The sequence below is a fragment of the Puma concolor genome, chromosome F2 (genome assembly GCF_028749965.1).
Source record: "Puma concolor isolate L17-30 chromosome F2, mPumCon1.1.hap2, whole genome shotgun sequence".
Taxonomy (NCBI): Eukaryota; Metazoa; Chordata; class Mammalia; order Carnivora; family Felidae; genus Puma; species Puma concolor.
Genome location: NC_141684.1, coordinates 76,788,421 through 76,914,501, shown reverse-complemented (window position 1 = coordinate 76,914,501; position 126,081 = coordinate 76,788,421). Strand labels below are relative to the sequence as shown.

Here is a 126,081-nt window from a genome sequence, read left to right as displayed (position 1 = left end):
AGACTGTCGCGGTAGGTTCTGGACTGTCTTGATTCCTTCTCTTCTGGTCCTCCCTGCTGGCCACTCTCTTAGGACTCTGACTCTGCTGAGGCACTTTCTAGCTAATCCGGCTCTGACACAAGCATCATTCTGACTTTAGCTTATCTTTTCTTCTTTCATTTTTCTCCTGCTCTGTTTTAGAATTTTCTTAAGTACTTCTTGCAACAGTTTTGTCCTGAAAGTTTTCAAGAAACAGAAAAAATGCAAGGATGATGTTGTTCCTAAGACAGTGTTTCAATGACGTCATTCCCCTGTTCAAAAATCATCAATAATCTCTATTACCTACCAACAAACAAACCGAAACAGCCTCATGACCTTTCCATTGAAGGCTTTGACTCCATTCCCACCCTCCCCCGTTTGTTTTCATAACTGTCCTCTTGCCAGATCTCGGTGATATTAGACCATCTCTCGTTGCTGGAACAAGTTCTGTTCCATTTTGCTTCTGTCCCTTGGAGTTTGCTGGCTTTCACTCAGGAAGGCCCATTCTTCCTTTAAGTTCCTATTCAAATTCTCCTGCCAGCATGACCTAACTGGCCCCACCAGAAACACTTCTTCTCCCAGTGCTTTTTCAGAACGTAGCATATACACAGAACCGCCATTTGCTGAGTGACAAATATGCTGGAAGGGACTGAGTGTCACCTCCCAGCCTCTCCCACCTGCAGCATACGGGCATCACAGGGGCAGAAGGGAAGCTGTATTTTATTCCTCGCATCACAAAAGCTAGGGAGTGATTCATCTGCGATATTCTTCTTGGGTTCTAGTATACTTTGGCACATTAATACAGTTGATTTATTTTTATTTTATTGAGAATTCTTAAATATTTATTTTTCGGAGGGAGACAGAGAGAGAGACAGAGAGGCAGACAGAGAGGGAGACACAGAATCCGAACGGGCTCCAGGCTCTGAGCCGTCCGCACAGAGCCCGACGCAGGGCTCGGACCCGCAGACGTGAGATTGTGACCTGAGCTGCAGTTGGACACCTAACCGATGGAGCCACCCGGGTGCCCCTGATTCTTTTTTAAATGTGAACTCTTCTCGGGGTTATTTAGATGTGTTCATCACACCGTTCAGGCCTACAGGTACGTACCCTGTCATCAGTGTTGCCAGCCCCTGGCCACCGTCACCCCCACTGCCTCCACCATCACTCCCTGCACCACCTTAGGTCATGTCTGCATTAAGCTAATACATCCTTGTCTGGAACGAAGAAACGCAAGTGATGGCTAAATGTAGTTTCACCGGATTGAGGCTGAAGAGCGTTTAATTACAAAATACGCGAACTGACCAAAAGTGACACAACAGATACGCACCGTTCCGACACAACCGACTGATGATACTTGGTGTCCCGCTCACAGTAATGGGTCCTGAGAAAATGGTAGCCGATGCCCATTCACACAACACCCTGATGAGGAAAGTGAGTTGCAAAAATCACTCCCTCCTGTCTGTCGGTGTGAAAAGATGAGGCAGATCCTGTTTTCTTAATTCTCAAAGAAGCAGAACAGTAGCGGCACCAAGAATAGAACCCAGGCCCAGCAGGCTCCTTTCTACAACAGAAGAGGACCTCGCGGCAGCTGCCGGGCGGTTGCTTCTGTGCCTTCAGAGCCTCTCTCTGCATGTGAAAGGTCAAGGACAGCTTATTGTCAGCAAGGCAGGTGTGAGTCTGGAAGGCCGCTCTAATAGGACGGGAGACCCACGCTGCACGCAGGGGCTGGACGGACCTCTTCTCTTTTGGGACTGCCCGGCCTCCTCTCAGGCCTGACGGGGAGCCGGCCGCCGTGGGGTGCCGGGTGCATTCATGACGGCTAATGAGTTCTGGGGTGCAGGCAGCAGAGACGCTCAAGTGTATACATCACAGGGGAAACGGAAAGAAAATCTCGGTACGCTTCTGATGCTCCCTCACAGGACCAGAATGTGCAGCACAGCTGAATTAGGGCCGAGAGAAAGACCACCGAGCGTTCGTTCCTTTTATAAGTTGAGCGGGAAAACGTGAACTAGAAAGCACAGCTACAGGAAGAGGACGCTTTTGTGCATCACAGACGCTTCCTGCGAGCATTTGCGTTTCCTTTCCTTTTTTCTTGTCTCCTCTTCAACTCGACACCCACATCCTTATGGTTTTGTTTTATTTCTATACCTGAGGATTTTATTTTTCTGCTTTTTGTACATTTCTCATAGATAAGAGTACACACCGCTGAATTTCTACCCTTTCCGCACGAGGGTTGGCGGTTTGAGTTTGGGGCGAGCAAAATTTGTGTCTAAATCATCTGACCATGAACTGAAGTAAATAATTTACTATTTGTATTAGTTTCCTATGACTGCCGCAATAAATCCCCACAAGCTTGGTGGCTTAAAACAAGAGAAATTTGTTCTCTCCTCATTCTGGACGCCAGAAGTCTGAAATTCAGGTATCAGCGGGGTCGTGCTCCCCCTGCGGTCTCTGGGGAATGAACTTTCTGTGCCTCTTGTAGCTCCCGGTGACCGGTTGGTAGCCTTGGTGGAGAGCTGTGTCCCTCTAATCTCTGCCTCTGCGGTCACGTGGCCGTTCGTTTTCTTTATCTATGTGTCTCTGTGTCACTTCTCTTCTTATGGGGACTTAGCCATTCGACGAGGGCTCACCCCGCTCCAGTATGACCTCGCCTTAATTTATTGCATCTACAAACAGCCTATCCTCACATAAGGTCCGTTCTGAGCTTCTGTGTGGATACGAGTATTTGGGGGCCCTGTTGAATCAAGTACACTATTTGAGTGGCTCTCACGATGTACTATCCACCACAAGATATATTAGCATTAAATTAGAGGTTTCCAGATTTTTCTGTATGTTACCAGACTTATACATGTGTGTGCATGCATGTGTATAGACTTTTAATATTGACATCACCGAAAAGAAGTTAGTATCTACCTTTTAATAGAAACAATGTTATTTACCAATATATTGGATAACCCACTTGACCTAGGTGGGTCTAGATTCACAAATGGTTAATGGCAGAGTTCTTCAGCCTGAGGACAATGAGGGCCAAGAACCTCTCAGCGCTGCCTTCATTACTCCTCACTGGCTTCGGAAATGAAATTGGCATTAGCTTGTGGGAGCAGGTTAGGTGAAATAAAGACCCACCTAAGGGCAGTTCTAAATAGAAGGTGATTTATGGAGGAAAAATTGAAATGTTAAATACAAATAAATGATATTTTGAAAAACTCTCTAACTTGACTTGCCAAGGCAGAACAGCGTGACCTGCTTTGTCCTCTCAGAAGCAAATTGTGGTCAGATAGGTGGAGTGACCCTGAAGCGTATTATCCTAAGGAATAAGGACAGGATGCTGCACAGTGTTCCTCAGAGTTGGTATCGCAGCTAACACTTTTAAAGTGTTCCAGCCTCATTTCCAGTCAGGGTTTTTTTCTTTTTTCTTTTCTTTTCTTTTCTTTTTTTTTTTTAGGAAGGTTGAGATCATTTCCTTTATGTAAAAGTGGAAGAAAAGAAGACTGCAAAAGCTCTCCTCTCTGGGTAGACTAGACTATCAGCAAATCCTGGGTACTTTCTGTAAATGGAATGCTGCCTCCACTCAAGGCCCACACCCACCATTTCGGAATCCTGAACATCGTCTGATTGTTGAAAACAGGGTCTGTTTCTCCATTAAAATAATCGTGAGCCCTGCAGGCATGCGAGGCAGGCATTTGAGCCGAGTGGGTAGGGAGGCCTTTGTCACACCCTCGAGACAGCACCCTTTGCAGCTCACGCCAGCCTCGCGCACCCTGGGGGAGACTCCGTGCTTCTCCGCTCCTGGTCGGCCCTGGGTGTTCTTCTCAGCTGGTGCTGTGCCACCTGAGTTTGCCCAACTTCTGGTCCTCTCCTGGTGCCTGGAGTCTTGTGGGCTCTCACTCTGTTTACTCGTGAATCAACACGAGGTTGTGTCCCCTGTACCAGGGGGTCTCTCCTAAAGCTTCAGGTTGGGCCAACTGTCCCTTCCTTCCCTATTTTTACCAAAATACGTAATGTTAACTCAGCACTCACTTTCCGTAGTTGTATTTGTGTATTTATGTCTATGTGACTTCTAGCTCTCACAAGACTTTCTTCAGGTCAGACTTACGTCTTATGTTTCTATTCAATCCCTACCGTATATCCTGAAATACAATAGCTTAAAGTTACATACCTACTGAACTGAACCGAAGGGCATGCATTAATGAAGACACTATAAGCCCTAAGGCAAATCACCTTAAATGAAGAATTGGGCATTAGAACATGGAATCTAAAAGGTCTACATATGTATAAGACATGTATAAACAAAATTATCACTTAATACATATTTTGAAGTATTAATACAATACCAAAGAGTGATTCTTTTTTTTTTTTAACGTTTATTTATTTTTGAGACAGAGAGAGACAGAGCATGAACGGGGGAGGGGCAGAGAGAGAGGGAGACACAGAAACCGAAGCGGGCTCCAGGCTCTGAGCGGTCAGCACAGAACCAGACGCAGGGCTGGAACTCATGGACCGAGAGATGGTGACCTGAGCCGAAGTCGGCCGCTTCACCGACTGAGCCACCCAGGCGCCCCAAGAGTGATTCTTAAAGTGAGCCCAGAAGTGTAATATTCCACTGGTATAGATATTTTTGTCAATAAACCGTTTATTTGTCTCAGGATATCTCGGTCTTGAAAAACTCTCACGTTACTGGTTGATTAACCACAACTGGGACTTTTGTGTCTTCACCGTCTGGCAGAGAGGGGCGCAATCTCTGTGGTTTCATCTCTGTGGCTCAGGCATTGGCAGGGCTGCATTAGACGCAAGAGGCTCTTAAACAGAAGCAAGGTTGATGATCCCCTGTCTACCATTCCGTCATGATCATTCACAAAGCATCTTCCGTGCTTAGTTGCCTGTGCCAGTTCTGGTGTTTATTTTCTGGCGTGTCTTCCGAGGAAATCACACATGAAGGTCTATGCCCTTAGAAGGGGGTCATCAACACCCTCAGTGTCCATAGGACAGACTTATCCCAGAATGTTGTAGGTGCTCAGGAAGCGTGTGCTAAATTTGAAGAATTTGTGAATGAATCATAAACTAAGTTATAGACAGAGCAGGATTGAGTTTGTGGAGAGGGTCAGGAAGGGACTCAGGGCAGCCCAGTTTAAAGGGCACGCTTCTTCACATCACCATAGTGGACAAGGGAAGTGTTACACCCAGGCCAGCTATGTGTTAAGGTGTTAGTTTGTAGTGCCACGTGTAAAATAAGTTGACCCCTCCTGTCTCCCCAACAACCTTTCTAGTCTTCTCTCCTAATTCTCCCCAATAAAGTACATTTTGCTCTCTTCCCTAGACATTCTCCAGGGACATTAATACTCTCTTACCGCACATGTCTTAGCTCATTTTATTCTTTCCTCTGCTTGGTGAAATCCTTATCCTTCAAGGCTCAGTATACAATGCTGTCCACGCCACGAAGCATTCTCTGCTTGCCCAACCAGAAGTGTTTCTCTTTACAGTTCTTTAGAGCTTTACTTACACCTCTGTGCAATACTTACCACACAGCGTCATCTACTGTCATTGTTTACAAATGTGTTTGTCTCAGGTACTTGATGATAAGCTTCTTAAGCTTCTCATACATTTGTTTTTATTGTCCAACATGGTTTCTTGCACCAAGCACAGACTTGGCCAATACTGGAAGGAAGGAAGGAAGGAAGGAAGGAAGGAAGGAAGGAAGGAAGAAAGGAAGGAAGGAAGGAAGGAACTGAGAGAAGAGAGAAGGAGGGAGGGAAAAAGGAGTGGCAAGAAGGGAGGGAGGACTAATAAAAAGCAGTGGAAGAAACTTTAGAGGTCTCCTCCTCTTTATATCAGTTTCCTCTGTAACATCCTCAGGTGTTTCAGCAAAAATTGTTTATGTATTTGTTTATTTTGAAAATAATTCAGCTTATGTACTAAGAGTTTTATTTTTCCTTTCTGGGAAATAGGGGAAATGATCGATAAGAAAGGACACTGAAATTTTGACAAAATACAGAAATGTAAAATACTATTTTTATAGGGAGAAAATAATAAAAATTATCACGAGACAGTGAGCAATCACTTAACTTTACTGATTTTTTTTTCCCCTGAAAGAGGCCACTATTAATCATTTCTTGCTATTCTGAGCATGTATTTGTGCTGCTGCAGATTTGCGGGCTCTTTTTGTCAGTTCGAGCCATTCTTCAGTATGGAAGTGACAAGTGGTGATGGTGGGAAACTGACAGAATGAGGCGCAGCGATGAGTCTTGCTCATTTTTCGGGATGGGGGTGGAGACGTAGAACCTTCTTACAAGCATTTAGTATTTCTTCTGCCGTTTTCGATGTGAGTGAATGGTGGCCATATCTAAAATATATCCCAGACAAAATCTCCTCTGTGTCACCTTTTTATGCCCCTTCCCCCCCAAAACAGCCCACATATTTAAGGGCGACATCACTCATACATATTCCATGGTTGTCCACTTTAACCTTAAAAGGCTAGAGAAATTTCTGTTGTTTCTGTGTTGGTATTTTCTTTTTTTTTTTTTTTTTAAATTTTTTTTTTTCAACTTTTATTTATTTTTGGGACAGAGAGAGACAGAGCATGAACGGGGGAGGGGCAGAGAGAGAGGGAGACACAGAATCAGAAACAGGCTCCAGGCTCTGAGCCATCAGCCCAGAGCCCGACGCGGGGCTCGAACTCACGCGAGATAACGCGAGACCTCGCGAGATCGCGACCTGGCTGAAGTCGGACGCTTAACCGACTGCGCCACCCAGGCGCCCCTGTGTTGGTATTTTCTAGCTAGCCAGCGAAAGGGAAGCCCCTGGTGGTCTGGGGGTATTTAAGCATGCTTCTGCTGGTGGCTGCAAAACGTGTGTGGTGTTTGTTCTTGGGCAAGCAGGCTCCTCCTGCTTACCTTTTGTTCCATTCCTTTACTATCATCATGTTCCTCAAGCCATACTGCTCCAATATTTTCCTCTGTTCACTGGATTGGGGGGAATTTTCACATCCTAATGCAAACACATGGTTCACAGTCCTCAACAACTAGTCTTGGTTAATCCTCTCAGTTTCTTTTGTGGCCCATTCTGGGATAGAAATTAAGGGATGGGTGTGGACACAGACCTAGGCAGCTAGGTAGAGCCATTTTTCAGAAGAAAATATGCCTGTGCTGCAAATAAGCATCATCCACAGCAACTAAGATTTATCTTGTTCTGTTAATTAGACAGAGTTCATGAGTCAGTATCTAATGATGCTATAAAACCGTTAGCATCATAGAAATTATGGTGACTGATGGGAATTAAGAGTTCATAGTCTTGGTGATTTCAAGTGAAGAAATCCATACCTGGAACAAACCAGAGGGAATTAGCATATACACAGATTAGTAGATTTCCAGTACTCAAAAGTCTCAGTAGCTTTCAGGGCCACAACCTTGCTTTAGCCGTGTATCTTCTAAAAAAAAAAAAGAGAAGCCATACTAGGGACCTTCCATGCACGGACGAAACGAAAGACAAGTTGAGAGTATGACTTTGAAAATTTCAGTTGGTCAGTCGATAAAGCCTGGTTTGCTGCAAGGATGAGGAGTTCACTGAAGTTAATTTTAGAAAGGGCAACTTGGAAGGTGATTCTCGTGGAAGCCATCAATAAAGAAGTAAAGCTAGACATTGTAAATTAGAAAGTCATCAGAGAGCCAGTCCCTCTGTTTGCATTTCCACAGTGTCTCTTCACTGAACATCTTTGTTCTGCCTCTCTACACCAGCTTCTTCTCTCTGTGCGCTGGCTTTTCTCTGCCGTATCTTTGGCTTGGGCTCCAAAATGCCACCTGGCCTTAACATACAGATGCTGTGAAGCCTCCGTTTTCCGTGCCTTCTGATGACAGTTTCTGTGTCTCTTGTGTGAAAATATGAAGACCGATTGAGTAAGCATGGATCAGGTGTCCCTATCTGCCCCAGTCAGCTACGGTGAGAGGCAGGACTTCTGGTGTAAAGGTTAGTGTTCACGGTCTACTTCTTTATGACATATTTGCAAAGCAGGGGCATGGCAGTCACCCCAAATGGAACTGTAACCCCAGCCAAGTACAAAGTACTGGGTTTGGCAGTGAGAAGATACAGTAGTGACAGATATTTGGTGGCCATTTGTCACACATCAGATACCGTGATAAATTTTTGTATCTAACCTTGTATCCCTATTGTGTAGCCACCATTATTATCTACAGTTTACAAATGAGGAAATCGAGACTCACAGAGACGAAGATTGCTAATCAGTGGCTAAGCAGTGTGGAACCAGGCAGTCTGACCGTGTGTGAAATCCAAAGACTATGTTCTTCAACATAAAGTTGACCTCCTTTGTTCTGGCTTATCGGGGAAACTGTGGAGACGACCATCTTGCTGCAAAGACAGGATACATAAACCAAAAGGAAGCAAAATTGCATAATCAGGGGCTAAATAAACACATAAAGTAAGTTATACGTGTTATTAGATTTCAGAAAAGGGAAAGAAAGAACACTGTGAGCGAAAGTGGTCAGAAGGAAATAGGAGCTCTCAAAGCTTTGGAAAAGCAGAGAGATGAGCTGTCCTGAGAGCTGAGGAGAACACAGTCCACCTTTTTACCCTGCCTATTAGCATCGTCTGGTGATTTCAAGACCAGAGTGGTGGAGTGAGTCCCGCAGCCCCACCTCTGCATCACTCGACACTCGCAGCTCCAGTGACCTCCCCTTCAGTGACCCTCACACGGGGTCCACGCCCCTTTGCCCCCGTGTCCTTCCCAGCAGCCTCCTGTGCTTCAGCCATGTGGAACCTTGTCTGTGTACCTTTGCCGATGCTGTTTTCTCTCCCTGTGATGCCCTTCCCAATCTCTGGTTTGCCTGTCAGACCTGTCCTTACCCTCCGCCCTTCGGATCAAGTATCACCTCTTTGCTGACATTTGTTTGTTCTTCATTCCTTTGTACTTCCCCATTGTTGCCATTCAGGCTTGGTCAGCCTCCTTTTCCCTTCCTACAATATCTGCAAGTATTTCTATACATCCACCTACAACTCTTTGTACATCGATACCTTTACATCTCTGTTTCCACATTTCACACTGAGATTCCTTCAGCTCAGGCTCCCTGTCTCTATTGTTCTTCCTGTGTCCCCAGCACTTAGCAAAGGACCTGGTGCACAGAAGGCACTTTCTAAACACTTATTGAATAGACGGATGGAAGGAATGGAAGTATGTTTGTGAGATAACAATAACTGTGCTTATTACGATATAATAGTAACATTTATGTACCACTTAATAGTCCATAAAGTATGTTTACGTGACTGTTGACTTCAGCTTCACAGGAGCTCTGTGAGACAGATAACTTAGTCAAGGAAATGAAGCTTTAAGAGGGTAATGTCACAAAGCCAGAAAATGATAACGTTGGTTTTCTGAGTTTAGCCTTGGCTTTTTCAATGACATGGAGCTTCTAACACAGAAGTTTGGCTGATTTAGAGGGAAGTTGTCAGGATGAGCTATTATTTAGCATAAGCACATTTTCCAAAGTGGTAATATTTTCATCAAGTTTTAAGGTAATACCGTTATTCTTTAAGACACTGAGGAAAAGATATTAGAGGAAGTCATGTGAAAGCAAGATAGAGACCTCCATAGAAGATGTATGAAAATGAGGGAACTTCTTTTTCTGGGCCAATGGGTGGGCCACCCTTTCTAGCCTAGCCCAGGTATCAGGTTCAGTCTTTGACTAGCCCTTGCCTTCATCACAGCTTGGTGGGGCAGTTCTCTGCTGGAGCCCCAGGTGCGTTTACGAGTGTTGTGACTGAGCCCTGATAAACCCGGAGAAGTAGGTGGTTAGCAGGTTTAGCAATTTACATGTTCTATTCTTCAAGCCACAGTTATGATATCGTTCTTACCACAATCAGGAGTACACGGTAGATTGGATTGTTTGACTTTATAAAAAGCTGTTTTTTTTAATAGTTACCTTTTCATGTTCAAAATTAGTATAGAATTGAGCTTATTGGAAAAATTGAGAAAAAAATTAATTTTCTTTCCTGTTTCCTTCTTTCTTTTTTCTTTCTTTTCCTTAGATGGCTTCCCTTTATGTCTCAGGGCGTAATTCATTCAGAAATTGAACTCTGTCTTCAAGGTGAGGATTAATGAAATCTTCAGGAGAAGAAAATACAAGATGATTATTTGAAAAGTTTTTATTTAAATTCCAGTCGGTTAATATACAGTGTAATATTGGTTTCAGGAGTAGAATTCAATGATTCATCACTTACGTACACAACACTCAATGCTCATTCCACATACCCTCCTTAATCGCCATCACCCATTTAACTCATTCCCTCCCCACCACCCCTTTGGCAAGCATCGCTTTGTTCTCTCTAGTTAAGAGTCTGTTTCTTGGTTTGCCTCTCTCTGTCTTTATGAAAATAGCCCAAGTGTCCATCAACTGATGAATGGATAAAGAAGATGTAATATATATGTATATATGCATATACACACATATACATATACGTACATACATACATACATACATACTATGGAATATTACAAGATGATCTTGATACTACTGGATATCATGGAACATTCCTCAGTTGTCCCCAGAATGTCCCTTTTGATAGTTTACCTTTGTATCAGATGTATAGTTATTTCTCACAGTGAAAATAAAAGCACATATAAAGATGTGTCTTGGCAACATTATATGCCCTATAATTTGTAAGTTACAAATCAACCTAAGGATTTGGCTACCATTAAAGAGTTAACTCACCCTTCATTTTCTCCCACTTACAATATCATCAGACAAATCTATTATTAACTGTACTTCACTTTTATTTTTGCAGAAATGCAAATAAATCATCAGCCTAAAATACAAGAGGAAGCAAATGGTAAATGTTGTTGCCACTTTTCATCTTCTAATCATCTGAAATGATCTATTTCTGTTTCAAGATTACCTGCCTTGTATGATTTTTAGTATGTTCTTATTGAGTTTAAACTGTTGATCCAAAAATATTTAAAATGAATATACGAACAGGCATTATATTATGGTTTGATTTATAAAGAAACTAAGATAAGTAACTTTAGCCCCAAATGCTTTTTCCCTTCAAAAGTTTAAATGTATGGATGAAATAATCATTTTCCAAATGATTAATTTCTATTGTCCTTTTTTTAAACTAATTTTGCATATTGGTTCTCAGTTTTCTTTTTAAGTCTTCTGAGATTAGCTTTTTCTATTAGATCTTCAAATCAACCTGCAGTTGTGTTATTAATATATTGACATTTTAAAGCTGATCTGAATGATATGGATAAATACAAATTACTAGTATGCATACTCAGTGAACAAACCTTCATGTTTCCAAAATTGTTTGTTCTGTGTGGCAATTTGAAATGAGGCAAGGGGTAATGCTAACATTATTATAGTCGTAAAGTCTTGTAGGATGGCCACTAAGATGCAAACACTATGTCCATAAATGGCGTTTGCATTTATTGTATTAGAAATTGTATTTTGGTTAATATTTTACTTTTTGTTTTCTAATTATGTAGAGAGGGTAAGCTGTGTAGGTGTCAGACTGTTAATATGGGTGTAATTTTACTACTGTTCTAGAATCTGTTAGTAACTTTAAGGGGCCTCAGAAGTTCTGTGTTTTATGGTAAGTCTGGAAGTGATAAAACTTGAAATCGCACTCTCAGTAGAAAAATTATCCATTAATCTCAGGACTTGGTGGTGACTTCATTATATATGAATAACATAGGCTAATAGTTTTGAACTGAAGGTTTTAAATAAGGTTGAAAATGTTGAAAGTCCTTTGTTAATAATAGTATCCATGTAATCAACATCAGTGATACCAAATAGAATGAGGTTGCTTAAGTAGCAGACATGTTTACCTAGGAGGTTGGTAGATACACTTTTAAAACTTTGCTAAAAATTAATTTTGATTAAATAAACTATACAAAATGTTTTCTTTATTTCTGTGGTTTTAGCTTATTTTTGTGGTCGAATTAAAATGTATTTTTTATAGTACAAATGCAGATTAATCACAGACCTTAGTTCTTGGGACACTATCATCATTTGTCTGTGAATGGTCCTTTATTTTCTTTCATTTTTGAATTCTGAAGAATGCGATCTTTAATATTTCTTGGGATATGATTCTAGAAATACATCAGTAGTTTTACGGTTGTATGAATCAGCTGGTTTATGGTGTGGAAAGAACCTTGGGAAGTTACGTAGTCTAATCTGATGAGGCAGCATTACATTGTGGTGAAGAGCAAACATGAGGCTTAGGCTTGGAAAGTTCATGAAGCGTGTTTGTGTAATTCATGCCCTTCCGTGTAGCTGCAGTGGGAAAAAAATAGCCCAAGATCCTAGTTCGGTTTAGTGGTAGAAAGGACAAGAAGGAATCAACTGAGTTAATTTCATTTCACTTCAAGGTGGTTCACAGTAAATACAATTATGTACCATCATTAACTCCAGGCCATATTTAATAAATTCCCACAATTATCTAAGACATGTTTCCCAAACCTGATGCCTTATAAACATAAATATTTATAATTCATATAGGTAAAATAATTTATCACAGTAAAGCTGCATTTCTGAGTTAGACTGAACTTGCTCATGAATAATATGTTTTGTACATTGCAGGATTGAATTTTTCATCTGTTATCAATGCCTCTTATATAATGCTTATAGTTAGCCATTATGGTAAGCCCTCTTAGTAATTCTAATAAATGTATATTAATTTATAATATAATAAATAATTTGATAATATATACATATATTAATAAATAACAAATATATTAATCATAACTCGAATAAATTTTTACACACTTTTTGAATGATCTGTGAAGGCAGCCACATTATATGTGAATGACGATACCTTTCTTGTCCTAGGATGCTATCTACGTCTGTACTACAATGTGGAATAGAAGCAGATGGCAACATTAATAGTGAACTTATATAGGTTTTTACTATGTCGGGTCTCCATGTTTTAGATCTATTTATTTAATCCTCACAATAACCCAGGAGGTAGACAGTATCATTGTTCCATTTACAGATGGTGAAAGTAAAGGATACACAAGTTTTTGGGGTTTTTTTTTTTTTTTTAACTCACATAAGGTGACACAGGTGGCAAATAGCAAATTTAGAGCTTGAATCCAAATAGTTTGATTCCAGAGTCCGTACTGTTCTTTTTAAAGGAACTTCTAACTGTCCCTAGTCATTCAGAATGTGTGTGTGTTTATGTATGTGTAGATATCATCTGTGTCTTTGGATTTATTTTGTTGTGTTGTGTTTCTAGTTGATTAGGCTATATTTTTAGATCTTTAGTTTTTAACCTTATTCCAGACACACATGAAAGGACGTTTTCAATTCTCGGGGGTATTATTGTTATTATTGTTTTATCTTTATTAATCTTTCTTCACCTAGAACCTTTGTAGAGACAGATCAGGCTTCTGCTGGGCTTCCTTTGCTTATGATTACTTGGAGCACAACCTTTCACTAAGGGCGTAGACTCTTTTGGCTTGCCTCAGAAGTCTCAGGTCCAGCTCCCAGCCTTGTGTAGCTCCAGCCCCCCGCCCCAGGCCTGGGGTGTTGACATTTACCCTAAGCGCAACTCCAGACCTAGCAGTTGCTGGTGACTTGCCACTAAATTTCTGCTGATGGCCTCTTTACTACTACTATTCTTCTTCTTCTTCTTCTTCTTCTTCTTCTTCTTCTTATTATTATTATTATTTTATTTGACAGTGGGGAATTTTTCTTACTTTCTTGGGAATGAAGTAGTGTACTAAAAAGCTTTTTTTTTTTCAATGTATCCAGAATTTAGTGGTATTTATAGTGACAGAGCTTTACAAGTACCGTCCCAAGACACTGGCTCAGAAGTATCAGAAGCTTGTCTTAAGTCAAACAGTAAATGAAAAGAACTGCTATTGGCATTCAGCTCTTAAGCATTATACACACGAAACTGCTTCACTTTAAATGGCTGAGCTACCTACAAGCTCTCAAGGGTTTCTGACCTGAGGGAGTATAAGACTCTGGGAGCACTCATTTATTTACAGGCAATGCCAACTTTTTGCAGCATGAGTATTAGCAGCTTGACAGATTATCTGGGGTAAAGATTATTCCAATATGTTCTCTCTCCTCTCAATTCTATTTTCTATACATGCTTTCAGGTCTCTCTACCCAGAGTGTCTGCTCTAGGAAAGAAACTGAAATTTAATTATTGGATTCACCTAACCATAATTAAGAATATAAACTATTTTATAACATCATCACACATTCCAAGTCAAGTGTAGATGGCTTTGAATTGCTCCCTGCTCTGATCACTTATGGCACAGTTTTTGGTAGTTGTGTGGATAAAGAAGTAACCACCTGAGCTCCTCTGTCAGAACCTTCTACCTGTTTGGTCAGTCTCATTTTCCGGATAGAAAGATACGCTGTGGGCACCTGAGAACCTGGGTGGGCCTGAGGGGTCAGTGTTTCAGATAAGTGCCCATGACGTTTGCAGCTGAGATGCCAGGGAAACCATTTCTGGGATTGCCTCATCAGTCCCAATATAGGTAGCCTGAAACCTGGTTAACAAATTCCAGCAGGGCTAAATGGGAAAAGAGAAGTCAATGTGGGGACAAGTTTGGAACCAAAAGGAAGAAGGTGAAGTCGCAGGAATTCTCAGCCGAGGCTAGATATTTGCTGTGACTTACTGTTTGGTGCCCAGAACCTTCGACGTGGGTCTGCCAGGAAGAGGTAAGTGAGCAATGAAGGAAACGATGCAGTGTTTCCCATGCCCCCTGCTTGGCTTTGGCCTCATTTTGTCCTGACAGGAAATGGCCAGTGTTTGAATAGTCATTTATGCTGCATTGATTCTAGAAGGTAGGTTCGGATCTTTTCCTGACTGAGACAAAATACCCATAAATCAACACAGTAATTGAATATAATGGATTTGACACTAAAACAATAATATGATCTCAGCATCTTCAGAATATCCAACAGTTATGCAGAAACATTACCACAGAGAGCCTACTCTCAACCAATTTATAGTTGGAGATCATTCACAAAAAGCATAGTGCAGTTTGGGGTAAAATAGGAATAATCAAATTGCTCTTAATCTGAGGCAAGGTTTTTAAACCTTGTAACTATTGACATTTTGGGCTGGATAATTCTTCATTGTGGGGAAACTGTCAAGGATGTTTAGCAGCATCCCTGAACCTCTGCCCACTGGATGCTAATAACCTTCAGCCCCCTGTTGTGACCATGAAAAATGTCTCCAGGCTTCAGCAAATATTTTCTGGGGGGATAAATTACCCCCAGTTGAGAACACTGACCTAGAGAATAGTGGTTTTGTTGGAAAAGGGGGCTGAGGAGCGTTGGGATGGGCAAGTCTGAGAGGTAGATGTGAAAGACTCTATTTGCTAAAATGCTGTAGCTACATTTCCTGCCCCATGGACTCTCCCAGAGCCTTGCCGATTCCCCACAAAAAGGTTCAGTCAACCCAGTTAGACCTTTGGGACTGCCTCAACTAGTAGCATGGAATGCAAGTTATGCTATGTGACATTTGTGACATTTCTGTTTTTTACTAGTAAGTAGGTCAAAAGATGTGTTAGTGCTTCTGCCCGGCTCTCTCTTGGGGGGTGTTTGTTCTTGTAGCCCAGCCATCATGCTGTACAGAAGCCCAGAACACATGGACAGGTCTACATGGAGAGACACAAAGGCTGTTACCCTGAGCCCTGCCTGGCTGAGCTCCCGGCCAGCACCAACTTGCCAGTCACGTGAAAGAGCTATCTTGAACACAGATCCTTCTGTCTGCTGTTGAGCCACCCCTGTCAATGCCATGTGGAGCACAGATGAACTTACCCTGCCAAGTCTGGCCCACATTGCAGATTCATTGGCCAAAGAAATAATTGTTGTTTCAAGCCATTCAGTTTTCGATGGTTGGTTCCACAGCAATAGATAGCTACAGCTGTAGAACTGATGGAGGGTGGCTCACGTAGAGTGCAGATGTGAGTCGAGACATGCGTTCTGCCACTGAGGACCGTGAGTAGCGATCCTAATGACGCCAGTGATGTGGTTCTGAAGGTAGGTTTAGACCTAATAGGTTGCTTGGAAGCCAGAGCATGAAGTATTTGAGCACTGTTAGCAGATATCCAAAGAGGGGCAAGCTAAGGTGTCTAGCCGGGGTAAGGTGGATGGTCAGTGGGGGAATTTGAAGGGAATTGGGGATAAGGACAAGGCAGAAATACCCACTGAGGAGAATCTGGAATCCAGGTTGAGGATGGCCACAGGGACCCTGAGGCACCCTGGAGGAGCCTGACACTTAGCCATTATGCTATTCCGCCTGTCAAGAATCAAGAGTTGATGTGGAATTGGACATACCAGACAGAGAGAGGCAGAGGATTCACAGCACGCTGCAGTGAACAGCGGTCATCCTAACTTAACAGTGACACGTGACAAGTTCCAACCCGCAGGGAGGCTATGGAGCACCATGGTTACAGGTGTAGGTTCTGAATTTTGACTGCACTGCTTACTCACTGCCTGGCTTGAGGAGATCCCTGGATTTCTCTGTGCCTTAGTTGTTTCTTATAAAATAGAGGCCATAACAGAAACCATTAGGGTTGCTGTAAGGATTAGATAAAATAATATCTATAAAACATGTAACCAGAGCCTGTATCCCTCACAACCCCAGTACGTGCTAATGTTTAACCTGCATTTTCCCTTGTGGTAAGAGGGATCAAAGGTCGTGAGCATCCAGTGGCAGTCCGACTCCGGAGCATTTGGGCTGGAGCATCCAGTATCCCCCACGGCCATCAACTGTCTCTAATCACTGAGTCTTCTGTATTCAGCCCTGTAAATTGGGGTGTCCTTTACCCCATCATGCAGCAATAAATAACGAACAAAACCACAGAAATGACAAACCGTGTACCCTACACCAATATCAATGTGGAATATATCACAGATTCATTTCTGATAGTGTTTTTGCTTTTTTCCCAGACTTAAAGTGAAGAAAATGGAGTATTGTTTGAAATCATTTTATTCTAGGAAGCATAACTGTTTCTAATTCTGTATCGAATTTATCCTAATTCCTGTGCTAGTGAGCACATAATTTCTCTTTTGCTTTGTATGTATAATAGGATTAATGATATTTGTCTCTTGGAAGAATAAAAATATTTGTCAAGTACTAAAAAAATTAAAAAAAAAATCTCATGATCCTCTTATGAGGTTGTATTTTGAAGGATTTGTGAGTTTATAGACATAGAATTGTTTGGAGATAAAATTATCGAAAATTAGGATAAAGTAATAATTTGTCTTATTTATAATATCCTTGCCAAATCTCATTGAAATATATTTACATGCCCTTCAAAATTTGGGTGATATAAGGTCAATATTGTTTCTATTATCTTTGTGCTAATAACAAGACCAATTATGAGGCAAATAGCAATGTCCTTGTCCTTTGTACAAAAAAAATACCCTAATGACAGAAGTCCTAATCAGAAGAACTTATTCTTTGTTGAGAAATAGTTGTATATTGTGCTAAAGCATTCTTAATACCTTGCATATCCTTTCTCACACGTGCAGTCTTTGCCTTTCAAACTATTTCTTAACGGATCCCCAAATATTTTCTGAATTGTTCACTCTTTCGTTTTGTTTGAGAGCCTGCTCTGGGCCAAGGGTTGTACTAGGTGCTGGGTTTACAGAGACATGTAAGACCCAAACTGGTCCTTCGAGGGGCTTACAATCTGGGTGGGTGCATAGGGGTAGGAGGGCCAGAGAGATGGCGCTTACTATAGATCTCAGAGTTGAAGTTTGCATAGGGTCTGTTAGAGATATGGAGAGAAGGGTTCGTTCTAGTGACTGGGAGGGGTGTTTGGGAATGCTTCTTGCAGGAAGTGACTTGCAGGTGAAGGCCTGGAGGTAGGACAAAGCCCTTTGAGATAGCTGAGGGATGGTGTAAGGGAAAGTGGCTGTGGGAGAGAGATTTCAGAGAGGCCAGAGGCTGCGGTGGGCAGGGGGTAGCAACAGTATGAACAGAGTAGAATTAAGCATTTGACAAGCATGCCAGTCCATAAGCAATGTTAAAATACTTCCATGGATGTAAGGATGGAGAAAGTTTCGTTTGCCATGACCTCTCTCGAGGAGAAAAGGGACTGCGAGTAGAGTAGAATTCTTAGATTCGTCACCTAGAGTCTGGGAGAGCCTCGCGGGGCTGTGTGAGGGGGGGATCTGGTTCCCTTTAGGGCTTTTGTTCCCGAGTCCTCTGCAGTTCTCCTCCCTCCTTCCTTGCCACAGGCTCAGCCTCTCCACCAAGCTCGAGCCGAGCACACGCTTCGTGCTGCATCGTGCTATTGTTCTTCGTAGGCTGTCTCAGTCTACCTGTGATTGTAATCAGAGCAGTGGGAGGCTGCAATCTGCAGAGGGGAATAAGGCTCTGTCACGCTCACTGCATCTTTTTGTGTCCTGCTCTCTTAAGGCAAGCGTCACAGGAATATACTTGCTGTCCGGTGCTTCATCAGACAAAGCATGCCTGGCCCGTGGTTTTTACTGTGCATTAGGATGACTTAGGTTGGCAGCTAAGAGGAGTTTTTTCCTCAATATGCCGAGCTAACAATTGCATGGTCAGAGCTTAATTCACATGCAGTCTCCTTACATTTCTTTGAGTATTCGGGAGGGTAGTTGCCAAGTAACTGAAATGTGTCTAGACACAGATGTTTCTATATTCAACAACAGGGTCAATTTTCCGAGCTACAAAGGCAAATGCGTGTAGCCTCTGTAACAGAATACACAGAATAAGGTAAATATAAATTGTTAAGATCTCAAGAAGGGCTATTGTACTTTACTAGCTGCAGGGATTTTGCTCCCCAAAATAACTCGCTCGTGCCTTCCTGAAAATAAACCTCCAATTAATGAGAAAACTTTGGAAAGGAAACAGTTAACAGTAGACTTGCAATCTATTTTTTCCCCTTTTCCTAGGAAATGAAGGAGGTGCATCAGTCAAACCCCCCTGCATACATGCTAAGAATAAGACCTCCTGGTAGAAACACTAATGGTATTTATAAGAGAAAAGATAACAGAGAGCTCTTAACTAGGAAATGCTTTCAGCCGCTCTTCCAATTTTCCACTGCTTCATACGAAACCAGCCTGAAGCTTAGTGGCTCAAAACAGTAATTGATTACTGTCTTTTACCTTTCAGTGGGTCGATGTGGCTCAGCCAGGTGATTTTAGCTCAGAAACTTTGGTGACTTTAGTCCAATAGTACTTCATTTGCACAGACCTCTGAAGCTATGGCTAGCCAGACTTCCAAGATGGGTCACCCATTCCACCGGTCGATGACACTGGGAGCTCAGCCGGAGTTACCTTCCTCCGTAAGGCACCTTCCCAGGTGCCTTAGGTTTTCACAACACAACTCCTGGGGTGTAGGAGGGACTGTCCTAAGAGAGTGTCCTAACAGACCCAGATCAGTCTAGACTCAGAAGGCCCAGAATGTCACTTTGCTGCATTATAATGGTCAAGGGCAGCCCGAACTCACGCAGGGAAAATGGACTCCACCTCTTAGTAGAGAGGTAAAATGGGTTGGGCGATATCGGTAAGGCCTTTAAATAATGCAGTGAGATCAGGCATATTCTGTGTAGATTGCCTATTGTAAATAAACCTGGTATTTATGGAGTGGTGGAGGCATGACTGGAGCCTGGGATGTAAACTGGGAAACCGATGGAGTTTGATAGCTGTGCTTGCATTGTTTAAATTTCGCATGTTTAGTCTGAACCAGCACATGTCCTAACGCAGGCTGGAGAGGACATTTTTGAGTTATATCGATCGTGCAGGGCAGGACTCGGCAAACTTTTATGATAAGGGGCCAGATAATAGGCATCTTAGGCTTTGCAGACCATATGGTCTCTGTTGCAGCTACCCAGCTCTGCTGTTATAGCACCAGAGCACCCATGGAAAATACATAAACAAATGGGCATGGCTGTGTTCCAGTGAAACTAATTACAAAAACAGGTTGTGGGCTGATTTGGCCAGTGGGCAATAATTTGCCAACCCCTGGTCTGGGATCTCTTCAAAGGAAGAACGCTTAGCCTATGGCTTGCCAATGAATAATCACTAAATTTGGTATTAGTTAAGATCTACCAACTGTCAAGTCTGGTTTAGTACTTTGACTCACATGACCCTTAGAGAGCCTTTTGAATATCTGTCACAATGCTTGAACATAATATGGACACTTCCTACTTGTAAGTCAGCTGGTCAACAACTACTAGTTGAATTCCAGTTGTTGGCATACCGTCAGATCCTAAAGTTCAGGATTTTCTGCTTCAGTTTTATCTATACTGATTGCATTTAACTATGTAAGAATAGCAAATGACAGAACACATGCTTTTCATTGTTAATGTGGAAGCCCCTGTTTACACTTACTTTATTGTTGACAAGAAATTTAAATTCATTGTTGGGTTATTTAGAGATCATGGAGTATATCTAGACTGCTTTTAAACATTTCTAACACAAAGGAAAAATAATCCTCCTAGGATGCAGCGTCCAAGAAAAATTTTCTTTTTTTCTGTAGTAGGATTTCTTCAAGTGGAGGTGACTATTATAGTATCTTTTCCAAATTTAAGCGTTGAGAGCCACTGAAAAGAGAGTAAAATGGGGCAGCCTGAGACAGATGCTCAGCGATGGCTTAGTGCACAGTCAACCATCTTTTTAAAACCTTTCAAAACATTGGTAAATACAAGATAGATACTTAGATTTCAGTTACGTGGACTTTTCTTGCTTCCTTTGGGAGCTTTGAGTTAATAGAAGTGATTTTCTGAAGAGGTTAACAGTATTTTGAGGTATGACTCCTTGGGGTTGGACACACAGCAGCTCTAAGGAGAGAAATAAAAGAGACACTTCGAATATCTGAACTCATGTTCTTTTGATTTTTTGGTAAAAAGAGTTTCACAATAGAAAATTAGAGAACCAAAACCTTGTAATTGTGACGCGTGATAAGAGATATAAAAACTATAAACATATTTTTAGCTCTGACAGAAATAAACTTTCACAGGACAGTGGAGTTTTTAGTTTAAATATAGACTCAGATTGTTTCTCTCTGTGATTTTCTACAAATGTTTCTAACTATTTTGTATTTTAGTAGTGAGACATTCTTAGAGAAATTAAATGATAAGATTTTAAAAAGTGTACTCTAGAAAATACTGGAAAGTAGTTAAAGTTTTTTCCAGTGGTGGTAAAGAAAATCCTGCCCAGAATAATGACAGTTTAAAAATAATCACTGCAGAAGACGTTTCATTGCTTACTCCACTTTTAAAGCTCATGTCGTGGTGACCTGGTAACTTCAAAAGGGAAGAATACAGGAGTATTATATAAATCAATGGCTCATTGTTACTTGTCTCTGTTTTAGTAAACAAGATATCCAAGCCGACACGCAAACTCCTCTGTGTCCCTCTCCCCATGATAGCATGATACAAAAAGCCCAGGGCGGGCCCAGATGGCAGGGGAAGGAGATAAGGATGAGATAGGAAAGAAGATCTAAAAACAGGAAAAGAGATACTTTAACTTCTTGAATTATGCATCAAAGCACAGGTGGAAAGCCTTCTATAAGAATTAATATCGTGATGAGATTCTCAATGAGATCATAGTTTGAAATGTTCGTGTTCTCTGTTTTCCCACTGAAAATGAACCGAAATTCCTCAAAGCAAACTTGCCACAGGGTGGAAGTCGCAGGGTGCACCCTGGGACTTGTGCCTCTCCCTTGGCATTTTGGTAATGAGGCCTAATTAAATTCCATCTTTATTAACAAATGCAACATTATGCAAAATCTACCTGATGCAAGTTTTGTCAAACTGACTAGAGACGTTCCAGTGATCTTTGTGGATGGATTAGGGGCCGGGGAGAGTGGCGTTATGTATTAAAAGGGAAGATAACCTCTGAGTGGAGGACTTCCTGAGAACTCAGATATTCAGAATGGTGGTGGGTCTTCGCCATCTTTTGCAAATGTAATAAATACTCACAAGGCGGGATGTACTTATGGAGGCTTTGAAAGTAACAATAAAGACACCTTTAAATTGGCCTTACAATCCAGGATCGGTTGTGATGAGTCGGGATGCGTGCCCTACGTAGAGTTCTAGGGGACAGGAGGACTCTGTCCTCTGTTTCGCTTGACTACGTGGTATTGAGCTGGCATGGGAGGGTTTCACTGCTTTGGGGTTGATGATGTCGTTTTCTAAAGCGCAACGGATGATGAAATAAATACTATCTCGATTTGTTTTCCCAACTAGGTCTATCGTAGAACAATTGGTAGACCTTTTAAAAAGATATTTTCTGTCGTGCTCTGCTTGTCTCAGCCTTCCTGTGCTTCCAGCATTGCCCTGGCAGAAAGCTCAATGACCCGTTCAGCTTACACGACTCCTGGTGTTCCTCTGCTTCAAATTTGTCTTTTCTTCAACTTCCCCCTCCCAATTCTGCTAGGCCCGACGTACAATATTTTACCCCTTCCTTGTTGGTTCCTTCCACCCCTTAGGGGTTGGAATTTTTCTTGAAAAAAAACTTTAGCTCCTTTTGCTTTATTTTTAGGTTTTCCGCCTCCTCACCACAATTCTGCTAGAATCGCCAAGCCCATCTTGCCAAGGCTATTCCCTAGTACAGATACTGCCTTAATGCTGGGTTGTCAATATGTCTGTCATCAATTACCACCCGAAGGTTGGACGGTGATAAATTCCTAAATCTTCCAGCCAAACACCTGGTACTAAATGTTTCCAGTTTAACGTTTTTCCCTAAAATGTCTGCTGTCCTACAAAGCTCACTGCTTATTTGCTTTGCGATTAAAATGCTCTATTCTAAGGCTTTTCCACATGCTAGTTTCCAAAAGGGAGTCCATGATTAGCAATTGCTGTAATACTTCTTGATTTCACAAATTATTCATCTCATAACTAAGTAGATTAGGTAGAACTCCTCATTTCCTAATATTAATATGGTTTTCTTCCACAATTTTTCTTATTTCCTTTTTTCTTTGCAGAAGGAGATTGGAAGGTGACCGTTGTCACTGGGGATCTTGAAAATGCTGGTACCACAGCAACTGTATCCCTTTATGTCCATGGGGAGGCGACATGTTCAGGTCCTATTATTTTGGGATCTGGGAAATACCAGCTATTCAACTCTAACAGTGCAGATATATTCAAGGTAAAATTGATATGCTACAACTTGCTTGCTAAGATATATTATGATATACATTCTCTAAGGTGGAATAGACCGTTCTTGTTTTGATTCTGTATTTGCATTACATTTTCTTGGTAGACATGAAATCTTTTATCCCAAGAGGTAATAGGAGTAGAGGGATAAATGGGTGTAATAACAAGAATATAAGATTTTTTGTTTCTTCACCATTTTTTTTTTTTACTATAAAGGTAACAAAGTACATGAACTTCAAAAAATTTTTAAAATTAGAGTGGAATACTTTATTCCTAATGCGATCATCAAGCAGTATTTCTGTTGTTGAGTATCTTTTCTAGTCCTTATCCATATCCAAGGAATATAATGCTATGATAAAAAGGAGGTGTGGCCTCATGGCTAAGACATGGCCTGAGGAGGCAAATGGCCAAGATTCAAATGTTGACTTGACCATTTACTGACACGGTGACCTTGACAACTACTGTGTGCCTCAATAACTCTTACCTCAAGGGGTTATCATGAGGCTTAAAATGAATTCATATACGTAACGTGTTTGGGGGCACCTGGGTGGCTCATTTGGTTAAGCGTCCGACTTCAGGTCAGGTCATGATCTCATGGTTCGTGTGTTTGAGCCCCACGTCAGGCACTGTGTTGACAGCTCGGAGCCTGGATCCTGCTTCTGATTCTGTGTCTCCCTCTCTCTCTTCCCGTCCCCGCTCATGCTCTGTCTCTCTCTCTTTCTCAAAAATAAATAAGCATTAAAAAAACTTTTTAAAAGTGTTTAGGGCAGTACCTAAAGGGCTTAATAGATGTTTACTCTTAATATGGTAGCATGAATTGTGTAGCCCCTTATTTATGCAAGGGACTACACAGTCTTCTGAACTAAAATCTTTATTAAATATTGACTATATGAAATTTGCCATATGCTATAGTTGTTGCTGTTGTTGGACATTTAAATGGCTTCAAGGTTTTTATTATTATAAATAATGTCATAATGAATATGTTTTTTACCTTAGTTTCTTTTTTTTATCCAACCAAAGCTTTTTATTTCCTTATGACAAATTCTGAGAGATGGGATTACTCTTTTTTTGTAAGATTATTTATTTATTTGAGAGAGAGAGAGAGAGAGCGACCTTGTGCAGGGTAGGGGCAGAGAGAGAAAGAGAGAGAAGCAGGCTCCGCATTGTCAGTGCAAAACCCGACACAGGGCTTGAACTCACGAACTGTGAGATCATGACCTGAGCGGAGATCAAGAGTCAGATGCTTAACGGACTGAGCCGCCCAGTCCCCTCGAGATGGGATTACTCTTGACCCATTCTGACCAAGTGCTGACACTTTGTAAAAGTGTCTAATTTGTATAACACAGTGCCTGGCAAGACATAGTAAGCAATTGGTAAATTTTACTTGTTATTAAATAAGTCCCACACACCCCAAATCATGGTATTTATTTCTGCCATACACAGTGCTTAATATCTTTTAGTTAAAAAATTTTAATACCTCTTTCCAAGTTGCAGTATGCGACTGTGGATCTGTGCAAGTTATCTTCATTTCCTACCTTTTTGTTAAAATACCTTTATTGAGATGTAATTTACATACCATAACATCCATCCATTTAATGTATACAACTCATGATTTTAGTATATTCATAGAGTTGTGCAGCTAGCATCACATTCCCATTTTAGAATATTTTCACCTCCCCCCAAAAGAAAGTCCAGACCCATTAACAGCAACTCTCCAGTCTCTAGCCTTAGGAATTGAGTATCTACCCATTATTATCCAGTATTATATATATTATCCAGTATTATCCAGTATCTATGCAGTACTCCGTTATATGAATATATAACATTTTATTTATTCACCCATTGGCTAGTAGACACTTGGATTGTTTCTACTTTTAGCTATTAATATGGATAATTATTATGAATAATCTGTGAACATCCATGTATAAATTTTTATATGGATACATGCTGTACAATTGACTCTTGAACAACACTGGTTTCGACTGTGCAGATCCACTTATATGTAGATTTTTTACAGCACAATACTATAAATATACTTCTTTTCTTTATGATTTTCTTAACATTTTCTTTTCGCTATTGTGAGAATACAGTATATAATGTGTATGACGTACAACATATATATTAATCGACCATTTATGGTATCAGTTAAGGCTTCTGTTCAACAGCAGGCTATTAGCGGTTAAGCTTTTGAGGGAGTCAAAAGTTATATGCAGATTTTCCACGGTGCGGGAGGTTGGCACCCTCACCCTCATTGTTCAAGGATCAACTGAAAATTTCTCTAGGGTAGGTACCTAGGAGTAGAATTGCTGTATCATATGGAAGCTCAGTGTTTAACATTTTAAGAAAGTGATAAGCTTTTCCAGAGTGGCTGAACCAATTTTACATTCTCACCAGCAATGTATGAGGGTTCCTATTTTTCCACCTTCCAACAGAAATTTGTTAATTGTCTGTCTTTTGATTCTAGCTATCCTAGTGGATGTGAAGTGGTATCTCGTTGTGGTTTTGATATATATCTCCCTAATGACTAATTATGTTGAGTATCTTTTCATGTGCTTGTTAGGCATTTCTGTATCTCCATTGGAGAAATGTCCTTTCAAATACTTAGCTCATTTTAATTGGATTATTTATCTTTTTACTAATGAGTTTAAGAGTTCTTTATATAGTCTGGATATGAAGCTCTTAACCACATATATGACATAAATATTTTCTTCCATTTTGTGGGCTATCTTTTATTAACTTTTTTGATGGTATGGATTTGAATTACTTCTGGTGTCCTTTCAATTCAGCCTGACACATTCCCTTTAGTATTTCTTGTAGGGTAGTTCTGCTAATGATGCATTCTTTTAGTTTTTCTTTACCTGGGAATGTCTTAATTTGCATCTAGAATTCCTTGTCGGCAGTTGTTGTTGTTGTTGTTGTTGTTTCTCTCAGCTCTTTGAGTATGTCATCTTACTGCTTTCTGGCCATCATGATTTCTGAGAAGTCAGCTAGTAATTTGATAGAGGATTCCTTGTGTATGATGAGTTGTTTTCTTTTGTGGTTTTCAAGATTCTCTCTTTGTTTTGGCTTTCAGTAGTTTGACTGTGTTGTAGCAGGATGTAGACTGCCTTCCTGTTGTTTTTCACAGCTACCATGGTTGCAAGTTTGCTGGGTTTTAAGGATATTGTAGAGCATGAGAGAAAAATGGAAGTAGATCAAGTTACAACACATAAACCCTTCTGTTCTTAACAAGGTCCACAGTTTTTATTGAACAAATGCTTTTCAGACTGTTGAAAGTCTTTGATTAATTTCCAGAGTTCTTGAAAATTTGATTTCAGTAATTTTTGCCATTGCTTTTACGGAGGGCCTCAATACACCATTCCAGAAGTCCTGCACTGTCCCTTTTTAAAAAATCTTTATCATATTTTGTTCTACTTTGTTGAAATTTCTATTCCTCTATGAAATAATCTATTTGTGGCTGTGATTTTTATTATCTGCTGAAGATAAGTAGGATCTGTCCCAATGTAAACTTTGAGCCTGTGACTTTGAGCCTGTAATGTCATGTGACTAAATCCGTGCAACTTAAGAGCCACCAGCCAAGTGGTGTTAAGACATTGACCATCTCATTTTTTTAAGTTTATGTATTTATTTTGAGAGGAAGGGAGAGAGAGATTGAGAAGAGAGAGAGAGAGAGAGAGAGAATCCAAGCACCTTTTACACTTTCAGCTTAACGTGGGGCTTAAACTCATGAACTGTGAGATCATGACCTGAGCCGAAATCAAGAGCTGGATGCTCAACCAACTGAGCCACCAGGCACCCCTTGACCATCTCATTATTGTCAGAACAGTGAAAATCTTTTTGTTGTATTAACTGGTTCATGTTGTGTTTGGCAACATGGGGCAGCTATAATGTTTCCTTGACCCAATCATAGGTGTTGAAGGAGAATTTAATGGTAGGCGCTACATAGAGTAGAGGATTCGAGCATCAAAGAAGGGCTTGCAAAGTGATGTCAAGCTTTGTAGTAATTTTGGTAGCTACCTTCCATAGACTATGGAGTCAGCCCTGTAGGAGCACCTGTAATGTCACAGAGAACCAGCCTGAAGGAAATGAGCCATCCTCAAAAAATGACCAAAAACAAAAATCAGAGCACAGTCTGTTACAGCAGGAAGTTTGAAGACAGAGGAATTTCTAGACCACAGAGACTGGACCTCATTTAGTTGCTAATTCTTGAATCTTACCCGTTGACTGACATAGACTAGATACTTGTGGATGTCTTTTGACAGCATGAAAATTTAATAAAAATGACTTTGCTGAAATTTGTTTAATATTTGCTGCTTTCTCTTGAGGCACTCTTTGATTTTTCCCTTGTGATCATTTGCACCTTGGAGGCATCATAAAGGCATCCCGTGTATCTTATATGTTTATTATTTACTTATAAACCTGCCTAGAGATTTAACTGAGCTTTTTATTGCATTTTTGCAAGTTGAAACACTAATAGTATTCTGTGTTGCTTGGGTAAGGTTGGTAGCTGAGCCCTTTGCTCCTAGAAAGTGGTTTCCTGCTTCTAGTTTACTGTTGGATGAAGTCAATTAATTTTGTAGATGAATAGAATTAATGTTTATTATGAGCTCATAGGGCACTTACACAATTATTTGAATATCCCTTATGTTCCTCGAATAGAATGCATCATACATTTTTGCCTTTTAAGAATAATTTATATCAGCAGGAATTAGAAGACTTATATTTGAGCTCCAACTCTGACCTTTACTGTCTAAGGAAATATGGATAAACCACTCAACATTTCTAAGCTTTAATTTCCTCCTTTGTAAAATGGGTACAATAATACCTCAGAATGTTATTGTACATATTTAAAGAGTTAAAAATTAAAATGATTTATAGAAACACTTGACTTTATACTCCTAATGCAGACTCTATGTTCCTGCCCACAAATTGAGGTTGTTTTCCTGATGGGGTGAGATTTAAGAAAAATTTTCAGATGAATGAGGGCAGGAAGGCAGCTCGGCAGATGGTTGGTAGGTGGCTATTGCCGGCATGGGAGGGTCTGCGTAGAAACGTGTCTGGAGGCTGGAGTAGGAGGAAGAAGGAGAGGGAGCCAAGACTAGGTTGGCTCGGCTAGAGTAAGGCAGTGACTATGTAAGTAATAGAAGGGATGTCCATCTTGGGACTTTTCAGTGTTGAAAGGTTAGATATTCATGTGGAGCTACAAATTATTAGGCATTAGCTAAATGGATGCTAGCATGTCATTTTGATTTTGGCACAACTGGGTATGACTTACTTCTTTGTAATTTTCTATTCTTTTCTCTCCTCCTCTTGTCCATTCATCCTCCCTCCCTGTCTACCTTCTTCCTTCCTTCCTTCCTTCCTTCCTTCCTTCCTTCCTTCCTTCCTTCCTTTTTTAAATTTTTTTCTTTTTCTTTTTTATTTTTAATATGAAATGTGTTGTCAAATTAGTTTCCATACAACACCCAGGGCTCATCCCAACAGGTGCCCTCCTCAATGCCCATCACCCACCCACCCTGCCCTCCCACCCCCCCATCAACCCTCAGTTTATTTTCAGTTTTTAAGAGTCTCTTATAGTTTGGTTCTGTCCCTCTCTTTTTTTTTTCTTCCCCTCCCCCATGGTCTTCTGTTAAGTTTCTCAGGATCCACATAAGAGTGAAAACATATGGTATCCGTCTTTCTCTGTATGATACTGAGATACCACCTCACGCCAGTCAGAGTGACTAAAATGAACAAATCAGGAGACTATAGGTGCTGGTGAGGAGGTGGAGACACGGGAACCCTCTTGCACTGTTGGTGGGAATGCAAACTGGTGCAGCCGCTCTGGAAAACAGTGTGGAGGTTCCTCAAAAAATTAAAAATAGATCTACCCTATGACCCAGCAATAGCACTGCTAGGAATTTACCCAAGGGATCCAGGAGTGCTGATGCGTAGGGACACTTGTACCCCAATGTTTGTAGTAGCACTTTCAACGATAGCCAAATCATGGAAAGAGCCTTTCTTCCTTCCTTCCTTCCTTCCTTCCTTCCTTCCTTCCTGCCTTCCTGCCTTCCTGCCTTCCTGCCTTCTTGCCTCCCTGCCTCCCTCCCCCTTTCTTTCTTTCTTTCTTTCTTTCTTTCTTTCTTTCTTTCTTTCTTTCTTTCTTTCTTTCTACTTAAAATCTGGAGTTTGGTAACATTTCACATTGACTCCATTTGGCAGTCTAGGAATTGCAACCTTCAGCAGTGCCGTGCTGACATAATTGGCTTTCCTGTAGACGACAGGTCCTAAAGACAATTTAACTTGATCTTTTTCCTCTGTCAAATAGTTGAAGGTATTTTCTAATGATGTCTACGTTTGGAGCACCAAGTTTTCACATACGAATTCTTATCCAAAAAGGCCAGTAGAGTTGCTTTGCTTAAATAAAGTACAGAAACCAAAACCCCAAATACAGAATAATCTACAGAAAGCAGATAACCACTTTTCAGAAGGACCAGATTTTCTCAGAAAAGGCTAAATGTTAAAACAAAAAGACTATTGACCTCAGATAGCAAACATTAGATAGTAATTGGAGGATTACCAAAAGAATATGGCGTGGCCTATTCCTTAGAAGCCAAAAACCTTTGTGGATGAAAACTAAAAGGGCCTTAGCTAATGTCTACTCCGAGCTAGATGTCAGCTATTTATTAAACCTGGACACATGAAAGAAAAGCCCCTTTCTCTGATGCCTCTCTCTTGACCTGGTGAAATTCTCTTCTTCGCAAAGACCAACACATCTGTGGTCTTGATCACAGCCTCTTCCATTTTTTGTGATTGTATTCCATCAGCCATCCTTATTCTTCCTTGCATCTTCAGAATGACTCTGCTTAATCTTTGCCTTCAATCTATCAATGTGCTTACATCTTCCCTATTATAAAAATAACCTTTAATCTGCTCTTAAATTACTGACCTTTCTCCTCTTCTTTGCACACCTTTTAAAATACTGATTTATCCTTGTAGCTTCACCTCTTTCTCTCCCCATTCTCTCCTGTGGTTTGGGATTTTCACCCATCACTCTATTTAAGACATGTTTTCTAGGATTGTCAATGAAGTCCTAATTATTCCTCTCCCCCACTTGTTATCCCGGGTTGCTGGTTAAGGAATTATTGGGCAGGTGGCTGGGTAGTGTCATGATAGGGGTTGGTGCTAGGATCAGATCTCCTAGATTCAAATTCTAGCTTCTTGACCACCTTATCTGTAGGAAGTCATTTAAAATTTTATGGTCTATAAAATGGGCAAAAATAATCGCACCTAAGAGACTTGTGAGGATTATGTGAGGTACATAAAATCAGTATAAGATGTTCAGCACAAAGGAGGGCACATAGAAAACAGTCAGAAATTTTGAAATATTTTTATTGTATTTGGAAAGAAATGGACAAAAGGGTTTCAGGAAAGAATAGGTGACTGTTATGAGTGTCTCCCCCCATCCCCTGCCCCGCCAAAGATATTGAAATCCTAAGTCTTGGTACCTGTGAATGTAACCTTATTTGGAAATAGGGTCTTTGCAGATATAATTAAGATATAAATTATCACGAGGTGAAGGGCTCACCTTTGATGCAATATGACTGGTGTCTTAAAAAGAGAGGAGCAGAGAGACACAGGGAGAACACCGTGTGATGACAGAAGCAAAGAGTGGAATGTTACAGCTGTAAGTCATAGGATGCCAAGGGCCAATGGCCACTACCAGAATATAGAGAGGCAAGGAAATACTCTGTTTAGAGTCTCGGAGAGAGCATGACCTTGTCAAAGCCTTGATTTCAGACCCTAGCCTCCATAAGGTGCACTAAGACATTTCTGGTGTTTTAAGCCACCCAGTTTGTGGTGCTTTGCTGCGGCAGCCCTAGAAAACTAAAACAGTGATCGACAGTCAGATGTTTCCGAGGAAGGGAGGGTGAAAACGGAAAGAAGATGATGAATTTGCCAACAAGGAGGAGTGTTTTGGAGGAGAGCTGTTTTACTGATGGTACTGAGAAAGATCACAGGGGGTGAAAAGAGTCTCTCATGGCGTGAAGAGAAATGGTGGCTCTAGATAAAGAGCCACTTTCCTTTTGAGTTTCTTAGATGAAGAACAATGGGTGGTTTGATAGAAGTCACAACAGGATAGAGAATGGGACTCTTAAAAAGCAGAGCTGTCCACTTTTGAACTGGAAGAAGATGACAAGAGAGAGGCATCTTTGCATATAAGATTGCAGAGGAACAATGGCGTGTGAGAGTCAGAGCTCTTAAAAGACAAAGGGATCTATCTATCTGTTAGCAAGGATACAGTGGGAGGCATTGGTTGTGTTAAGGAGAAGGACACTATGTCATGGTCTTTGATACTAGAAACGAGGATAAGAAATACATATAGTAACATGGGCACCTGGGTGGCTCAGTGGGTTGAGCATCTGACTTCTGCTCAGGTGACGATCTCGCTGTTCGTGGGTTTGAGCCCCGCGTCAGGCTCTGTGCTGACAGCTCGGAGCCTGGAGCCTGCTTCAGATTCTGTCTCCCCCTCTCTCTGCCACTCCCCTGCTCACACTCTGTCTGTCTCTCTCTCAAAAATAAATAAACATTAAAAAAAATTAAATAAATAAATAACAAATAAAATAACAAATACTAAGATAGAAATAAAGTAGGGGCACCTGGGTGGCTCAGTCGGTTAAGCATTCAACTTGGGCCCAGGTCGTGATCTCACGGTTCATGAATTCAAGCCCCACAGCAGGCTCCGCACTGAAGGCATAGAACCTGCTTGGGATTCTCTCTCCCTCTGTCCCTCTCTCCCTCCCTCTCTGCCTCTCTCCCACTTGCACACGCTCTCTCTCTCTCTCTCTCTCTCAAGATATATAAATAAACTTTTAAAAAAGATAGAAATGAAGTATAAGCAGTTTAGTTCTAACACTTGTTTTGAAAATGTGAACTTGTGCCAACATGATTGATATATTAAGGAAAAATGTGATTCTAATTGGAATTTCACATTTGGTTATTATGCACATTTCATCCACAAGAAACACTAGGTGCATGCGGTAAATTCTACCCAGCCGAACCGGGCCACAAAAGGACTATAAAAACTGCACATATACACTTTAAACACCTACCAGCTTTCTCACCTCACTGTGTGTGGGGTAAGTCACATCTCTCCACATCTGGTGTTAAAAATTGTCTTCCAATTTCTGATAATCCTATTACGTTACTTGACAAAAACTCACAAGCTGCAGTTCTTTCCACCATCTCCTCCGCAAGTAAGCCTGATGTTTGGTGCTACATATATTGCAATATTTATGAATTTCTTAACCATCAGCATTTGTAAAACTTCCTACCATTTTCGTGAGGTGTCTATCCTGTGTTTATGTCACTGACAAAGTTTTTGGTTGTTGGTTCCCAACTTCTTTTCTCCCCATAAATCTTGTGGTTTTTATTATACGATTTTGTGTTATGGTGATTTTTTTTTTAAATTTTTTTTCAACGTTTTTTATTTATTTTTGGGACAGAGAGAGACAGAGCATGAATGGGGGAGGGGCAGAGAGAGAGGGAGACACAGAATCGGAAACAGGCTCCAGGCCCTGAGCCATCAGCCCAGAGCCTGACGCGGGGCTCGAACTCACGGACCGCGAGATCGTGACCTGGCTGAAGTCGGACGCTTAACCGACTGCGCCACCCAGGCGCCCCGATTTTTTTTTTTTTTTAAAGGAAACTGAAGTCATTGCATTTCTTTAATACTGTTGGCTCTGTTACCCATTTGGTCCCTGGAATTTTGAAAAAAAAATTATTTCTTTTTTAAAAATACAGTTACGGGGTGCCTGGTGGCTCAGTCAATTGAGTGTCCGACTCTTGATTTGGGCTCAGGTCATGATCTTGTGGTTGTGGGTTTGAGCCCCATGTCCAGCTCCGTGCTGAGTGTGGAGCCTGCTTAAGATGCTCTCTCTCCCTCTCCCCCTCCCCCACTTGTGTTCATGCAGTCTTTCTCAAAAAAAAAGGAAGTATAATTAATATACAGTGTTATATTAGTTTTAGGTATACAGTATGTATGATTCAACAGTTCTATACATTACTCAGTGCTCATCACGATAAGTGTACCCTTAATTTCCTTCACCTATTTCAACCTTCCCCCAACCAACATTTCCTCTGGTAACCACCAGTTTATCCTCTGTATTTAAGGGTCTGGTTTTTTGTCTTTTTTTCCTTGGTTCATATTTTTTTGTTGTTGTTTCTTAAGTTCCACATCTGAATGAAATCATACAGTATTTGTATTTCTCTAATTTATTTCCCTTAACATTATACCTTCTAGATCCATCCATGTTGTTGCAAATGGCAAGTTGTAATTCATTTTATGGCTGAGTAATATTCCATTGTTTTGTTCCCTGAAATTTTATTATTGAAACAGTCACAAATTGTATCATGCAGATTAGGCCAATTAGTAAATTGAGTTTATAGCTCAAGTGATTTTCAGGCATAAGACAACAGAGGAACAAGATCATCATGCTGACATGATTTATTTTGGGGGTATTAAAATTCTTACTGTATGTTGAGTTGCATGAATATGAAGTGATTTGTTTCTTGAATATTTTAATTACCAACATATATACAGGAAACATTCTTCATCTTTTTGGTTGTCATTTAAGGGAGTAAAAGTAAATTATAAGGTTGTTCTTCTCCTGGCTTCACAATATCACGTATACTTAGGTATCTATATAGTAGTTTCTATTTTTATCCCCATGGTCTTTTAACATACACAATCTTAGCTTTACAATATTTTGTATATATCTTTTTTTTTTAAAGACCTATGGTAGCAAAAATGATTAATGTTTTCCATACAGTTATTTTATTCAGTATTTTTTGGGCTTGATTCTCCCTACATTAGCAAAATCTATAAATAATAAGGTTATTAAAATAAATGCCTTTGCACATTTTGAAATTATGCTAGTTGATTAGAAAAGTTTTTTTTATGATGGAATTCAGCAAGACCTTGGTGATATTATTTGCTACTGTTATATAAAAATAAAATGATAGGAAGCTATGAAGTGATTAATTTTAATGCTATGTAAATTTGATAACTTTTAACTTTAATTAAAAAAGAAATAAATCTGGGCTTCTGGGTGGCTGAGTCGGTTGAGCGTCCAACTTCAGCTCAGGTCATGATCTCACGGTTCATGAGTTCGAGCCCCACATCGGGCTCTGTGCTGACAGCTCAGAGCCTGGAGCCTGCTTCGGATTCTGTGCCTCCCTCTCTCTCTGACCTTCCCCTGTTCATGCTCTGTCTCTGTCTCAAAAATAAATAAACATTAAAAAAAATAAAAAAAAATAAATCTCTCACTATCTGAAACAAATTCATTCAAAAACATTAATGGAGACATTCGTTCCCAAATACCATGCCAAAAATGTTTAGTTTCTCTTTAAAATTTATAGATATTTGTAATATATCTACATATTTATAATTAAAGTGGGTTTTGGGGCACCTGGGTGGCTCAGCTGGTTAAGCATCTGATTCTTAATGTTGGCTCAGATCATGATCTTGTGTTAGTAAGATCGAGCCCCAAATTGGGCTGTGTGCTGAGTCTGGAGCCTGCTTGGGATTCTCTCTCTCCCTTTTTCTTTCTGCCCCTCCCTACTTGTGCACACGCTCTCTCTCTCTCTCTCAAAATAAATAAACTTTAAAAAATAAAGTGGGTTTCTTATAAACAGTATATAGTCAAGTCTTGCTTTTTTACTCTCTCTGATAATCTCTGTCATTTAGCTATGTTTAGACCATTTATATTTAAAGGATAATTTCTGTAATTGGAATAAAATATGCCATTTTGCCAATTGTCTTCTATTTCTTACCCTTCCTTCCTTCCTTCCTTCCTTCCTTCCTTCCTTCCTTCCTTCCTCTTTCTGCCTTCTCTGGATTTAATTGAACTTTGAAAGTAAATCAGTTTTAACTCCTCTATTGATATTATTTATACTTCTTTTTTTAAAATCTAAGTTAACCTAGTGTAGTAGATATTATTTATACTTCATTTTTTATTTTTCTGTCTTTTATCAACTCAGCAGTTGTCCCATGGTTTACAAATATCCATTTTAAAATAACCTGAGTCTCCCTTCAAATAATATACCACTTCATGTAGAAAGTAAGGATCTTATAACAGAATTGTCCTAATTTCTACCTCCTGTTTCTTGTACCATTACTATCATAGATTTTACTTTTACATATGTATAAATATACAACATATAATTACTGATTTTGCTTTAAACATAAATAGTTACTTTTTAGAGAATGAAAATGAGAAAAAAGAACTTTTTATTTTACCTTCATTCTTTTCTGACATTATTTCTCTGTGTAGATCAAAGCTTCTGGCTTTTCATAATCTGAAGAATTCCCTTCAACACTGCCTGCTATGTAGGCTTATTAAACAAAGAATTCCCTCAGTTTTTGTTCCTCTGAAAAAGTCTTTGTTTCTCCTTCATTTTAAAATGATGTTTTCACTGGGTATAGAATTCTTCATTACCAGGGTTTTTTCTTTAAGTACTTTTAGTACCTCTTTAGTACTCCATTGCTTTTTTGCTTGTGTATATTATGACAAGAAGTCTGCTGTAATTCTTATCCTTTCTGCTGTTCATGTGTCTTTTTTTTCTCTGACTGCCTTCAAGATTTTGTCTGTTTTGGTTTACATCACTTTGAATATAATGTGCCTGCTGCTGGTGGTGGTGGTGGTGGTGTTGTGTGTGTGTGTGTGTGTGTGTGTGTGTGTGTGTGTGTGTGTGTGTGTGTTAGTATTTATCCTCCCTGGTGAGCTTTTTGGATCTATGGTTTGGTTTCTATATCTAGTTTTGAAAAGTTTTGACTATTACCTATTTCAAATATTTCTCAGGCCCTGTTCTGCTTCTTCTCCTTCTGGGATTCCAATTGTTAAACTGTAAGACTGTTAGTTTGATATTGTCCTATAGCTGTTGGGTTCTCTGTTCTATTTTTTTTCCCATTTTTTTCTGTTTATATCACCTTATCTAAAAATTCATTGATTCTTTCCTATGCCATGTTGAATCTACTGATGAAGCTGTCAAAAACTTTGTTTTCATGTCTATAACTATGTTTTTGATTTCTAGAATTTGCTTTAGCTCTTTCTTATAGTTTCTCATTGTTCTATCTAATCTTGTATATTGTCTGCATCTTCTATTAGAGACTTAATATATTTATCATAATTACATTAAATTATTTGTCTGATAGTTTCAATGTCTGTGTCATATCTGGGTCTGGTTTTGATTATTGCTTAGTCTTTTTGGATTGTGGTTTTCCTGTCATTTTACATGCCTTGTAATTTTTTTGTTGGAAGCTACATATATTGTATAGAATAGAAGATGCTGGGGCCAGTACTGTTCATGCTTAGAGATAAGCATATCTTCCTACGTTCAGCATTTAGTGTAAGAGTATGTGCTAATATAATCAATAGTTGGGCTGAGATTAAAGACTTTTGTTGCTATGGTTATACTTAGTGTATTACAGTCTTCATATTCCTTTAATAACACCTGTGTTTAGGATGTACCCTAATTTGTCAGAGAGTTTTTCTCAATGTTTCTTTCCCAAATGTTACATTTGTTAATGTGGTGATGAGAGGGTGGGAGAGAGGTATGTATGTTCTCTGATATTCTGATTAAGCCTCAGTCTTGGCTGGGCATTATGAACATGGGTCTGGGGTTATGACCTTCACAAGTGTTCCCACTCTTCTCCAGATGTAGTGAGTCTATTGCATATTCCTCCTCCTCCCCCAGGGCCAGAGGTTTGTTTACTTCATGTTTCTTGGCCCAAGCTGCAGTGGGTTTCCACCCGTGTCCTCAGGTGACTGTTTTTGTTCCTTTTCCTTCTGCAGATTATATTTTCTGTTCCAAAGGAGAGATAGGAAAAATAGGTCTGGGCAGAGTTTCAGCAGTGACTGCTGTTTCCCCTTCTAGCCATACCAGGAGGGATTCTTTCTTAAAATTCTACCTAATCTTTCCTGTAAATGCCTGGTGGGGTTGCTAGAGGAATAGTCTGTAAGTAGGTTCAAACTTTTGTGATAGTTCACACCTAGCCCTTGGCAATTTGTTGAAAATTTCTAGGTGAATTATTGTATTGACTTATATGAGATTTGTTGGCATCTGCCCCAGATAAGCAAATATTTGGGTCCTATGTCTCCCTGCAACCCCCCCACCTCTCTCTCTCTCTAATTTTGGGTTAGTTTTCTATCCTGGATCCTAGTTCTCTGAAAAGGTCATTAATTTACAGCTTACCCAGTTTTTTTTTCTGTTGTAAAGGTGAGAATGACCCCATTTCTTCCAATTCTCTACATCTCTAAGCTCAAACTACATGTGTTTATGTGTGTGTATATGTACACACATATTTGTACACATATATACATCTATCTATCTATCTATCTATCTAGATCTATAGGTTTATTTATTTCCTATTTATAAGATTGGTTTTTAGATAGTCATCAATGAAGAGCTAAAAATTCTATATAAAAATTTAAAATGTATAAAGGCTCAATAACCAGCTGGGCAAAAAGATATTACTCAGAAACATTAAGTCTATATACTCCATCTTCTATGAGAAGAGAATAAATATCCTAGACTGTAATAAAAGAAATTAAAGTAATATTTAAGAAAGCACTTCTAAATAATAAAGGTAGAATAGCCTTGGAATAATATTTATTATGTTTTCTTCTCTGACAGTATTAAACAACAGCTGGGACTTTTTTAGTATGTCCTAATTTAGATGAAACCAACCTATCATCAGTAAGGGAATCCAATTTTTGAATTTCAAATAGACTGCTTAATCATGATATTCAATAGAAAGTATTAGACATTAAGAATATAGGCATTTTACATTTGCAGCAACATGGATGGAACTGGAAGGTATTAATGCTGAGTGAAGAAAGTCAGTCAGAGAAGGACAGATATCATATGTTTTCATGCCTCTGTGGATCTTGAGAAACTTAAAAGAAGGCCTTAGGGGAAGGGAAGGGGAAAAATGGTTACAAGCAGACAGGGAGGGACACAAACCACAAGAGACTTAAATACAGAGAACAAACTGAGGGTGGAAGGGGGTGGGGGAGAGGGGAAAGTGGGTGATGGGCATTGAGGAGGGCACTTGATGGGATGAACACTGGGTGTTGTATGTAAGCCAATTTGACAATAAATTATATTGAAAGATTGTAAATCAATAAAAAAAAGAATATAGGCATTTTAATGAGAAAAAATGAGAAATACCTTCAAATATACATTTGGAGTCAGGAGACTAGTAAGTTCTTAGGAAGGATAAGGTAAAATCTAAGAAAAATGTTTCATCCAGCTTTTCAAAAAGCATTTTAGAAAGATCAAATTGTTTCTTCCTTAGAAGATAGGGTCTTCAAAGGATATTATTCATTTCAGTGTAGTTCAGCAAGTGTTTATAGAGCTCACACAATGTTTTCAACACTGTGCTTAGACCTCTGATAGGTATAGAACTATAAAATAAGGAACAATCACATTGAAGAGAGGGGACATGTGCACATGAAACAGGGAAGATGCCAGAAATTTTATGACTTAGTGCCCCATTAAGCAGTATAGATAAAAAATGTTTTAGGCGCTCAGGGAAAGGATCTACAGTTCTCTCTTGGGACTTGCTCAAGCAAAATCTTTTATAGCTGTTGACTAGTGGACCTTTCAACTGGGATCAGGGTGTGCTGGAAGTGTTGTTCTATAAAAACAAGGTAGCTTACTAAGCTTAAGGGAGACAAGAAATTTGCCTCTCTTTGAATTCATGGTTCATTCTTTTTCTCTGTCCTTCTTTGTGCCTCTCAAATAGAGTATGAGCAACCCAAACTGCAACGCATTATTTTCAAAAATCTCACCAAAAACTTTGGCTTATTTTTTAGTCTAATCATAATTCAGTTTTCAAATTAGTTTTCATAGCTACTTTGAGAATCAATGTGATATATGCACTGGGAGTCTATATAAATATGTTCCTTATTATCTCATGGAGAAGATTAGAGAGAAACACATGAGCAGATTTTTGGACTATTGATAAGACAGTTAGATATCATAGGTAAAAATAGAAGATTGAGATGTTGAATTCTGCCCTGTGACACTGATGGTTATGAGAGGCCTCCTAAGGACCATGGAATTTACCCTGACCCTTTAAGAGTTAATGGATTTGATGTAACTATAATGACTCACTTAAGAAAACTAAAGATCCAGAAAAATATGTAACAAATAATGGAATTACACAGTATCATCCCCCAAATGCTATTCAAAAAAGGATGTCATTGAATAATTTTCCTAAAATAATTGCTTCTATCTAAAGGAATGAGGTTTATTTCCATATACTATTGTGAAATGATTTCCAGAATATGTTATATAGTGGGAAAAAAAGTGGGGAAAAACATGTATGCTACCATTTATTTAAGAAAAGGGATGTTATATGAATATACGGTGTCTTCAACTTTTCCAGTAGAGGTACAAAAATAAAATAAAACCAATGATGGATGAAGATGAAGTGGACCAATTCCGTGGAAGATACAGTTTACCAAAACTATGCAAAAAGAAATAGACAATCTGAATAGATTGTGTCTATTAAAGAAATTTAATCAATTAATAACCTGCCAAAAACAGAAAGCATCATGTCCAGATGGGTTCACTGGTGAGTTCTACCTAACATTTAAAGAAGAAATGATACAAATTCTCTACAATTTCTTTCAGAAAACAGAAGCAGAGGGAATACTCTCATACATTGCTGGTGGGAATGCAAAATAGTAAGCCACTTCAGAAGACAGTTTAGCAGTTTCTTACAAAACTAAACATACTCGTATCATATACTCCAGCATTTGCAATTTTCAGTACTTACCCAAAGGAGTTAAAAACTTAAGTATACACGAAAACCTGCACGTAGATGTTTATAGTAACTTTATTCATAATTGCCAAAACTTAGAAGCAACCTAGATGCCCTTCGGTAGGTGAATGGATAAACAACAGGTGGTGCATTTAGACAATGGAATATTATTCAGCACTAAAAGGAAATGAGCTATCAAGCCATGAAAAGATATGGAGGAAGCTTAAATGCATCTTACTAAGTGAAAGAAGCCAATCTGAGAAGGCTGCATACTGTAGAATTCCAACGATATGACACCTTGGAAAAGGCAAAACTATGGAAACAGTAAGAAGATCGGTGGTTGCCAGGGTTTGGGTGAAGAGAAGGAAGGAATGAGCACAGAGGATTTTAAGGCAGTGAAAATACTCTGTATGATGTCGTGTGATGGGTACATGCCATTATACATTTCTCCAAACCCATAGCATACACAACACCAAGAGTGGACTGTAATGTAAACTATGGATTTGGGGTGAGTGTGACAAGTCAACGGAGGGTCACTGGTTGTAATAAATGGACCATTCTGATGGGGGATATTGAGCATGGGGGAGGCTCTGCATGTGTTGGAGCAAAGGGTACCAGGGAAATCTCTGTACCTTCCTCCTCAATTTTGTTGTGAGCCTGAAAAAAATCTTAATGAAAACAACAACAACAACAACAACAACAACAACAAGACATAAAACCATGGAACTTTTACACTTATGACTTGAATCCTCTTATGCCGAATAGCTTTACCTGTTTTCTATGACACCCCATGAAACTGTGCCAAATTAATTGAACTCTTTTCAAAAAAGTGACTGAGTTTATACAACTGGAAAATACAGGCAACCTGGTTGGACCCTTGGCGTTTTGTCCATACGTTAGTTATGACGTCCCTGGCAATGACACCAGCTGCATGTTCATGTAGTGGAAATGTTTTTCATTTCCCTCGATTTTTTTCATGTCTGCAGGTGCCACAGAAGGCAGATGAATGTTGTCAGTGATTTCCAGGCTGCTAGAGAATCCAGCCGTTACATAAGGCATCTGAAACTTTGTGAATGATGGGTCCTCATGAGTACCTCATCAAGGGTTGTGTGCCAGCAGCCTCCAGGATGTGTGTTAGGTGCTAAAAGACAAACACTGATTCTTCTGAGTGGAGACTATTCTGCTCTTGTGCAGAGTGTCTGTGTCTAATACAAAAATAGAAGAAGATAATGAATGCACTGTCTTTGTTTGTTTTTCCTTAACATAGCGTCAACTGGAAAGCTTCAAGATGGACATCCTTTCAATGTATAATCATCGACATTTATCTTAGGTTCGGCTGGTTAAAAACTACAAAAAGCCATCTCTCATTACAGGGTTTCCCTGGCTACATCTTAGCAGAGACTTAAAACTGGTTTTTTTGGCAAGCAGTGGTGCTGGTTTAAAATTTCAAATAGATTTCTCATTTTTTTCACTCCCACGTTTGTTTCGTGAACACAATTCCTAAAGTTCTACACCTTGCTGTACGTGAACTTATGTGTCTTAAGAACTCATAACTCACATATAATCAAGCTTACAGTTATTTGGTGATATTTTTAAAGACAGAGTATTGGCCAGCATCGAAATTCCAAGAATGGCTCATATATTCCTGTACATTTCCCTCCCTGTATTTTCTCTAAAAATATTCCTTGTTTTAAAATGTTTTGCCGGTGATGGGTGAGGAAGAACGTTTAGTATCTGCAGAGGAGATGGATGGTCTCATCACCCTGAGAAAATACTGTTGTTAAGGTTACTGAATGCGGGGTGTGCTGGAAATAAGCTGGAGTGCATCCATTTAAGTTACCTTTGTCTTTAAGGTCAGATTCGCCACAGAATTAGGTTTCTGAGAGAAAAATGAACAGTTCCTTGTTGGCAGAGAGGTCTCATTCTTATTTGCATGATATGGTGTCAGAATTGGTATTTATTGGCCACCTGCAAGGGGCCAAGCTTGTTTGAGGTATTCTGTGTACGTCATGTAATTAAAATTTCTCCATCTGTCATAATGTAGGCTGCAAATGAACAGGTACTTGAAAGAGCAATGCACATACAGCCTTGTGTCAGACTTTGCCAGGTCTTTATTATGCTGTGCTTTGCCCACTGGGTTAGAGACTGAGCTACTTTGTTTTTTTGTTTTTTTAAGTTTATTTAGTGTGTGTGTGTGTGTGTGTGTGTGAGAGAGAGAGAGAGAGAGAGAGAGAGAGGGAGAGGGAGAGAGAATGAGAATGAGTGGAGTGGGAGCAGAGAGAGAGGGGAGAGAGTGAATCGCAAGCAGCCTGTGCACACTGTCCTCACAGAGCCCAAGGCGGGGTTCAAACTCAGGAGCCTGACCTGATCCGAAACCAAGGGTTGGATGCTTCACTGACTGAGCCACCCAGGTGCCCCAAGTCTGAGACTTTAACAGATCTCAAAGAACATGGCAGAAAATTGTCACTTGTCCTTCAAAGAGCAAAATCTAATGAACTGAATCTTCTACTAATGTTAGGGGAGGAGATTTTCCTCTTTTTAGTCGGAAGTAATCATGGTAGTTACATGGCGAGAGAATTACATTGCTTAAATGTGCCTCGGCCATCGCATTAAGTCCACTCATTCTTTTGACTGCCTGAGTATAACTATATGATGTATGGATGTGTGTTTCTGGTACTGGTCTTTTCGTTTGTTTGGAGTTGAGCTTATCCCTTAACTTAGAGAGGTACCTGGATATAGTGCACTTGTATTAGGGTTCTCCAGAGAAACTGAACCAACATGATGTGTATTCATGAGGAAGGGAGGGAGAGGGAGAGGGAGAGGGAGAGGGAGAGGGAGAGGGAGAGGGAGTGGGGGAGAGAGAGAGAGAGTGAGAGAGAGAGAGAGAGAGAGAGAGAGAGAGAGAGTTTTAAGGAATTGGCTCATGGGGATGGATGTCTGACATCTGCAGGGTGAGCCAGCAAGCTGGAGACCCAGAAAAGAGCCAGTGTTGCGGTCCAAGTGCAAAGGCAGTCTGCTGGCAGAATTCTTTCTTGCTTTGAGGAGATAATATTTTGCTCTGTTCGGGCCTTCAGCTGACTAGACAAGGCCCACCCATATTCTGGAGGACAGAGGACAGTTTGCTTTACTTCAAGTCCATTCTTTAAATTTTTATCTCATCCAAAACACCTCCACAGATACATCCAGAATAATATTTGACCAGGTATCTGGGTATCATGGCTTGCCAAAGTGCCATATAAACCGTCATCACCCCTAAAAACGCCTTCTTCAACAACCACATAAAAAGGAACTTCCAGGATATGGAGTTCATTTAGGTGCAATAAAGTTCTCTGTCTCCCAGATTCAGGAGTAGCAAAATGTTGGCCACTTAGTAATCCTTCAGAAGGCCCTTGCCTTCAGTAAACTGGACTCAAATGCTTTCCACTAACTAGACTGACTTGCCCACGGGTCTCTGCAAGTTCTTTTGGGATTCCTAGAGTGAACGGAAGAAGATGTCATTGCTTTATCCAGCATCTTGTAGCTGCCAAGAGTGTGAAGGTGGGCATGTCTGCATCCATCACATCCTCTACAGATTTGTAATCAGCCTGTTTTGAATGGTTTTGATTTCATACTGAGGTTCATAACTTATAGGAGGGTCATAATCCTGATCTGAGAACGCTTCATTCTATCATGGATTAAGACACCTAGTTGGTCATTACCAATCATTTTTTTCATCAGTAAGATTCTTCATAAATCCGGAAGATGTGAGCAAGGCTCTCCTTCATTTTTCATTTTGATTCATTCTTTTACCATTTCTTTCTTAAAAATCTTACTCCTCCATGGGCACCAACCTCCAGAGCTTGGGAGGATCTGATGCAGAAACACTGCTTATCTATTTCTCCTTCTTTTCTACCTGAAAGCTCTGTCTGTTGTGTTATCAGAATAGTCCTTCATGGCCACACCCCATTCAACCTAGATCAACTTCGCAGAGTCCACTAAAGTTTGTAAGTTCTATCAGCCAATATTATCTGTCCTATGGCATAAAAGCTAATGAATATCATTTTATAATGCTAATGAGGAAGAGAAGCCATCTTTGGGGCTAAACGCTCTAGTTCTAGCAAATACTTGAATAGTTTATTTATTTATTTATTTATTTATTTATTTATTTATTTATTTCCGTTTATTCATTTTTGAAAGAGAGAGACACAGCACAAGCAGGGGTGGGGTGGAGAGAGAGGGGGACACAGAATCTGAAACAGGCTCCAGGCTCTGAGCTGTCAGCACAGAGCCCGACGCGGGGCTCGAACTCACGAATCGTGAGATCGTGACCTGAGCCGAAGTCGGATGCTCAACTGACGGAGCCACCCAGGCACCCCAATAGTTGAATAGTTTTCAATTTATACAAATGATTTGACTTAGCATTCTAACCTTCATTTCTTAAGAGTGTACCTACATCTTTCTGTCTTTATTTTTAAACTCTGGGCAATCACGTTTACATCTTTTTTGCCCTTACCTAGAAAGAACGTGGATCTAACAAGATCAAACTTGCTTTTCTTAACTTGGAGATCTTTCTGAAGTTTAGAAGTACTCACAGCTTGTTAAGACGCATGCTATCATAAATAAACAACTCATATTCTTCCTCATCCTTTCTCTTTCTTCATTCTGCAATGCAGAACTTGGATCAGGATCAGTGTAAGTTATGAATGTGCTCCGTAAGGAGGCCACATTTTCACAGGACATCAAAACAATCTGGTAAGATAGTATCAGCCATAGGGGTTCAGTGGAAGATACGGTGTCTACTGGTGGCATTTGAATTATGTACAAGACAGATTCATGCAGGATGTAAGTCGTAGGGGACCGTGTTGTTCGTAAAAGCCTTAAATTCAAGCATATTCTCTGTATTTATTTCAACCTTATGCCAGAAAGGCATGCTATACATAAAGATGACTGTTCCTTTCACAGCCATTGTACTGTAAAAGAAAGAAAAGTCTATTTTGTTTGGTGGCCTTGCTAGGGAAAAATAGCCCTCTCTCCTAGAGCAAACTATGCTGCAGACCTTGATGCCGAGAACTGCGCGCAGGTCATTTGCAGTGGCTTAGGTCGATGCTGAAAATTAAGTAGCAACTTCAGCTTCTATTACTTAAGGTGGGAAAGAGAGAGTCATTTGTGATGCAGTGTGGCAGCGGGAGCATTTTCTTCTGAATTGCCGTGCGAAAGAGAAAGCTGGAAAACGTTTGACAGTATTCCAGTTGGCAAACGGTAGCATTTTAATAAGTCAATACTGCTGAGGGTGCGGTGCAAAAGCTCATCTGAAAGTGAAATAAACTGATGAAAGCTGAGACCAGTGAGCACTATCACCATTCTAAACAGAACGTACATATGTGTTTGAGCACATATGTGAGTAACCTTTCAAAATAATGCACACATCTGACCATATGCTCCATTGAATGCTGTTAAGATCCCTGCCACAGTTTTCAGAGAGAAATAAACAAAATTTACATTTGGCATCAGCGTGAACTTATAATTATCTTGGGATAAGAAAGATACTAAGCAATGTTTTAACATGACTTTTATGCTGGAATGCCCTGCTTGTAAGGCAATCACTGAGATGATTGTTTGAATGTCAACATAAGGGTTTCCAGAAAGGATGTTTTCTGAGTATTTGTAATACTTAATCCTATACTTTGCACAATTATTTCCTTACAGATAGTAGCTGATCACTTTCTAAATAGATTTTTTTTAAAGTCTCATTATTCTGTCTTTTGCCTTTTGCCATTAGTATAACTATTGCTACAGTTATTACTATCGAATGATTGCAGCGTTCCCAGGAACGTTCGATTCCTTTTCACAGGCATGAAGCCTCTTAAAACTCACCATAGACTGATTTATTTTTTTCCCTTCTATTGGAAACCAGTTGGAAGTAAATCGACTGTTAACTATTGTTCCCAAGTACATCCCACCAATCCATGTGTTCCTTTTTTAGAAAAAAATAAATTTCGTATTATTGCAACAGAGGAAACATGTAATGCTTGCGCCATTCCTGTGGAAAATCCCTGTTCAAACACTTTGCTGCTTAGGGTTTAATGTTGCTGCTAGAGAAAAGAGAGGGATCTGTCCGCCATGGCAGAGAAAATTCACAACTTCTGTCTGCCAGTCGTAGAAAGGGGTGTGGAAGGTGACACCGTCCCATCCCTCTGGCTTTGAAGCAGAGCCCTCTTTGCTTCTTACCCCACCGGTCAGGAGGTTCAAATCTGTGTACCTGCGTGAACAAAAGGCTGAAATAGACATGTAGACGATGAAGCCCAGGGTGTTTGTCTTAATCCATTTGGGCTGCTATACGGTGGCTTACACACAACGGAAATTTACTTCTAGCTCTGGAGGCCTGAGGTCTGGCGCCAGTATGGTTGGGCTTGGGTGAGGGACCTATTCCAGGTTTCCAGGTTGCTGACTTGCAACCTCTCGTTGTGTCCTCACGTGGGAGAAGAAGGATGAGAAAGCTCTGGGGTTGCTTTCGTAAGGCACTAACCCCACTCGTGTGGGTTCCACCTTCCTGACTCTATGCCCCCTCAGAGGCCCCCCTCCTAGTGCCATCACACTGGAGGGTTTGCATTTCAACATAGGAATCTGGGGGACATAATAGTGGGAAGCTTTGAATGTCGTGAAATGTGGTTTTGTGTAGAGAGTGAAGGGAGAGAGTAAATCCTCGTCCCATTGTCTTTAGGTCTCTCGCTACCCTGAAATGCCCCTTTCCTTGTTTGTTTTAAAAGAACCAAAATGAGGCCGAGCTTAGAGAAGGGAGAATTCCCCTGATTTGACAAGCAAGTAATATACAAGGTTTTGTCCCTTTTGCTCTGCTGTGATGTGCAGAAGTACGGTTTTCTGTGCAATCGTTACTCCTTCCAACCAAAGCCTGACCTTGCCTTTGCACGCCTACACTTCAACAGCGTCCTTGGTGCAGGGCCCTCCTGCCTGCCTTTTGCCTGTACTTGATGGTCCCCAGACCCACCTTCAGCAGATTATCATCGACACTCCTTACAGTTTTCACAAAACACACCATTCCTTGACACCTGGACTAGTTTAAGTCAACATTTGCTGTATCTCCACAGCTCTCTTGTAGTTCCCCCCACATCTGACACTAACATTTTAGAGACCTGAATCCGTGTGTGACATGTAGTGTGTGTGCTGTTTGCTCTCTGACAGAAGGGGTTATATGGGTCTTACACGTTGTTCCTTCCTCAGCACTGGGCACCAGCCAGACTCAGACCCTCCGATATCTGTGAAGTGGGTCAAAGGGATAGTGGGTTCCAAACACATACTCCAGACCTCAGATATCTCCAGCCATTGTTTAAAAAAATCGGTAGAAGCCAGGAATTCAAAAAGTTAGGGGTGGGGAACACTAAAGTTTCCAGGTTTCAACTGATCCAGGTTTATAATTTGATCTTGAGGTTTTTCATTGAACTCAGGATTGCATAGCTAACCCAAATGGAAAGCTCACTTGCAACATATTTGCTCTGTTCACAGAATCCAACAAGACTTAGCTTCTGATCCTTCCTCACCAGAGACCTGAATTGCAGTCTTGGAGAGGGAGCTCAGTTATAATTGCATAAAAACATTTTGTAAAACACCAAGATTTGTGGAGTCAGTTTCAAGAACAGTTTGTATCCTCGTGTCTGAAACTTGTCCGTAAATTACAGAGTGGGCACAATTGAGTTACAGCAAGACCAAGAGAAAAACTTACAAATGTCATCAATAGCATGAGACATGTGTACATTCACCAGGTTTTTATTTCCTTATAAAACACACATATTTTCTGCCAGATATATCGGCTCCAACAACGTAATAACACAGACTCATGCTCACATGTCTCATCCTCATGCGTGGCTGCTCAGTAATCCACCTTAGAAACATCCATAAAGCTATTTAAGTCTTCACTTCCATTGGTTTTCCTTTGTCTCTTAAGTATATGTTAATTTTACATCTCAAGCATAAGAGTAGATTCTCATTTACATGATTCTAGGTACTTCACTTCCTCCTTCCTCCTTCATTTCTCCTTCTTTTACATTTATTTACTTATATCTGTCTGTCTGTCTATCTATCTATCTATCTATCTATCATCTATCATCTATCATCTATCTGTTACCTATCTACCATTTGTCTGTTGAATTAGAGAGTAAAGGACATAGAAATGATATTTTCGATAATTCTCCAAAGACTCAAGCTATAGTTAGTTCAGTTTCTTAAATGCCTGTGGGAAGTCATTCTTACTAATCCATCTGGCCAACAGATTTTATTGGTATCAACACTTCTGTGCCACAAGTCAAAATTTAGGGTTTTTTTCTTGTTTTCTCTGAGAATCTTATTGTGGTGATGGTGAGAAGCTATGAAGGGGAAATCTAGTCCCAACTCCTCTAGCTTGAAGACCAGGAAAGTAAGTCACGGTTTGAGCATGAAGGTGAAGACTTATGCGTTGAACTCTAATTACAGTCGTCCCCACCCCCCTTATCCACGGTTCTGCTTTCTGCGGCCTCAGTTACCCATGGCCGACCGTGGTCAGAAAGCAGATGGTCCTCCTGACTTGTCATCAGGTCAGTAGAAGTCAGTGCTGCGTCACAGTGCCTACGTCAGTCCCCTCACTACATCTCGTCATGTAGGCATTTTATCATCTCACATTATCACAAGAAGAAGAATTGAGTACAGTGCAATAAGTTATTTAGAGAGAGAGAGGCCATATTCACGTAACTTTTATGACAGTATGTTGTTACAATTGTCCTATTTTATTACGAGTTATTGTTGTTACTCTCTTACGGTCTCTAATTTATAAATTAAACGATCATAGGTGTGTATGTATAGGAAAAAACATAATATGAATCGGGTTCAGCATTACCTGCGGTTTCAGGCATCCACTGAAATCTAGGAGTCTTGGAATGGATCCCTATGGATCACGGGGTGATTGTGTACCTAAATTGTTTCCAGCAGTTTCCTAAGTCTACTGATGGTGGGCAATCAAATCAGTATCTACCTTGTTCCTGTGGAATATATTTCACTCTTCGTTACCTGGACTCGGGGACAGAGCTAATTGGCTGCATCTTAGAATGCTGAGAAAAGAGCTCCAGGCCTTAGGTTTGTCACCTTATTTGGGGGGACTGAGTTTCATGAACAGCCTTCCCATACACGTTAGGGATGTGCTGACTCAGTGTCTGGATGCACCCTGAAGACTTCTCTGTCTTTACTCCTCAACAAGCTCAGTCTCTTCCGGCTCAAGTCAGAGTGACTTCTCCTGTACTCATTCAGTCTATTTTTTTGTGTTACCATGTCTGTGCTGTACTGTTTAACTGTACCAAAGTGTAGTGTCAGCATTTACAGAAATGGTTAACCTTTGCTCCAAATGCAAATGGAAATACAGTGCCATGGTAAAACCAGGCCACTGCCTGGAGAGCACGGGGGTATTGGAATGGATGCTGTCCACTCTCTTACACTTAGAGCAAAATGACAAAAACATTCCATTTCAGCAGATGTAAAGGACGTTTTAATTTAATCATCTGTTGTTTAATCATCTGTAACATTGTTTAATTGTTTGGTCTCACGCATGCGTTTGCTCTTACACATGATTAATATTACTTAGTCCCCCGGAAAATACTGTAGAACATTTGAGAGCTGGTCCTCAGAGGTACAGTCACACACATGTGCTCATACATATGACATCCGCACACATTTGCTTGATAAAGCGCAGACTATATCTACACAGGGGGTGATAATACAGGAAGTGAAGGGGGAAGGAAGAAAGGAGGAAAGATTGATTTACTCCTATGTTTCACCAGGTATACTGTTTCTGCTTTGTTTTGTTTTGTCTTGTGTTCCTATGTGGATCAGGTTCACCTCTTGAGATAGGATTGTCCAGCCGTTTTGGGGTGCTATGCAGTGGGAAGTATATGCACTATAAAATCCAAGCATCTTGAGTTAAAATTCCTGCTTGAAATTTAAGGGCCACGGAGCTTTGGGCAAAAGACATCACCTCTCTGAAGCTCAGTTTCCTCTTTTTAAAATGGAGACAATTATGTGTATCTCCTAGGGTTGCTGTAAGGATTTAAGATAACATATGTGAAGTGTTTGGCAGACAATCTCCTTTTCTCAACATGTTCTCATCACTGGTTTATTAGACCAGATAAACATCTTGAATCCTGACTTCGATTTTGATTATAAGACTGGATTCATTTTAAATGAAAACCCCCAAATTCTTATTATTGTAATTCTGAAAAATGGAGTAGGAAATTCTCCAAGAAGTTCATGGAATACGAAGAAGGAAGAAAGCTTTTAAGTGACACCAACCTAGAATGAGTGGGCACTCAAAATAAACCAAAAGCAAACAAAACAAAACAAAAGCAACAATGCAAACAAATCAACCCCCAAATAACTCAGAGTAACGGCACTCAGAGTGTTGTCTTTGGTGCCCATATAGCATGTAGTAGATGGTGGTTTCTCTATGGAGAACAAGGTGCGTGATGGATGATCATTAGCACATAAAACCTGGTGTGTTTGCTCAGAACTCACCATGTAAGTTCTGTGGCCAATAGGCCCCGTAATGGGACTCTGTCTGTTGGTGGGAGTCATGAATGTGGAATTTAGTTTCCCAGTTTGCCCCATGAGGTTAAGAGCCCTGTTTCTTGTGTTTTCAAAGCTCTCTCTCTCTCTCAGGTGTGCTGGTTACTTAACCCTCTTTCATTTGGTAAAATTTTTACTTTGTTAAGCGGACGTTGGAGAGGTTTACCATGATCACAAAATGGTGATGCCCATGGGCCCATTAAAAACAGTGGAAATAATGCCTAAAAAACTCCACATACAGGCCAGCCTTTCTTTTGTAATGTAGGTAATTTCATAAACATATACACCCCTCTCTCCCCTAACCCACAACCACAGAATTCTCTCCTTTATGGCCAAATTATTCTTTTATAAGTCTGTTTATGGGAGAACTATTTTCAAAATATTCTGGGACATATTTGTTGAATGTCTCAAAGGTTTAGAAAAGCTTATTGTCTAGTTCTCAAGTTAAAATCAAGCCTTAAAACTCTCTTCTTCAAAGATCATCAAAAATCTTCTTCAAAAATCATCACTTTGATTTTAGTAATGGTTTCATGGGTATATGCCTATGTCCAAACCCATCAAATTATGTACATTAAATATGTACAGTTTTTGTATATCAACTATAAATAAAGCTGTTAAAAACTAATTAGAAACTCTCTTCTTTTACTTTTATTAAATTAAATAAAAAATAATCTATTGACCATTATTTAATTTCCACACCAACTCAATAAAAGTTCACTCTTGATATTCTAGACTATGAATATGTCCAGTATTGATTTATTATACTCCAGACAATGTAATTTGATAGCAATATTTCTAACGTAAGATGTGAATATTGAAGTAGATTTCCAAGGAAGTCTGGAATTTTCTTCATGGACCGGGATGGTCCATTTGTAGACCTCTTATTCTCAAGATGAATAGACTAGATAACATTGCAAACTGCTCCCCAGCCCTTTAATTCTTGTAGTATTTTCACAATAATATAAATGTGTGTGGGGAGGGATGGGTGGCAGTGAGTGAGAGAGAGAGAGAGGGAGAGAGAGAATGAAGAATACTAGTTCTGATATTGTAAATTTAAAAAACAGATGCCTGCTTTGAAGTTCTATTTGCTAATGTTAATGTTTTCCAGAACAATAGTTCATATTTGGCTCAGTTGTAGGTAATTATTATAATGGGGATTAACTTATGTCTAGACATGAACAGTTTGCCTTAGCTGCTAATGGGATTATTACTTCTGAAATTTTAATACAACATGGCTATGAACCTGTAGCATACTGATATATCTTAATTTGACCATAACCTTGTCTGCGTGTTACAGATTTCTTGTCTACTAGCTTTGAAATGGCTGCTGAGTCTTAACTCTGTCTTTCACAGGTATAAATGTGAAGCCTTGGGGGATTTCACTTACAAAGAAAGATAGATTCTTAAAAATAAAACCCTTACTCTCCAATTATAAGCAATACCAAAGAGAGAAAGGCATATTTAATAAAGTCACTGTAACTACATAGAGATTTAGCTGATGAACTAAAATTTTGAAAGCTATTCTAAAATGCATAGAACACATAGAAACAAATAGGAGCTTTCCTTTTTCTTTCTTCTCTTTCCTCCCCCCCCCCCCCCCCCACACACACACACACACAAAGGAGTTTATTCGAGAATAGCAGAGAATTGCAATTCGGGACATGCAGGAGCTTTCAAAATATGTCTTCATAAATCTAAGGCTTTGTACAACTAGAGACATGTGGAAAATGCTAAGGGCCATTAAAAGCCAGGAAGAAGACAGGAATGAAGGTATAGACTCCCTGCTTGTGTCAGATGGATAATGTGAACACAAACCAGGAGAGAGGCGCAGGTACCAAACTGTGATGGGATTTCAGTGAGAATACTGTCTCACCTGGAAATATAAAGGTAGACTTTCAGCCCAAGAAATTAAGGATGTGGTCAGATAAAATATGGGGAATAGAATACACCTCCAGATATGTTCAGAATCCCTTTTCATTTCCATTTCCAACACCCTAGTCGAGGTCCCCATGTTCTGTCACTCAGATGAAGCAACGGTCGCTTTGCTTCTTCTTTTACTCCGGTGCAGTCTTTCCTTTGCAGAGCAGTCAGTGAAATTTTTTTAAGCCACAAATCAGATCAGGTAATGTCCTGCTTACAGTCCCACCCCTGACAAATGGTACCTATCTGCCTCTTTGTCCTTCACCCAATCTGTGCTTCTCCTGGCTGCAAAAGCCCATTTAACTTCTTTCTGCTCAAAGCTTGAACAATCCCAACTCATTCCCACTTTAGGACTTTTAATAGATCATGGTAGCTGTTCCTTCCACATGCGATGCTTTCCCTCCTGATAGCCACCAACCAATATCTTTACATCATCCGCACCTCTGCCTGAACATCACTTTCTCAGAGAGGCCTTCCCTGGACATCCTATGTAGAATGGCCACCCATTCATCTGTGTAGGGGACTAAGCACCTCGTTGATTTTTTCTCATTTGTGTCTGTTGTCTCTCTCACCCCATTAGGTCTACAAGGGTTGGTACCCTATTTTATTCATTACTGTCTCTCCCGAGTACCTAGGACAGTGCCTGGTATGTAATAAGCTCTCAATAACACATTTGAATGACTGACTGACTGAATGAATGAATGAATGAATGTATGAATGATTAAGAGCTGGGAGAAATCAGAAACAAAGGAGCTTGATACAAATTAGAGTTGGAATGCTTTTGGAAAAGGTGGGGTCAAGTTGGAATTTTGCCCAGGGCTTGGAAAGGTGGAAGAGAGAACTGGGCACATACGCTGGGCTAGGGGATTGGTAGAAGGGCAAGACCTCTGGCCTTTGGAAGCTGGTGAGGAAAGAGTCAGCCTAGAAAGGAACTTATGTGGCAGGAAGTGGTAGGGAATGAGACTACACGGAGTAGTGTCCTATTAATGGCAGAAGGATTTGAAAACTACCCAGAAAGATCAGTGATTCTGACAAATAGAGTATATTCTGTGTATGTGTGTGTGTCGTGTGCAAAATAAAACTGTGTTTACTGCAGAGAAAGTGTAGTAAGTCACAATCAATTTTCTAAATGATTTCCTCACTTATATAGGAAAACATTTTGGTGGTGGTTGTTGTTAAATGACTCTAGAAACCCTTATTATTACATCTGTTAATTCTACAGATGTTCATATAGACATAAAGTAAAAGATTTTTCTCTAAAACCAATATACACTCTTCATTTTAATTTATTAGACTTGGGTTGTAGTATTACAGAATTCTACTTGCGGAAAAGGTCATAATTACTATGTGGCCTATTTTATTTTATTTTCACAAAAGAACCATGAAACCCTTTTCATGATTGGGACATGTGACAGTTCCTTATAGAGCTTGTATTTCCTGTCATAAAGCTTGACCAACCCAAATGCTTACAACCTGGGTTTCTCTATAAAATAAGAAAAAAAAAAAAAACACATAGAAATAAAAACTCAACCATTTTGAACATTGCAAAGATGCAATGTGTTAACAATTGCTGAGATCACTTTCTCATTCCAAGGTCATTTTAAGCTGCCTTGGTCAGGATTGAACTTGACTGACAGTTTTGAACCAAATGTGTGCTGGAGGCCTGCATTCTTAATTTGCATGCTTCCTGTGCAACCTTGGACTAGCTACTTTAGCTCAATTTCCTCAACTGTGAAATGGATTCAATAAACAGCGTCTTTGCAAAAATGCAAACTGTAGCTGAAATAAGCTGTACGTTAATGATGGCCTGTTCTGACAGGAGATTTCCTGTCCTCTCACTTCTACCAACACTAAGACATGCTATTTTATGAAAATCCCTCAGATTTATTTAGGTTGAGACTTTCTGTTCAGAATGGCATCTATCTCCCCACAAATGCATGAAGATTCAGTAGCCCTGAGACATTTCAGCACCAAAAACTGAGGATAGCAATAGACCTCTTGATGCAGAAGGGCATCTACGTGGAGCTGAGTCAGAATGCCAGGCTCAGCTTTGCTTCAGGAGAGCAGCTGCCCGGGGAAAGGTCATGAGGCCTGGGGTAGTAACCCTGCAGAGTCTCAGGGTGAACGCCCACTGGACAAGCCAGCTACTGGTTTTCCCCCCTGGGGAACTCCTTTGAGAGGCAAATTACTATTTGTTCTGCTTTGTCTTGAAGCCATAGGATGTTTTCTGCCAGGATCTCAGAACGAGGTAGATACTGCAAATCCCAGGAGACTCCAGCAAAAAAAAAAATGTAGGAGGAAATTGGCAGTGATAGACTGCATTCTGTGAGGTGGAGTCTTTAGGAGCAGAGCCCTGGAGATGGGGCTGGACGCCTGCAGGGAGCAGTCTGTGCTCAGGGGCTTGGAGGTTAGAAGGAGGGCTGGGGTGCGGTGGGATCAGGACAGTGCAGTGCCCTACTGCAGGGCCCAGAACACGTTTGGGAGATTGGTGTCCTCACAAGAGGAAGAGAAGCCATGGTCTCCAGGTATCCACAAGAGGAAACAGCAAGATGAGACGTAGAGCCGGCAATGTCTTCAAGACAAACAATGCAACAGTAGAGTGACAGTTCACATGTAAACTGGACGAGTGTGAGATAGCACCCCCCACGATTGAATCAGTGGTGTGGGGCATGCCAGCAGCGATCCCCTAGGATGAAATGAGAGAAAATGGAGAAAAGAAGGCAGGGGGAGAGGATCACGAACAGAAAGTAAACCAAGGTGTTTTGGAAAAAGAAACAAGAGAATAGGTAATAATGGCCATAAAAAATGATGGAACAAACTTTATAGAGCTATGGAAAGATTATCCTATATAAATGAAAGAGCTCTTCAGATTATACACAAAACCAGTAGAAAGGGACCCCCATCAGACACACCTTAGCAGCTTTTTGGAATGCTAAGATAACCCTGTAGATGTCTGTCCAAAAAAATAGATGCTGCCGAACCATACAAAAAAAATTTACATAAACATATGGACACCAATTTCAGTAGATTTCTACGTCTCAAATTATATTATTGGGGCACCTGGATGGCTCAGTCGGTTCAGCATCCGACCTCGGCTCAGGTCATGATCTCACGGTTCATGGATTCGAGCCTTGTGTCCCGCTCTGTGCTGACAGCTCAGAGCCTGGAGTCTGTTTCAGATTCTGTCTGTCTGTCTGTCTGTCTGTCTCTCTCTCTCTTCCCCTCCCCCACTCACCCACGGTCTCTCTCTCTCTCTGTCTCAAAAATAAACATTAAGAAAATTTTAAAGAAATTCTATTATTTATGGATTTGATTCCATATTCTGCTTTACTGTATAACAGAGGCCAATTTAATACTTTCCCAAACTCTGCCTTCTGATTTGTAGAAAGGGGGTACAGATATTAACTTCCTATGTTGGTTGTGGGGATGAAAGTATCAGCAGAGGCAGCCTCGGTGGTTGATAAAATTTCAGACCCTAGGAAAGGTAGGGAGCATAACTTAATGTATTCAATTGGAAATGTTAGTACGAACTCATGACCTTAAAAAGATGCATATTTTCTGGTCTGTCTCCACGAATTGTCCCTACAGCAGCCACATTTCCACCACCTGAAGCTCTCAGATGTCCCACATCTGTGTTTTGTCTCTGTGTTTTGTCTCTAATGTGTTTTGTCTCTAAATGCACGCTACTAAAAAGAACCAGAATACCTGCGTACGAAATTGATTCCATGTCTTTGAACCAAAACCAAAACAAAAACACCCAGAATTGGTCTGGAGTATCCTTTTGTTGTCTGGAATCCCAATGATAACTTCAGAAATGTCAAGGACAGTGCTGAAGGAGAGAAGAACAAATGTACTAGCTAAGCTGCAAGTACCATCTTCATAATAGTGATAATAATCATAATAGTTAATTGAAAAAAGTGGAGACTGTGAACAGCTATGAATTAGTAATTATATTCAAAAGAGAAAAGTGGGTATAAAATGCACAAAATGTAGTTATAATACGAAGAAGGGTGTATATAATAGTGTATGTTTAATTATTTACCGATTTTAATAAATAAAGGAGTGTTAATAAATGGGATTCCTAAAAAGCCCTGTGCCGTGTGAAATTTTAATAAATTCACTTCAATAAAAGATGTAAACAATCTGCAAAATGCAACAGAAAAAAAAGTACCCAGAGAGTAGCATATTTGGTTGCAGGAATCATTTTTCAGTATATCCACTGTGATTTTGGATAATGTGGATGTCATTCATAGCATCGTTTTTATTACCTGGAATATAAAAGAAAGAAATTGGAAAAAAAATGAATCATTAACAATTTAATTTAAATTATGAGTAAATTCAAACTCTCTTACACTTTGCAAATTGTTTATATCTTATATAGATGCAAACGTACTAAAATTAAAACTGCACATTTAATTTCTCTTATGGATATATCGAATATATGAGTATTTTGTTACTTATTTTAATTATGTATTATTTATAAGTACGAAAACGTATGTATTTCTGTCTGTGTGGGAAGGGAGGAAACAATACAGAGAATTGTAATTCAAATAATCCAGGAAAAAGTAGATATTACGCTGAGCTGAAGAAGGTCTGCCTTCACCTGCTGACATCAGAATTAAAGCAGTAGGTCACTGTGTGCTCCAAAAATGGCAAATTAGCCAAATGCCTAGAGGAGAAATAAATGTGGACAAATTCTCTTCTCTCCTAAGAGATGAGGCCTCTAGATGGTCTTGCTCATCGTAACAAAATGCTAGTAAGTACGTATTTGTTGACCTTTTTATTATTATATAATTATAGAGTCACAGGAAGTTGCAAAGAAAGTTCACAGAGACCCCATGCACCCACTTTCCTTCCCGTGGATTCATCTTACAAGTTACAGTTCAATATCAAACCAAGATTTCAGCATTTGTACAATCCGTGTGGATAGTTACGTGTCGTTTTATCAGGCGTGTAGATTCACGTAACCACCACCACAGTCATGACACGGAATCATTTCATCCCCCCAAAGGTCTCCCTTTACACTCCCAGACCCCACTGCCGTTCATGCACCATTCCTAACCAACACTGTTCTGTTTTCAATCTCTATTACCTTGTCATCTTGAGGACGTTATATAATTGGAATCATACAGCTACATTAGGCTTTTGTTTTTCATTTAGCACAGTGCCCCTTGAGATCCACCCAAGTTGTGTTCTGTATTGGTAGTTTTTTTTCCTTTTTGTGGCTGAGTAGTAGTCAATGTCAGCTACTCTGGCACTGGTGAAGGTGGAACCGAAATACAGAACTGACCACAATCTGTTTATATTTGTCCAAGATGTATCAAAAGTTATGAAAAAAATCCAGAAAAAAAAAAATCTCTGGTGTGTTGGAATAAGTCAAAGATCCATGGTATGGGCCAATGGTTTTAGCCTTAATCACACAACCCTTTTTGTAAAGATGACAGCATTTGTTTCCCAACAGAATTCATTCACTCTCAAAAATACAGATGGTAAAATAAGGTAAAAGCCATTTGTTTCCCATTCATTTGGGCAGCACTAATTGGATTGCATATCATTACTAAATTTTTAAAAAAGCAACAGTGGGGGAGGGGGGCGCCTGGGTGGTTCAGTCGGTTAAGTGTCCGACTTCGGCTCAGGTCATGATCTTGTACTTTGTGAGTTCAAGCCCCCCCCCCCCCCCCCCCCCATCGGACTCTGTGCTGACAGCTCAGAGCCTGGAGCCTGCTTAGGATTCTGTGTCTCCTTCTCTCTCTGTCCCTCCCCTGCTCATGCTCTGTTTCTGTCTGTCTCTTAAAAATAAATAAACATTAAAACAAATTAAAAACGTAAATAAAAAGCAACAACTGGGAGGTACGATTAAGAACTTTTTTCTCGTTCCTGGGGCTTGGCTATTTACTAGGAGTATGTCATAGCAAATTATCATAGTTTTGCAAATTAACATCCATTTTTTTCATCCAGCAGAATTTTGATAGCAAAAAGAATGAAAGAAACATGAAAATTTAAAAATATCAAAAATTAAATTATTTATTCAACAAATGTTATATTCATTTTTACATGCCAAATGCTTATACATACTACGGATACAGAAAGGAAAAGAGACCTTAGGTCCTCACAAAGTTGAGTCCAGTGGAGAAGATAAAGTCAACAACCAAAAAATACCAAATACTGAAGTTTTCTCAAGAAATTAAGACTAGAGTGCATAATGTACCCACAATTAGCTTAGAGCTAGTAGCTTCCAAGTCTTTAGAGACTCTGGGTAGCCAGTTGTATGAGAAGCTGTTTACCCTGAAAGATGAGGTCAGTGTCAGGGACTGGGTACTGGGAAAACCTGGTCACATCTGAGATAATGAGGTGCTTTAAATCTTTTAAGACTGGTGAGACCAGGGCTTTTGAACTTGACTTGTGACTGGCACCAACAATAAAAAAATAAGGCATTCTTCAATTCAGGCACTCTTGTCTGGTTTCAGAAGGAAGCCTAAACGTTTTAGGACACAAGGTTCCCCCCTTTAAAAAAATCTATTATTTACTCATTGAGTCAGGAAACGTTTCTTTTGCAGCTCTTTCAAGGGGAATGACATTGGCATACAGAAAACGCCAGAGGGCAGTGCTTCTGGAAAAGTACTCGCCAATGATAGCCAATGAATAATTATGGGCCTATCAGGACTTCCTATCTCTTTGCTGGGCACACTGGGACTGATTAACATCCGGAACACGTTTGCCTAAGACTGGCGGAGGAGAAAAGCCTCTTAGTTTTTATTTTCCTGTTGTATAATGTAACAAGTTGTTTATGCTTTTGGTTTTTGTATGTTTATTTTTAGCAGCGTGACTTACTTTCTCTTAAAAATTTACCCTGATAATGTTCAGTGTTTCTAACATATTAGAGCCCAGGTTGCCAGTCTACACTTGCACATTCCTGTCCGGAGCTTTTAAGCCATAATGTTCTTTTTAATTTTTTTTTTTTCAACGTTTATTTATTTTTGGGACAGAGAGAGACAGAGCATGAACGGGCGAGGGGCAGAAAGAGAGGGAGACACAGAATCGGAAACAGGCTCCAGGCTCTGAGCCATCAGCCCAGAGCCCGACGCGGGGCTCGAACTCACGGACCGCGAGATCGTGACCTGGCTGAAGTCAGACACTTAACCGACTGCGCCACCCAGGCGCCCCTATAATGTTCTTTTTGAAAGACGATAAATACGTAAAATGAGATATCTGTATAAATTGAGACATGGGGTGGGGGGGAAATGCCCCCAGATGGGATTTCAGTGATCACACAGCTAATTTGTGTTCCAGTATGCTTTTTCCAAACTATGGAAGTGTTCTTAAACAGAGAATACAGACTTTGCAGGCCATGGAATTGTCTTCCAGAATAGAATTTTTGTAAAAAGAATTCTTTTGCCATTTATTGAAAAAAATACTGACGTTTGCACGAAGAGATTTAGCATCTCCAAGTTAGAAAAATCCAACTGGTCAGTAATTCCCTATGCAAAAATGTCTGCATTAAGATCTACATCTAAAAGTAGATACCTGATGGTAGCTATATTTGTGGTGAGCACAGCATAACATATAGAGGAGTTGAATCACTATGTTGTACACCTGAAACTAATGTAACATTTTGTGTCAATTCTACTCAAAGAAAAAATTTTTTTTTAATTTGCTACAATTTTTTTCTGCAAACAAACAAAAAAACCCAACACTAGATATCTGAAGAGGGAATATGTTTTTTCCGTAAACTTTTTGTATGACTATTTCACAGATCCCCCAGTCATGTTGTTTTTCTAGAAAATACAGGTTATTCCTTCAAAGTTCTGTATCTGAACATTCTCTAATAGGCTGTACAACTTTTAGCGTACAAAAGCCTTCATCTTTGGAAAGGGAGGATATGCATTGTATTGTGCAATTTGCAAAAGGAATCTATTTTATTCAAGTTCATTTCTTGGCTTTGAGAATCTTTTCTGCTATTTTTTGCGTGACTATTTCCATTTTCATTGACAAATGAAAATGGCCTTTTTTTGTGATAATCCTCAAATTCTTTCTTGAGCACCCCTCAAATTACTACCTAATTTTCCCAACTATTTCAATCATGGGAGCTCCAAGAAAAGGGGTGGTCTGAACACAAGGTACAGGACGAGTCCTGGTTATTCTTTAGAGACCTCTCCACACCTCTCAATTCTCTTCTCTGTCCTGAGACCTGCATGGGCTGGCGGTCTATGAATTACAATGTGTTTTCACAAGATTATCTAATTTGGTCCTTACAAAAGCCCTCTTTTTGCAAAGAGAAACTTGAGACTCGGGGATATGAAATGACTGACATGAGAGCCCTCAGCCTCGGGCCTGGTTTTCCGATGACAAGCTCTGTGCTTTTCCTCTCATGCTCTGCTTCTGAGAACTAGCCCCCTGATCTATTAGGCCTACCCCGTGGTCAGGGATCCCATGCCAGCCAGTCCTGGGGATTCCGCTGGCTGCTGAGGACCTGATGGGGGGAGAGGGCTGACTTTACTCCGTTTATCTCCTTCTCCCATCTGCCCGGCTCAGTGCTGGAAGGTCAAAGGCACGGAAAAAGAATGCCTGCAGGTTTGAAGCATATGGACTTTAGTGGCCTTCTCCCTGCTGTATTTTTCACCTACTTCCTTCCATCCCCCTTTCGTTAAGAATAATAATAATTATTGGGGCGCCTGGGTGGCGCAGTCGGTTAAGCGTCCGACTTCAGCCAGGTCACGATCTCGCGGTCCGTGGGTTCGAGCCCCGCATCAGGCTCTGGGCTGATGGCTCAGAGCCTGGAGCCTGTTTCCGATTCTGTGTCTCCCTCTCTCTCTCTGCCCCTCCCCCGTTCATGCTCTGTCTCTCTCTGTCCCAAAAATAAATAAAAACGTTGAAAAAAAGAAAAAAAAAAAATTTAAAAAAAAAAAGAATAATAATAATTACTAAGACCACCACTCTTTGTTAAGGACCTAGCGTGTGTTTATTTGACACGTTTTCTCTAATTAATGCGTCCTTTATCTTCGCAGTCTCTCACTAAAGTGATTCTTAATTACTCCATTTTGTAAATGAGGGAACTGAAGTTGAGAGAGAAGATGGAACTTCCTCAAGATCCCAGTGCCAGGAGGTCTCAGTACTTGGGTTTGCGGGGCGTCCCTCTGTGTGCTTAGGTGTGGTGCTCTGTCCTCCAGCCCAAGTAGCTGCTCCTGGGCCGTTTCCTGGCAATGGCATCTGCATTTGCTAAGTACCTACGCATACCCGGAAGGGTACTAGACTCTGTTCAAAGGGAAGGAATAAAACCTAGAGTTGTAAAATTTCAGGAACAATAATCTCAGATGCAAGCAGTACGTTCACTCTCCTTGGTTTCGCTCATACCATTCTCTGTCTTCTCTCCTTCATAGACACGCTATTCCTCAAGGTCCAGGTTCCTTGCTACCTGCCCCACCTGTGCTAAACCATCTCATGGGGCGCCTGGGTGGCGCAGTCGGTCAAGCGTCCGACTTCAGCCAGGTCACGATCTCGCGGTCCGTGAGTTCGAGCCCCGCGTCGGGCTCTGGGCTGATGGCTCAGAGCCTGGAGCCTGTTTCCGGTTCTGAGTCTCCCTCTCTCTCTGCCCCTCCCCCGTTCATGCTCTGTCTCTCTCTGTCCCACAAATAAATAAACGTTTAAAAAAAAAAAATTTTAAACCATCTCATACTTTTCTTGCTTTATTTCTCACTTTGAACGTATTGGATTAGTGGTTCACAGGAATGCGAGAGCTGTTTTTTTCCCTGTTTATATGCTCGCTTAGAGCAGTGTGTGTTTGTAATACAAATTTGTTAAATGTTTAAAATGGCTTAATTTACTTAGTCTAGTTTAAAATATTCTTGGGAGTAGTATGTATGATAAACAGAATAATTTTTTTTAAAATGTGGGTATACAAAGTGCTTTATTTTCTTACTTAAACTCGATATAGACTTAATCCATTTTCAAGTACCCAAATCAGACATTTCAGATAACATTTTTTTAGATCTTCATGTTCTGGTTATGTAGTCGTGTATTGATATCCTTATGATTTTCAATATGTGACATTACAGCGATGGGAATGGGCTATATTTCTTCTGCCTTTCTCTTTCTGACCCTGTATCTAGCAATCCATATGCCTTTTTGGTCCTCAGGTTGAAAAAATTATTTTAATCTGTGACCACATACGACTTTAAGCATAATTCCCTTTCTGGAGAATAACTGAGCCATGATGGGGTCCATCTGTATGATGAAAAGCCATCCTACATTATAGAATAACTTTGTGTGTGTTTTCAAGTGTGGAAGTTAAATGGAGAAAACTAAAAACAGTTACGTGCAAGAATAATTTCTTGGCATATTGCATTTGAACTTTACTAAAGTTGAGGTGACCCAGGTTGACTACGTTAAGCCAAAACAAAGAGTTCCAAATGCGTTTGGCTAACATGTTAGAAGTAATTTGGGAACAATCTATAGCACTAGCCAGACTGTGGTACAGTCATTCGGTTCTGATTGTATTGGCTAACCCATGCACACATCGTGTGTGAATAATGATTTAGTTTCTAGACTACGCCACCATTTGGTTTTTGTTTACAATGACCTATTTTTACCATCAGGGAAAGACATAGGCTTTATTCATTTCAATTTTATATGTGATGCCCAAATACTAATTTTAATTTCCTACTGTGAATGCTGGACTCTGTCTTTAGATTAATCTTGTCTTTACATTAGGTAACTTTAGGAATTTTCTAATTAGCCCACAACTCTGATTGATAAAACAATGGCTGCTAATACTTACTGAGTGCTGGTGTAGACTTTATAAGGTTTGTACTGTTATAGTGTTCAGATGGGGACGCGGAAGCTTAGAAAAGTGGACATACTTGCTGCCATCTACACAACCAGCAAGGGCAGGGGAACTTTCAACTCCAGATTTCACTTCAAAAACCAGGGTTTTAGCCACCACACAAATTTGCCTTTGAGCAGATTTTGAGATGTGCCTCTCCTTCTTTCCACCATCTGCAACTGTAACTCTGTAGGAGGCTAGTTATTTATACTGAGCACCAGTATTAGGATTTTCTACATGAGAGTATTTTTACAACCACTTTGTTCCAGAAATAATAGGAGGTGCCCAATTATTTAGCTCAAGTCTGTTGAACTTTTGTGCATCCTGACCAAAAGGAATTTTGGCTGCAGGACAGAATTTATTCACAACAATTATCACCCATACAGCAACCCAAAATTATATTACCAGTAAAAAATATTTTAGTAGAAAAAAAAATGTGGTAGGTCTGCATAAACTCTGGAGGAGTAACTTCCTGTGGCCACGTGAATGTTTATGGTAATACTAATACCAAAGGGGAGAAAACAAGTTAGGTGGAGGGAGACAGAATACCAGAAGCAAATGAAATTGTTTCTAATTATAGTGTTTCATGGTATGTAACTTAAGTACCTTAAAATAGGGAGATTAGCCTGATGAATCTAGGTGGGCCTAATCTAAATCGCATGAGCCCCTAAAAGCAAATATCTTTCTCCTGCTGGTAGTGGATGGAAAGCCAGGGATGCCAAGCATAACAAGGGGTCAGAGTGTCCTTTGTTGGCTTGGAGATGAAGGGTTACATGTCAAGGAAGAGGAACCTCGGTTCTAAATCCACAGGGAACTGGATTCTGCCACCAACCTGGATGAGCTTAGAAGCAGAATCCTCCTCTGAGTCTCCAGAGAAGAGCCTAGTTCAGCCCATACCTTGGGTTCATCTCGTGAGGCCCTGAGCAGAGAACACAGTTGAGCCACACGGTGCCTGGGTTTCTGACCCGTAGGAGTGAGAGGCAATGAAGGTCATTGTTTACAATAGAAAACTGATGTGGTAGAATAATCGATCAATTTTTTTTTCATATGAAAAGAAAAATATTGTTCCTTCTGAACAGTGGATGATACTTGATGATAGTTACCATGTCGGGTAATTAGTTGTTTGGTGAGGTGCAGAGGAATATAAGGCGGAATTACTTGTTAATCATGTTACCTACACTGTTGGCTATGTTGTCGTCTCTCCAGTACCACTGTTTCAGGGCTACGTGGTGAGCCCTGGTGTAAATCCAGAAGCATATATATATGGTTTCTTTTCCTCAGGATCCCTCCCTAATGGGAATATCCAATCTCTTGTAGACACCAGAGAAATAGATTCTCTTCTTCAGGCCTAACTACCGAGTAAGTCTTGTATATCAGTGATCACAAGAAAACATTTATTTTGCAAGGTAATAACAATGAGTTGTTAAAAAAAAAAAGATGTCGTGAACGCTAACTGGATTTAATCTGTTGGTTTCTCCATGGTCAATGGGCTCACGCTTTGCCATACGTAACAACATTTTACAGTGTTACAAGTAAATAGTTCTAAGGAAAATGAGTAAGGAGTATGTGTGGGGAAAATAGTGAGTTCAAAACTGAATATGGATTTTTGATTTGAAAAATCGAATCAGAAATGTGGGGACTTTCATTTCCCCTTTTTTTCCTTTGTGTTGCAGATTGATCTTAAAGATATTGGTGAAATCTGTAAAATACGCATTGGACATGACAACAGTTGACAGGATCCCGGGTGGTGTCTGGAAGAAATTAGCCTTGAAAATATAGACACGTGTGAGGTGTTTTGTCTCACTGTTGACTCCTGGATTGCCGAGAATGAAAATAATGGAGGTCCGTGGAAAGAGATACCCACTGTAAGAACCAAAAAAGCACCTTTGCCAGGTATATAATTTCCTTTCCTTCGCGATACGTATTAAAAATTAAAACTGTTGAGATGATTTAGAACAGAGATGGGCAACCTTTATCTGGAAAGGGCCAGGCACTAAATATATTATGCTGCCTGGACCATAAAGTCTCTCCAAACTGCCCAGCCTTGCCAGGGTTGTGAGGCAGCTGCTGTAGATAATATGTAAACTAACGGTGTGGCTGCATGCCAAGAGAACTTTATTTGTGGACACTCAAATTGGGATTGCATGTAAGTTTCATTTGTCAAGAAATACTATTCTGCTTTCAATTTTTTTTAACCATTAAGAAAAGTAAAAAAAGCATTCTCAGCTCCTGTATAAAAACAGGTGCTGGCAGATTTGGCCCGTAGGCCATAGTTTGCCTACTCGTGACTTAGAATATTAGGCTTTAAGATTAACGCTTGTGTGGCCATTCAGAGGTGAAATGTATATGCAAGGATGAATGTGTGTCATCAGTTCATCTTTCTGTAAACTGTTTTGCTAGCCACCTTAGTGTGGCTTTCTTCTTGGCTATACTATGTGAGCAAACATAAGCAGTCATGGATTTAGGAGCACCTGAGTTCCCTTACTCAGTTTTGTTTTGTTTTGCCTAAAAGTGAACTGACATATTGCTTTAATTGTCTTTCCATCCATTCCCTGCATCTCTCTGACAGCCATCTTATTTTTTGCCTCCACTGTTGTAGTGAAAATGTTATTTCTCAATGGATTCTGATGGCCATTGTGTTCCAAGTTCAGTGACTCGTGTGTGTGTGTGTGTGTGTGTGTGTGTGTGTGTGTGTTCTTGGTGTCCTAGATCTCTCCACTGTATTTGACACTGTTGATTTCATATTTAAAGAGGTGGAGATTTCTAGAGGCTCTGGAACCAGGCACACTTGAGTTAGTCTTGGTTTGGTGATGTGTTTAGCTGTGTCACCCTGGGCAATATACTTAACTTCTCTTAGCTGGAACGACTTCAGCTATGAAAGGAGATAAAAATAGTACCTATGTCATGGGATTATTTTGGGTACATGAGATAATGCACTTAGTTTTCAGGGTAATGTGCTTATAGCGCTTTGTTCCTGGCACATAGTAATCATTCAATAACCACTAGCTATTACCATCATTGTTCTTAAACACCTCTCCAACCCTGACCTCTGTCACATGAAACCAACCTTCACTTCACTGTTTTCTCTATTTTTTTTTTTTTTCTGTTCCTATCACTGGTTCCATTTGGTCCTTTTTCCTTGAACATATGGATTTAAATGCTTGATTCCTCCCCGCCCTTTTGAGGCTCTCTCTAACTTTTGTTGTTAACTCTACAGAGAGGTGTAATTCTTCTTCGTCTTCAGCCCCGTCCTCTCCCTTGCCTTGAGCCCCATTGTTCCAGTAGATGATTCGCCACCTCATCATCTCTAATACCCATCCGTGGTCTGTTTAGCCGTTCCACACAAGTAAAGGTAAACAGATGTATGCAAACAGGTAGAAAGTGCCAAACGTGTGCCACGAGTACCGAGATCCGGAGGATATAAACATGATTCAGGAAGGGCTCCCATTCCCCAGAAGTTGCTCAGTTTTGTGGTTTCAGTTCTTATTTTAGCTCTGATGACTCCCCTCTTTCTGCCTTCTCATCAGTTTCTTCTCTTCAACTGCCCTCAGGAGTCCTCACTCCGTAGCTCACTGATGCTTGGAACCCACCACACCCCCTAAGAGAAGTCACCATCCCTGCCCCTCCACTTTAGCCTGCAAGGAGAGTCTGCTCTTCCTATACCAAGTTCATATTGATTAGCCTTATCTCCCAGCAGGGGCTCCATTTTATATTCTCGATCCCTGTTAGGTTGATGTTTGGCACAGGACACAGAAGCTGTATGCCACGGAAATACTTGTAGGTTAATTCAGATATAGCAAAATAAAAGACTTAGGATAATGCCATCTTAATGAAAGGAGAAGTATTTAATACTAATCCTTTATATTTGTGTATAGTTTGACTGTTTGCAAAGGCATTTGCTCATAGAAGATCTCATTTAATACATGAATCTCCAGATCCTGACAGTTTTAGTTGCCCTACAGTCATGTGGGGTGGCACTAGTGTCCAGGGGTGTCTAAAAGACTGAAATGGAAAAGATAAAAGGGTCTTAAGAAATTACAGGTCAATACCCCTGATGAACATAGATGCAGAAACGCTTAACAATGTATTAGCAAACTGAATTCAGTAACACATTAGAAGGATCATACACCATGATCAAGTGGTGTTGATTTCATGGGTGCAAGGATGGCTCAACATCCGCAAATCAGTTAATATGATATACCACGTTGCCAAAATGAAAGATGAAAACCATACGATCATCTCAATAGATGCAGGGAAAATATTTGACAAAATTCAACACCCATTTATGATAAAAATTCTCAAAAAAGGGGGTTCAGAGGGAAGGTGCTTCAACATAATAAAGGCCATCTGAGACAAGCGCACGGCTAACATCATGCTCAGTGGTGAAAAGCTGGAAGATCAGGAACAAGACAAGGGTGCCCACGCTCACCATTTTTATTTAACGTAGTACTGGAAGTCCTAGCCAGGGAAATTAGGCAAGAAAAAGAAATAAAAGGCATCCAAGTCCCAAAAATAAATAAACGTTGAAAAAAAAAATTAAAAAAAAAAAAAAAAAAAAAAAAGGGGCGCCTGGGTGGCGCAGTCGGTTAAGCGTCCGACTTCAGCCAGGTCACGATCTCGCGGTCCGTGGGTTCGAGCCCCGCGTCAGGCTCTGGGCTGATGGCTCAGAGCCTGGAGCCTGTTTCCGATTCTGTGTCTCCCTCTCTCTCTGCCCCTCCCCCGTTCATGTTCTGTCTCTCTCTGTCCCAAAAATAAATAAACGTTGAAAAAAAAATTTAAAAAATAAAAAAAATAAAAAAATAAAAGGCATCCAAATTGGAAAGGAAGAAGTAAAACTGTCATTGTCTGCAGCTGACATATATCTAGAAAGCCCTAAAGATTCTATCAAAAGACTGTCAGAACTAATAAATGAATTAGGTAAAGTTGCAGGATACAAAATCAATACACAAAACTCTGCTGCATTTTTTGATACTAACCACAAACTATCAGGAAGAGAAATTAGGAAAGCGATCCCACCTACAATTGCATCAAAAAGAACAAAATACATAGGAATAAATTTAACCAAGGAGGTGAAAGACCTATATATTGAAAACTACAACACATTAATGAAATAAATTGAAGAAGACACAAATAAATTGAAAGATATTCCAGTGCCAAAGCAATCTTGAGGAAGAAGAACAAATCTGGAGATGTTACACTCCCTGATTTCAAACTACATCATAAAGCAATCAAACGAGTATGGCATTGGCATAAAAGCAGACCCATCTGTCAATGAAACGGAATAGAGAGCCCAGAAATAAACCCACATATATATGGTCAATTAGTTTATGACAAAGGAGCCAAGAATATACAGTAGGGAAAGGACAATCTCCTTAATAAATATGTTGGGAAGACTGGACAGTCACATTCGGAAGAATGAAACTGGACCACTATCTAACACCGTACATGAATTTTAACTCAAAACAGATTAAAGGCTTGAACATAGAACTTAAAACCATAAAACTCCTAGAAGAAAATGTAGGAAGTAAGCTCCTTAGCATAGGTCTTCATGATTTTTTTTTTAAATCTGATACTGAAAGGAAAAACTAACACAAACCAACGTAAATCAGTGGAACTACATCAAACTAAAAAGCTTCTGCACGGCAAAGGAAACCAGCAACAAAATGAAAAAGCAACGTCCTGAATGGGAGAAAGTATTTGGAAGTAATGGAAGAACCATATATTTGTTGAAGGGCTAACAATCTAAAATAGATAAAGAACTCATATAATTTAATAAGAAAAAACCCAAATAGTCCGATTAAAACATGGGCAAACCTAAGTACGTACTTTTCCAGAGAAGTGATGTACTGGACAGGTAGTAGCTACACTTGTGACCACAACCTAACGTACAAACTTGTCAAATCAGTAGGTACTGTGCACCTGAAGCTAAGGTAACATTTTGAGTCAACTATACTCAAAAAAAAAAAAAAAAAAAAAAAAAAAGGAACATTCAGATAACCAACAAATACCCAAAAAGATTTCAAGTCGTAATCATCAGGGAAATGCAAACAAAACCCAATGAGATATCACCTCACGTCTGTTGAGTGGCTATTATCAAAAAGACAAGAAATAACAAGTCCTGGTGAGGATGTGGAGAAAAGAGAGCCCTTGTGCACCATTGGTGGTGGTGTAGATTGGCATAGCCACTGTGGAAAATAGTATGGAGTTTCCTCAAAAGATTAAAAATAGAACCATCGTTTGATCCGGCTATTTCACTTCTGGGGATTTATCCAAAGCAAATGAAAATGCTAATTTGAAAAAAAAAAACCATAAGGACCACAAAGTTTATTGCAGCATTATTTACAATAGCCAAAATATGGAAAGAACCTAAGTAACCATCGATGGATGAATGGATAAAGTATATACTGTATGTCTGTACTGATATCATACCAAATAATTTTTATATTATTATGAAAATATAATTATGTATACAAACATTGTATACTATTTGTATATTAGAGTAATAGTATAGGAATAGTAATTTACTATAGTAGTATAGTATAGTAATAGTATAGTAATTTGTATAGTACTGTATAGTGTTAGTAATTATATGCAATTTGTATATTATATATTATATAATATATTAGTAATTGTCTAATTTGTCATTGTATATAGTAGTATAGTATACTAATTATACTATATATATGGTATATAATTATATGTACCATATATCATACCAGGGTGTAATATATATAATTTTGGTATATATAACATAATTACACTTATATAATGATATAACTATTTGGTATAACATATATGATTTTGGTATTTATGTATTTAATATACATATTTATATATATAATGAAACATGATTCAACCATTAAAAAAATAAAATATTTGTGACATGGATGAACCTCGAGGGCATTTTGGCAAGTGAAATAAGTCAGACAGAGAAAGGCAAATACTCTATGATCTCTTTTATATGTGAAATCTAAAAACAAAAACCAAACAAAAAAACCCCCAAGCTCATAGACGGAGAACATATTGGTGGTTGCAAGAGGTGGGGATAGGGGAGGGAGAAATGGGGAACTCTTTTTGTTAGTTTAAATAAATTGAATAAGAAATATGAAAAAAAAAAGACTCATCATGTTCTGTCACATGAATCATTTCTAACTGATGTAGGAATGTTAGAAATACAAAGTATCTATGAGGAAAAATTAGAGCTGATGTCTTGCAGTTGGGGAACAAAAAATTTAGAATCCTATAGCCCCCCTGTACTCTTCACCCTGTTGCTAACAGCTATCAAGAACCCATTCTGCTTTTTGAAAATGATGTATAGAAGGACTTCGAAATCCATGGTCCCAATAAGAAACACAAGAAATCTATTGGCCTACTATATTAGCTATTTCTCAATTTATGGTGTTTTAAAGAGCTGCATTAAAAAAAAAAATGAACTTTATTTAAACTCTATTAGACACCTATTTTGTATTTCTTCCAATCGCTTCCTATTTGACAAATGCACAGTTTGTTACTTGTAAAAAAATAAAAAAGTAGAAAGCAGTTGTATGGGTTTTTAAAAAACCCAAGATACAAAAGAAACTCCATTGTGCTTTAAATGAACTATTGATTTTGGGTTCATTTAACTTTAGCAGCAGTAAAGACCCAGCATGTCTCCCAGCATCATTCTGTTCATCCCTTTCCCAAACTCTCTAATGAAACTTTATCCATTAGCATTTCCCGTTTAAGGGGGTAATTTCTTAGCCGAAGCACACCAACCACGTCTACAGCATTTTCTCCGACAAAACAATGTAACATAATACATAATACCTAGAGCTGATCCAATCCAGTCCTTTTTCTCCAGTTCTGACAAACCCATCCGGCTGCCCCTTTCCCAGATTGATTATTTGCTCATTTAGGGGAAAATCATTCAAATAAGAAAGTGAAAAAACAGCGACACCTTAATGTTCAGGTTTAACTAGAGATCAAAACCTACTGGTGAGCAAGCCGCAGTCCAGGCATGCTGAGTATTGCTTTTGGAAAGTCATTCTTGGTGCCAAGAGGTTCATTTACTATTCTTGTGACATCAAGGAAAGCCACAGCAGAATCACACCACTGAATTGATGCTTCTCTGGTTTGGGTTTGAAAGGAGGACTACGGAGGGGTTGACCTTCAATATTTTGGGATTGTCTGTTCATCTGTCAGAATATTCCGAAGCTGGCCCAGGGAAGAGCACAAAGAATGATCGCAGAGGAACTTCTTTTTAAAATGAAGCTATTAATACTTAGGTTTGCCAGGCTGGATAGAGTCCTAGGGACACTTGAGGGTTATATATTTTTTTAATTTAGTAGCACAAGAAGAGTGCTTTTCCGTGCAGTTGGCACTTACACTCTGAGCCAATTAATTTTGTGACTTTGCCTCTTCTTTTCAAAAGATTACTGGAATGTTTTCAAAAGAAAAGGGTTTTTTTTTTTTTTTTTTTTTTTTTTTTTTTGTGAGACTATTAGTCTATAAATCACTATTCTTTGGGGGCTGAGCTGGATTGCTGCTGGGATCAGAGCAGTCTCCTCCTGGAGACCAGCACTGCCAAGCGAAGCCTGTTCACACGCATGACTTCCACACCTTCCTCTCATTTGCTCACCATCTGCCATGTTTGTGGGGAAAGGGACCAAGGGCTGCTCATCACCATTGCCTGGTTGTTCTTAACCATCTTTATAAATGGCCTGGTCGGCATGCCCCGGGCTGAAAAGAAAGCTGACTCGGCTCACAGCGTGTTCACAGGATCTGGCTCTGGGTTTTCTTCAGGAGAGACCCATGATAATAGGAGGAGAGATTTGGGGCCACCACTGTGGCTGAAGAAATATGTGACGCTAGGTTTTGGTAAGCCAGCAGGAGGTGTGTTTAGTGGTTTACTTCCAATCAAGAAATAATTATCTGAGAATGTATGGAAGTACCATCATAATAGAAATATGTTTCCTTTAAAATATTTGTATTTACCAGACTTTCAGTAGTGACACAGTAAGTGTCTTTCTGAACACGTACAACCTACAGCAAGTTTTGGATGCTAAGAGCTGAGCTAAGTTTGGAAAAACAAGCAAGCTTTCTTTAATGCTTTAGCATTTTCCACCAGACCCGTGCTCTAGGGGAAAACGTGGCCTTTCACTGATGAGACATCTGACGTGCAGAGATGCAAAGTCTGGCTTCCAAACCTTGGCCTCAATCACAGGCTTGGTGAACTGGGGCAAGTTACACAAGTTTTCTCAGCCTCAGTTAGTCTGTCTGTGAAATGGAACGAATATTATTAGCGTAATCGCCATATATTCCCCATCCAAGGCTCTATTCGTGCATGAGAACAATCAGTATCAATTGGGACCATTCCAGCCAAAGGAGACATGAGATCACCCATGGGGTTTCCATCAGGAGGGTATGAATCTGGTATTTGTGACATCGGAGGCACTCAGCACGCTCTAAATTAATCTCTTTGTTCTCTCCCCTCAACTTGTCTCTCCCTCTGCTTCCTTCATACCATTCAGCTGGCATCATGATGATGGGAGGTCAAACACAAAGAACAGTTTGGGGTTAGGACAGGCCATTATTCTCAACCCCGCAGTCAGAGTGGCCTTCTTAAAATATCAATCAGATTAGGTCACTCTTTTGCCTATGACACTCCATGGTTTGCCTACCTACTAAGAGTAAAGCCAGAGTTGCCACGATGCCTACAAATCCTGCTTACTCTCCCCCCAACTCCGGCATCAGCGTTCCTTGATGGGGCCAGGCAAGCCGTCTCCTGAGCCCTTAGGACTCTGCCGTTCTGTCCTGTCTGCCGGCCTGTGCCTTCCCCAGGCCTCTACGTGGCCAGCTCCTACACCTCTGGTCAGGTTTCCGGTCCAAGGAACCTTCTCAGTGAGGCCTTCCTGGAAACCTTCTATAAAATATGAAGGAATCCCACTTCTTTCCCACCTGGGCACTTCTCTCTACAGCTCAGAGGTATTTCTTTTTCATCAATAAGATAAATATTTTCGATCAAGAGGCACATGAGGATTCAGTGCTGAACCGCCGACGTACGTGGTCAGTGCAGACTGACGTGTCTGCACATGTTTAACACTGAATCTCATTTACCATCTGTTTCTGAGATCGGATTTCTTTGGGCAGTTTGTATCAACATGATCACACCATGATGAGTGCTGAGAAAGCTTAATTCTGGGTGGCCTGAGAGAAAGCACTAAAACAGTCCATTAATTAAATCAAATTAAAGCTTCAGCCGGGGGTCGGGAGGGGGGTTATCTTGGGGAGGGTCAGCTGTGCTGCCTGGAGATCTCTGCAGGTACCAGAGCCAGTGCTCATAGCCCTGAGGTGGTACAGGCAGCCTTCAGTGCTCATCAACACTGCAGGTGCCTCGTGCAGAGAGGACATGCCTCCCACGGGGCAGACTGCAGAAGGCCTTGGAAGGGCAAAGCCATTCAGTATTACCTGGGAACATTTGAGCATGATGACTAACAATATGGCACCAGGAAGTCCCCCCAGACATAGATAATTACGCTTCATTTTTTCTGGTTGGAAAGTCTTCAGGGAAAAAAAAAACAACTTACATTCACTAAAAATATTGCACTTTGACAGGGATGGGGTTACAAATGCAGAGTTCATGGCCTTCCAAGCATTTTCCTTAGACTCTGTGATTATTTGTTTATGACACCCAAGATTGGTGGACCCGAGATGTTTTGAGAGTTTGTCTCCCAGAATGGAGAAAAGGGCACTGAGAGGTCATGGCCCCAGGGTCATTTGTTAGCTGGGGAGAGTTGGGAGACCAGTTGGTCCAGAGATCATTTGGCACAACTATCTCTAGATTGGAGAGCTAAATATTTGGAAAGGCCTGGGTATACCATCTTCCAGCTAGGAACCTACTTAAGACTTAAGGTCCCATGCATTTCACTGAAATATTCATGTGTTTATTCCCAACCCAAGGCATGGAATCTGTGTGTGTGTGTGTGTGTGTGTGTGTGTGTGTGTGTGTGCACGCATGTGTGTGTGCGTGTCCATCTACCACATTTGTACAGAGACATGTCTCTCTAGTGTAGGTCCCCAAAGCCACCACCCAATGAAAATTTGAAGAAAGTACCCTGGGAGGAGAATGGAAGTCTGGAACATTAGGGATACAGCTGGAAGAATGATATTTTTATGTACCTCTCTTGTTTGGTAAATGGGGAATTTGGGGGCAGCATATTGAGCCCTCCAGGATGGTTTGCATCAAAAGAGAATAACACCACTGGGCCATACTGCACAAGGAAGATGAGGTGGCATTTCAAATGAGTTCAACTAGGAGATGTTTTTAGCCCAAGTCCGGCAGGAAAGGCTTGACCATGCCAATTCCCTGACCCCCTTCCCTTCTTCATTCACTTCCTGGGACTGCTGGGGCTCGCTGGACATTCTAGGATCAGAGTCTGGAAGGCCAAATTCTCTCATCCACTCCTACACATAGAGATCTAGGAGAAAAAGCCAAATGGCCAGAAATGGGTGGACCCTGAAATAAACTGGGGATTGAAAGTAAAGTTGAGAGCAAACAGAGCCTGGGAAGGTAGCCTGGGTTTAAGGCACAGTTCTGGGTGTGGAGCAGCCACAGCCCATTCTAGATGGCTCAGACTTGAGCAGTTCTTTGGCCAAGCAGGGGAGATCAGTACACAGCACTTTTTGATGGATGGATGGATGAACAGGCATTCCTTTATGCAGTACTGTTCAGTAAATATTCACATGTACTAGGAGCTAGGGGTTCAGAACAGAAAAACACGTGAGCCCTGCACTCACAACATGTGAGATTGAGGAGAGGAGACCGAGATGCCCAGTACACAGGTAAGTGCATTCCTGGGGACGGGGGTATGTTCAGTGCGAGGGCAGACCATGGCTCGGACTACGGACTGTGGGATAAGGCAGCAGCCTATTTCTTTCCATATTTACTTCTGGGGCTGACTTTATTTGGTCAGTGTTACTTCTTTGGTTCAATCTTGACATCCTAGGTTGGGTTAGTGGTGGTCCTTTCTCCCTGAACCACGCACTGGGCCTCCATGACCCTATGAACGTATAGACACAATGTAAGTCTGATGGTGAAAGACCATCAATTCTGCAAATAAACTTCTGCTGCCTAAATATTTAAAACACTCCATTCCAGTAGCTGTGTGAAAAGGCTGCCTCATCACCACATACCTGATACCTTGGGTAATCAAGAAATGGGCCACCAAGGGAATGAAAAACTTCTTGGCATGATAAAATATTAAGAGGCAATCCTTCAAATGGAATCGAGGTGTAAATTACAGAACTGTGCTAAATATATTTTACAAACAGTTAATTGGCTCCAATTCCTTCAGATGTTCATTCAAAATTCAGGCAGGTGGGTGTATGAGACGATCTTTCTAGAGAGCCTCTAGGTTATTCCCGTGCATTGTTTTTATCATCATGTCATGGATTTGAATCTTCACAATCAAAACTCTGAGGGTTGCAAAAATACAACTTTTTTCATGCTCCATAGCTTATTAAAATTTACCTTTCCTTTTGGAGTGATAAAAATATTCTCTATCTTGATGGTGGTGGTAGTTATAGGACTTACAAATATTTCTCAACACTCATCAAACTATATAGCTTAAAAGAGTCAATTTTGCTACACGTAAATCATATCTCCACAAACCTGACTTCAAGATAATCCAAGCCCCTATTTCCACGGATGATCGAAATCTTAATTGTTTTAACTCAAAAGAAGCTCGGTCACTTCCAATATAAAGCTTGGTTTATTTTGGTCAGAAATTGGTCAGTTCAGAATTCTCATTGAACTTCCCATCCCTACTTCATGTGGATACCTTAGTTCCTGGATGTCACGCTCAGATGTGAAGAGGGCCCTCAGGGTGGCCACACCTGAGGCATTTCATTTTACTTGGTCCTTAGGTATCACCTCCTCCCTCTTAACTTCTGCTGAAGGAACACACGTCCTACCACGCCTTCGCTTTCCCTCTCCTACGCTTCCTGTGAAAAATCCCATCAGAGGGATGTTTTTTAGCCCCCTCTCCAGCCATCTGACATTTTTAATATATCTTTGTGGCTGAGGAATAGGAGTGCCTGGATGGCTCAGTCGGTTAAGCGTCTGATTCTTGATTTTGGCTCAGGTCACGCTCTCATGGTACATGTGATGGATCCCCGCATTGGGCACTGCGTGGACAGTGTGGAGCCTGCTTGGGATTCTCGCTCTCTCCCTCGCTGTCTGCCCACCCCCTCCTCCAGCTCGTGCTCACTCTCAAAAATCAATAAATATTAATTGTTCAAAAAAGAAATTATATATATCCCATAAGAACAATTATATATATCCCATGAAGAATATATATATATTCTATTATTATTATATATATATTCTTCTTCTTATATATATATAAATTCTTCTTATTATATATATAAATAAATTCTTATTATATATATAAATATATAAATATTTATAAATATATAAATATAGATAATATATAAATATATATATATAAATTTATAAATATATATTTATATAATATATATACTTCATGGGATATATATAAACATATAGAGAGACAGATGTTTAACTCTATGCTGACTGAAGTGAGTAGAGGCTAAAGAATCCATTATTTCTTTCTTTTAATGTTTACTTATTTATTATTTATTTATTTATTTATTTATTTTCAAGAGAGAGAGCAAGCATGAGGGGGGAAGAAGCAGAGAGAGAGGCTGAGAGAGAGAATCCCAAGCAGGCTCCCTGCTGTCACCGAGGAGCCCAATGTGGGGTTCAATGCCATGAACCATGAGATCATGACTGGAGCTGAAACCAAGAATTGGATGCTTAACTGACGGAGCCACCCAGGCGTGCCAAGATTTCTTGAAAGAGAATCTTAAGGTTACTGTTGACGGAGATGTTAATGCTTGGGGTTGGGGCTGATACATCATCATTAACAAATGTCTGGCACAGACTGGCCTAAAATGATGTTTGAGGGGGGGAAAAAAGCCCTCAACCTACAGGTGAAAATTTGAGGGGTTTTTGTGTCACCGATGAGATGATGTGAAGTCTTACGACGTGGGCCACAAGTTTATAAGCCCAGAGAGTGCTGAGGTGTGACAGGGATGTGTGTCCCATGCATTCCTTGAAAGATGGGGGAGTGTTCGAAATGACAATAAGCATAGGTAAATATAAGGAGGAGAGGGATGAAAGTGATGACAGTGACAACACAAGTGAAACAAAGCCTCCCTCCCCTCAAAACGGTGGGAGGGTGTAGTGTAGCTATGAAATGACCCAGATGACAGCTGTGCCAGACAGACCAGCAAGCTCTTCGGTGCTCACGGCAGACTTTTGTCAGAGTGCGTAAGGCTCCCAAGCAGCTGAAGCTCCTAATTGTCAGAAAGAAACATTGAGCATCAACTGTAGTAAAAAGAACATTAAGAAAATTGGGGCAGAAATGCCCTGTATTTATGGATAACCTAAACCAACCAGTTAACTCTTCTGGTGCGTTCAGCCAAATCATGGTGATAGGTATACTAATAATTACTTAAAACCTGGTGCTTTAAGAACGGTTAATTGCAGCCAGAATGATTGATTAGCAATACTTGGCCTTGAACATGTTCAAGTAAAATGATCTCTTCCATTCCATGTACTCTCCGTAGCTGGAAACCCAGCCTTGTGTTTTTCAAGTATTTGAGGTAATTATAAAGTTTCTTCTAACTCACATTTCCAGCGTACTGTTTCACTCCCTCAGGATTTCACCTCCCTGTGTGGGGTGTCCCTCTCTTAGAATAGAGATAATTTGTTAGCCTTCTACATTTTTACAACAATGCATGCCTTTTAGCTAGAACATATGGCCCTGCCTTTAAATCAACAACACTGAGACTGGACTTTCATGCCCAAGGATAGAGACCGAACAAAGGATTCTCTGAGAGCTTCACTTGCTAAGAATTGTTTAAGACACACGATAGTTTAGGGGTGCCTGGGTGGCGCAGTCGATTAAGCGTCCGACTTCAGCCAGGTCACGATCTCGCGGTCCGTGAGTTCGAGCCCCGCGTCAGGCTCTGGGCTGATGGCTCAGAGCCTGGAGCCTGTTTCCGATTCTGTGTCTCCCTCTCTCTCTGCCCCTCCCCCGTTCATGCTCTGTCTCTCTCTGTCCCAAAAATAAATAAACGTTGAAAAAAAAATTTTTTTTTTAAAAATAAAACAACAAAAAAAAAAGTTTAAAAAAAAAGACACACGATAGTTTAACGTGTGTCTATGCAACATGTTTACTAAGCATTCCTTAAATTCTCCCTTTGCATTAAGTTAGTGGAAGACTTTTGTACTGTCTTAGGATCATGAAAAAGTTTGGAGTTAGAATCTATTGTGATAAATTTAGTATTTAAAATATCTACATGCCTTTGCTGCAGAACTACAGCAATGGCTTAGTGAATTATGTAATACTGTACAATTAAAGTAGAGTCAATAGTAAAGATTTCAGCAAAATGTCTGTCTTTCTGGGTAGGATTATATGTTTCAATTTCTTAAAAAAAATTTTTTTTAATGTTTATTTTTGAGAGAAAGAGAGAGAGAGACAGAGTGTGAGTGAGGGAGGGGCAGAGAAAGACACACACACACAGGATCCAAAGCAGGCTCCAGGCTCCGAGCTGTCAGCACAGAGCCCAATGTGGGGCTCGAACCCACAAACCGCGAGATCGTGACCTGAGCTGAAGTCTGACACTTAACTGACTGAGCCGCCTAGGCCCCTCTTTTTTCTTTCAATTTCTAATTCAAGCTACACAACTCTTTTTGATGTAGGTTGAGAATAAAAGTTAGTGCTCGACTAGGACATCCATTTTGTTCTAAATATGTGGTATATTTAACTTCGAATTTTAGATGGCCAGTGATTTTGGCGGGGGGGGGGGGGGTGCCTATGTTTTCCACTTAATCAATTTATAGCAGTTCCTGGGAACACAGTGTGAAATATTTGAGGTGTGTGCAGGGGGCAGTCCAGATATGTGATTTTGTCATGGGGCAGTGGGTACATTGGTGGTAAAATACGCACACTGCACAGTGGTTGAGGGAGGGCTGAGTGTTGTTCTTTGTGCTCCACGGATATGATCTCTGTCCTAAATAATTTTTGATATGTCCTTTTTTAGACCTTTAACGATTAATTTTTTTTTTTTTTTACTTTAGATGCGTTTTAATATTTTAAACGTCATTTGTTTTTTTTAAGTTGTAAACAAGTTCACTCTTCGTCTGAAATACTGAAAAAATTCTCAGGAAACAGAAGCGTGGCTTCCCTCTAAAGACTTCTGATGCTGCTTGCCCACGTAGGTTTTCGTGACGAATTCTATCATTAGTTTGGCTTAATTCAGTTCAGGCGGTTATCCAGGTTGTAAGACCAGATCTTCTTTGTAGGGTGTTTTAAAAGATTTCAGGGGCGCCTGGGTGGCGCAGTCGGTTAAGCGTCCGACTTCAGCCAGGTCACGATCTCGCGGTCCGGGAGTTCGAGCCCCGCGTCAGGCTCCGGGCTGATGGCTCGGAGCCTGGAGCCTGTTTCCGATTCTGTGTCTCCCTCTCTCTCTGCCCCTCCCCCGTTCATACTCTGTCTCTCTCTGTCCCAAAAATAAATAAAAAACGTTGAAAAAAAATTAAAAAAAAAAAAAAGATTTCTTTGGTTGTCCTAAATTCATGAGAAGTGTTCTAATTTTCTGCCTAAGCTCAGCTGGGTTTCACTCTGGGGTATTTTGGAATATGTAAGACTCCACAAAGAAACTGATTTATCTTCTCTGCTTACACCATTTCCCAATATACCACATTTGTCTTTTTAAAGGTCAGGCACGATGGAAACAGGCAATGTTTCTCACTTACCTTGTTTTCTTACTTGTTGGATTTTCATGTCTGAGTTCTTTGGAAAATGTTAATGTGAATTTCTATAAATGCAACTGTTCAATTGCACCGAGTACCAGTTATAAAGCGTTCTAGGACTTGGAATAAAAAGTATCCATTGTGTCCAAGATATTATTCACAGCAGTCACATCAGCAAGAGCAGTCTCTTTTCTAATTAGTGACTTCTACCGGGGTCTCAGAAATGGTCTTAATTCTAAGGTCAAGTTTAGTGGATTACAATTTGCTGGTTACCTCACTGGCCCCTTTTGAAAAAAATTATATTTAAATTTGTATCTCTCTAAGATCTGTGTATTTTTCTCTCTCTCAAGAGCGCTAGAAAAATCTCCATTATGCCAGTAGTGATCTCCATGCAGTATGAGTGGCCAGCCGTGATTAGAACAGCCAGACTTCAGGGGGGAAAGTTGCCGCTTTCATCTAATTAAGAGAGAGGACTTTTTTTTTTTTTTTTTTACACAACTTTTCCTAATATCTGTGAGAGTATAGTGGTTAATGAAAGTGCGTAATTGCTAACAATAATTATTTCACAACAGTAGTTCTGGGAATAGCTGAGAGTGTGTTTGAACAGGGGTCCGCACAAGAAAGAGAACAGTGTCCAAAACACCACAGAGAAACGCACGTCAACTAGATTAGACGACATTCTGATTGTTTTTCTGGGTGTCTCCTACATTCGAAGAGAAAATAGAAATGAGAGAGAGAATAGCAGATTTCTGACATTTCAGTGGTGGTTTACGAGATCTACAGGTGCACAGGCAGGAAGCCTGGTGCGGAGACAGAGTCTAACGTACTTCTCAACCTCCTTGGCACCAGGGGAGATTCAGGGAGTCGGTGGCTTCCTCGATGCCAAAATAACAAAGTCAAGTTTCGACGTGGGCAGGTAATAGAAAGATCCTTATCGATTCTTACCTATCATCCCTCCTCTAATTTTTTTTTTTTTTTTAACTAAAAAGACACACAGAAAATTCCAGAGGGGCTCATTTGATTACCAGTTAGGAAGTAGAGGGAGGTACAGTCTCTTCCCAGTGTGGGTCGCACCGTCTGGAGCTGAGTGGAGGTGGGCTTAACCAGGAACAGGGCAACCGTAAGTAACTCCTAGTATTTTCTATTAGAAACAAACACAAGCCAAAAACAAAACAACCAAGATTCTGCAGCCAGCTGGGATGGTCAGCTTTGTAACAAAGTAACTATCCTGCTGACAGCTAGAAACATTTGATAAATACCTTATAACACTGGTGTTAAAGGCACTGGGCAGCGGCGAAGGCAGGTAGGGCGTGAAGGTCCAAGATCCTGGAGAGAAAGAAGGGGCAGGAGGAGGCTTGATATTCAGTACAGTTTTCTAAGCTTAGAAGCAAGAAACCAACCAGAAAGGGGCCTCGGAGAGCCCTAGATGCTATGTGGGGATTTAGAAGGTCTCAAAGGGCTGGGATTCTGTCTGGACCTAGCCTTGAGATAGGCCTTCACAATCTTCCACTTGAAAAGTGGGACCTTCATGTGAGTTTTCCCAAAGCAGCGCCTGGGACAGGTCCTGTGGAAGGTTAATGGGGGAGGTGATCCCAGGAAACAGTGAAGGAATGAATGGAGAGAAGGAGAGAAGGAGAGAGGAGGAGCCAATTTAAGTATACATTCTAGAGGTCCCCTCTGTTGGCAGCAGGGACTAGAACCTTGAGACCCCCCCCCTCCCCCAACCCGCGACAGATGGCTCCAATGGCAGTGGTGGTTAAAGCAGGCTAGCAGGATGGGGCACAGTCCTGGGGCCATGCAGAGCCCTGCTCTCATGCGTATTCCATCCACAGCTGGCACCCAGGTGGCCAAGGCAAGACCTCCCCTGAGAAAATGACAAAATAATATTGGGAAGTTTTAAAAAGTCATACATTATACTATGTTCCTGGATTGGAAGTTTCAATTTTAGAATTATAAACCAATCAGAAGCCCATAGCTTTTTGTTATGGAACTTGGCAATCTGATTGTAAAATTTATGTGGAAGTGCAAAGAGATACACCCAAAATAATCCTGAGGATTATTAATCTTGCGAAAAACAAAGCTGGAGGGCTCACACTACCAGATATTGAGATTTATTGTAAAGTGAAAGTAATCAAGACAGCATTGATTGGTACACGCAAGACAAATAGAACGAAGAAACGGAAGAGAGCCAGAAGATTCACATGTCTTGATGGGCAGCATCAGGGAAAGGCAATAAATTGGATATCCTCATAGACAAAAAGAAATTCTGAGCCCTCTTTTCCATTGAGCCCCAAAATCAATCTCGTGCAAATGTAGGTCTAAATAAGAAAGGCAAAACGATCAAGTATCTAGAAGATAATATGAGAGAAAAATTCTCTGTGATCTTGGGCGGGGGGGGGGGGGGGTAGGCTAGGATTTTTAAAAATATTTTTAACGGTGGTAAAGTAGACATAACGTGAGATTTACCACTTTAACAGTTTGGGGGGAGGGAGGAGACAGGGGGAGTGTGTGCAAACGAGTTGGGGAGGGGCCGAGAAGAGCAAGAGAATCTTAAGCAGGTTCCAGATAGGCCTTGATCTCACATCCCTGAGATGTATGACCTGAGCAGAAATCAAAGAGTTGGTCGCCTGCCTGACTGAGCCATCCAGGTGCCCGACCACAGCGTGAACAATTTTAAAATGGCATTGAGCGCATTGGCTCACGCTGTTGTGCCGCCATCACGACCGTCCTGCTCCAGAACCCTTTTCCTCTTGCAGGACCCACACTAGACCCGTGAAGCGATAAATACCATTGTCCTCCCTTTCCCCCTACGCGGCCCCCCGGCAACCACTGTGCTACTTTCTGTCTGTATGAATTGGATTCTTTTTTTTTTTAATTTTTTTTCAACGTTTTTTATTTATTTTTGGGACAGAGAGAGACAGAGCATGAACGGGGGAGGGGCAGAGAGAGAGGGAGACACAGAATCGGAAACAGGCTCCAGGCTCCGAGCCATCAGCCCAGAGCCCGACGCGGGGCTCGAACCCACGGACCGCGAGATCGTGACCTGGCCGAAGTCGGACGCTCAACCGACTGCGCCACCCAGGCGCCCCAATTTGATTCTTTTATGTATCTCATCAAAGTGGAATCACAGAGTATTTGTCTTTTTTGTGACTGGCTTATGTTACTTAGCACACTGTCTTCAAGGTTTATCTGTGTTGTAGCAGGTGTCAGAATTTCCTTTTTTTTTTTTTAAGGCGGAATAATATTCCATTGTGTGTATATACAACATTCATTAGTTTATCCGTTCGTTAGTATGAGTTGTATTGCTTCCATCTTTTGGCTCCGGAGACATCGTGTGCTAGGTACGTGAGTGTATGCATATAGACTAAGATTTTAAAGGCAAAACAGAGAAAGCACTAAGCGTAAAGGAAAAAAGATAAATTCACACCATTTTAATAAAGACTTCTTTTTCCTAAGGCACAATAAAGAGAGTAAAAAGGCCGTTCAGCAAGTGGGAGCAGATAATTGTGACACATATCCTAGCAAAGGACTTGTTTCCAAACTTTATACAGAACACCAGCAGATCAACAAGAAAACAGATAGCCCACTTTAAAACATAAGCATGACACATGAATATGTCCTTTCTAAAAAGAGGATATCCAAATAGTCAATAAAATGAAAAATGTCCCCAACGTTGTTAGTAATCAGGAAAATACAATGAAAACCATAATGAAGTGTCACTGTGCACAGTCAGATGGCTCAAAGGGAAAAAGAATGATGATACCAAGTAGGAGTAGGCTGTGCGGCACCTTGACCTCCCACGCACGGAGCATGCCCAATGTGCAGTGCTATGAGCGTTTTGGAAAAGTAGACTGTCTACAAATGCTCTATAACCCAGCAGTTCCCCACCAGACAGGTACACGTCCATACGCAAAAAGGCACACACAAGAATGTTCTGAGCAGCGTCATTTTTAATGCCTCAAACCCAGAAACAACCATTATCCATAAGTAGTAGAATGCGTGAATAATACGGAATGACGTTCGGTAATGAAAAGGAACACAGTGCTGTTAAACGAAGCAATATGGATGTGTTCCTCAAAGGTTGAGTGGGACAAGCCAGGCGGAAAGAGAACATACCAGATGATTCTGTTTGTGGTCCGAGACCTGGCAAAACTAGTTAAAAGCCGGGATAGTGGTTATCACTGGGGGAAGATTATGACGGTGGTGGGGTGTCTTGGGGTGCTGTTAGTGTTTAATTTTTTGCGTGGATGTGTGCGTTGAGTGTTGTGGCTTTTAATTCGTATACTTTATAACTAGTTAATAGTTGATTTTAAAACTTCATTTGTATGTGTGTGCACATGTAGATATTGCGATGCATAGTTTATTTAGATACTATAGCTACTGAGAGGCGTATCCCGATGGTGGAGAGCACACATTCTGGAGGCAGACTGCCTGGGGCTGAGTCCGGGCTGAGTCCCTCACTAGACGCTGACCTTGGGCAAGTAGTTGAACTCTGTATGTCTCTGTCCCTTGAACTGTAAAATAAGACAATGAATAGTACTTACTTCATGGGTTATTCTGAGGATTAAATGTATGAACAACAGAAGGCTTTGTGTATCGTGAAGACTATATGAACTTTTATTATCGCTACTAATGGTAGACTGAAATGTTATGGTACATTTAAAAAGTCTTCTTCAGATTTATGTCGACTGTCTCATTGAGGAGGGCAAAAATTATATCGCCCGCTTGTGTATGTCTCACAAGGTATAGTGTAGGACTTTGCATATAAAAAAAGTAGGTGGTAATTTTTTGAAGTAGTAGTAGTAATAAAAGAAAGTTCTGATTAGTCACGATGGGACAGGTCCAGGTAAGATTCATTGTCTTGGTAAGAAGTTTGTTTTCAAAATGCATTAAAAGTAGCATCAAAAGGAGCTAAAAGAAAAAGGTACATGTACATATCATGTAAAATCGAGATCAGAAAATAATTTGCTTTTAAGAAATCACGGTGAAGTGAAGTTTTGTCAGGTTAGGCTTATTCTAGGACCTAAAAAGCTCGCTGCTGTGTTACTATGAAGGAAAGACAAAAGCTCTATTGAATGTCTGTGCCCGCACATAAAATTGGCAAACCTACTAGGCACCGTTCAGAACTGCATCTGCCACGTTTCCTGCGGAAATGTTTCTCCTGGGTTCCCCACCGCACCCTCTTCGGCAAACCAGCGACCCGAGAATCATTTTTGCTTCCTCCTTTTTCTCCCTGCCTTCTGCCCCCTCCACATCTTTTAACCAAGCTTCGCCAATTCTACTTCATTAACGCCACTAACTCTGGAAGGGCCATTCAATTCAAATTTTCGTGGTTGTCTCTAGAACCTACTGCTAGAATACGACCACACGTCTTAACTTATAGTGCCTAAACCGTTGATTACATTTATTCCTATACTACTTTTTTTGCCTTCTGCTTGATTTTGAGTTTTTTGAAGCCCGGTGTTATGTTTTATTCGTCTTTACCCTCTTTACTGGTACAGTGCTTCATAGTATGGAAGTTTAATTGATGACCATTGATTGAACGGAAGAATCAAAATCAGTGAAACGATTTTGAGCAAAACCCTTGAAAAGGAATGAGGAGAGCTTAAAAAGGACTTTGCAAGAAAGAAGCATGTTTATTCTGAATGCAAACCAAAGAGAAAGGAAGAAGGAAACAGAAGGTAGCTGTGTATAGACAGAAAATGAAGGGGCGCCTGGGTGGCGCAGTCGTTAAGCGTCCGACTTCAGCCAGGTCACGATCTCGCGGTCCGGGAGTTCGAGCCCCGCGTCGGGCTCTGGGCTGATGGCTCAGAGCCTGGAGCCTGTTTCCGATTCTGTGTCTCCCTCTCTCTCTGCCCCTCCCCCGTTCATGCTCTGTCTCTCTCTCTGTCTCAGAAATAAATAAATGTTAAAAAAAAAATTAAAAAAAAAAATGGACACGTGGTAAAATGAGTTGGGGATCACATGGGGGAAATTATTAGAAAGAGGCAGAAATAAGAAGTTGAATAGGGAGACACAGTATGCTGCCTTCTCTACACGGTGTCACGGCAGAGGGGTATGACTTTTGCATTATTTTCGTGGCGGATGGAAACTGGCACTGTCCTGCCTTCACGCCAAGGCTCCACTGCGCACAGATCGGGGATTCGCAGGGCAGCTACCGAGAGGTGAGACTGGAGGCTGGGGTGTGGACCAAACAGAGCAGTTGGCAGAAATCCCTACCTGCTCCAGCCTCTCGTCTCCGAACATTATTCTGAGGCTCGCCTTGGAGAGGAGGGAAGGAAGCCCCGAATACTGAAAGGGCCAATGTTGAGGGACTGTGGCAGGTGTTGAAGGTTGGGTGCTGTGGAAGGTCCCCGTAGGGCAGTCACAGGGGGCTGTCGCGGGTGAAAGGAAGCAGTCAGGGGCTTATCTAAAGGGGCAAGCCGGCCACATGAAGGCGGCCAGGTCATTACCGATGCTAGTTGACATGGTCTACAAATAGAAGTGACAGAAGGAAACACGGGAGAAACATTGTGATTTTGAACATGTTGAAGGAGCTAAATTACTGACGCCGAAAATTCTTTGGACAGAGGACGCAACACATTTCCAAAATCAACTTTTTTTTTTTTCCCCAGTGAAACATTAATCAACAAAACCTGTGCAGGTTTGGGACCGACTTCGGCTGCATCCTCGAGGCTTTTTTTTCCTTCCCCCTGCCCGTTTTTATTTATTTTTTTTATTTTTATTTTTTTAAATGTTTTTATTTATTTTTGAGACAGAGAGAGACAGAGCATGAGCAGGGGAGGGGCAGAGAGAGAGGGAGACACAGAATCCGATGCAGGCTCCAGGCTCTGAGCTGTACGCACAGAGCCCGATGCGGGGCTCAAACTCACAGACCGTGAGACCATGACCTGAGCTGAAGTAGGACACTCAACAGACTGATCCACCCAGGCGACCCCCCCCCCCCGCCCGTTTTTAAAAAGAGAAGCTACTTACCACATTATTCTTTCAACCTGAATACAGTTATATCTGTAGATACCTAATGTCAAATAGAATAATAGAAAGCTTCAGGAAAGCCCTACCTTTTCAGCCAACTTTATAAAACTCCAGAATATTTAGGAATTATTGGAGTATCTTATAACAAATAAAATAGACTCCCAGGCCCACTCCAGAGATTCTGATCCAGTAGGTATTGAGTTATCAGAAATATGTTTTTAAAAAATATATACATTTTATATATAAATATAATATAAATATATAACATATACAATATATACAATATATACTATATATAAATATATAACATGTATTAAATAAATATAAATATATAACATATATAACATATTAAATAACTATATATAATTTTATTATATATAAATATTTTTATTTATATAAGTAGTTTAGGAGATTCTGATTCATGTGGTGCTCAAAGCAATCACTAACAAGCACTTTAAAAATTTTTTTAAATGTTTATTTATTTTTGAGAGAAAGAGAGACAGAGCACAAGTGGGGGGAGGGGCAGAGAGAGAGGGAGACACAGAATCAGAAGCAGGCTCCAGGCTCTGAGCTGTCCGCACAGAGCCCGACGTGAGGCTCGAGCTCACGAACCTGAGATCATGACCTGAGCCGAAGTTGGACGCTGAACAGACTGAGCCACCCAGGCGCCCCTACAAGCACTCCTTTCTATGTAAGAGTTCTTTGCTGAGGGGCTGCTATGTGCCAGGCACTTTGCCAGAGGCTGGGTGTGCAAACGGGAAGAAGATGCAGGGGGTCTCTGCCCCCCAGATAGGGCCTAGTAGGGGCAGACACATATGAAATAAACAAGTGTAATAAAATATGAAGCAGAGTCCAGAAGTGACCCTCAGAGTGCTGTTGAACATATGGCAGGAGTACTTAGCATAGTTCAGAAGAACGTGGGGTTCTCCCAAGAAAAGATGAAAATGGGGTAGGCTAGGGGTGAGAGCTATGTTTTGGTGGTATTTGGAAATCTTGATGGTTTGCTCTGACCGATGGGATTAGACTGCTTGAAACTGCATTTAGGGAGGTCGAAGGGGCAGGCATACCTCCAAGATATCACAGGTTCTGTTCCAGAAGACTGCAATAAAGCAAATACTGCAAGACAGTGAGTCAAATGGATTTTTGGGCTTACCAATGCAGAGAAAAGTTCTTGTCTACACTACACTGTACTTTATCAAGTCTGCTATAATATAGCATTATGTCTAAGAAAACAATGTATGTACCTTAACTAAAAAATAGTGCTAAAAAGTGCTAACCATCATTTGAAGTGTCACTGAGTAGTAGCTGCTGATCACAGATCACCGTGGTGCATATAATAATAATGAAAAAATTTGAACTATTGTGAGCATTACCAAAACGCGACACAGAGACGAGAAGGGAGCGAATGCTGTTGGGAAATGGCGCAGATACATGTGCTCCGTGCACGGTTGCTAGAAACCTTCCGTTTGTAAAAACTGTGGTGTCTGCAAAGTGCAAAAAGCAAAGCCCGATAAAATGAGGTTTGCCTGTAATTACTTTAACATTCTTTTTAAATTATTTAAACTATCCTTCCTGTGTTCTGCACACTCTTTTCATTAAAAGAAGAAACATGCCACGATGGGGTACTTAGGCTATGTTTTCCTTTCTTCTCTTGCAAAATGCGTGTCTTATAAAGCCACGCAAAGTGAATCGTAGAGCGTTCCCAATACCGTTGTTCTGCTTGTATCTCAGCACCCCTCCTCATCCCCCAGAGTAGACATCCTGAGTTTTTTTGTTTATCATTTCTCGGTTTGTTCATCTTTGCTTTTACTCTATTAATTGCGTAGCCATCCTTGAAAATACTTTGGATAGTTTTTGCGCTTTGTATAAATTGTGTTGTGCTGTATGAGGTCTTATGTGGTTTGATTTTTTTTTTTTTTTCATTCAAGATCGTGTTTCTAAGATCATTCACTTTCTTGTGTGGTGCTGTAGATAATTTTTTCGTGACTGTAATATCCTATTGCCTGATGACACATAATGAATTCGCTCATCTCCTGTTAATGGCTGCGTTGTTTCCAGGCTGGCTGTCGCAGACTGACTCGAGCACTCTTGTGCACGGAAGCAAGAGGTCCTCCAGGGTGGTGATTCCCCCGTGGGGTTGATTGTGCCTCCCTAGAGGCATGTGGCAATTTCAGGAGAGTGGTTTTGGTTGTCACGCTGGGAAGGAGGGACTACCAGTACCTGGTAAGTGGAGGCCTGGGATGCCGCTAACCGTCCTTCCATGCACAGGACAACCCTACAGCAAAGAATTGTCAGGTCCGACGTCTCAATATTGCTGAGGCTGAGAAATCCTGCTCCAGAGCAAACTGCTGAGTCAAAAACTATGATTATAGTCAGCTTTTAAAATAGGCCAGTTTTTCAAAAAGTGATTTTATTAAGCTTTCCCGACAGTATATAAGAATTTCTTTTGTGCCATACTCTCACAGATACCTGGTACACTGAATTTGTACAATAATAAGGTACAATGTGTAAGTTACCTCACTGTGGTCTTAATTCGCATTTCCCTGATTCTTACGAAGTGTGAGTTAGCTTGCTTCCTTCTTTCCTGCCTCCCTTCCTCCCTCTCAGTCTCTTTCACCCTCCCTCCCTTCTTTCCTTCCTTCCTCCCTCCCTTCCCCCCCCAATTTCTCTCCCTTCCTTCCTTTTTTCCTTCCTTCCTTCCTTTCTTCCTTCTTCCCTCCTTCCCTCCCTCCCTTCCTCCCCCCCTCGTGTCTCCCCCCCTTTCTTCTTTCCTTCCTCCCTCCCTCTCTCTTCCCTTCCCTTCCCTTCCCTTCCCTTCCCTTCCCTTCCCTTCCCTTCTCTTCCCTTCCCTTCCCTTCCCTTCCCTTCCCTTCCCTTCCCTTCCCTTCCCTTCCCTTCCCTTCCCTTCCCCTCCCTTCCCTCCTCTTGAATTTCCTCTTCTGTAGAAATACATGTTCTTGTCCATAATATTTACAGGAAAGGCAAAGGAGGTCTTGTTTAAAAAATGCTCAGGGCACCTGGGTGGCTTGGTTGGTTAAGTGTCCAACTTTGGCTCAGGTCACGATCTTACGGCTCATGGGTTGGAGCCATAAGCTAACAGCACATAAGCTGTCTGTGGTGGCAGCTCAGAGCCTGGAGCCTGCTTCGGATTCTTTGTCTCCCTCTCTCTCTCTCTCTGCCCCACCCCACGCATGCTCTGTCTCTCTGTCTCAAAAATAAAAACATTAAAAACATTTTTTTTTAAACTGCTCAAAAAGGGTTTTAAAAAGATAGAAGCTTTTTGCACCCTAAGGCAGCAGGTGCCAAAGTGAGCAGTTATGATGGATCTTCTGTAGCCAGTCACTGGGGACCCAGCGTCCTTGCATTTTGTTATTACGCCACGACCTTGATCTCTTCCTCTTCCGAATGGTCAGAGCTGGTCCCGGCACAGAGAAGAGAGAAAATCCCTGACAACAGTGTCCTTGAAGCAAGTGAGGTAGAAACTGCCCCCACTACTTCGGTCACATGAGAAATTAGTTACACGGTTAGCTCCGGCTGCAAAGCCATCTGAGAAATGTGGCTCCAGCTTGCAGTGCTTGACGAACGGGACAGCAACAAGCAGTTACTACCACAGTACCTTGTTCAGGGTGTGGTATATTTTGATGAACTGAAATTCCTAATTTTAATGTCTTTCAACTTAGCAATAGGGTATTTTTTTCTAGTGATCAGATTTTATATCTTAAGAAAGACTTCACTACTCATGGGGTATTCTATAGATAGATAGATAGATAGATAGATAGATAGATAGATAGATAGATAGATAATTGATAAATAGATGTTCATATATATGTGTATATGTATATTTATGTAAAGATACACATATATAAAGTCTTGTCTTTAAGATTTAGATATTTAATCCACCTGTAGTTAATTTCTGTGTGTGACATAAAGATATAATTCACTTTGCTTTTTCCCACGTGGATAAGCAGTTGTACCACAATGATTTATCATCTGTTCTACCTTTTCCTGTGTGTTCTACAAAGCCACCTTTCGGATATAGGCAGTTTTTGCTTTGCGTGGCTTCTGTATGCACAATTATCCGTGAAAGTGATTGACTGATTGATTGATTGATTTTTAATGTTTATTTACTCTTGAGAGAGGGGTGGGGGGCGCAGAGAGAGAAGGAGGCACAGAACCTGTCAGCACAGAGCCCAGCGCGGGGCCGGAACTCACAGACCGTGAGATCATGACCTGAGCCAAGGTTGGACCCTTAACCGACTGAGCCACCCAGGCGGCGACTGAGCCCCTCAGTGACAATGACTTCAACAACACAAGTCCCTAAGCAACATAGTTGAAATTTCAGTTACCATGGTAATCTAAGTGTAATTACATCAACTACATCCTTCACTGCCAGCTCTTCAGTCCACAAATCACCGTGTACGTAAGGGATGTGGGTCCTGATCCAACACCAGTCACTTCCTGTCTTTCACAGTCTGTTACACCATTCGGGCACAGACAGCAGAGCCTGTAGTTGTACTGACTCCTCGTCTCCCAGTGACATACGCATCTGAGATTTCCTAAAAATGTGCAGTTCCCAGAAACAAGCACATCAAAGCAATACCAGTGGTAATGCTGGGATGGACGTTCAAAGCAAACATACATGGAGTTAAAGAAGAACTATCTGCCTACGGGAATGTTGGCCCTGTCACCATTGGAGACTTTAGATGAGCAGCTGAAGGGACTTGGGACCATAAATCAGGGTGACAGAAAGGTTGAACATGTCCCGGAGGAGGTGATTTTGGTAAAAACTTACCACGAGAGGAACTCTCGGATATTTTATGACTTTGGAAGCACAGAGGGTAGAACATGGGAAGCTGATGGAAACTTAGATAGGAGTTAGGCAGTTTGCCAGGGCATAGAAAAGACACGCGCTGTTTATTGTAAGTTATATGACGAGAGAAAGAAGGCAAGCACCATGCAGAGCACTCTCGATAAGGCGTTTTTTTTTTGTCTTATAACAAAGAAATACACCTTGTAATTCTCTGTTTCTAATGTTTTCATTCAGTGTACTAAATATTAGGGTTGATTTTCTTTTCCCATTTTCCTATCCGTTTCTAACCAATAGTAAGGGAGGTTTCGATGTTTTGGCAAAAATGTTTAGCAAGTGAACAGTCATCACTTTCTTCACTGATGACGATGGTGTTCCCAGCGAGCCGTCCTTCATAGCACTTGTGCCCCAGAGGTAAAGCACAGACCTCCTGCAATGAGTTTGTGTCGATGTGTAGGTCAAGCCCAAGGCCTTTCTCCCATTCCATCAGTCAATTTATCTATGCCAGCACCAATTCTGTATTGTCTTAATTGGTATAGATTTATAATAAATGTTGGTAATTGGAAGGATGAGTCACTTACCTTACCCTGATTCAGGAGCGTCAGGATATTCTTGGGCCTCACACATCCATACACATTTTATCATTTGCTTGTCAATTTTCTTGTAAAACTCTGTGGTGGGTTTGATTTAATTATATTCAGATTTTAGATTAGCTTGAGAGAAACTGACATCTCAATAATTTCTGCACTCTCGCGAGTATAGAATAGCTCTTTATTTATGTCTTCTTGGCTGTTATTCTTGAAATTCGGATAATATTTCTATAAATTACACTACAGCTGTTTTTAGATTTATCCCTACGTTCTTAAATTTTTATAGCAATGCAACATGGTAGCTTTTGTTGAGTTATGCTTCTCAGCTCTTCCTTTCTGGTCAATAGAAATGTAATGGACTTTGACATATTTATTTTGTAACTTTTTTTTTTTCATCTCTCACTATATTCTGTAACTTCTTGGGGTTCTTAATTCAGAAAGTCACCTTATACATAATGACAGTTCTGTTTCTTCCTTTCCAACACTTACTACTTTTCATTCCCCCTTCTTCCTTATTTCTTTTTTCTTTATTTAATTGCATTGACAAATGCAGTAATCCCTGATAATTTCTAGATTTTCACCACCAAGAGCGATGATTATTGTGCCTTTACATCATGATTTAAATATATCAATCTTCTATAAATGATGCAGTGAAATACATTTAAGTGAATTTATTTAGTTTTGCTCTTGGCCTTGAAATACTTTTAAAGTATTTAGAGAGTTTGTGTCCCTGATGGGGAATCTTCTCTTCCTCTGCTTCTACTGCTCTGAATACTCTGAATATTCACGCTTTCATTTCTCTTCTGGTATAATTTGGTGCATAGTTTTGTACCCAACTTTTGAACGTTTGGAAAGTCTATGAGTAAAATCACCATGTAGTACATTGTATGCTAAAGGATCAAAGTGATCTCCTTTGTCAATTTAAACAGGTAATGGACGGTTCCTTGAGAGTGTTGTTGTTAAGTCTGAAGAGGAAGATGGCAATCAGAAAGTGCTGTTTCTTAATTCCTCATTATGCAAAATATTGTTCCCCTCTGTCCAATTCATTTCAGCCGGGTCATCAGCAAGCTCCGCCCCTGGCCCTGCCCATCCGCCTGGTCTCATCAGTCCCTCCTTTAATACAGAGCTGAAGGCCTTCCCTCCTCAGCACGCTGTTCCTTATCAGCACTAGAAATTCTCTCTTTATTTGTCCTATTTAATACTTTTCTCTTCTGGAATATGCAACGGAAAGAAAAACTGGATTAGGATTTAGAAAAGAGGTTCTCGATTTGTTTCTCAACTTGCTCTGTTCCCGCTGGCTCTGCAAACCTGGGTGCTATTCTCAACTTTCCCTGAGGTTCAATTCCTTCATCTGTAAAACAGGAATGATACCGGGTCCTCTGAGCTCATCGGAACCATTTAACCTCAAATGAAGTTTGGTATATGGGCAGTGAACTCTAAAGCATTATTCTGATGTGGTGTAGGGATAATATAAATTAGGGGAATCAAGTTGCAAGGGCGGGTCTGTAACTCACAGGCCATGTATAGGTGTATCACTTCCACTCTCTGATCCTCGGTTTTCAAATTTTTATTTATTTACTTTAATTAAATTTTAGTTAGTTAATGTACAGTGCAATATTGGTTTCAGGAGTAGCTTTCAGTGATTCATCACTTACATGCAACGCCCAGTGCTCATCTCAACAAGTGCTCTCCTAAATAATAGCCATCACCCATCAAGCCCATCTCCCACCCACCTCCCTCCTTCAACCCAGTTTGTTCTGTATCATTAAGTCTCTTGTGCTTTGTTTCCCTCCCTTCTCTTCCCCACCGTCCCATATGGTCATCTGCTTTGTTTCTTAAATTCCACAGATAAGTGAAATCCTATGGTGTTTGTCTTTCTCTGACTTATTTCGCTTAGCATGATACACTCTGGCTCCATCCATGTCATTGCAAATGGCAAGATTTCGTTCATTTTGATGGCCAAGTAATATTCCATTGTGTATGTATACCGCATCTTCTTTGCCCATTTTTTTTTTTTTTTTTTTTAATTTTTTTTTTTCAACGTTTATTTATTTTTGGGACAGAGAGAGACAGAGCATGAACGGGGGAGGGTCAGAGAGAGAGGGACACACAGAATCGGAAACAGGCTCCAGGCTCTGAGCCATCAGCCCAGAGCCCGACGCGGGGCTCGAACTCACGGACCGCGAGATCGTGACCTGGCTGAAGTCGGACGCTCAACCGACTGCGCCACCCAGGCGCCCCTCTTCTTTGCCCATTTATAAGTCAGTGGCCATCTGGGCTCTCTCCATAGTTTGGCTATTGTTGATAATGCTGCTACAAACATTGAGGTGTATGTGCCCTTTTGAATCTGAATTTTTTTTATCCCTTGGGCAAATATCTAAAGTTCTAGTTGTAGGGTAGTTCTAGTTTTAGTTTTTTGAGAAACCTCCATAGTGTTTTCCAGTGGCTGCACCAGTTTTCATTCCCACCAACAGTGCAAGAAGGTTCCCCTTTCTCCGCATCCTCACCAAGACCTGTTGTTTCTTGGGTTGTTAGTTTTAGCCATTCTGACAGGTGTGAGGTGGTATCTCATCAGGGTTTTGATTTGTATTTCCCTCTTGATGAGTGATGTTGAGCATCTTTTCATTTGTCTGTTAGCCATCTGAATGTCTTATTTGGAAAAATGCCTATTCATGTCTTCTGCCCGTTTCTTAACCGGATTATTTGTTTTTTGGGGTGTTGAGTTTGCTAAATTCTTTGTAGATTTTGGATACTAACCCTTTAACAGGTACGCAGTTTGCAAATATCTTCTCCCATTCTGTAGGCTGCCTTTCAGTTTTGTTGTTTCCTTCATTGTTCAGAAGATTTTTATTTTGATGTAGTCCCAATAGTTCATGTTTATTCTTGTTGCCCTTGGCCTTCAGCAACGTGACTAGTAAGAAGTTGCTCCTGCCGACGTCAAAGATGTTCTTGCCTGTGTTCTTCTCTAGGATATTGATGGTTTCCTGTCTCACATTTAGGTCTTTCATCCATTCTGAATTTATTTTTCTGTATGGTATAAGCAAATGGTCCAGGTTCATTCTTGTCCATGATGCTGTCCAGTTTTCCCAACACCATTTGTTGAAGAGACCATCTTTTTTTCTCACTGGATATTCTTTGCTGCTTTGTCGAAGGTTAGTTGACCATATAGTTGTGCTTATTTCTGGGTTTTCTATTCTGTTCCATGATACTGTTTTTGTGCCAGTATCATAGCTTGAAATCTGGAATCTTGATCCCTTCATTTTTGTTTTCTCTTTTTTAAGGATTGCTTTGGCTATTCAGGGTCTCTTGTGGTTCCATACAGATTTTAGGATTATTTGTTCTAGCTCTGTGAAAAATGCTGGTGGTATTTTGATAAGGAATGCATTAAATGTGTAGATTGCTTTGGGTAGTATAGACATTTTAACAATGTTTGTTTTTCCAATCCATCAGCATGGGATGCTTTTCCATTTCTTTGTGTCCTCCTCAATTTCTTTCACAAGTGTTCTACAGCTTTGAGAGTATATTATTTTACCTATTTGGTTAGGTTTATTTCTAGGTATCTAATTTTTTTGGTGCAGTTGCAAATGGGATCAATTCCTTGATTTCTTTTTCCGCTGATTTATTATTGGTACATAGAAATGGAACAGGTTGGGGCACCTGGGTGGCTCAGTCGGTTAAGCGTCTGCCTGCAGCTCAGGTCATGATCTTGTAGTCTGTGAGTTTGAGCCCTGTGAGTTCTGTGCTGACAGCTCAGAACCTGGAGCCTGCTTCAGATTCTGTGTCTCCCTCCCTCTCTCTCTGCCCCTCCCCTGCTTGTGCTCTGTCTCTCTCAAAACTAAATAAGCATTAAAAAAAAATAAATGGAACAGATGTCTGCAGGTTGATTTTATATCCTGAAACTGCTGAATTCATGTAGTAGTTCTAGCAGGTTTTTTGGGGTGAGTATTTCGGGTTTTCTACATAAAGTATCATGGCATCTGCCAATAGTGAAAGTTTGACTTCTTCCTTGCCAATTTGGATGCCTCTTTGTTGTTGTTGTTGTTGTTGTTGTTGTTGTTGTTGTTGTTGTCTGATTGGTGAGGCTAAGACTTCTACTACTATGTTAAATAGTAATGGTGAGTGGACATCCCTGTCTTGTTCCTGACCATAGGGGAAAGGCTCTCAGTTTTTCCCCACTGAGGATGATATTAGCTGTGGGTCTCTTGTGTATGGCCTTTATGACATTGAGGCATGTTCCCTCTGTCCCTACTTTGTTGCGGGTTTTTATCAAGAATGGATGCTGTATTTTGGCCGACGCTTTTTCTGCATCTATTAACAGGATCATACGGTCCTTATCCTTTCTTTTACTAAAGTGGTGTATCACATTGATTGATTTGTGAAATGTTGAACTAGTTCTTTAGCCCAGAAATAAATCCTACTTGATCCTGGTGAATAATTATTTTAATGTATAGTTGAATTCAATTTGCTAGTATCTTGTTGATAATTTTTGCATCCATGTTCATTGGAACTAGTGACCTGTGCTTCTCCTTTTTAGTGGGGTCTTTGGTTTTGGAATCAAGTTACTACCTGGCTTCATAGCATGAGTTTGGAAGTTTTCCTTCCATTTCTATTTTTTGGAACACCTTCAAGAGAATAGGTGTGAACTCTTCCTTAAATGTTTGGTAGAATTCCCCTGGAAAGCCACCTGACCCTGGACTCTTGTTTGTTGAGAGATGTTTGGATGACTGATTCAGTTTCATTGCTAGTTATGGGTCTGTTCAAATTTTCTATTTCTTCCTAGATCACTTTTGGATTTTGGTAGTTTATGGGTTTCTAGAAACGTGTCTATTTCTTCCAGATTGCCTAGAGTTTTTGGCATATAATTGTCCATAGTATTTTCTTATAATTATTTGTATTTCTGTGTTGTTGGTTATGATCTCTCCTCTTTCATTTGTGATTTTATCTCTTTGGGTCCTTTCTCTTTTCTTTTTGATAAGTCTGGCTAGGGGTTTGTCAATTTTGTTAATTCTTTCAAAGAACCAGCTGTGAGTTTCATTGATCTGTTCTATTGGGTTTTTTTGGTTCCATATCATTTATTTATGCTCTAATCCTTATTATTTCCCTTCTTCTGCTGGCTTTAGGCCTTATTTTATTTTCTGTTCCTTTTCTAGGTCCATTAGGTGTAAGGTTAGGTTGTGCATTTGGGACCTTTCTTGCTCTTGAGATAGGCCTGAATTGCAATATATTTTCCGCTTAGGACTGCCTTTGCTGCATTCCAAAGGATTTGGACTAACAGTTTTTCATTTTCCTTGTCTTCCATATGTTTTTTTTTTATTTCTTTTTTAATTTCCTGGTTAACCCGTTCAATATTTAGTAGTATGTTCTGTAATCCCCAAGTATTTGAGGGCTTTCCAAATTTTTCTCTTACGGTTGACTTCAAGTTTCATAGCGTTGTGATCTGAAAGTATACATGGTATGATCTCAGTCTTTTTGTACTTGTTGAAGGCTGATTTGTGACCCAGTTTGTGGTCTGTTCTGGAGAATGTTCCATGTGCTCTCGAAAAGAATATGTATTCTGCTGCTTTAGGATGAAATGTTTTAAATACAACTGTTAAGTCCATCCAGTCCAGTGTGTCATTCAAAGCCATTGTTTCCTTGTTGATTTTCTGCTTAGATGATGTGTCCATTGTTGTAAGTGAGCTGTTCAAGTCCCCTACTATTATTGTATTATTATAAATGAGTTTCTTTATGTTTGTTATTAATTCATTTATATGTTTGGGTGTTTCAAGTTGGGGGCATAAATATTTACAATTGTTAGATCTTCTTGATTGATAGACCCCTTAATTATGACATAATGCCCTTCTTCATCTCTTGTTACTGTCTTTGGTCTAAAATATAGTTTGTTGGATATAAATATGGCTACTCCAGCTTTCTTTTGACGTCCATTAGCACGATAGATGGCGGGTGCCATCAAATTGCCATGTTCACCCGTATAGGAACAGTAACAGTGGCTGAGGGTAGCACGATAGATGGTTCTGCATCCCCTTACTTTCCATCTGAGGTTTCTTTAGGTCTAAAATGAATCTATTATAGGTAGCATATCGATGGATTATTTTTTATACATTCTAGTAACTTGGGTCTTTTAATTGGAGCATTTAGTCCATTTATATTTAGAGTGATTATTGAAAGGTTTGTCTTATTGCCATTGTGTTACCTATAGAGGTGGTATTTCTGGTGATGTTCTCTGGTCCTTTCTATTCTTTGTTGATTTTGTTTCTGTTTTTGTTTTTTTATGTCCTAAGGGCCATGGTAGAGACCTATATGAGAGCTCAGGTGAAAGTAGATGTCATTGTGATTGCAGGTTCCTTGACTCTGAAGAACTCATGCATTGTGTTTATCCATCTGTTCATCCATTTATGCATGCAGAAACATTGCCTGCCTTCCGGGTGTCGGACCCCGTGCCAAGTCCTGGATATATAGAGATAAAAAAGCGAAGCATCCTTGTTTGAAGGAGCTCCCGCTTAATGCTAGGCGAAGGCAGGAGGGATGTGGTACTAAGTGAAGCCAGAGAGCTGGGTGTGCTCTGAGCTTACCAGGTGTTTTGGCGTCACCGTCTCCTAAAGTGTTGGACACGCTTTCAGAAACAGAGAAACGCGTCGGTTGACTGAGTGGACTTTACCTTACGATAGTCAGATTCCAGGAAATATCGGTTCTTTTGAAACTTAATAAGGAGTTGCATTCTGTATGAACAAAATGTGGAACACTTCTGTGATCTGCTGTTTGTTTGTTTTCTTAATACACATCCATTTAAAATGCATGTGCATCACAGTAGGTATTGCCATTGTATAACATTCAAGCTCCGGAGAGAGACCCTATATTTTTATTTTTTGCAAGAATTTTTTTTTTTATTATTAATGGGGAACGAAAAGAGCAATGATTGAAGTTTTTCAGAACTGGCTTTGAATTATAACTCCTTCCCTGACTAGCTCTGGAAGCTTCGGTTTATTCTTATGTAAACTAGCGATAATAACACCTATTTTGCAGGGCTGTTTGAAGGCTTCACACAGTGTACATAAAGTAACTGCAAAAGTGTCTCGCGGTTATTAGAAGCTCCATGATGATAAATGTTATGGTGATAGAAGCAGTTTTGAATTAAAGAAAACTTTAGATACAGAGCCATACATGCAAATGAAGTAGAAAAGCTCACTTTTATTTCTAGGTCATATGGCAAGTATTTAGAAATCTCCAAATAATCGACTAACTTTTATCTTTAAAAATCTAGATATGCATTGTCCAATATGGTAGCCACCTGCTACATACATCTAATACATATAAATTAATTAAAATCAAATAAGATTAAAAAATTCAGCTCCTGGGTTATACTAGCTACATTTCAAGTGCTCAGTAGTCACAGCTGGTTAGTGGCTACTCTATTGGCCATACAACATTTGGTTCTCTATCACATCTAGGTATTTGGTATCATATGAAGATACATTTAATATTATATAACATACTTTTATTGCTCTATATGCTGTGGTAGCTACGGAAGAACACGAGGAGCAAATACAACATTTTTATTTTCACAAATGTGTCACATTTTAAAAATCAAGAATCATCCAGAACAGATGATCATAGTCCTATACTCCTCAGAGCTGAAATTTTTTTTACCGGCAATACAAAGGAGTAAAAGTCAAGGTGGAAGTGACTTGTTTCTTTAGGGCCTGCCAGCATTTTAGAATAATTACGAGCCTTGGAAATTGGATTGGTAAGGAACAAAATAATACAAATGAAGGCACTAAAATGTTCTACTGCATTAAACCACATCATATTAAATACTGCACACAGATACACCATTGCCCTCTGATCAACTGAACTGTAAGAGTATTAACAGTTTCCCTGTTCATTCGTACTGAGGGCTCTCAGTTACATAAATGAGAAAAGAGGGACATTTTCTTGCTGTTATTCCTTTATAGGTGAAGAAACCATAATAACATTGTAGTCCTGTAGCTCATCGACAGATGAGAAAAATGTCACCCGCGGAGATTAAGTGATGTGCGCAAGGCATAGACGAGTCAACGAGTGGGGTCACAGTCAGAGAGTGGGGTCTCTTGGTCCCTTGGACATTTTGGGGAATTTTAATTTAGTGTCTCTCAATCTCCTGTTCTCATTTTGTCAGCGAGATTTTATGCGTTACCCTCCAAGGAAGAGGTCCCTGTGCAAATTACTCAGTTCATTACAAAACTGATTTGTCAGAAATTCTACTGAGATTTGGAGTGTTTAGAAAACCCAGGTTTTGCTACTTTTGCCAGCATAGCTTTGCCCTTTAAACTCAAGTCTCCTTCTGCTTTGAAGAAGAGAAAGTCCTCTGGAGAGGAAATTATTTAGGGCTTTATCGGGGAATAGAAACAAGCAAACATAGAGGGTGTTTATTCTGTTGTGGGCCCGCTAAGGTTTACACACCTGTCTTCACTTGGGAGACAATCAGGGAGTGCCCAACCCCAGCATGTAGCTCACTTCTACCAAGGAATGGGTTCCACTGGGTGGTCAGAGCTTCTGATCTCACAGCTGAAGGTGGAAGCTGGAAGCCGGTGATCAGGACGCCCACAGGGTGGGGTTCTGACAACGGCCCTCCCCAAGTTGCACATTGCCTACTTGCTATGTTCTTGCAGGGTGGAAGAAGCAAGGGATCTCTCTAGGGCCTCGTTTATAAGAGCACTAATCCCATCTGGGACGGACCTCGTGACTTGAAGCACCTCCCAGAAAAATTCATCCGATGAGTTGGGGTGCGAAGGGGAACAAACAGTCACGTCTTTCATATTTCTTAAAATGATAAATATTAGGGGCGCCCGAGTGGCTCAGTCGGTTGAGCGTCCGACTTCGGCTCAGGTCATGATCTCACGGTTCGTGGCTTCGAGCCCCGCATCAGGCTCTGAGCAGACAGCTGACAGCTCAGAGCCCGGAACCTGTTTCGGATTCTGCGTCTCCCTCTCTCTCTGGCCCTCCCCCCCCCACTCATGCTCTATCTCACTCTCAAAACTAAATAAACATTTAGAAAAGTGATAAGTATGAATTTCACCTTTTTTATTTTTACTGTTTTTACATGCACGGCTTGTGTTAGATTTCTCTTAAAGAGTGCTTTTCTCCAGTCACATGAAAGGAGAGAAATAAAGGCTTCCACTAAGGGGATCTCAAAGGAGAAATTTTACAGATTTTATGATATATTAGAATATGTGTAAAGTTACCATAGGACCTTCCTAAAATCTCACATATTAGGATGAATCAATGTAACCTTGCAACTAGAGCGTAGGACAAAGGTTTGCTGAAGTCATGCTCCTAAAGATCATTCGGTGCGGCTTAGAATCTTAAATGCTTTTTAAAATGTCTGCGCTCCTCCCGGAAGGCCTCTTTAAATCCTTTCCGTATTTTATTTTCAGCACTAAGTAATGTGCCTTCTTTAAATTCTCTCCTATGAATTATCTTCTCTCTTCCCAGGTCAGATGGTTTGATGAGTACCAAGATGATGGCAGGACCGCACGAGAGTTGTTCGCACAAAGTGGCTACAGTGCAGGAGAGACGGAGCCTGTGGCCTCCCGGGGCCAGCGTTCCACCATGCCTCCAAAAGGCTTTTGATCTGGTGGTGATGGTGTGTTTGCCCCTTCCTTCTACTGGAGCAAACACCTGGGGAGGGTCGACTTGTACTGGACACGTCCTTCGCTTTTGAGAACTTCAACGGTTGGGAGAAGAATCAGCCGACAGCCAACCAAGATCAGCCAATGGCAGCTGGGGTAGGTACACACGTTGTTTCTTCTTATGGGCGACACGGGTGAGGGAGATAAGAATACACTTAGTATGATGAGCACTGGAGAATGTATGGAATTGTTGAATCACTATATTGTGTATCTGAAACTAGTATAATACTGTGTGTATAGTGGGATTAAAAGTTTTAAAAATATTGTTTCTTCTTCTCATTCTTTTTTCAGAAAGTCTGACACCTGTTGTTTACTGAACTGTTTAGGTGGCCTTAGTAGGAGGTACCTGAAGAGGTACATAAGATTTAACTACTGTAAAACACTTTATACAACGTACATTAGTTTTAAAGTGGAAGTCCTATTCTTAGATAATGGTATGTCTCTCTCGGTATTGGTGATAATATAAAGAAGAAAATGGGCAATGAAAACAACTGATTGGGTTAAATCACATTGTCACTGCACGTCACGCTGATTCTCATTGACTTGGTCTTTTGAGAGCTGGTCACTGGGGCCGTGGTGGACAGTCAGTGAGTGCCATGCAGGGGACACATATGAAGGTGGACGTCTTCTACCCATATGTCGCTTTCCTCAGTTAGCCTCAAATACTTGTGAACTCGGTGGCACAGGCAGCTTCTTTTAACCCTTCCGATTGTCGCAGGAGATAAAACCCATCTGCCAGTGTAGGAGAGGCTATGGCCTGGCGTCGATATCAAAGGGACCTGTGTTGGAATCTAGATTCTGCCAAGGTGAAGTGGATAGTATTAATCGCATTTTGCAGACGAGGGAGCTGAGACTTAGAGAGGTTTGCCTGAGCTCAGAGAATGCAATAAATAGGACGGCGGAATTTGAACCCAGCGGTCTTTACTCCACAGCCCTCCACCCACCCCATACACATGGCGGCCCTGTTCCAACTGGCCTTCCTCCACACGTGTTTAGGTATCCGTGAGATCACACAGATGCTCCCAAACAGATCTCGCACCGCCTTCGTGTTCTTGTCACCTGCAGGTGCCACCTGTACCATTATACATGTCACTTTGTTCTCCTTTAACCTCTTGTTAAATCAGGTTGCTTGGCGTTGGGGAGAACTTAGCCCCAGTCTAAACTATGTTCATAATGTCCATGAAATCATTGACGTTGTCACGCTTTTTCCTAAAACACGTTAGGGGTGCCTGGGTGGTTCAGTCGGTTAAGCGTCCGACTTCAGCTCAGGTCACGATCTCGCAGTCCGTGAGTTCGAGCCCCACGTCGGGCTCTGGGCTGATGGCTCGGAGCCTGGAGCCTGCTTCAGATTCTGTGTCTCCCTCTCTCTCTGCCCCTCCCCCGTTCATGCTCTGTCTCTCTCTGTCTCAAAAATAAACGTTAAAAAAAAAATTAAAAAAAATAAAGCACGTTAAAATGAATTTATATCTAACAGAAATTTTAGGTTAGTCTATATGCTACCTAAAATCATCTTATAAACCCTCAGTGGTCCTGGTACATAGTGATCAATAAATACCGTTTCAGTAAATAGAAGCCGTTTTTGTCGTCGTTTACTTTTTACCAACCTGTGACTAAGGACTAATCTAGTCCTTAGAAATAGGACGTTTTGCATCAAAGTTTGAAAATACATCAAGAATAGAGCTTCGGTGATTTGAAGTTACAAGCAGGGTTTTTTTTTTTGCCCCCCTAACGTGGTCGACAGGCCATCTTAGGGGTAAGAATAGTTGATAGGTTCCGCAGGCTGACGGGAAAGTGTGATGAACCACCTGTAGTCCCTTCCTGACACTATTGCCCTTGTGCACAGCACCAGGCAGATGGTGAATAAACACACTCATTGATTAAGCAGAGTCGTTAAGCGCTTGTTTGTGCCAGACACAGTCAGGCACTGGGGATAAACGGGCAAACAGCTCGGTCATTTTCCCTGCCCTCAGAGGGGCTTCTGTCATAGTGGGGAACTGAGGGAATAATGCATAATTAAACGTAGATCAGTATCGCTCGTTGCTAAATTGCAAGCTCACTGGAGGTAGAGATCATTCCGTGCTCCTCTGTATATTTAGTTCTTGGCACGCTGCCTGACTCATAGTAAGTGCTCCGTGTCTATTAAATGCATGAATCATCCCTGCCTGAAATTACAGTACACCTTTTAAGTGATCAGAATGTTACACGATAACCTGATTCGGCTCATATTTGCACGGAATAAGTACTTACAAATAATCACACCCGACTCCTCTCTTTTTACAAACTTTTCTATGACAATATATTGTAATACGGAACGTGATCCTGCCTCTTTGCCCCCACCACACAGATGGGAGCTGGGATGTGTCCCAATTCTATCCAGCTGCATATTTACAACCTTCTCCAGAGAGCGGAGGTGGTGTGAATACTGATTTGATCCATTTCGTGTCGATTCTTGTTTACTTCTCATAGGTGCTCATTCTCCCGGACATGGTCCACTCGGCTCCCTCAGTCTAACCCCTTTACCTAATGGGTACATCCTGAAAACCGGGAAAAGGGGAGAGAAACCGTATTTATTTCTGAGTTTGCTGAAAAGGCAAAAAATTACCAGAGTACCTAGCACAAAGAAGGCAAAGAGATTCTTCAAGGTTTTGTGGAAGGAAGTGTCTGTTGCCTGTGGCGAGAATGATGTAAGCCCCTAATCCAGAAGCCTGCCATGTGTATTTCTTGGAAAGGTTGGAGAACAGAAAACAAGTACAAAAACAGAGGCCAAAACCAGAGTGTGGCTCATTTCATGGGGCACCGCAATTGTCTAGCACGATCCTGGCATTTTCTCACGTTTTCCTGTTTCTTGGATAAAGTCAGGAGGGAGTGAAGAACACTTCTATCTGATGGGATGAATCTTATATTTTAAGCAGCAAACTATAATAATGCTCCATGATGATGTGGGTGGCCTTCGGGGTCTAATGTGTTTTCATATAAGCTCGTCGAGCTGACTCAGGTGAATATTTAAGTGATGCGTTTGTTATATCAAAGGAGAATGCAACTTCTTTGTGACTCTAGGTAATACAGTATCTTGGAGAGCTAAGTTAATTGTTCTTTAATAGGGAGAGAGGCTTTCCAGAAAGCCCGCCAGGGTTAGATTTATTTCACAGTTATCAGCACTGATAATACTTTTGAATTGTTGCATTTTAAACCTACTAGAAGCAGAGAAGCACAGCAAAGTAGGGCCCCCTTCGTGATGGTGTTTTTTATTTTATTTTATTTTTATTTTTTTTTTAATTTTTTTTTTTTCAACGTTTATTTATTTTTGGGACACAGAGAGACAGAGCATGAACGGGGGAGGGGCAGAGAGAGAGGGAGACACAGAATCAGAAACAGGCTCCAGGCTCCGAGCCATCAGCCCAGAGCCCGACGCGGGGCTCGAACCCACGGACCGCGAGATCGTGACCTGGCTGAAGTCGGACGCTTAACCGACTGCGCCACCCAGGCGCCCCATGTGATGGTGTTTTTTAAAAGGAGGTTTATTGTAATTCCCTCAAGCAGTGGGAATAAAGTATACTAAGCAAAGACTCTCAAGTTCAGAAATTAATCTTGACTCTCTACCACCAGGAGTCTGAAGTCCTAGGAGTGGAACATCAGCTCCCTGGGCTTTCTCCCGGCCTCTGTGGCAGAGACGGCTGAATACCAGTTAAACTGATGACCGAGTTTACAAATGTGTAAACAAACGAGTATAAAGTAAACATTAACATTGGCAAGCTCAGCCCTATCGACTGATGGAAACCTTGCAGATTCACCATTCTCTGGGCCTTTACCTCTGTTGTTTTGTTTGCTTGAAAGGTAACTTCCCTCCTTGCCTGCTGCAAGACTCCTACTCATTTTCTCAGGCCAAGCTTGAAGTTCTCAGCATCAGTCAGCATTAAATCATCCCATCCTCTGTGCCCATATGACTTTGTCCTTCCTCTCTGATGGTAATTATTTTCGTGGTGGGCATGTGTCCTAGTTTACAAGCGCAGAAGTGCGACAGACGGGACGCTTTTTATTTTCTCTACATCAGTGGAATGTCTGATTTCAAGTCTCCATTACACTGACTGGTAGAGAAATTCTTCTTAAGCATAATTGTGGCATGTTCTCCTACCCAAGGTGCAACAGAATCCTGCAAGCTAACGCTCTGTTTGGAAGAAAATACTTCTCCCTGTCTGCCATTGCCTGCTGAGGAACGTTCTCTCTCTGCTTCTGGGCCACTCATGAAGGGCTAGAATTTGGGGCAAGGCTGGAAACCTGAGTGTCCCAGGTCCCCCCCTTCCTAGGCTGCTGGGTGGCCCTCTCCTGGGGGGTCTCTCCTTACACATCTCCTTGCATTTCCTTGGGGGTCTCTCCTTACACAATGCTGACAAATCCCATAGGGCTCCCGTGGCGTGGGGCCCACAGATCTTTCTTTCTGGTCGAGGAAAATCTCTCCTCCTTACCCTGTCACTTCTCAAAAACTCTTTCCCTTTCTCCTTTTGTAGCACAACCAGTGTAAGCTCATTTACACATTTCGGCTTTTATAGAAGACATATTGCTTACCGATAACAACATGGTGATAGCAGAGAAAAGAATCTTTCCCCTCTGTTCTTACTCAAATTAACAAAGAGAAGGAAACATACAGTCTCCAATTCCAATAAAAGCGTGATATAGTGAAAATCTGCCCAAAGCAGATAAAACAGGAACTTGAAGGGCCAAGCGGTGGCAAATTTTAGAAACTGCCAACAAAAAAAATCCACTTACAGAGAGTGCACACCCTCCTAGGAAGTAAAAAGCTATATTTTTAATTTATGACTGCTCAAGCAGGCACATACATGAAGTCTGGTGGCTGAAGGGTGGTGGGGCTGAGGTCAAGCCGAAGCTGCATAGAGAATGTCACTTTCGGGAAGTGTCGAATCTCCACAAATAATTTGTCAAAAAAAATGGACGGTGCACAGTAAAACCAGAGATTTATATAAAAATAAAGAAACACTGAGGAGTCATAACTAATAACAGATGGCAGACCTAGAACTGCAAGGCCTTCAGACACTGGGATTGTTGATGCCGATTATAAAAACATCTAGAGTGCTATATTTAAAAATAAGCAACAGGTTTGAGAGTTTCTGCCTAAATGGAAAATATAAAATTAACCTAGCATATTGAAAAAAAATAAGACTTGTGGAATTTAAAAAATGCAATGCCTAAAATTTAAGTCTCAGTGTGTGGGTTTAACAGCAATGTGGGCTCAGGTGAAAAGAGAATTTGTTAACTGGAGTATATAGACCAGAAGGAATTTTCTGGAATGTAGAGGAGAAGAACGAAGAGATGATATGTATGAATGAGAGGTTAACAGACTTTCAGAATAAAATAAGCTCTAAGATGTCGACTCAGATTTCTCAAGAGAACACAAAGAATGTTATAGAGGCAATACTTGAAGCGATAATGGTCGAGAAGTTTCCAGAAAAGTTTAAAGATACCACTTCACAGATACTTCACTTTCCAGAAGATCAGTACATCTTAAACAGAATACATTAAAAGAAATTCGCATCGAGGAAAAACAGTAAAAACTTCCTACTATGAAAAACATTCAGAACATTCAAAAAGGAGCCTGAGAGAAGAGTTTACCTTCAAGGAAACAGAAGATGAACTCATGGATGATGTCTCAAGAATAACAAAGCAAATCAGAGAATGGAGGGATATCCTCAGAATTCTGCAAAATAATGGCAATCTAGACTTCTTGAACCAGGGGAAATATAGTTCTAGGATGAGGCCAAAATAAACATATTTTCAAACACAACACACACACATACACACACAAATTCTGAGAGTTGGCCCCTAGTCCTTCACCAACGGAACTTCTGAAGCGGTTACTTGAGGCAGAAGAAACATGACCCTATATAGCAGAACTGACACGTAAGGAGGAATGACAGTCACAGGAAGTGGCCGATAGGTCGGCAAATCTAAAATAACATTGATTACATGCATATAGTGATACTGAGTTAAAGATAAAATGAGATAGGATGTAAATTGGAAACAATACGTAACACGTAAGTCTATATGTTGGGGAGGGGGTGAGTGAAGCACTGTATTCTCAAGCCCTGTGTTTTCTAGAAGGAGGATAGCGGTATTAGATTAAGTTTGTGTGTTTGAACTTCTAGTGTAACCACTGAGAGAGAGAAAAAAAAAACGATAAAACTTCCAAATAAGTATATGTGAGATTAAAAATGTTAACACACCAGGAAGATATTATAAATTTTAATTAATATGTCCCAGGGAGCCTGGGTGGCTCAGTCAGTTAAGCATCCGACTTGGCTCAGGTCATGATCGCAGAGGTTCATGAGTCTGAGCCCCATTTCGTGCTCTCTGCTATCCCCACAGAGTCCATTTCAGATCCTCTGTCCCCATCTCTCACTCCCTCCCCTGCTCGTGCTCTCTCAAAAAATAAATAAACAGTAAAAACATTAATTAATATGTCCCCAATAATATAGGCTCAAATTATATGAAACAAAACTAAACATAAGCACAAGTAAAAATAGACATATATATCGTAGCATCAGGAGACTTTAGCACCTAACTCTCTGGTAATTGAAAAGATAAGGGCTTAAGGGACATGATCAACAAAAGACCTAAGAAACACAAAACACTGCATCCAACAAATGCCAAATACATGCTCGCTTCAGATATATACGGAACATCCTAAATGCTGAGCATGTGTTGGGCCATCAAACAGCAATAAAACTGAACGAACTACAGATACATCAATAACATGGATGAATTTCGTAAACATAATGAGCAAAATCAACAAGAAGCACAAATATGTAAACGTAATTCCAATTGTATCAATTTTGAAAACCAGCAAACATTTCATATGTAATGCTTAATTCATTAATATATATAGTTGTGTTTATGAAAGTCTGGAAATGATTACCAAAAAGTCAGGGAGACTAATCTCTGAGAGTGGGGGCTTGGTTGAGGAGGGACTTCCAGACCACTGGCAGTGGTCTTTTATGGGCCTTTTTATGATGGTCGTCTGAATGTTGATTTCATAGTCATTCTTTACACTGTTCATATGTGTTTCTGTGGTAAAATATGCATAACATAAAATTTACCAAGTTAACCATTTCTAGATATATAGTGCGATGGTATTCAGTACATTCACAGTGTTGTACGACCATCACCTTTACCCACTTCTAGAACTTTTTCATCACTGCAAATAAAATTCTGTACCCCCCTGTTGACCTTAAAAGGGAAACGGCCAGGGGCGCCTGGGTGGTTCAGTCCGTTAAGTGTCTGACTTTTGCTCAGGTCGTGCTCTCACAGTTCACGAGTTTGAGCCCCACGTCGGGCTCTGTGCTGACAACTCGGAGCCTGGAGCCTGCTTCGGATTCTGTGTCTCTCTCTCTCTCTCTGCCCCTCTCCTACTCGTACTCTGTCTCTCTCTCAAAAATAAATAAAACATTAAACACTTTTTTTGAAAAAAAGTAAAAGCCAGTTATTTTACTGGCAAAATGGGTTTCCCTAGGAATAGCAGAGATTACAATTCAGGACACGTAAGCTATGGAAAACCATAAGAAAGTTGAGATATCAAAGGAAAGGAAGATTATAGAAAAGACAAGGAAGTTGGGAGGGGCTGCTTGAATGAAATCCATTGGAGGAAAATGAAAGTTCAGGGTAGTGATGGTTTCTCATTGGCTGAGTTGTGGTATTTTTTTATTGGCTGAGCTTGTTGCTAGGTCAGGAGAAATTCTCCCTTCCTCCTTCTGAGGTAGTAAAGTAGGCTTCTTCCTGTGGGAGTCTGGGGGGGTGGGGGGCAAGCATATGAGAGTTCCCCCTTCTGGCCTCCTGACTCCATTTCAAAATTTTTTATTTTTATTTTTTATTTTTTTAACGACATTGATTATTTATTTATTTATTTATTAGAGAGAGAGTGGGGGAGAGGGGCAAAGGGAGAGAGAATCTCAAGCAGGCTCCATGCTCTCAGCACAGAGCCCTACCCAGGACTTGATCCCATGACCCTGGGATCATGACCTGAGCCCAAATCAGGAGTTGGACACTGAACGGACTGAGGCCCCCAGCTGCCCCTCCCAACTCCATTTTATTTTATTGTTTTTTTTTTTTTTTAAGTTTTTAATGTTTATTTATTTTTGAGAGAGAGAAAGAGACAAAGCATGAGCAGGGGAGGGACAGAGAGAGAGAGGGAGACACAGAATCTGAAGCAGGCTCTGAGCTGTCAGCACAGAGTCCTACTCAGGGCTCTAACTCACGAACCATGAGATCATGACCTGAGCTGAAGTCAAAGGCTCAACCGACTGAGCCACCCAGGCGCCCCTCCCAACTCCATTTTAAATGAGATTTCCTTTATTTAATTTCACACCATTAAACAATATCTCCCTTCCCCGCCCTCCCCCAGCTCCTAGTAACCTCTAATCTAACTTCTGTCTCTGTGAAGTTGCCTATGTTGGATAGACAAGAGATTTATTAAAATGTTTTAAATGGTTGCCAGTGGTAGGACAGAGACAGGAATGCAGAGAATGAGAAATGAGGGTAGGAATGTCTGTTTGTGCCATTTGATTGTTTTGAATCACCGAATTTATATTCTTTTTTAAAAAATTAGTATGGATAGGGGCGCCTGGGTGGCGCAGTCGGTTAAGCGTCCGGCTTCAGCCAGGTCACGATCTCGCGGTCCGTGAGTTCGAGCCCCGCGTCAGGCTCTGGGCTGATGGCTCAGAGCCTGGAGCCTGTTTCCGATTCTATGTCTCCCTCTCTCTGCCCCTCCCCTGTTCATGCTCTGTCTCTCTCTGTCCCAAAAATAAATAAACGTTCAAAAAAAAAATTAGTATGGATAAATAAATGAATAATTGAAAGTGAACGGGGAGTATCTTGCCTACCAACATCCAAAAAGGATAGATTCTTGAGGAACTTCGATCATCCTCCCCACCAAAATTTAGGCGATGGAGATTCTGATCTGCTGCTTGAAAGGAGAGGCAGGAGAGAAAGCAAATGAAAGGAGATGTCAGGAACTAATATCTCAAAAATGTTCTTGTTGTATTAGTCTATTTCTTGACACTTGACAATGAATTCCTTGAGAGCAGGACTTTTCATCTTCTTCACCTTAGTATCCTTGAGCACAATGACTGGGCCAACCCAGGCACAATAAAATCATTGCCTCCTTATTCCAAGCTATATGTATTTAGGAATAATGGAAATTAATAGGAAGGCTAAGAAACCTGAAATATTCTAGGAAATCCATCTTTTCTTTTTTTTCCAACAGTTGTGATTCTGTTTTCGCCCAGGAAGATTCTCAGGAAAGAGATTTGAGCAGTGTCTTGCTTAGCCAAGTATCACAGTTAATGGAAAGGGACTGGTTCCTCCAAAAGCCTCAGGAGGCTGCAAACGTATGGTGAAGTGACAAGCCCAGAAGTCGTGGGTCAGAGCGCGCTGAGAACATGCAAGGATTTCCTCAGAATATTCGGCAACTTTAAAATTGGTTGATGAAACTCCAGCAGTATCTTCCCCGAGGTATCTGGCTAATGTAGAATCCGTGAACACGCCATCCAGCTCCTTGAAATTATGCACATGTTACTGATGTTACACTGGATCCTCTATTGAGAAAAGAAGACTCAGGAGAAGCTCCTAAAGTGTCCATTTTGGTAAACTGTTAACCTTAAAAGTAAAACTGGCAGTTATTTTACCAGCAAAAATGTGTTTGTTTGGAAATAGCAGAGAATTCCAATTCGGGACAAGCGAGTTATAGCAAAACCATTGGCAGGGGCCATCGGCAAGTCAGCAGAACAAAGGAGAATGTTCTTTTATAGAGGAAAGGGGTGGGGGTGGTGAGGAAGGCTGTTATAAACAAAAAAGTCCATTGGAATAACCGGGGAGTTTGAAGGACAATGGTTTTTTGGTACTGAGTTGGCAGCCTGTCACTGGCTGGGGGGAAGACTTTCTTCCTCCTACCCGATAGTGTGGTCATGGGAGGTACATCTTCCTGTTGGGTCTGCAGTTGACCAAGAGTGGTAGGGTGTTAGAGCTCCCCCTGCCGGCCTCCCCACTCCCTCTGAAATGAGGTTCCCTTTTATTAACTTCCGCAAACCTTCCTAAGTTATCTTACTACCCATCTCCCCATTGTCCTGATTTTTGTGACTCGCTAATTTATTTTACTGCCAATCTCCCTGTCAGAATCGATGATGCCTGGCGTCCTTAATTTTAGCAATGAAACTGGTGGTCGTTGAGAAGTCAGCTTTAAGCCTGACACAGCCATCTGAATGTTTCACAGACGTTTACAATTTCAGCAGATTGCCTAACTTAAAAATTTCTCACCACCCACCCCCCCCTCCCCGCCCCGCCCTTTGACTTGAGTTTTGTGGTACGAACAACAGCGGGAGTGGTTTGGGTCTTGTTATTTTATATTGCTTTGATGATGACGTGGGCATAGGCGAAGATCATCCAAAGGAGAAAAACGGAGGCTGTTTATTCAGGGCCTGCTCTAGCGAGGGAGCCAGCCGGCCGCCTGGCTTGCCTTTAGCACCAGGCAGTGGAGCGGGGAAGCTTTACGGTGGAAAAAAAGAAGCTCTGGGTTTGCCCTGATTGGGGGCTTTTGACCTGGGGAGGCCGCAGGGGGCTGACTAGAAGCTGGCATGCTACGAGATTGGTTTGGGGTGCACACTGGGCTGTTTCTGGTTGATCCTGAGTTGCAAGAAGGAACAAAAATGAAGGAAGCTAGCCGTCGTTGGTCAAGTCCTGGTTGTGGTTGGCTACGGGGCCGACAGCTGGGGGTCGTGAGCCACACTTCTCCTGACCTACGTACCCTGCCTGTTGTCTGTGTATCCAAACTCTCAGTTCGCGCTTGAGCTTGTGGTTTGGGCTTTTTGATACTTAAGGCGCTGTCCACTTGCTGTTAAGTTCCAAGCTGTCCTTTCCATTTCCAATGCAAAAAGGAAGGAAATGCTAAGAAGTCACATTCTTTGCCCCAATTCATCTGGTTTCCGATCGCATGGCGTTTTCGGTTTTGTGTTAACACATGAAGAGGTTCTTTTGGTTTCCCTCGGTGGTATCCACGGTCAGGTGGTCAGGGCCTGCACATGAAGAGATTTTTAAATTCCTTTCGCATCACATCTCCTGCCTCTGAATACATTTTTTAAAAGAGTTTGCAAGACAGCTCAAGGAAGAGTTTTCTTCCCCGTGTGCTCGTGATCAAGATATTATTCCCAAACGTCATCCTACATCAGAATGAGGTGGGCGGGTTGTTTAAGATGCAGACCCCCGGGGCTCCCCGCGGACTTCATGTGCCAGACTGTCTGGAGGGGGAATCCACAGCTTTTTGGTTCCTTTGCTTGTTTGTATACGAGAAATGCCCGGAGTGATTCTTAATGTCGTCTGACAAATAGTAGGCACTGGGCTGGCGTTTGGCAACCACTGAATTAGAAATTCCACTGCTGCATGTTGCTGAGACTAAAGCTGTCACATCATTTACAATTTAAAAAAAAAAAAAATGTTGCATTTGACAGCACGCGCGGATTTCCATTTGTGTTTTCTGATGTTTAGAGATTCTGCGGCCCAGGGGATTTTGCGATTGGCTGCTGTCATATCTTTTTCACGACACGTGGAGGTGGGGACAGATCAAGGCAGGCCATATTGGTTACTTTGGGGCCTTGGACATTGTGCTGGATTTCCTGAGCCCAGAAACAGAACAAGGCTTCCCCACGGTCCAGAGTTCAAGGGAGACCAGCGCTGTAGACTCCTGAGCTCAAATCCGTGCAAACTCTCGCAGTTAATTTCACGAAAGGGGTGGCTCTATCAGTGTAATCACAGTGCCCAAAATAGCTCGCTCTAAATTCTCTCAAGCCTGGCAGTACAAAGAGACAGAAAAAGTTCCATACTGTGTCAGACAATAAGTCCCCCGCTCCTTCCAGAGTTGTTCTGGCTGAACGTTGATTAAAATCCCCTTCCACATACTCCTGACAGGGCCTCACGCGTGCAGAGGAAAATGATCCCCAGCCGGGCCGGGGCTCTGTTGCCGTCTGAGGCTGGCCCCCCGTGCTAGGAGCTCCCGGGTCCTCCGGACCTTCCAACCCAAGGACTGCCGTCCGGTAAAGACACGCACTGCCTGTGGGTGTCAGCTCTTCAGCGGTCTCCCCGGCCCTCCCAGGCCGTGGATTCTGGAAATGCCATAGATCTTTGCAGGCTACCCGTGGGGGCCTCACAGCTTCCTGAACCTCAGACATGAGGGTCCTAAGGACAGGTGTCAGCAAAGGGTGCTCCTCAGCCCGCCAGCGCCCCCCCATCCCCCCCATGCTCGTGGGGTGTGGCTCCTTGCATTCACGCAATGGTTCATTCGTGCAACAAGCCTCGCAAAGTTTGCCCCGGGGGGTTGCTCCCGGGCTAGTTCTGGGAACCAGAGTGAGGGCTAGTCCTGCCCCAAGGGTCTCAGAACGTATTCGGGCACTGGTCACACACTCTGCTGCCAGGATGTACGGGCTCTGAGAGGAGGCGACATCACGCCACATTGCAGAGGTTCTGACCCGGCGTCCGCCTGCCCCTGTGATCGCAAGCGGTGCTGGGCTGGGGCCCGTCTGGAAGAGTCGAGGGTTCTCAATCACAGCACAACACCTGCCCCATCAGCCTGGGCTCTGCCTTGCCTGTGCCGCAAGAGCCTTTTGTTAATCACAGACTCAAATAACAGGGTGGGGGCGCTTGGGTGGCTCAGTCGGTTGGGCGTCCGGCTTCCGCTCACGTCACGATCTCACGGTTCGCGAGTTCAAGCCCCGCGCTGGGTGCTGTGCTGACAGCTCAGAGCCTGGAGCCTGCTCCGGATTCTGTCTCCCTTTCTCTCTCAAAAATAAATAAACGTTAAAAAAAAAATAATAATAATAAAAAAGAAAATGGTTGCTTGTTCTTTACAAATTGGAGCCGACTCGGTCACTGACTGGCTGTTATCACACAACAGGTCTTGTCCTAGAAGATTTGCCTGAATTATCTTATTTAGTATATAATCGAAGAGACATACACTGATGCCTGTAGCAAAAACGAGGACACTGAGGCAGGTTAAGCAACTTGTCCACTTGCTACTACGCGGGCTGGCACAGACCCGAGGTTCAAAGCCAGGCCATTTACGTCTGGTGCCTGAGCTCCTGAGGCCTCCGCTCCCAGAGGTACGTGGTTCCCCATGGGATACAGACCCGATTGCTTACTCTTTTATGGAGGCAGCCTTGCCCCACCTCCTCTTCCCTGATCTTGAACTAATTTTCTACAGTTCTATCCTGAGGCCAAAGCGGGCTCAGCCCTTCTCGAATGCACGGTGTATTTTCTTTCTTTCCTCCAGTCAGCGTGTGAATTTCCCTTTTCCATCTTCCATCAAATCACCCGTCTTTCAAAATCTGACTTTCTGTCTTAATATCCCTGTACGTGAACCGTCCAGTGTCCCTGGATAGGTCTTTAGCATTTGAAATACTGGCCTTGGGTTTTCCCTGTAAATCTTCTGGTGACTCTTACTGTATAGAGCAGGGTGATTGCAGAAATATAGACATTTTTCCTATAAAGCTGACACGGAGGACTGTCACGTAGGGTGAAAAAACTCAATCAAATGGTTAAGAAAAGTAAGCCATTTCGACGTGCATTCTACCGTGGTGTGATCTTTAGCATAAAGTGCTAAATGTCATCTTTTTAAGCAATAGTGATCTTTATCGCCAGTGCATGTCAGCATAGGTGGTAAGAAACATAACTGACATTTCTGAAAAACTGTCTAAAAACACCTGAAGCTCTCAATGTAACTATATTAAACGTTGCCACAAGGAGAAAGAGTAAGTTTTCGGAAATCGTCTTTCAACCTGATCGCTAAACTCTTTGTACTGTGTAAGGTTGTGTTTCTCCTCTTAGGATTTTAAGTTTCCTCAATATTTTAGGCCGGTTTTCAAGTTGCAATCATTTCAGCGTTTTTAACATGCTGATGGGTTAAAGCAACTATACTCCTACTTCTGTTGCTTAAATTTTATTAATCTTAAGAAATCCGATTTATTTGGATGATTTCTTTTATTGTTCAAAAAATCTCTTTAGTGCTTATTTTTTGAGACAGAGAGAATGCAAGCAGGGGAGGGGCAGAGAGAGAGGGAGACACAGAATCTGAAGCAGGCTCCAGGCTCTGAACTGTCAGCACAGAGCCCGACATGGGGCTTGAACCCACAAACTGTGAGATCATGACCTGAGTTGAAGTTGGAGGCCTAACCACTGAGCCACCCGGGCGCCCCTTGATGAATTCTCTTAAAAGCTACCCTTAGATAGCATTATGGGGGCACCTGGCTGGCTCAGTCGGTTCAGCGTCCAACTTCCACTGAGGTCATGATCTCACAGTTAGTTCATGAGTTCCAGCCCCACATCTGGTCCACGGGTGTCAGTGCAGAGCCTACTTCTGATCCTCTGTCCCCTTCTCTCTGCCCCTCCCCTGCTTGTGCTTTCTCAAAAATAAATAAACATTAAAAAAAAAAGAGAGAGATAGCCTTGTGGAGTTACCATTAGATGACAAGGAAAGGTATTTTGAGATTCACAGGCCCAAAAAAAAAAAAAAAAAAAAGTCTTTGTAATTAACAAGTATCTCTTTCCTCCTATAAATTATCCAAATGAATTCAATCATGGCCAAGCTACCAATCACATTGTTGACATTTTTGGATAAAAATATATGCCTCCAACTACTCAAAATCCTATCCAGCCGTGTGGCTTTTGTGGGTAGTAAGAACAATGGTTAGGGCTCAAATAGCGTCTTGACCATTTTCCATTTGGGGGACAGAGGCTTAACAAGTTGTCTTTCTCCCTGTCTCCTCATCTGCAGAGTGGGGTTAAGAATCACACTGATTGTGCGGGGCGCCTGGGTGGCGCAGTCGGTTAAGCGTCCGACTTCAGCCAGGTCACGATCTCGCAGTCCGTGAGTTCGAGCCCCGCGTCGGGCTCTGGGCTGATGGCTCGGAGCCTGGAGCCTGCTTCAGATTCTGTGTCTCCCTCTCTCTCTGCCCCTCCCCCGTTCATGCTCTGTCTCTGTCCCAAAAATAAATAAACGTTGAAAAAAAAAATTTAAAAAAGAATCACACTGATTGTGTAGAACAGTGACTGCCTTATGGTGGGCACCCAATAAACAGTTACCATTATAACTCTATTTACATGTTATGCATGGAGTCTTCTGATAGGATATTTTTCTCTATTATAATGAGTCGGACACCTGTTGAGGTGAAATTACCTGGATATATTCACTTTTCTGTAGTCTTCTTCACCATTTGCTGAGTTTCCTTCTTCCATAGGCTGGAATCGGTTCTTTGTCTTAGGGAAGAACACAGTGAGCCTCGCATTTGCTGCTCTGTTCCTTCCAATGGCAACTGTTGTGTGAATTTGTTCGTTTCCCTTGTTTGGGGGGTTGGGAAGGCCGCGGGGAGTGTGCTAGTCTCCCCCTCTTGACCCCGGCTCTCCAGCATTGCAGATAGAAGCTTCCCGATGTACCAGCACATTTGCGTGTTTAGGGAGTCCTTGATAACCACCTATGTGTTCATTCCTGGGAAAATACACTCCAAATGCTGTTCGTATATGAATCTAAACGCGCTTCGAAACAGCCATCCAGGCCTGTTCTATTTGGATCATGCTGCTTTTCCTCACTTCACTTTGTCCTCATCAGTTGTTTCAGAGCTTCTGAAAATGTGCTTCCCTTGTAGAGACAGGGAAGTCCCATGTCTGGATCGATCACATGGTCAAAGACCCACAACCTAAACCACTGGGGTTTCATTGACCCCCAAAAGTGTAATAGCTCTGCAAATGCACTCAGTGAGATGCCCTAAGTTATATCTCCATTAAAATATAATGATTTTAAGCAGGGGTTGGCGTAGTTTCAACAGTGGCCTGCAACCTGTTTTGTGTAGCCTGAGGGCTGAGAATAGGTCGTAGAGTTTTAAAAGGGCAGTTAAACAAACAAATAAATAAATTGAAAAAAGAAGTATGTAACAGACACCATTAAAAAAATTTTTTTTAATGTTTATTCATTTTTTTTGACAGAGAGAGACAGAGCATGAACAGGGGAGGGGCAGAGAGAGAGGGAGACACAGAATCTGAAACAGGCTCCAGGCTCTGAGCTGTCAGCACAGAGCTAGACGCGGGGCTCGAACTCATGAACTGTGAGATCATGACATGAGCCGAAGCTGACACTTAACCAACTGAGCCATCCAGGCGCTCCTATAACAGAGACCATGTGTGACCCGTGAAGTTTAAAAAACTTGCGTTGAAGTCTCAAGAACAAGCACCGATCAGTCCATGATTTTTTTTTTTTAATTTTTTTTTCAACGTTTTTATTTATTTTTGGGACAGAGAGAGACAGAGCATGAATGGGGGAGGGGCAGAGAGAGAGGGAGACACAGAATCGGAAACAGGCTCCAGGCTCCGAGCCATCAGCCCAGAGCCTGACGCGGGGCTCGAACTCACGGACCGCGAGATCGTGACCTGGCTGAAGTCGGACGCTTAACCAACTGCGCCACCCAGGCGCCCCATGATTTTAATTTAAAATAAGCTTAAGGAAAGTAACAAGGAGACTGCAGCCGGTGCCAGCGCTGGGAGCCCTGGAGTGACCTCGCCCTGTGGTGAACCTGCTGGGGATCCCAGACCCGGCATGCCACTTATCCAGACAGCACCTGAAACCGCTGGAAACAATCTAGTCTCAAATGTGAATACATTGTTTCTGATTCCTTTTTAATTCCCTGCGCTTCCTCTAACCTGCTTTGCCTGAGGTTTCTTGAAACGTGTAGCCATTCACCCTGCCCTATTCATCTGGAAATAACACAGTGAACATGATCCCTTAATGGTATCGATTCTGGCCCATCTGTGAACATCATTCCACTAGGGAGGAATCTCTGTGAATATTCCGCCTTTTGAGAATAAATAGTTGTTCTCTCTAAATCGCCCACAGGACAGACCACCAGCCAAATCGTGTCTTTCTTTCGAAATTACACAAAGTTTCCAAGTGTTTGTAAACAAAGTTAATTTCTTTACAGTGGCCAAATCTCTGCTCTGTTTACGTTTCCGGATTCATTTCTTTTCAAAGGCTGCCCATTTACACAAAGCATGTGTCTATACTTCCCACTGCAGGTGGATTCTAATGACAAGGACCTGCATTCTGTGACAACCAACAGAGTCCTCAAAGCACATAGACTCAGACCGTATGGCTGCTTACTGAGACTGTTTGCAGAAGGACCAGGGAATTTTGAAAGGATATATAAAAAAAGTCTGCGCAGAAAATGATAAATGAGGAATCAACCTATGATTTAGCGGACAAATTCCGTAGTGAGAATAGAACAGTTAAAATTACAGAATATAAGTTGGGAATACCATTTATGTTGTTGCAAATCCACCTCGAAATCCACCCGGTCTATGTCATATTACTCCTCCTAAAACACACATTCTTTTTCCCTGAATTCGTCATCAGTCTCCTGATGATCAGTCTCCTTTATCTAACAATCGAGACACAGTTGGTGATGTTTCCTCGTTGCCTTTGTAAACTCACTTCCACCTTAAGCCAGAGACTCTGCTTGTCTCTGCTGGCCTCCTGACCGACCCGTGTCTCAGCTGCTGAGGGGGACCTGTACTTTTCCTGCAACTCAAAAAATTCCCTTTCGTCTCAGAGATGATTTGGTTGGTGGGAACAATGTCGTCTCTGACACTCAAGACTTATTTTTTTTAGCATTTATTTACTTTTGAGAGAGAGAGTGCGAGCAGGGGAGGAGCAGAGAAAGAGGGAGACACAGAATCTGAAGCAGGTTCCAGGCTCTGAGCTGTCAGCACAGAGCCCAACATGGGGCTCGAACCCACGAACCGTAAGATCATGACCTGAGCCGAAGTCGGAGGCTTAACCAACTGAGCCACCCAGGCGTCCCTGCTTTTTTTTTTTTTTTTTTTTTTTGAGAGAGAGAGAGAGACAGAGTGAGAGTAAGGGAGGGGCAGAGAGAGAGGGAGACACAGAACTCGAGGCAGGCTCCAGGCTCTGAGTTGTTAGCACAGAGCCTGACGCAGGGCTCGAACTCACAAACCCGTGAGATCATGACCTGAGCCGAAATCGGAGGCTTAACCAACTGAGCCACCCAGGTGCCCCAAGACTTATTTTTTAAAGAGTGAGATTCATTCATTCATTCATTCATTCATTCACGAATTTAGTTTTTTACATTCTTCCACAGAACAGAAGCTTTTAATTTGAACAGACTCCAACTTATCAATGAATTCTTTCACGGATTGTGCCTTCAGTGTTGCACCTAAAACGACATGCTCCAACTCAAGACCATCTATATTTTCTCCGTTTTTATCTTCTACAAATTTCATTGGTCTTGCATTTTACATTTAGGTTCATAATCCATTTTGAATTCATTTTTTTGGGGTACGGTGTTGGGTCTGTATCCAGATTCATTTCTTTGTACCATTTGTTGAAAAGACTATCCTTTCTAAATTTACTCTTTCGGGGTGAACACATTGATAAAATTTGACAAATGCATATAGTTGTGTCAACACCACCACAACTGAGATGTAGAATATTTCTATCAGCCCGAAATGTTCCCTGTGTCCCATTAGACTCCGTCTTCTCCTGCTCCTTTCAAATCCTGACAATTACATATTGGTGTCTGTGCCTATAGTCTCGCCTTTTAGTGAATGTCTTATAAATGGAATCATATAATTCGAAGCCTTTTGTGTCTGGATTCTTTCACCTAGTGTGATGCTTTGGAGTGCCACTCACAGGGTTGCATGTGTCATAGTTATTTAAGTTATTTGTTTTTACTGTTGAATCGTATTCCATTGTATAGATGTACCACGGTTTGTTTATCCATTTGTTGATGAACCATTCAGGCTGTTGAGCTTAAAATTAGAAATACTCTTTCCTCCCTCCACTCCCACCTTGTTTTAAATCCTCATTTAAATGTAGCTGGTACTATGAAGACCTGTATCCCTGGTCCCATCGTGTCCATGAGGCCACTTTTGCATTTTCTACTCTTTACAAAATCCTTCCCGCGTGAGTAAGGATTATTCCATGCAATTGATGGCTGATATGTTGAGAGAATGACATTCTCTGCTTCCTGTTAAGAGGTCTGGCCTCCCAGTGGTCAGTCCTTCTTCCTTTCTGGCCCCTGCACGGGCTCAATTTTTTTTTGCTGCCTTCCCTGTAAGTTGGAAATTAGGGACCTGGCCTTGAGTGTGCTATATAGAAACAGCTCTCGCCTTACCTCGGTCAATCCTTGCTCTCTTGACTCAGTAAGGAGAGACAGACAGCAATCATCTTGGTGGCTGGCTCAGAAGGGTCTACACTGTGGAAGAGAGGTCCCACGGGGAGTCCCAGGTTCCTATCTCATTCTGGCACCATAGCTAAGGCATACTCTTCATTCTGTTTTACCAAGCATATCTGGTATCTGGTATCTGTGTCTTCTTCTCCATTTATTTGAGACCCATTGGGGTAAGAGGTGTCACTGGATCCCGATCATCTCTCTATACAATTTCAAACACAGGCACTGTTTATGGAGGGTCTTTCTTGCTTTCCCCCTTCCACTGCTTTTATAAATATTTACCAAGGACTTACGATACTCCAGGGATTGAAGCATTGGAAGCTTTGGAAATTTATGTGCCTGATGCTGGAAGATGAAAATATACTCGTATGGGAAGAGGGAGGAAATAACTGTATCGCACAGTTTCCTCAGAGCTCCTTTCTTTATCTGTGTCACATCTATTTCCTTTACTCTGCCTTTGAGTAAAAATAGAAGTTTTTTTTCCCCCCCAACCTTTCATCCTTTCATGCTTAGTCTATGCTACTTCTCAAAATGTATCCTTCACGAAAAGCAACCGAAAATATCGAGTGTAAGGATGATTTTATCCAGGACATTTTACCGTGATGTGGATTAACATTTGCACATGTTACCACCATGAGATTTTAAGGGCTTATCAGGGCCACCCTCTTCTGTTTAGTACACACCGCTCAGCTCATTGGCCCTGTAGTTACGCGTGCTTGCAAACAATGGAGTCTTGAATGATCTGCCACAATTAGAAATTTAAAAAGCTTCCAAATTAAATACTTAAAAAACTTAATGACATTTTTTCATTTGAAAAATTAACTTGGAGTCCATTTAGAGTGTTGGTGTAATCTTTTCCCCCTTCCAAATGTGTTCAACTTTGCAAGCCCTCCTAAATTAGAAGGGTAACGAATCGTTACGTCTGGACGCCCTTGATGTTGACAGATGGTCAACAACATTTATCCCGGCCAAGCAGAGGTGGATTTTAGGGGTGTAGGTCGGTTGGAGAGTGTGCAGAAGTTCGAGAATGTAAGAGAACCTGGGTGTCCGATGGCCCAAGAGGAAGAAACCATAGCCTTCCCCTTGTCCTCAGGCAGGCCAAGACAAGGTGTTCTTCCTGGAGCAGCCGATGGGTTCCTTGGAAGCCGCTAAGAGATGGTCTTTGTAGATTATATTGTGGAAATCCAACAGAAAGAAAGGGGCCATTTGTGAGAAGGTTTTGGTGTACTTTGGATTCAGGCAGTTTGTGTCTTCATGGATTTTAAAATTAAAACTTCCCAGGATGGTATATACGTGTATTTTAACTTGGTAGCATATCCGATGGGCTATTTTATGGAGCAGATGGTCAACACCATGGTATTTACTGGGCCCGGTTTCAGGATCTTTGAGTCATCCACTTGGAGCTGCACCTGTGGTCCTCCCGTGGCCTCAGTCTTCTTACTCACCAGACGCTGGCCCTGTGTCGCCCGCACACAAGAGTCTTCCCTGGCTGCTTCCAGTGGCCCTTTCCTCTCATCCCCTGCCACGGTCACTCCGTAAGCCCACTACCCTGCCCCATATTCTTCGTAGAGAGTGCACTTTTACTGGTTTGTTCGTTTATTGGCTCTCTCTCCCACTATCACATGGACTCCAGAAAAGCAGTGATTTTTGACCTGGGTAGCACAGAATCCTCGGGGCCTAGACTACTGCCTGGTACATAGTAGGGTCCCATAAGTATGTGATGAAGGACTGAGTGCTGGGTGACTGGCAATTAAAATTAATCAGACCATTCTCCAGCTGGGATTTCTTTGTCCTTAAGTTCTGGATAGCTTTAAACTGAGCCTAATATTTTATCGAGAAAGAAGAACGGGGCTAAATATCCCCATGGCTAAAAGCCTACGGTCACAGACTTCGGCGGGGCCCTCGTCCTGAAATCTCCGTCAGTCTGTGTCTGCCCCTGACGCCCACCAGTCCCTGGTGAAACAGAAGATCAAGTCCATCTGGCAGAGCCTTCGCTACATATGGAAATTTGGTGGGTTCCTGTGTGGCCAGAAAAGGCTCTCCTCTTCTGAGGTGAGGGACACAGCTGACGGGGAAGAGCCCCTCCACGTAGGTGGCCTTAGCCCAGAGTGGTGTGTCGGACAGAAGCTTCTCTCGTTCTCCTGCGAAACACTTTCTCAGTGACGCCCCACTGCCATGCCCCCTCGGACACGAGACAGGTATTGTGAGCGGGGCTGAGTCCCTCCCTCAGGGTGCAGAAACTCTCCCAAATGGCTGCAGGTTATTTCATGGTCTGTTGGTTGTGTGAAATGCAGGAAGCCTGAGAATTTCAGGAAACAGAAGGGACAGGAGACACGATCGGATTTCACCAGCCTCATAGCTCTCTGGTCAGAAATGTCCACTTCAGTTCTCTCCACTGAATCATCCTGCCGGGGAGACAGTTCGGCCAACTGCGATCATGTATTTCACTTTCGTCTCCCTGGGGCTGTATTTACTCCACATTTGTACTTGGAGAGGCACCTCACCGGCCACTGAGAAATAGAAGGCCGTACTTCTCCTGGTTCAAGATCTATGAGAAGAGAAATACCTTGCATCCGCGTTTGTATGGGATCTTCCCACAACATTAGTATTCTTGCAACACTAGCAATTTTTTTTTTTTAATTTGAAGTTTCGCTTTCTGGATTGCGATGTTTTATCAGTTTTCAAACACTATACAAAACCAGAGCAACCAGCCTGCAACCTCATGAAGTCGATGTTTCGTGGAACACATTCTAGGTAGAGAGAATTGACCACGGATGCTACACTGTCGCTAGCCTTTCTGACGGTCCTTATCAACAAAGATTTTATGTGACCTAGAAAGCTTTCACTTCTGAAGAAGGGGGGGGGGGGAGGACTCAGCGTACCCTGGTTTTTTACTGGGGGATAATAACAACGTCCTGGTGAACAGAATAGACTTAATTCGGATGCGGAGCAAGTCACTACATGATAAAGTGGAAAACATCTGTAAGACAATAAAGATGAGAAGAAGGGGCAAACCGGATAAAATGTTTGCTCAATTAGAAAACAAGTTTGATGTGTTCTGAGTGGTAAGGAGGAAATCTGTAGCAATGGAGTGAAACAATTAACAGCTAGCTGGAGGCCAAAACTCTGATGAATTTAACTAAAATAGTAAAACATTAAAAAATCCGTTTATCTAAAAACATCTGAAAATTAGTGAGCAGGAGGGAAGTTTGGTTGGAAATGTATCTCTGTTGTGCATGTATGCGGTGAAAATTACTAAGTGAAAACCATGACTTTGGCAAGTCAAATTAAGAAAAAAAAAAAATAGTCACGGGGGCACCTGGGTGGCTCAGTAAGTTAAGCGTCCAACTCTTGATCTCCGCGCAGGTCGTGATCTCAGAGTCGTGAGTTCAAGCCCTGCACGGGGCTCGGCGTAGGGCTCCATGCTGGGTGTGAGGCCTACTTTAAAAAAGATGAAAAAAAGTTTTTTGATTTGCAAGACTAACTTTCTTCCTAAGCCAAGATATTTCATATACGTTTTTCCCCTGAAAAGTCCAGCGTGATACTGAGAGCTGAGTCTAGCCCTGGGAGAAACAAGGCCTTTAATGGTTCCGCCGAAGGCATGGTAATGAAGTCATGCTTACCTTTAAATAAGAATTGCATTCATGGGAGAGAACGCAGAGCATCTACTCTGAAAATCTTTTCTGTCTACATTAGTCCATTTACACTCATGTATGGGTTTGCAAAGTTACTTTTGTGTTTGCCATCTGTATTGTAAAAGCTACTTTTTATTTTTATAATCCTTCCTTAAGTTTCCAAAACACTTTCAAGGTTCTCGAGTGATGGAGCTCTGACTCACAGAGCATGAGATCGCCAATCAGCGAACAGTGGTCAGCTGTGTAGTCAGAATTTTTGCAACCAGAGAAGGTTGGTTAGGCAGAACGAAGCAATGAACAACACTTTTATTCTCATAAGGGAGCTATCATTCTTCCTAAAAGTCGTGGCAATGGTGGTAAGAATGAGCCACTCTCAGCTCTAGAACTTGTTGGCCAAGTGGCCTTGGGTAAATTATTACCTCTCTCCAAGACTGATGTTTCCTCTATAAAATGTGAATAGTATTGTCCATCTCTGAACTAATGGCAGAGATGAAATGAGAAAATGTATGTAACATTGCTCTTAAATATGAAAATAATAATGATAATTACCACGATAGTAACCACACCATAGTGCATTTTTAAATTCTTGACCTTGTCATGAGAGCAGGGACAACTCTATGTCAATGCTAGTGACAGCAGTGGCCGACAGTCAGAGGCTTCAGTAACTGTTCCTTTCTGGAGTGCAAATGGTCAACAAGTGTTTTATTTTCAGCTCTACTCTTGATTGCAAACACTTTGGTGACATCAGACAGGGGAATACTGGGAAGCCTACATTCCACTGCTTTATAGGGGATGGAAATTCTGAGAACAAGTTTTCAAAAGACTTGTGACCACTGTTATGTGATCACCACAGTGGGGTCACCATGAGTGAGATGACCAAACTTTTATCTTTTTAAAAAATGGGCTAAAAACGAGATCCCCAACTGTATGCGATACATACAAATGTTTAATTGATCATAATGGTATGATTAACAGTCTGTTAATTATTCAATGCATGGATTATTCCCAAATTATAAAAACAGACTTTAAAGTATCAGATAACTTTT

General features: G+C 41.2%; 1 protein-coding gene across 1 annotated transcript; it reads left to right on the top strand.

The window, feature by feature from the left end:
* Positions 1-7,476: 7,476 nt before the first annotated feature.
* On the top strand, positions 7,477-65,142 carry LOC147572123 (lipoxygenase homology domain-containing protein 1-like). The gene is made up of 5 exons (XM_086695925.1): positions 7,477-7,977; positions 10,051-10,109; positions 10,807-10,851; positions 22,954-23,117; positions 64,929-65,142. The coding sequence occupies exons 2-5, from the start codon at positions 10,064-10,066 to the stop codon at positions 64,986-64,988; spliced, it is 315 nt and encodes a 104-aa protein (XP_086552051.1). The 5' UTR covers positions 7,477-7,977; positions 10,051-10,063; the 3' UTR covers positions 64,989-65,142.
* Positions 65,143-126,081: the final 60,939 nt, after the last annotated feature.

Coding starts and splice junctions, on each gene's coding strand:
- LOC147572123 (XM_086695925.1), top strand. CDS start 10,064: ATGTCTCAGGGCGTAATTCATTCAGAAATTGAACTCTGTCTTCAAG. Junction 10,110..10,806: donor AATTGAACTCTGTCTTCAAG/GTGAGGATTAAT, acceptor TTATTTTTGCAG/AAATGCAAATAAATCATCAG. Junction 10,852..22,953: donor AATACAAGAGGAAGCAAATG/GTAAATGTTGTT, acceptor TTTTCTTTGCAG/AAGGAGATTGGAAGGTGACC.